Genomic DNA, 125,762 nt, shown 5'->3' on the forward strand with positions numbered 1-125,762 from the left:
TTCTTTTACCTCATCCAACCTTAATAATTTAATTATTTTTCCACCTTTTCTCTTAAAAATAAGATTTTTTTTCACATTTTATGATATATTAATTTTAATATAATTTAAATTTAAAATTTTATAATTTTAAAAAATTCAAATACCATCAAATTAAAGTTAATTGATTTTCATTATTTCTTAAAAAAAAATAAAAATAAAACAAATAATATAGAGTCTAACCATCACATGGTTGCACCACTAGTTATAGATAATTTAAGGGATGATAAATTGATATTATATCTTGATAAATTATTAAGTGCACTCAGTATTTATATTTATATTTATATTTTTATTTATATTTTTATATTCATATGGTTGTGGAGGATATTAATGTCAATTGCCACTTGCCTATGGTTATAAAAATGATATTAAAAATATTGTAACAATAAATAAAAATAATTAATATTATTTGCCAATCCACAAAGACAATTATTACTGGGTCCATTTTCTTGTACCTTTAGGCTGAAATGTTAGTTGAAGGTTTTTACTCTTTATAGTTTATACCTTGGTAGTTGACACAGAAGATTTTTGGAGTTCTTTGTTTGAAAATTAAGATTTTATAAGAATTTAATTTAATTTATTATTTTTTTTTAAATTTTGAGTTTTTAAAAAAAGAATTAATTAAGAAATTTATTTTAAAAGAGATTAAAATTAAATGTAATTTATAAAAATTTATTTAATTTTTTTAATAAATAATTTATTTCCAAATAAGTTGAGAATTGAAAAGCTATTTTTGGAGTTGGTGAGAAGGAATCTTGGTTGCCATCATGGGAGTAGAGTAGTCGAGTTTTGTTAGTCATTGATTTTGATTTTGATTTCCCATTTTATCCTCCAATTCACTTGCAAATTACAATCATGTCTTTTTCTTTTGTTATCTTTGTTCAGCATTTAGCTACACAATTACAAGTCATAAGCAAGTTTCTGCTACTTCTGGTTCCTACTAGCCTACCAGATACGTATGCTTTGTCACGTCCATTAGTGAAGTAGGTCAGTGGTGATCTTTTATATCACATTGATTGTATAACGTGTGTGTGAGTGGGATTTACACACTTCAATAAAATTGTCATAATTTTATTAAGAAGGATGTCCTTTTTTTGCCTTATTAACAAAATTTCCACAATCTGGACTTGTGTCAAAGTGAAAAAACTGACAGAAATATCAAAACTGAAATTTCAGAGGAAATTTATTTGATTTTATCTGCATATAGCTTGTGATCTTGACATCTGACATGCAAGACAGCCGCAGAAAACATTTCCTACAACTGTGATCATCAACATGGTAATGAAATAAATCCCAGATTAATGCAGCTAAGCACAAGCCATACATATAAGGCATGACCACAATCTTCTGTGATGACATTAATTTACTGTTCATGAAGATGCTGAGCAAGTGAGCATGCCTTCAAAATACAATCTTCAATAACAGTTGGAGAAATTCAAACAATATCTGCAAGTATCTGAAGTTCTGAACCCTGAAGGTTTTTAGGGAAAAGTGTATTGTTTGGTCTAAATTTTCCTGCCGGTTTATGCATCACCTCACTATCCCATACAGTCTAATCAGATGCTGAGGAAGCCCTTCTCCTTTAGACTCTCAATAGTGTCCTTGAGAGTTGCTTCCAGAGGAATGAAGTTGATGCCCAAAATTCTTGCTTTCTCTTTGGATGTCTTGTGCTGTGGCAAGAATGGATGATTATCATCACATCTGCAATGTTTGAACAACACATGGATTTCAATGTCAGAAAAATTACAATTAGAGAACAAGAAAGCTCAAAAAGAAAAAGAAGCAACAAGTTATCTAGTATATTGGTGATAAATGGAAGTTTTTATGCACCATTTTTTTTTAAGTCCATAGAATTAATCTTCAAAATGTTTCTCAGCAAACTCTCTCACAATTGATCCTAATTGCTTAACTAAATTGCCCATGTAACTCCAGAAAATGTAATCCAAAAAAAGATGGCTAGCGTAAAATGAGTGTCATTTGAATTGCAGAAAACAATCACTTTCTTTGCAGGAAGGTGCAGGGATGGGAAATGTTCATGGACAATCTTCAGAACTTCAGAAAAGTGCGACTCATTTGCAACTAAACAATATCTGCCACAAGCTGCTGGAATCTCAAAAGCTCGAATATGTGCTTCTGCAACATCTCTAACATCAGTTGACCTGTAATACGTATTGGGATATGTTTGAGCTCCTGCACCCAGAAAACTAAGACATTCTATCAGAAAAAATAAAGAATAATCTTGTTGCCAGGCAGACTGCTTCAATCAGTTAGGATAAATTTGAAATTTCCTGGCCAGTTAAAGCAAATACATTCTCAAAAACAAGCACAATGAAGAAAATTATCTAATAACTGATCCTAACTGGATAGTAAGTGGGCTAAGTTCAGTTGAGTTGGCTTCTAGCAATTCCATGTATCTACATATATATCATCTTCTAGCAATTCCTTTTAGTTTGGAAGACTACTATCTATAATTCTTATATAATACTAAATGGTTGCTGAATACTACCATTTACAAGATTAAGAATCATCTCCACACTGAAATTGAGAGTTGGCTGTAAGAGAGGGCCAATCACATATGCTGGATGTATTGTAACCAAGTCAATGACATTCTCTTCTGCAAAGTTCCAAGCAGCCTCTTCTGCAAAAGTTTTTGCAAGCATATACCAAAGCTGAAAAGAAACTAAATTAAGTGGCATCAACATATAATAAGTAGATAACAACAGACAAAAGAACAAAGATGGTTCTTTGGTCTTACCTTTATATCCCTGGATATAAAGGATACTTTAAAGGTAAAGGAAACCGATTGATTGCAGATAAGATTTTATAAACCAAAATAAATAAGTAAATAAAGTACTAAGATAATAGTATTAGCTCAAGGAGTAATAAGGACGAGTCCGCCTCTCAGGAGAAATAAGGATGCCGTGTTTTTAGGCTTGAGTAAAGGAGTGATAAGGTGAATTCTGTAAATATTGTATATTTGAATGAGTCTTTGTGGTTGAAATTCTTTGGGTAATTCGTTCCCTTCCAAGTGATAGTCTTCATTATTTTTCTCCTCCTTTTCAAAGAACCTCTGTATTATTCTTTTTATTTAAGCTGAATGTATACTGTCAATTGGATTATTGAGGTTTCACATTAATAAAATTACATCTTCTTCACTTTCTTATCTTGGTATCAGAGCCTCAACGATCTGCTCACCATGGCTTCTTCTCTGAATGTAGCCAATTTTGTTACCTTAAAGCTCAAACAATCAAACTATCCTCTGTGGAGAGAACAACTTTTGAGTTTAGCTGAAAGTCAGGAATTGTCGGATCATTTGGTTAATGGCTTTCCTGAAGATCAAATTGTTACCCTCCCAATCCAATTCCAGAAAACTATCAACCACAAAGAATCGACATCTTCAAGGCGTGGCAAAAGTCCGATAGATTACTTCGTGGGTGGATCTATGGCACCCTTAGTGAGGAATCACTCGGACTTGTCATCGGACTAGAAAGCTTCATACCGCTTGTTTGGAGTGCATTAAAAGATGCATATGCACAAGATTCTCAAGAGAGGAATTTACCCTCGATAAAGAATTGACCTATTTTCGCAAAGATGAAAATCGGTCCATCACCAACATCTGCGTTTGTTTAAAGAACTCTGCGGCAGCTTTAGCCGCTATCGGGAAAAAGTACCCGATGAAGAAAAAGTCTTTTGTCTCCTTACCAGTCTGGGACCCCAGTACGAAACGTTTACTACGACGATGCTTAAACCACCGCGACCCAATTTTAATGAACTGGTCTCTCAACTTAAGAATTTAGACCAGCGACGAGTGTGGTTTTCCACACAGAACGAATCTGGTCTTGATCAAATTTCGCATGTGGCTTTTTATGGAAATCAACAGAATTCATCCAGTAATTCCTCGAATCGGCGTCCTAGATTTAATTCCCAAGGGCGTGGTTTTCAAGCCCAAAGAAACGCAAAACCCTTTTCCAAACAAAGAGTCGTATTCTTCCCAACGGCGACCTCCCCCGGCTGGTCGTAGAAGAATGACACCAGCTGAACGAGAGCTGTATAAGAACGAAGTGTGTCAATACTGCAACAGAGATGGTCACATCGCGAAGATTTGCTGGTGGATTCCACAAGAAAAACAAAGCAGCCCTGCTCAAGCTCTTTCGGCACTCACATTGGATACTGATGTTGTAGATACTGACTGGGTTGCAGACTCTGGTGCATCGAATCATATGACAGGTAACAAAAATCTATTCCATAACCTTACTGACTATTATGGACCTGATTCCATAACCATCGGCGATGGAACGTTTCTATCCATCGATGGTGTTGGAATGACGTCTATAGAACAGAAGCAAAAATTATCACTTTCAAATGTCTTTTCTGTTCCTGCTCTAAAAAAGAATTTACTTTCTGTAGGCCAATTAACAGATGATTATCCTGTGAATTGTGAATTTTCTAATGTTTCTATTTACATTAAGGATCGGCAGACGGATGTATCGCTACAAGGGCCACGAAAAAATAACCTTTATATCTTGTCAGGGAATCCGAAAGCATATTTTTCCAATCGATTTAGGTCTGGAACAGCAGACATATGGCATCAACGATTAGGACACCCTCAACCTTCTGCGATTTCTATTTTGTTTAATAAGAACCTTATTGATGTTAAAGGTTCCTTGCATTCTAAATTTTTATGTGATAGCTGCCAATTAGGCAAATTGAGCAAATTTCCATTTAGTTTGTCTTCCAATAAAAGTACCACTGTATTTGAAAAAGTTCATTGTGATTTATGGGGACCAGCCCCTGTTTTATCTTTTGCCAAATTTAAATATTATGCTTGCTTGGTAGATGACTATTCTAAATACTCTTGGCTTATACCACTAAAGAAAAAATCGGATTTCTTTGTTGCTTATAAAGCTTTTGAACAGTTTGTGCTAAGACAATTTGGGAAGACCATCAAGGTTTTCCATTCCGATGGAGGAGGTGAGTTTTTGAATAATGCTTTATCTTCACATTTTCTTTCACAAGGTATTAAACATCAAGTGTCGTGTCCTCATACACCCGAGCAAACAGGTGCTGTCGAACGACGACACCGTTTTATTCGTGAATTAGGATTGACGATGATGTATCATAGTCATGTGCCATTGTCTATGTGGGTCGATGCTTTTCAAACTGCTGTTTTTTTAATAAATAGGTTGCCTACTTCTGTGCTAGGGAATGAAACACCATATTTTAAATTGCATGGAACTCATTTTGATTATAGCTCCCTACGTGTCTTTGGTTCTAAGTGTTTTCCATATATATGGGACACAAGAGGTCATAAGTTTGATCCTAAGTCTTGTTTATGTGTTTTTATAGGGTATAGTGAAAAACACAAAGGTTACAAATGTTTCAATCCCAAAACTAAGAAAATAATAATATCTCGACATGTGAGCTTTGATGAAAATGTTTTTCCGTATAAATCTGCATCTCCTAATAAAATGTTTGTTGACAAGCTTATGGATTCTTGGTTACCATCTGCTGAGATTACTGATTTTCCACTAAGTTCTGAAGAAAGTGCAGGTCCAGATGTATTACCAGTTCCTATACCAGCAACACATGACAATCGGACTATAGGAGATCATGAAACAGAATCTGATCCTACAAGTGAGTCTCCACTAGCAGCTCATCATTCACACTCGACATCGCTCAAGATGACGGATGCATCTAGAACAGTCAGTGAGCAAATTGTCTCCACCTCCATTGTTTTTGTCAAATAGAGTTGAAGACACAGTTCAAAATTCCTTAGCAGCAGAGGACGTTGTTGGTAAACAAGTTGCTGCAATTGAATCAGACTCGGTGTTTTTGTCATCTCCAACTAATACTCATGTACCTGGTACTTCTATGATTGATGGTACTGTAATCAGTCTACCAACAGTTCATACGGATCAAGAAGAGTTGCTTCCTGAAGTCTGTTCATCATCTTTGGCTGAAATATCAGCTGAACAAGTTCAGGATGAAGCATTGCAGCCTCGACATTCGATGGTCACTGTGTCACATCCGAATAGTTAAGCCAAACCCAAAGTATGCTTTACATGTGTCTATATCTCCGATATACCTCCCGAGCCTAAAATCATAAGAGTGCTCTTGCACATCCAGGTTGGAAACAGGCTATGATAGAGGAGTATCAAGCTTTACAGTCAAACCACACTTGGGAACTTGTTCCTAGACCAGCGCATGTAAATATAATAGGGTGTAAGTGGGTTTTTAAAGCTAAAATAAATTCTGATGGGCATTTGGATAGATTGAAAGCTAGACTAGTTGCCAAGGGGTTTCATCAACTAGATGGTGTTGATTACACTGAAACCTACTCCCCTGTTATTAAACCAGAACCATACGCTTAGTTCTTTACGTGGCTTTAGTGAAAAATTGGCCAATTCGCCAATTAGACGTGAAAATGCATTTTTGCATGGATTTATAACAGAAGATTTATATATGGATCAGCCACCTGGAATGAAAGATCCTAATTATCCTAATCATGTTTGCAAATTACAGCGAGCATTGTATGGTTTAAAACAGGCTCCGAGAGCCTGGTTTAATAGGTTGAGTATGTTTTTAATTGATTATGGTTTTTTTTGCAGTTTAGCTGATCCATCCTTGTTTGTCATGCATACATCGATGTGTGTATTGGTTTTATTAATTTACGTGGATGATATGTTGTTAACAGGATCGTCTATTGCTCGAGTTCATAATATTTTGCAGGTCTTAAGCAAGGAGTTTTCCATGAAAGACCTTGGGCCATTGCATCATTTTCTATGCATTCAAATTCAATCGACTGACTCTGGGTTACAATTGAATCAAACCCGTTATGCCTATTCAATTTTGGAAAGAGCTCAGATGGTGGATTGTCAACCGAAGACAACTCCACTTGTTCGACACGATCTTTATGCAGACCGACACGATGGCCGATCCCACCTTCTTCGAGGGCTTGTGGGTTCGTTACAGTATTTGACACTAACCCGACCGGATTTGTCCTATAGTGTCAACTATATTTCTCAATTCATGCACAGTCCAACTTTGTCTCACTTAAAATATGTTCGTCGTATATTACGATATCTCAAAGGAACAATACATTTTGGCTTATTTTTTAAAAAAGATACCTCACTTGTTCTTAGTGCATTTTCTGATGCAGACTGGGCCGGATGTCCAACCACACGACGGTCTACTACAGGCTACTGTACTTTTCTTGGTTGCAATATCATTTCCTGGTGTGCCAAGAAACAACACATCGCTATGCTGCGTTCTAGCACCGAGGCCGAGTATCGTTCCATGGCTCACATCGAGCTTACTTGGCTTGGATATCTCTTACAGGACTTGCAAATCTATCCCAAGCACGCCTATTTTATATGGTGATAATCTCGATGCACTACATTTAACAGTCAATCCAAAGATTACATTCACGCAAAGAAGCATGTTGCTCTTGACTATCACTATGTTAGAGAGCGTGTTGCTCAAGGGGTTTTGATCACAAGATACATTCCTCAAAGATATCAAATCGATATATTTACGAAGTCCATGACAAAGGCTCGCCTAGCACAATTTCGACGCAAACTATGTCTCCACCCTGGACATAGTTTGAGGGGGGATATTAGCTCAAGGAGTAATAAGGACGAGTCCGCCTCTCAGGAGAAATAAGGATGCCGTGTTTTTAGGCTTGAGTAAAGGAGTGATAAGGTGAATTATGTAAATATTGTATATTTGAATGAGTCTTTGTGGTTGAGATTCTTTGGGTAATTCGTTCCCTTCCAAGATAATAGCACAAAAGAACACCTTCATTTCCTTACAAACTGCTGGATCTGATTGCCACGTCTCGTCAACCACCACATCAGGAGTCAGAGGTTTTCTGCCATACAAAACTGTTGCCATAGAAGATGTTATAACCACTCTCTTGATAAACTGAACTTTTTTACATGATTTAAGTACGTTAAGGGTTCCTTTCACTGCAGGATCAATTAGCTCTGTCTGAAATATAGCAAAACAAAATTGAAGTATTTTGTAAATACTTGTTTTATGAATATTATAAGCATAAATGATAAACTCCTGCAGCCCACTAGAATTCCTAATGTTTATAAATCAAATCTAATATATCTATGTGTTGTTACTGATTTGAGTAGAAGTGAACAAAAATTTCTTCTATAGGGATAAGGTTTTGTCACATATTGTAGAAGAACGAAGAGAAATAATATTGTTAGGCAGAATAAGGGTCAAGTAGAGAATGTTTTGGAGGGAAATGCTGTTGAGGAAGTTAGAAGGAAGAACTGAATTTGTTAATTGGTTACAGTTAGTTGTGCAAATGCTGTAGTTGTGTAACTGCTGTATAAAAGGAACGATCCTCATCTGCATTCATTCATTCCATTAATGAGTCAATAACAGAACTTCTCTTTCTCTGGTTCTACTCTTTCTTCTCTTCTCATCTAAGTCTAATTCTCTTCTCATCTACTTTCTATCCTCTAGATCTGCTTCAATTTTTCCATCCAGAGGTTGAATTAGGGTTGATACCTAACAGGTTTGCAACCCATTTTCATTGAGTCGAGATTTTTGGAAAAACAATGGAGAGTTGGACCAATACTAACCATCGAGAATATATAGGAATATAATCAAAAGGTATGAGAAAGAAACCTGTGGATCAGTTGCTGAAAATAATACAGGGGATGCTGCATGGAAAACACCTTCACACCCATAAATTGCAGAATCAAAGGACCCTTCTTCCAGTAAATCAGCTTTGAACAAATGAAGTCTTTCCTTAGCTCCATCAAGAGCAAGCAAGTGATCTGTTTTCCTTGGATCACCTGTTTCATATATGAATAGAACAATTGACATGCACTAGATGTTTGATAAAACTTTATCTAATTTGGTAAAGAATTAGCAAGAATTAGGTTAATCAAATTACTTTAAATTTAATTTCGTGATTCTTGTGTATAAAACAAACGATAAATGTTTGAAAAGATTCCTAATTAAAAAAAAATCCCAACAGTGTTGGAATTCACACTACACATAGAATGTAACAGAAAATGCAATAGAACCAAGAATTAAAAGAAAAAGAAGAATACCCAAAACAACTGTCTGATAACAGCTGAATAATCAAATTAACTTCAAAAAAAAGGAGGAATAACAAAGAAAGAAAAATAGATACTGACTTGGGTCACGAACGGTGACTTTGACTTTATAACCCTTTTGTAGCAAGAAATTAACTAGCCAGGAAGCTATGTAACCTGATCCTCCTGTTACACACACCACCTCCAAGATGGCACCCATGAAAGGCACCGTTGGACAATTCGATGCTGACTCATTCATACTTTTCGGTAGAGATAATATTTAGTCATCAATATTAATGTGGGGAATCAAATTAGAGTGAGACAAGGTCTTTTTCACCAGATTGACTACCAAGCTACCATGCTTAGTGGTAAGTTTGATCTGCATATGTTAGCCTTTTTAAAATAGCATATATAAATGGTGGATAGTAACCTCTTGCTTTTGGAAAGAGATAGTGGATAGTAATTTAGACCATATAGCCAAATCACAAATAAACACGTAATGGATTATTTAATTTAATTCTGTCAAGATTTATTCCCAATTTTTCTTCAACAAAATATAGTTAAATTTATGAATTAAAACTATAATTATTCAATTCCCATGTCAAACCACTTTAAAATATCATTTACATCACATATGTAAGATTATAATTTTCATCAAAATAATGCATTTCAAGAAATTATAAAAATAATAAATTTAAGAAAAAAACTTGGCAGGTGCTCAAAGGACATTTCCAAGCTAGCTTATGAATAAGTAAGACCAACGTTATTCATATAAAGATTAAATTTTTTTTATTGAACCATTTTATTCGTACACTCTCTCACATTGTCCTGATATATTTAAAATAATTAATCTTATAGCTCTCTCTAATAAAATTATGCTTGATGCCTATCTCATTCTTCATTTTATGGGTGTTGCATGAAATAAGACCATTAAACTATTATTTGTATATTGTCTTCAAAAAATTATGCAAAAAATAATATGATTGTATGATAATTGAATTGAATTCTTTTTTAACGAAGCCATATCTATTATTTGTATATATAGCTAATGATTGAGTGCAACTAAATAGGATACTCTGCAATAGATTAATACATATGTGCATTTTTTTTATTTTATTTTAGTGAATTGGAATGAGATATACATGGGTCTGTTTCCTCATATTTGCACCAAGTCCACTTCCTTAGCACATACAAAGGTGGATTGTCCACCCTAGACTAAGGGATTTGAATAGTGGCGAATGCAAGCCACTAAATGAGGGGTCATTGATACTTCTTTTTTCTAAAATATGTTCTTTGTATATATATATATATGTGTGTGTGTGTTTATATATATTGACTCTCATAGATTTAATTACCGAACTCTCTTTCTAGAAAAATTTAAAAGTAATTAAGATAAAAAAACATGCTATGCAATTAAAAGTTTATTTACATTTTAAAATTCTATTGTGACTTTTTCAATAATAAACTTTATCATGGCAAAATAGTATAATTATACGTGTGATAAGTTGATAAATAATTTTTAGTTACTTATTATAAAAAAAAATATGTATTTGATAACATTAATAATATTTTTCTTTTATATAGCTTTCAAAATATTGAATTCATTACATCTAATTATAAGATATTAATATTATATTTTTAATAATATTTTATTAATCCCAGAAAAAAAAAATTTCTAGAAGCACCACTGATTTGAGCATTAAGATTGTAGGTGATTAATACATATTAATTAATTAGTGGCAACACATAAATTAAGTACAACCCAAGGATTTGCTTGAAGATGTTCATAACTTGGTAGAGTAGATATGGAATGTTTTAGCTATTTTTATGAGCATGAAAAGCAAGGAATTTCAGGGCTGAGTGCATGAGAAATAAGGAATTTTGAGCTTAAAAGAACACGGTAGTCCCCCTGATTACTTTCTATACGCATGGCATATTGGCATAGACTTCATCTTCAAGGCAATAACAGTCCATGAGGGTCTTTCAAATATTGAGCATCGCATGCCACCATCTTCACTGCATCATTTCATCCTTTTACAACCTTAAAATCACTAAACAAAAAATACCCAAAATGGCCGATGGAATTCTATTTGATATTGCTGGGGAGATCATTAAGAAGTTGGGTTCTCGAGCCCTTGACGAGATTGGATTGTGGTGGGGTGTCAAAGATGAGCTTAGGAAACTTGAGGCCACAGTTTCTAGTATCCATAATGTGCTTCTGGATGCTGAGGAGCAGCAAAAACATAACCATCAAGTGAAAGGCTGGCTTGAGAAGCTACAAGAAGTTGTTTATGGTGCTGATGACTTGCTAGATGCCTTTGCCACTGAAGCTCTCCGGTGCCAAGTGATGACTGGAAATAGAATGGCAAAGGAGGTAAGCCTTTTCTTTTCGTCTTCGAATCGGCTTGTTTATGGTTTTAAGATGGGTCATAAAATTAAGGCAATTAGGGAGAGATTACTTGAGATAGATGGTGATAAACAATCATTCAAATTAAAGGTTCATAAGGAGGAGAGGGGTCATACAACTAAGGTCAGGGATCAAACTGAGTCCTCTGTGCCTGAAGTTGTTATTGGGAGAGAGGGTGACAAAAAGGCCATTGTAGAACTTCTATTGGCTTCCAACAGTAAAGAGAATGTTTCATATCTCTCAATTGTTGGAATTGGGGGACTAGGGAAGACCACACTTGCTCAACTTATCTTCAATGATGAGCAAGTTAGTAAACATTTTGAAGTAAAGTTGTGGGTTTGTGTATCAAATCCTTTTGATGTGAAAATGATTGTTAAAAAAATCTTAGAGTCTGCAAAGGGTACAAAGTCAGAAGAACTTGAGCTAGAAGCATTGAAATCTCACCTTGGAAAAATTATTAATGGAAAAAAATATATGCTAGTGTTGGATGATGTATGGGATGATCATAGTGAAAAATGGGATAAGTTGAAGAAATAATTAAATGGTGGTTCTAGTGGAAGTAAAATATTAATAACCACTCGCTCTAGAAAAGTAGCAGAGGTAGCTAGCACAGTGGAACCCTACGTTTTGGAAGGCTTATCTCCAAATGAATCTTGGTCTTTGTTCCTTCAAGTAGCACTCAAGGGACAAGAACCAAAAGATTCAAGTACCAAAAAAACTGGAGAAGAGATTGTAAACAAATGTGCTCGAGTTCCTCTTGCCATAAAGACAATTGCAAGTATTTTAGCTTTAAAAATCCAGGAACTGAATGGGAAGTTTTCCTAAAAAAGGAACTCTCTAAGATAGCTCAAAATGAGAATGACATTTTACCAACCCTTCAATTGAGTTATGATAATCTCCCATCACATTTGAATCATTGTTTTGCATATTGTGCATTATTTCCCAAAGATCATGTGATTGATGTGACAACATTGATTCATCTATGGGTTGCCCGGGATTTATTATAAGTTGTGATACTGAAACACTGTAAATTGTGTGTTTCAGTTGAGAAGAATACGGAGAAAGGAAAGGAAACATCGAGTCAAGGCCTAGAGGCTACTCGCACGAGATTTGTGTACAGCATAAAATTTTTCTGTAAATTTTATTTGGCAAATTGTTTTGAATGAATAAATTGTGACTTATTTGTATTGGAAATTTTGATTTAATGGAACAATATGCTTTTCACCTAAATTGTTGGAAAATTTAGTGGTATGTGATGAATTGCAAATAAATGTTTAAAAAATTATTAAGATAGTTTTGAAACCACAGTGTCATGACCATTTATCTGAATGTCTCACTAGCATGACTAGTGGGAGGAAATAGTTTTGACTTTTCTCTTTGGCTGAAGTATTGAGGTGTGTGCCAGTAGAGGAAGAAATTTGAATGGGTACTCATAGTTTGAGCTAGCTAGTTTTCACTACAAGAAAATATCGAAATAGAAACCAAATTTAGAAACGGAACTATATCGGTTTGTGGTTTAAAATGGCTTTTGAAATAGAAATTGAATAGAACGGGTTAATTATGTGAGAAACCGATTAGCAACCGATTTGAAACCAACCGATTAGCAATCGGTTTCTAAATTTTGTGCCAAAATTTAGCGGTAAATTTAACATCGGTTTAGAAACCGATTATAAACCAACATTTAAAACTGAATTATACTTCGTTTCTAATTTAAATATTCAAAACTAGTCAATTATATTTAAGTCATATTAGAAACCGATTATAGTCGGTTTCTAATATCGGTTTCTAATTCCTATTTATAGTTAGAAACCGATTATATCGGTTTCAAAATTAATGTAATTTTTATTTTATTTATTAAATTTTAAAGTCAAAATAGAAACCGACACCTATCGGTTTCTACTTTGTATGTTTACACTTAGAAACCGATGTCGTTCGATTTCAAAATTTATCTATTTTATGTTTTATTTCATAAATTTTAAAGTCAATTTAGAAACTGATTTTAGTCGGTTTCTAATTTCTTTTAGTTCAATTTAGAAACCAAGATTTTGGTTTCAAAATAAAGGTGTTTTCCATTTATATTTAGAAATCGATTTATATTGGTTTCAAAAGTTATGTAATTTTTATTTTATTTATTAAATTTTAAAGTCAAAATAGAAATCGATACCCATCGGTTTCTAATTTTATATTTATACTTAGAAACTAATAGCTTTCGATTTCAAAATAAATTTAAAAGTCAATTTAAAAACCGATTCTAGTTGGTTTCTAATTTCTTTTTGTTTAATTTAGAAACCAATTGCTTTTCGGTTTCAAAATGAAGTTGTTTTCTATTTATATTTAGAAATCAATTATATCACTTTCAAAATTAATATAATTTCTATTTTATTTATTAAATTTTAAAGCAAAAAATAGAAACTGATAGTTGTCAGTTTCTAATTTCTATATTTACATTTAGAAATCGATGCTAGTCGGTTTCTAATTCCTTTTTGCTTAATTTAAAAACTGATTGTTTTCGGTTTCAAAATAAAATTGTTTTTGTTTATATTTAGAAATCGATTTATATTGATTTATAATTTCTATTTTATTTATTAAATTTTAAAGTCAAAAATAGAAACCGATAGCTGTCGGTTTCTAATTTCTATATTTACACTTAGAAATCGATTCTAGTCGATTTTTAATTTCTTTTTTTTTTTAATTTAGAAATCGATTATTTTTTATTTTAAAATGAAATTATTTTCTGTTTACATTTAGAACCCAATTTATATAGGTTTCAAAATTAATCTTGACCAGATTTATATCGGTTATCCAAGCCAGATCTTGAACCTCTAATCTCTATTGACCTTATTCTTTATAGCAAACCCTAACACTTTTTATCCTGTAGTGTTGTGCCGCCTTGTATGTGCCATGTGCTCTTCCCTTTCCTAACTAGAGAAAAAAACCTCAACAAACATATGCTACTTTTTTTTTTTTTTTTTTTTTTTTCTGGAGCACACCATCCGGATCAACCACAAAACCCAGGGGTCTACAAAGGCCAAGAACTCAGGGTTTTGAATACAAAGCAATGTTCACAATCCCCTTTTCTAACAACTCCTGTACAAGTCTCTCCATCACAGCCTTCCCTAATCCAATCCCCTGATACGAAGGATCCACCACCATGTCCCAGATGATGGCATTGAAAACATTGTCCCCTGTGGCTCTAGCAAATGCAACTGGCTTCTGGGTTTTCTTGTGCTCCACCCAGAGGACCGAGTTCGCGTTCTCCAATGCCAGTTTGATCTTCTCCTATTGCCAGTTTGATACCCATATAGCAATTTTTTGTTTTTGGTTGACGGGGGAATTTTTTGAGGGTTCTCATTTGAGGAATTGTCAGGTTGAATGGGGATTGAGACAAGTAAGGCTAACAAGAAGGAAAAGAACTCTTATGAATTGGAGAAAGAAAAGAATCCAATTCTGGACCCGTATCCAAATCCAGAAACCAATACGAATACCAAAGGGAAGAAGAGCCGACGACGGCACCACAAGAAGGCGGTGGTGGTATCGCCGATTGAAAAACTGTATGACACCTGCGAGGAAGTATTTTCCGTTGGTGGCCCTGGAATTTTTCCCCCTCCTGATAAAATCGAAAAGCTGAGGGCGGTTTTGGGTATGTGATTTCTTTTGTCCTTTTCTCCTTAGCGTGTGGTAAGGTTGGTGAGAGGTTTTTAATCAATTTGATTCAAGTATTGAAAATTATAATTTTTTAGAAGGGGCAGCAATTAAAATTTAATGATCTGGTGGCATTAGCTGCATTTTAGTATTGGTTTATGGGGTTAATTTTGGCAATTCTGATTAGGCAATTTATTCATACCATAAAATGAAAATGGTTCTTTGTTAGTTGTTATTTGTGTATCATGTACTTATCTATTAGTATGTCAACATTGGCATAATTGCTCTTGATGGAGACTTAAATTTTACATCCAAAGATTGCCATTAGGACTTACATTACCTCTTCCATGGCAATGGTTTCTTGTTGCCATATTATTGACTTTGTAGCGTTTTCATCTTCTTGTACAATCATGCTTTATGAAACTTATTAATTCTGGTTTGGTGTGGTCAGCTGCCAGTTGTTTTATTTTAATCATGGTTTATTTTGACCATGTTTTTCTATGGGGAGTGGACATTGATATCTTCCTATGTTGTCCCTTTAATTGTACAGTTGTGTATTTTTTTTTTAGGAATGGGACATTGATATCTTCCTATGTTGTCCCTTTAATGGTATATTTGTGTATTTTTTTTTTTAAAATCTTGTTGTTGAACTGAAGTTATTGAATTAAAAAGGGTGTTTATTTGTACCATATGTTTGCTATGCTAGCTCTTTCACTTACCTTCTTTTTGTGTATTCTCCTTGGATCAAAGTGTTGTTATTTCCTTAATGTTTCTGCCTTTCGTTTATTCTGCCACTTTTCAATTTTATTTTAATAGCAATTGCCATTATATATGTTTTTATGGATGTGAGATATATTTGAAATTAATTATTTGGTCTGTTTGAAGTTTCTTTTTTAGCCATTTGTCTATAAAATTTGCAGAATTGAGAATAGAGCACAGATCTTTGGTTCTGATTCTGCAAAATTAACTTTATTGTTTTCTCATTTACTTTGTAGTTGATTTTTTAATGGCTGCTTCCTTGTCTCTAGATGACATCAAACCAGAGGATTTTGGTCTGAGTCCGGAGAGGCCATATTTTCGTGCACTTGCTGCTGGGAGAACCCCTAAAATAAAATACCTTCATATCCATATATCTGACAATTTCTCGGTGCGTAGGGCTTTGAGGTGCATTTATAGTAAATTTGAGACTTGGGGAAGTATGTTTTAATTTGGGTTCTCTAATTTTTCTATTGTTACAGATGGGTATCTTCTGCTTCCCGCCATCAGGTGTGATACCCCTTCATAATCATCCTGGAATGACTGTTTTTTGCAAGCTGCTATTTGGGAAGATGCACATTAAATCGTATGACTGGGTGGTTGATGGCCCTTGCAATGTGTCTGCTGTGGCGAATCCTTCTGATGGTGAATGTCTCTCTCTCTCTCTTAAGTGTGATTATTCATACCTTATGTGTGATATTGGAACCTTATAAATAGAAGGTGCAAGAACTGCTTTAAACCTTGGTGGAACGATGCTAGGTTACTATCCTGTTAGAGTGTTACCTTCAAAAACTGCCATCCTTCTAGTGAATCCTACATTTCTGCCTAGGGTATGAATAACTCTGGCCCTTTTTGGTTGTGTTAGCTTATGTTTTTTTGTACTGTCTTAGCATGTACTTAAGGTTGCATGACACAGATGGCTTTGCCATTTTGCTATAAGGCTTACTGATTGCAGCTTGTTTCTTCAGACTTATTTAATTTTCCAGTTAATAATTCCATTAAATCTGCAGGCTTCTCAGGCTGAAGTAAAAAATTTCTTTGAATCAACCTGTGGTGAGGTGAGGACAAAAATAAAAGATATCCCCTTCCCTCCCCAAAAAGAGTTGGCTGTAAGGAGCATTCCAATGTTTGACTGCCCTTTTTTTTCTTGTATATTTTTTCATTCATAGGCATAGTTATTAAAGGCTCAAGGCGCACTAAGGCGCCAAGGAGTCTTGGAGCCTAGGCGCAAGGCGCAAGGCTCAGGCGCACGCCTGAGAGAGGTGAGGCGCAAAAGTAAAAAATTTAGAAAGTTCATAAAAATCAAATAAATGTGATGCTTTTCTTTTTTTTCCTTTGGCATATATCTTGAATTGGGTTTGTTGGTTTGAGTTTAAGTGGTTGTCCTTTTTGCTAATGAAAGTGCTCGCTAAAGATAGAAATAAAGAAAGATTGCTAATGAAATAAGGCACTAGGGTTCGAGCCTGGTGAGCCTTGAGCCTGAGGCGTGCCTGAGGCGCGCCTTTAATAACTATGTTCATAGGTTATCCGCTTGAGGCTTTAGGGGGATCATGTCCATTCAAGTCGTATAGCTTTTGTTGAATTTGCCATGGTGAGTTTGTGTTCACAGCACTTAAATGAGTGTAAATTCTGAGAGCTGCATTGTTATGGGAATTTTGCTTGTGCTTAGTTTTCCTTGTGCTTAGTTTTCCTTGGATTTTAATATGTCTTTCTTCATTCATCCATTCTTGCGTCTGTTTATCTGTTTGTTATCATAGCTACCTTAACAATATCATTACCATAACTTTTTACTGCATCTTTAATAGATTTTGAAGTGTAACATGAGTTACTCCTCTCTCCATGTGTGTGTGTGTGTGTGCGCGCACGCACGCGCGCGCGTGTATTGAATAATAGCTGCCGTGATGTAACAGTATTTGGCATTCATTAGTGCTAATTTGAATGAGCTTCCCTTAACAATATATTCTAGCATATTATCTTCTTTGTGGAGGGGGTACAGAGGTTTGGAAGGTTGCTTGACTATTTTGAAATCTATTTTTAAAGTTTCAAATTTTACCTTGTTGGAGATCTAAGTAAAATTCAAGTTTCAACATTCTATGCCTAGTTAGATTTTACTTGGTATAGAATGTTGAAAATTGAATTTTCATATTTAAGTCCTTCATATTGAACTAATGGAAAGGGAATTGTCCTGCTTTCTATTTGCTTAAGAGTAATTTTGCATTCACTTTTACTCATCGAGGTGCTTTTCCTTGATGCAAATTATGGCTTTATCCTTGATTTGACTATGGGGCATAATTAATGTTTGAAGAGATATTATTATGGGACCAGAATATTCATGAATAAATATGGAGTGGAATGGTCCAGATCTTCTTGCTAGCATGGGTATTTACCGAGAAAATATGGCCAGACATGACTTGGTTCACTTTTGTGATATTGTAATCTATTTATCGCCCAATACTGAAGTTTGTAGGTTGGAGTCTATATTGGATTTCTTAGGGTTTCAATTGCATTGCAAGTGTATACTTTTCTTTGCATATATTAAATTTATGAACTTCATAATTTAAATAATTTAATAAAGATTTCCTTTTCTCCAATGTTTTATTTATTTTATCTATGATAGAATTTTTAATTTTCTTGTATTATTGAGATTTGATAATATATTATATGCTTCACTATAAAAAATAATGCATTAAATAAATAAAAATAAAAATTTTTACAGTAATTTAAAACGGATTAGAAATTGAATTTCATTTTTAATATGAAACAAAAAAGTATTTGGTTACAAAATAAAATGATTTTATTTTATTTTATTATGCTTAAAAACGGATTTAAAAAAGAAATTCTGTTTCTATTTAAAAACCGAATATATTTTGATTTTAAAAAGTGTTTTATTTTTGTTCCGATTATAAACTGATTTGAAACGGAAACCCGTTTCAGATTATTAGAAACTGATATATTTTGGTTACTAACTTGAAACAGATTTAGAAATCGAAATTGTTCAGTATCTAATTTTGGAACGAAAATATCAATTTCAAATTGGTTTCAGAATTAGAAACGGACGTCATATTCCGTTTTTAATTTATTTAGAAACCTACAAATTGTAAACCGACTATTTCGATTTCAAATCGATTTCTAACTGAAATTAAAAATCGATTTTCAATGTTTTGAAACCGAATTTTTGGTTACTAATTTTCTTTTTTCTTGTAGTGCTTAGTATTCCTTGTAAGCCTATGGCTATTGAGATGAACAATATATTAATTGCATGATATGACTGTATGTTTTTATAAAATATGTTTTGTGACTTCTGAAGTGAAAAATTATTTGATTAAAATTTTAAATTGTGTTTTGTATCTGTGTACCATTTTCAGACCATATTGGAATAATTGTGATTTAAATTATTCATAAATTAGTATTTTTAGTATGTTGTGCACCACTGAGTCATTGTACTCAGCGATGACTTTTTATTGCTGTCGCAGGTAGAGAGACTAGTAAAGTAGCTGAGTGAGCTGCTGAGGATTATAGTACTACCTTTGGATCTTTTGTCGGGTATTACATTATACCCTTATTATTCATATTTATTTTGATGTATATGACTGTATGTACATGTTGTAAATTGATCTTGAGCAATTGTACAGAACTTGTATTAATTTTATTTTGAATTTCCTAATGTAAATTTAGACCGATGAATGTAAATCAATCTTTCTTTAATGGAATGTGAATGAAATTCTTTAGTATTAGTTTTGAACATAATTGAGTTGAGAATTAACTTGAAATGTGGAGTTTTAGAAAAATTGTGTTAATTTGAGTCGTGATGGTGGTTGATTTTGATGAAATGAATTATAGGAAGTGCTTTTCTACAGGTCAAAAATTTTAGTTTTTCTCAATTACAAAATTTTACAAAATTTGCACAAAAATAAAAATGGTCAAAAATTTTACCTAACTCTTAAACTTCGATTAAACGTTTTTAATACCTGCTAGAAATGCTCACTACCTTAAAAAAGTAAGAAAATTGTTTTAAAATCTCTTGTAGTGTGAAGTTTGGTAATTCATTAGGTATACTACGGGATCATATTATACCTTACAGAGGGGTACGGTGTGACATGATATATCAATTCAACCTGAATCTGTCCAATTTAAAGTGATATGTAATTCATTTCAATTCGCATAAAATTCAAAATTGAGAGTTCAATTTGGCATGAAAGGAATCATATTTTTACTGTGAACCAGGGCCATAAACCATATCAAAGTGATTCAACAAATAATAAACAGAAGTTCATCTTTTATTTCTACCAAATTTGGAAAATCTGTGTTTCTGCTGTCATATATGGAGAATTTCATATTTTCTCTTTCATTTTACCCACTTGTTTTTGCATTATTTCAGTAGCAGATACAGTCTAAATCAGATGCTGAGGAAGCCCTTCTCCTTCAAGCTTTCAATAGTGTCTCTAAGAGTCACTTCCAAAGGAATGAAGCTGATTCCCAATGTTTTTGCCTTCTCCATTGATACCATGTACGTTGACATGGACAAGTTGTTGAGGTCATTGGTAACACATCTGCAATGGTTGAAAACCACATATATGAACCATTAGTTATCAGATTCTCAGAGAAATTACAATTAGGAAACAAGCCATGTAGAAGAAATAATGAAAGGATTACAGTATGTTCTGTTAGAGATATAAAACTATTCTTGAGACACTCGCCTATAGTTATAGTACAGTTATCTAGAAATAGGATTCATTATTATTATTTTTTTTTATCTACATGGATATATAGCATATAATTTGTAAATGTCATCCAAGCTGCAGCAAACATTCACTTTTTAGGAAGGTTCAAAGTAGGGTAATGTTGATGAACAATCTTTAAAACTTCAGAAAAGTGGAGAGCATTTGTTACTAGACAATATCTTCCATTAGCTGAAGGAATCTCAAAGGCACGAATATTTGCATCGGCAACATCCCGAACATCAACTGATCTATAATGTGCATCAGGGTATGTTTGTGCTCCTGCAATCAAAAGATTGGCAGATTTTATCAGAAGAAACCATACAGAATCATCTTCATTTTCAATCAAATAGCACAAGAAATTTCCTACTCAAATCGAGCTCGCATAGGCAGTATGAGATGTAAAGATTTGGATTGAGACTGATTTTGAGTTATTGCTACAAGTAAATCATCTTCCACCAGATCATTACCCAGATAATCATGTTTATAAAAGTTTATATGAAGCAAGCATCAAACACTTTAAAATATATGGAAGAATAATCCTAAAATGGTTCAGGAAAAACCAAAAATACCATTTACAAGTTTAAGAATCATCTCCACAGTCTCATTAAGAGTTGGCTGCAACAGAGGACCAATCACAATTCCTGGACTTAATGTAACCAAGTCAATTGAATTTTCTTTTGCAAATTTCCAAGCAGCCTCTTCTGCTAAGGTTTTTGAAAGCACATACCATAACTGGAAAACAACTAATTAAGTTTAGTTGCATCATCAGCATACAAGAAATGAAGGACATTAAATAAGTAGTAAGAAAATTAGCACATAAAAACACCTTCATTTCCTTGCAAAGTGTTGGGTCTGAAAACCAAGTCTCATCAGCCACCACATCAAGACTCAAAGGTTTTCCGTTATAAGGAATTGTCACCATAGAAGATGTTATAATCACTCTCTTGATAGATTGAACTTTTGTGCATGATTTAAGAACATTAAGTGTTCCTTTCACTGCTGGATCAATTAGTTCTGCCTGAAACACAGAAAATAAAATGGGAATATTTCTTGCAGGTCGTGTGAGGCAATGAAGAAAATGTATTAGGCCTCAAAATTATAAGCATAAGGGCGCTGATCAGCTAATTATCTGCTATAGATAACCCTTTACACAAAGTTTAATGAATTTGTTAACCTATCAAGAAGATGGAAGGTATTTGAAAGGTATGAGAGAGGAACCTGTGGATCAGTGACTGCAAATAGTACAGGGGATGCAGTATGGAAAACTCCTTCGCATCCATCAACTGCAGCATCAAAAGACCCTTCTTCCAGTAAATTTGCTTTGAACAAATGAAGCCTTTCCTTAGCTCCATCAAGTGCAAGTAAGTGATCTGTTTTCTTTGGATCACCTGTGTCACATTTAAATAGAATTAGCTAAATTAGTGTGCAAAGTTCAGCATTAGTTATATTTCTCAGTCCCTGGATTCAATTCTCAGTCTGAATGATTTTTCCTGTATATTTAGAGGGTGGCTTTGTTGTGATGATAAAGTTACACCATTTATGACTTGGAGGTTATGGATGTACATCAACCTTACCTAAAGCCGAAAAGTATGGGATGCTTCATGCACTAGTCACCTTTATATAAATGCTCTAACCACAAATTCTTGAAATTTTTCTGACTGAAAGTTTCCAATATAATTGTAATTCACAGTTCAAAACAAATGTAACAAGAAAGGGGAAAAAAACCAGAATGAAAGAAAAACAAAGCACGGTTGGCTTAATTAATGCACATACAAGATAATTATCAGCAAGATTGTAGGTTTAATTTCCTAGAACTTTCCAAAAGAAGAAGATTCCTGTGCAAAACCACTCAGCTAATATATGGCTAAATTTGGTTTAAAAAAAAAGCCAAAAAACAGTATTTTGAAGGAGAAGTTCAGACCTGTGTCACGAACAGTGGCTTTAACGATATAACCCCTTTGGAGTAATCTCTTAATCAGCCATGAAGCTATGTAGCCTGACCCTCCTGTTACACACACCACCTTCCCTTCTCCACACATCCTCCCTGTAGTTCTCTCTAGTAAAGAAAAGCAATAAAAATGAATGGTTGCTGTTTTCACCGTATATTACTTCTCTGTATGTTTCTTTACAATGGAATTGATGAAGAGATGAAGTGCATATATTAGAATAATATTTGATAGTTGTCTTTTTCTTTTTTTTTTTTCCTTATTTTATTCTTTATTTGATGATCGGATCAATTGATACCTACCACAATGGCTATTTTTAGGCTCTGTTTGGATGGGGTGAGGGAAGGGTAATTAATGGGAAGGCAAGGGAGCTTAAGAAGAGAGAAGGGTAAGAATGGGTTATAATAAAAAAAATCTGAATTAATGGAAAGATAAAGAGAGGTAATGTATATTTTTTATGTTTGGAAAGAGGTGAAAGAAGAGTAAATAATTATTAAAATTATAAAAACATCTTTTTCTATTAGATAAAATTTATTCTTTATTTTTTTAATATGTAAATTAAGGCCTTTTATTTTTAGTTTAGTGACCTATAATTTATATTTTTTATTATCTTTTTATGTCAGACCATGGCATGTACTATTTCAATATTTAACTTAGATATCTATAAAATAATACAAACAAGGATTGAATAAAGAATAAATTATTTAGAAAATTAAGGCCTTTTATTTTTAGTTTAGTGACTTATAATTTATATTTTCAATTGTCTTTTTATGTCAGACCATGGCATGTACTATTTCAACATTCAACTTAGATATCTATAAAGTAATACAAAAAAGGATTGAATAAAGAATGAATTATTTAGTAAAAAAAATGTGACAAATAGAGCATAATAATTGCAGTAAACTATTGAAAGAACGAATGATTTAATAACTGAAATTAAATAGGAAGATAAAACTAACATTTTTTCTGCAAGAATTCAAAATTCACGAAAGCGAAGAGATTAGATACAGCTACTTGAGAGAGAAAACATTTGTTTTTATTGGTAAACTAGGTTTATTTTTAATAGATATAATTGGATTTTTAATAAAAAATAAAGACACAATAGGAAAATTAAAAATAAAATAATTTTCATCTTTCACCTCCCCCAGCTTACACCCCAATTTGAGGTGTGAGAAAAATTGGGATTTGAGGGGTAAGGGAGGGTAAGCCTTACCCTTACTTACCCTTACCCTTCATTTGCTCACCCCTTTCCAACTCCTCATTACCTTTATTTACCCTTCCCTCACCCCCATCCAAACAGAGCCTTAATGCCAAAATCTCAACTTGCTAATTAAATTTTCTGTTCCTTTCATTTTCACTGTTAATTTGTCATCAAGCATGAAATAAGAGTAAAAAAAAAAATCTATTATTGGAAAATATTGTTCAAATGTGTCTAGGATGGAGAAATTCCTACTTGTATTATGCAACTCCGTCACCGGATTTGGATGTATACTGTAGTAAAACATACAAAATTTTACAAGCCACTATCCATACAAAATACCTCTAATCCATGTATTTCAACTATTTGGACTTGTGTCAAAGTGAAAATAAAGAGAACGATCGAGGCAGAAATTGCAGAGGGAATTTATTTGATTGATCTGCATAAAGCTTGTCATCTTGACATCTGCTATGCAAGAAAATCATACCAAACATTTCCTACAATTGTGATCATCCACATGGTAATTTAATAAATCCCAGATACATGCAGCTAAGCACAACCCATGCGTACAAGGATTGACCACAATCTTCTGTGATGACATTAATTTACTATTCAGGAAGATGGTGAGCAAGTGATCATGTCTTTCACATACAATCTTCAATAACAATTGGAGATTCAAAACGATATATACAAGTATTTGAACCCTGAAGGTTTTTAGGGAAAAGCACATTGTTCGTTCTAAATTTTCTGGCTCGTTTTTGCATCACCTCACTATCACATACGATCTAATTAGATGCTGAGGAAGCCCTTCTCCTTCAGGCTCTCAATAGTGTCCTTGAGAGTAGCTTCCAGAGGAATGAAGTTGATACCCAAAGTTTTTGCTTTCTCTTTGGATACCTTGGCATGTGGCATGAATTGAGGTTTATCATCACATCTGCAATGTTTAAACAACACATGGATTTCAATGTGGGAGAAATTGCAGTTAGAAAACAAGAAAGCTCAAAAAGACAAAAAAAAAGTAACAAGTTATTTAGGATATTGGTGATAAATGAAAGTTTTTGTGCACAATTTTACTTTTTAAAGCCATAGAATTAATCTTCAGAATGTTTCTCAACAAACTCTCTCACAACTGATCCTAACAGCTTACTTGAATTGCCCATGTAACCCCAGAAATGTTATCCAAAAGAAGATGGCCAACATAAAATGAGTGTCATTCGAATTGCAGAAAACAATCACTTACTTTGCAGGAAGTTGCAAGGAGGGAAAATGTTCATGGACAATCTTCACAAGTTCAGAATAGTGCGACACATTTGCAACTAAACAATATCTGCCATAAGCTGAAGGAATCTCAAAAGCTTGAATATGAGCTTCTGCAACGTCCCTAACATCAGTTGACCCGTAATATTCGTTGGGATATGTCTGAGCTCCTGCACCAAGAAAACTAAGACGTTCTATCAAAGAAAATAAAGAATAATCTTGTTGCAAGGCAGACTGGTTCAATCAGTGGGGATAAATTTGAAATTTCTTGGTTAGTTCCAAAACAACCAGAATGAAGGGGAAAAAAAAATAACTGGATTGAAAGTGGGCTAAGTTTAGTTGAGTTATATAAAATAACCACGTATTTACATATATATCATCTTCTAGCAATCCTTTTTGTTTGGAAGATTATCATTTATAATTCTTATATAATTAAACGGTTGCTGTATACTACCATTTACAAGATTAAAAATCATCGCCACACTGGCATTAAGAGTTGGCTGTAAGAGAGGGCCAATCACATATGCTGGATGTATTGTAACCAAGTCAATTGCATTCTCTTTTGCAAAATTCCAAGCAGCCTTTTCCGCCAAGGTTTTTGCAAGCATATACGAAAGCTGAAAAGAAACTAAATTAAGTGGCATCAGCATATAATAAGATGTAGAGAACAACAGAGAAAAGAACAAAGATGGTTCTTTTATGTTGCTTTTATATCTCTGGAAATAACTAATACTTTAAAAAGATTGAAGCTAAGATTTTATAAACCAAAATAAATAAGTTTACAAAGTACTAAGAAATTAGCACAAAAGAACACCTTCATTTCCTTACAAACTGCTGGATCCGAATGCCAAGTCTCATCTACCACCACATCAGGGGTCTGAGGTTTTCTGTCAAATATAACTGTCGCCATAGAAGATGTTATAATCACTCTCTTGATAGATTGAACTTTTGTGCATGATTTAAGAACATTAAGTGTTCCTTTCACTGCTGGATCAATTAGTTCTGCCTGAAACCCAGAAAATAAAATGGGAATATTTCTTGCAGGTCGTGTGAGGCAATGAAGAAAATGTATTAGGCCTCAAAATTATAAGCATAAGGGCGCTGATCAGCTAATTATCTGCTATATATAACCCTTTACACAAAGTTTAATGAATTTGTTAACCTATCAAGAAGATGGAAGGTATTTGAAAGGTATGAGAGAGGAACCTGTGGATCAGTGACTGCAAATAGTACAGGGGATGCAGTATGGAAAACTCCTTCGCATCCATCAACTGCAGCATCAAAAGACCCTTGTTCCAGTAAATTTGCTTTGAACAAATGAAGCCTTTCCTTAGCTCCATCAAGTGCAAGTAAGTGATCTGTTTTCTTTGGATCACCTGTGTCACATTTAAATAGAATTAGCTAAATTAGTGCGCAAAGTTCAGCATTAGTTATATTTCTCAGTCCGTGGATTCAATTCTCAGTCTGAATGATTTTTTCCTGTATATTTAGAGGGTGGCTTTGCTGTGATGATAAAGTTACACCATTTATGACTTGGAGGTTATGGATGTACATCAACCTTACCTAAAGCCGAAAAGTATGGGATGCTTCATGCACTAGTCACCTTTATATAAATGCTCTAACCACAAATTCTTGAAATTTTTCTGACTAAAAGTTTCCAATATAATTGTAATTCACAGTTCAAAACAAATGTAACGAGAAAGGGGGAAAAACCAGAATGAAAGAAAAACAAAGCACGGTTGGCTTAATTAATGCACATACAAGATAATTATCAGCAAGATTGTAGGTTTAATTTCCTAGAACTTTCCAAAAGAAGAAGATTCCTGTGCAAAACCACTCAGCCAATATATTGCTAAATTTGGTTAAAAAAAAAAAGCCAAAAAACAGTACTTTGAAGGAGAAGTTGAGACCTGTGTCACGAACAGTGGCTTTAACGATATAACCCCTTTGGAGTAATCTCTTAATCAGCCATGAAGCTATGTAGCCTGACCCTCCTGTTACACACACCACCTTCCCTTCTCCACACATCCTCCCTGTAGTTCTCTCTAGTAAAGAAAAGCAATAAAAATGAATGGTTGCTGTTTTCACCGTATATTGCTTCTCTGTATGTTTCTTTATAATGGAATTGATGAAGAGATGAAGTGCATATATTAGAATACTATTTGATAGTTGTATTTTTTTTTTCTTTATTTTATTCTTTTTTTGATGATTGGATCGATTGATACCCACCTCAACTAGCTATTTTTAATGTCAAAATTTCAACTTGCAAATTAAATTTTCTGTTCCTTTCATTTTCACTGTTAATTTGTCATCAAGCATGAAATAAGAGTAAAAAAAAAAAAAATCTATTATTGGAAAATATTTTTCAAATGTGTCTAGGATGGAGAAATTCCTACTTGTATTATGCAACTCTGTCACCGGATTTGGATGTATACTCTAGTAAAACAAACAAAATTTTACAAGCCACTATCCATACAAAATACCTCTAATCCATGTATTTCAACTCTTTGGACTTGTGCAAAGTGAAAATAAAGAGAACGATCGAGGCAGAAATTGCAGAGGGAATTTATTTGATTTTATCTGCATAAGGCTTGTCATCTTGACATCTGCTATGCAAGAAAATCATACAAAACATTTCCTACAATTGTGATCATCCACATGGTAATGTAATAAATCGCAGATACATGCAGCTAAGCACAACCCATGCGTACAAGTATTTGAACCCTGAAGGTTTTTAGGGAAAAGCACATTGTTCGTTCTAAATTTTCTGGCTCGTTTTTGCATCACCTCACTATCACATACGATCTAATTAGATGCTGAGGAAGCCCTTTTCCTTCAGGTTCTCAATAGTGTCCTTGAGAGTAGCTTCCAGAGGAATGAAGTTGATACCCAAAGTTTTTGCTTTCTCTTTGGATACCTTGACATGTGGCATGAATTGAGGTTTATCATCACATCTGCAATGTTTAAACAACACATGGATTTCAATGTGGGAGAAATTGCAGTTAGAGAACAAGAAAGCTCAAAAAGGCAAAAAAAAAAAAGTAACAAGTTATTTAGGACATTGGTGATAAATGAAAGTTTTTGTGCACAATTTTACTTTTTAAAACCATAGAATTAATCTTCAGAATGTTTCTCAACAAACTCTCTCACAACTGATCCTAACAGCTTACTTGAATTGCTCATGTAACTCCAGAAATGTTATCCAAAAGAAGATGGCCAACATAAAATGAGTGTCATTCGAATTGCAGAAAACAATCACTTACTTTGCAGGAAGTTGCAAGGAGGGAAAATGCTCATGGACAATCTTCACAAGTTCAGAATAGTGCGACACATTTGCAACTAAACAATATCTGCCATAAGCTGAAGGAATCTCAAAAGCTTGAATATGAGCTTCTGCAACGTCCCTAACATCAGTTGATCCGTAATATTCGTTGGGGTATGTCTGAGCTCCTGCACCAAGAAAACTAAGACGTTCTATCAAAGAAAATAAAGAATAATCTTGTTGCAAGGCAGACTGGTTCAATCAGTGGGGATAAATTTGAAATTTCTTGGTTAGTTCCAAAACAACCAGAATGAAGGGAAAAAAAAATCTATAACTGGATTGAAAGTGGGCTAAGTTTAGTTGAGTTATATAAAATAACCACGTATTTACATATATATCATCTTCTAGCAATCCTTTTTGTTTGGAAGATTACCATTTATAATTCTTATATAATTAAACGATTGCTGTATACTACCATTTACAAGATTAAAAATCATCGCCACACTGGCATTAAGAGTTGGCTGTAAGAGAGGGCCAATCACATATGCTGGATGTATTGTAACCAAGTCAATTGCATTCTCTTTTGCAAAATTCCAAGCAGCCTTTTCCGCCAAGGTTTTTGCAAGCATATACGAAAGCTGAAAAGAAACTAAATTAAGTGGCATCAGCATATAATAAGATGTAGAGAGAACAACAGAGAAAAGAACAGAGATGGTTCTTTTATGTTGCTTTTATATCTCTGGAAATAACTAATACTTTAAAAAGATTGAAGATAAGATTTTGTAAACCAAAATAAATAAGTTTATAAAGTACTAAGAAATTAGCACAAAAGAACACCTTCATTTCCTTACAAACTGCTGGATCCGAATGCCAAGTCTCATCTACCACCACATCAGGGGTCTGAGGTTTTCTGTCAAACATAACTGTCGCCATAGAAGATGTTATAATCACTCTCTTGATAGATTGAACTTTTGTGCATGATTTAAGAACATTAAGTGTTCCTTTCACTGCTGGATCAATTAGTTCTGCCTGAAACCCAGAAAATAAAATGGGAATATTTCTTGCAGGTCGTGTGAGGCAATGAAGAAAATGTATTAGGCCTCAAAATTATAAGCATAAGGGCGCTGATCAGCTAATTATCTGCTATATATAACCCTTTACACAAAGTTTAATGAATTTGTTAACCTATCAAGAAGATGGAAGGTATTTGAAAGGTATGAGAGAGGAACCAGTGGATCAGTGACTGCAAATAGTACAGGGGATGCAGTATGGAAAACTCCTTCGCATCCATCAACTGCAGCATCAAAAGACCCTTCTTCCAGTAAATTTGCTTTGAACAAATGAAGCCTTTCCTTAGCTCCATCAAGTGCAAGTAAGTGATCTGTTTTCTTTGGATCACCTGTGTCACATTTAAATAGAATTAGCTAAATTAGTGCGCAAAGTTCAGCATTAGTTATATTTCTCAGTCCGTGGATTCAATTCTCAGTCTGAATGATTTTTTCCTGTATATTTAGAGGGTGGCTTTGTTGTGATGATAAAGTTACACCATTTATGACTTGGAAGTTATGGATGTACATCAACCTTACCTAAAGCCGAAAAGTATGGGATGCTTCATGCACTAGTCACCTTTATATAAATGCTCTAACCACAAATTCTTGAAATTTTTCTGACTAAAAGTTTCCAATATAATTGTAATTCACAGTTCAAAACAAATGTAACAAGAAAGGGGGAAAAAACCAGAATGAAAGAAAAACAAAGCACGGTTGGCTTAATTAATGCACATAAAAGATAATTATCAGCAAGATTGTAGGTTTAATTTCCTAGAACTTTCCAAAAGAAGAAGATTCCTGTGCAAAACCACTCAGCCAATATATGGCTAAATTTGGTTAAAAAAAAAAAGCCAAAAAACAGTACTTTGAAGGAGAAGTTGAGACCTGTGTCACGAACAGTGGCTTTAACGATATAACCCCTTTGGAGTAATCTCTTAATCAGCCATGAAGCTATGTAGCCTGACCCTCCTGTTACACACACCACCTTCCCTTCTCCACACATCCTCCCTGTAGTTCTCTCTAGTAAAGAAAAGCAATAAAAATGAATGGTTGCTGTTTTCACCGTATATTGCTTCTCTGTATGTTTCTTTATAATGGAATTGATGAAGAGATGAAGTGCATATATTAGAATACTATTTGATAGTTGTATTTTTTTTTTCTTTATTTTATTCTTTTTTTGATGATTGGATCGATTGATACCCACCTCAACTAGCTATTTTTAATGTCAAAATTTCAACTTGCAAATTAAATTTTCTGTTCCTTTCATTTCCACTGTTAATTTGTCATCAAGCATGAAATAAGAGTAAAAAAAAAAAAATCTATTATTGGAAAATATTTTTCAAATGTGTCTAGGATGGAGAAATTCCTACTTGTATTATGCAACTCCGTCACTGGATTTGGATGAATACTGTAGTAAAACATACAAAATTTTACAAGCCACTATCCATACAAAATACCTCTAATCCATGTATTTCAACTATTTGGACTTGTTTCAAAGTGAAAATAAAGAGAAAGATCGAGGCAGAAATTGCAGAGGGAATTTATTTGATTTTATCTGCATAAAGCTTGTCATCTTGACATCTGCTATGCAAGAAAATCATACAAAACATTTCCTACAATTGTGATCATCCACATGGTAATGTAATAAATCCCAGATACATGCAGCTAAGCACAACCCATGCGTACAAGGATTGACCACAATCTTCTGTGATGACATTAATTTACTATTCAGGAAGATGGTGAGCAAGTGAGCATGTCTTTCACATACAATCTTCAATAACAATTGGAGAAATTCAAAACGATATATACAAGTATTTGAACCCTGAAGGTTTTTAGGGAAAAGCACAATGTTCGTTCTAAATTTTCTGGCTCGTTTTTGCATCACCTCACTATCACATACGATCTAATTAGATGCTGAGGAAGCCCTTTTCCTTCAGGTTCTCAATAGTGTCCTTGAGAGTAGCTTCCAGAGGAATGAAGTTGATACCCAAAGTTTTTGCTTTCTCTTTGGATACCTTGACATGTGGCATGAATTGAGGTTTATCATCACATCTGCAATGTTTAAACAACACATGGATTTCAATGTGGGAGAAATTGCAGTTAGAGAACAAGAAAGCTCAAAAAGACAAAAAAAAAAGTAACAAGTTATTTAGGACATTGGTGATAAATGAAAGTTTTTGTGCACAATTTTACTTTTTAAAACCATAGAATTAATCTTCAGAATGTTTCTCAACAAACTCTCTCACAACTGATCCTAACAGCTTACTTGAATTGCCAATGTAACCCCAGAAATGTTATCCAAAAGAAGATGCCAACATAAAATGAGTGTCATTCGAATTGCAGAAAACAATCACTTACTTTGCAGGAAGTTGCAAGGAGGGAAAATGTTCATGGACAATCTTCACAAGTTCAGAATAGTGCGACACATTTGCAACTAAACAATATCTGCCATAAGCTGAAGGAATCTCAAAAGCTTGAATATGAGCTTCTGCAACGTCCCTAACATCAGTTGACCCGTAATATTCGTTGGGATATGTCTGAGCTCCTGCACCAAGAAAACTAAGACGTTCTATCAAAGAAAATAAAGAATAATCTTGTTGCAAGGCAGACTGGTTCGATCAGTGGGGATAAATTTGAAATTTCTTGGTTAGTTCCAAAACAAACAGAATGAAGGAAAAAAAAATCTATAACTGGATTGAAAGTGGGCTAAGTTTAGTTGAGTTATATAAAATAACCACGTATTTACATATATATCATCTTCTAGCAATCCTTTTTGTTTGGAAGATTACCATTTATAATTCTTATATAATTAAACGGTTGCTGAATGCTACCATTTACAAGATTAAAAATCGTCGCCACACTGGCATTAAGAGTTGGCTGTAAGAGAGGGCCAATCACATATGCTGGATGTATTGTAACCAAGTCAATTGCATTCTCTTTTGCAAAATTCCAAGCAGCCTTTTCCGCCAAGGTTTTTGCAAGCATATACGAAAGCCGAAAAGAAACTAAATTAAGTGGCATCAGCATATAATTAGATGTAGAGAACAACAGAGAAAAGAACAAAGATGGTTCTTTTATGTTGCTTTTATATCTCTGGAAATAAGTAATACTTTAAAAAGATTGAAGATAAGATTTTATAAACCAAAATAAATAAGTTTATAAAGTACTAAGAAATTAGCACAAAAGAACACCTTCATTTCCTTACAAACTGCTGGATCCGAATGCCAAGTCTCATCTACCACCACATCAGGGGTCTGAGGTTTTCTGTCAAACATAACTGTTGCAATAGAAGATGTTATAACCACTCTCTTGATAGACTGAACTTTTGTACATGATTTAAGTACGTTAAGTGTTCCTTTCACTGCAGGATCAATTAGTTCTGCCTGAAATACAGCAAAACAAAATGGAAGTTTTTGTGAATACACGGTTTATGAACAGTGGACAAACCAGATAATACCTCAAAATTATAAGCATAAATGACACCGGGATAGAAATTAAAGCAGAAAAAGAATTAAAATGGCCATACAATAACAAAGCTAGAGCTGATAACCTCCTGCAACCAACTAAAATGGCTAATGTTTATAATTCAAAACTGATGCATCTATATGTTGTTACTGATTTGAGTAGAACTGACAAAATTTCTTTTATAGGGGTAAGGTTTGCAACCCCATTGTCATCGAGTCTAGATTTTTGGAAAAAAAATGGCTAATTGGACCAATCCTAATCCATCATGAAGATATAGGAATATAATCAAAAGGTATGGGAAAGAAACCTGTGGATCAGTAGCTGAAATTAATACAGGGGATGCTGCATGGAAAACACCTTCACACCCATCAATTGCAGAATCAAAAGACCCTTCTTCCAGTAAATCAGCTTTGAATAAATGAAGTCTTTCCTTAGCTCCATCAAGAGCAAGCAAGTGATCTGTTTTCTTTGGATCACCTGTTTCATATATGAATAGAACAATTGACATGAATGAGATTTTTCATTGAACTTTATCTAATTTGGCAAAGAATTAGCAAGAATTAGGTTAATCAAACAACTTTAATTGAATTTCATGATTCTTGTGCATTCAACAAACAATAAATGTTTGAAAAGTTTCCTAATTTAAAAAAAAAAAGTAGTTCCTAACATGGTTGGTATTCAGACTGCACATAATGTAACAGAAAATGCAACAGAATCAAGAATTATAAGAAGAAGAAAAATATCCAAAACAACTTCCTGATAACAACTGAATAATCAAATTAAGGTTAAAAAGAGAGGAAAAACAGACAAAGAAAGAGAGATACTGACTTGGCTCGCGAACGGTGGCTCTGACTGTATAACCCTTTTGCAGCAAGAAATTAACTAGCCATGAAGCTATGTAACCTGACCCCCCTGTTACACATACCACCTTGCCTTCTCCGCTCATCCTGTCTGTGTCTTGTGTGTGCAAATGGAGGGGTGGGTGGTGGGCTACTTATAAAATCTAGAAAATGGGGGACCACTTTAGTTCTGTAACAATTTAAGAGGAATTAGCCACTTTTATTTGCAGATATTAAGGAATCCAAGAGACTGGAAAAGGATTATAATTTGTAAGAAAGAATTAAAGAATGCCATAGATTAATGTTTGAACATGTTGAATTAGAGTGTCTCATATTAAGATTATTATTGGATATTTAAAAACAAATGGAAGGATATTATGCGCAGAGAGGCGGGTGAAGCGGTGTGGAGCAGAACCACATCGTTGTACCATCAATAGAGAGTTGGGATAGTTAAGGTGCGGGCCTGCGGGGGCAACACTCATTATTGTATTCTGCTATATACAGGAAATGCTAAAATGATTAATTGCAGAATTTTTTTTTTCTCATAGTAAGAATACTGCAGCGGCTCCATGGACGTAAATACATTGCCAAATGTAAAATCTATGTTCTTTTATTTTAATTGCTCCATTTTTGCTTCGTTTAATCCCACTCTCGTACTTCTCTCTCTCTCTCTCTCTCTCTCTCTCTCTCTCTCTCTCTCTCTCTCTCCTAATTGGTGAAATTTCTCAAACAGATAGAAAGAGGAAGAGAAATTCATAAACATACAAAACACTTTTGCAATCTCCAACATTTGGCTGGAGTTTGAGTGGGAATGCAACCATTACAGAAATTTAACAAGCAACATGTTCATATTTCTTCATTTTTCATAACTTGTGCGGGAAATCCTCGTAAAAAGTTCAAAATTATTGCTTTCAAATCAAATTTGTCACTTACTGATGCTCTGTGGGGATTATTGTGGATAGAGACCTTGAATTGACAAAGAAAATATCAACATGCCAAGATCCTTCCATGCAGCAAATGTGGGGATGTGGTTTCAGGTTCTAGTTTCACTTCTCACTCAAGACCTCTGTTTGTGATCAACCAACAACACCAAAACTAGATAATTGTGTATGATCATAAGTGTCACATCAGAGTCAATAGTTAAATGATCGAGAGGCTTGTGAACTGGAACAGTGAAGTTCTTCCTTGTACAACACAAACTCTTATTTTATCATGAATTCATGTTTTTTTTTATTTTTTTTATAAAACATGAATTTATGAAGTTGATTGCCATAAGATCCATTTTGCTGATAACTCAATAATACACGTTAAATCAATCAAAAGAAATAAAAGACACAAGATCATTTAAGCTCTTCAATTTCTTGGTGGTCTATTACAAATCTAATTAATTTCTTTAATTAATTAAATTAATTTTTTATTTATATTAAATATACTTCTAGGTAATTTTGAAATTTATTAGGATTCCTATTCCTAATTAAAAAAATTATTATCAATTATAATAGTTCTATATATAATATTATATTAATTTATAATTTTATTTTAAAAAAATAAACAAAATCATTTATGTATTGTACAGACACTTGATTAGTTGGTAATTAATTTATTAAACTGTATCTTCATTTAATTTCTTTTACCTCATCCAACCTTAATAATTTAATTATTTTTCCACCTTTTCTCTTAAAAATAAGATTTTTTTACATTTTATGATATATTAATTTTAATATAATTTAAATTTAAAATTTTATAATTTTAAAAAATTCAAATACCATCAAATTAAAGTTAATTGATTTTCATTATTTCTTAAAAAAAAATAAAAATAAAACAAATAATATAGAGTCTAACCATCACATGGTTGCACCACTAGTTATAGATAATTTAAGGGATGATAAATTGATATTATATCTTGATAAATTATTAAGTGCACTCAGTATTTATATTTATATTTATATTTTTATTTATATTTTTATATTCATATGGTTGTGGAGGATATTAATGTCAATTGCCACTTGCCTATGGTTATAAAAATGATATTAAAAATATTGTAACAATAAATAAAAATAATTAATATTATTTGCCAATCCACAAAGACAATTATTACTGGGTCCATTTTCTTGTACCTTTAGGCTGAAATGTTAGTTGAAGGTTTTACTCTTGATAGTTTATACCTTGGTAGTTGACACAGAAGATTTTTGGAGTTCTTTGTTTGAAAATTAAGATTTTATAAGAATTTAATTTAATTTATTATTTTTTTTTAAATTTTGAGTTTTTAAAAAAAGAATTAATTAAGAAATTTATTTTAAAAGAGATTAAAATTAAATGTAATTTATAAAAATTTATTTAATTTTTTAATAAATAATTTATTTCCAAATAAGTTGAGAATTGAAAAGCTATTTTTGGAGTTGGTGAGAAGGAATCTTGGTTGCCATCATGGGAGTAGAGTAGTCGAGTTTTGTTAGTCATTGATTTTGATTTTGATTTCCCATTTTATCCTCCAATTCACTTGCAAATTACAATCATGTCTTTTTCTTTTGTTATCTTTGTTCAGCATTTAGCTACACAATTACAAGTCATAAGCAAGTTTCTGCTACTTCTGGTTCCTACTAGCCTACCAGATACGTATGCTTTGTCACGTCCATTAGTGAAGTAGGTCAGTGGTGATCTTTTATATCACATTGATTGTATAACGTGTGTGTGAGTGGGATTTACACACTTCAATAAAATTGTCATAATTTTATTAAGAAGGATGTCCTTTTTTTGCCTTATTAACAAAATTTCCACAATCTGGACTTGTGTCAAAGTGAAAAAACTGACAGAAATATCAAAACTGAAATTTCAGAGGAAATTTATTTGATTTTATCTGCATATAGCTTGTGATCTTGACATCTGACATGCAAGACAGCCGCAGAAAACATTTCCTACAACTGTGATCATCAACATGGTAATGAAATAAATCCCAGATTAATGCAGCTAAGCACAAGCCATACATATAAGGCATGACCACAATCTTCTGTGATGACATTAATTTACTGTTCATGAAGATGCTGAGCAAGTGAGCATGCCTTTCACATACAATCTTCAATAACAGTTGGAGAAATTCAAACAATATCTGCAAGTATCTGAAGTTCTGAACCCTGAAGGTTTTTAGGGAAAAGCGTATTGTTTGGTCTAAATTTTCCTTCTGGTTTATGCATCACCTCACTATCCCATACTGTCTAATCAGATGCTGAGGAAGCCCTTCTCCTTTAGACTCTCAATAGTGTCCTTGAGAGTAGCTTCCAGAGGAATGAAGTTGATACCCAAAATTCTTGCTTTCTCTTTGGATGTCTTGTGCTGTGGCAAGAATGGATGATTATCATCACATCTGCAATGTTTGAACAACACATGGATTTCAATGTCAGAAAAATTACAATTAGAGAACAAGAAAGCTCAAAAAGAAAAAGAAGCAACAAGTTATCTAGTATATTGGTGATAAATGGAAGTTTTTATGCACCATTTTTTTTTAAGTCCATAGAATTAATCTTCAGAATGTTTCTCAGCAAACTCTGTCACAATTGATCCTAATTGCTTGCCTAAATTGCCCATGTAACTCCAGAAAATGTAATCCAGAAAAAGATGGCTAGCGGAAAATGAGTGTCATTTGAATTGCAGAAAACAATCACTTACTTTGCAGGAAGGTGCAGGGAGGGGAAATGTTCATGGACAATCTTCAGAACTTCAGAAAAGTGCGACACATTTGCAACTAAACAATATCTGCCACAAGCTGCTGGAATCTCGAAAGCTCGAATATGTGCTTCTGCAACATCTCTAACATCAGTTGAACTGTAATAAGTATTGGGATATGTTTGAGCTCCTGCACCCAGAAAACTAAGACATTCTATCAGAGAAAATAAAGAATAATCTTGTTGCCAGGCAGACTGCTTCAATCAGTTAGGATAAATTTGAAATTTCCTGGCCAGTTAAAGCAAATACATTCTCAAAAACAAGCACAATGAAGAAAATTATCTAATAACTGATCCTAACAGGATAGTAAGTGGGCTAAGTTCAGTTGAGTTGGCTTCTAGCAATTCCATGTATCTACATATATATCATCTTCTAGCAATTCCTTTTAGTTTGGAAGACTACTATCTATAATTCTTATATAATACTAAATGATTGCTGAATACTACCATTTACAAGATTAAGAATCATCTCCACACTGAAATTGAGAGTTGGCTGTAAAAGAGGGCCAATCACATATGCTGGATGTATTGTAACCAAGTCAATGGCATTCTCTTCTGCAAAGTTCCAAGCAGCCTCTTCTGCAAAAGTTTTTGCAAGCATATACCAAAGCTGAAAAGAAACTAAATTAAGTGGCATCAACATATAATAAGTAGATAACAACAGACAAAAGAACAAAGATGGTACTAAGATAATAGCACAAAAGAACACCTTCATTTCCTTACAAACTGCTGGATCTGATTGCCACGTCTTGTCAACCACCACATCAGGAGTCAGAGGTTTTCTGCCATACAAAACTGTTGCCATAGAAGATGTTATAACCACTCTCTTGATAAACTGAACTTTTTTACATGATTTAAGTACGTTAAGGGTTCCTTTCACTGCAGGATCAATTAGCTCTGCCTGAAATATAGCAAAACAAAATTGAAGTATTTTGTAAATACTTGTTTTATGAATATTATAAGCATAAATGATAAACTCCTGCAGCCCACTAGAATTCCTAATGTTTATAAATCAAATCTAATATATCTATGTGTTGTTACTGATTTGAGTAGAAGTGAAAAAATTTTCTTCTATAGGGGTAAGGTTTTGTTACATATTGTAGAAGAACGAAGAGAAATAATATTGTTAGGCAGAATAAGGGTCAGGTAGAGAATGTTTTGGAGGGAAATGCTGTTGAGGAAGTTAGAAGGAAGAACTGAATTTGTTAATTAGTTACAGTTAGTTGTGCAAATGCAGTAGTTGTGTAACTGCTGTATAAAAGGAACGATCCTCATCTGCATTCATTCATTCCATTAATGAATCAATAACAGAACTTTTCTTTCTCTGGTTCTACTCTTTCTTCTCTTCTCATCTAAGTCTAATTCTCTTCTCATCTACTTTCTATCCTCTAGATCTGCTTCAATTTTTGCATCCAGAGGTTGAATTAGGGTTGATACCTAACAGGTTTGCAACCCATTTTCATTGAGTCGAGATTTTTGGAAAAACAATGGAGAGTTGGACCAATACTAATCCATCGAGAATATATAGGAATATAATCAAAAGGCATGAGAAAGAAACCTGTGGATCAGTTGCTGAAAATAATACAGGGGATGCTGCATGGAAAACACCTTCACACCCATAAATTGCAGAATCAAAGGACCCTTCTCCCAGTAAATCAGCTTTGAACAAATGAAGTCTTTCCTTAGCTCCATCAAGAGCAAGCAAGTGATCTGTTTTCCTTGGATCACCTGTTTCATAAATGAATAGAACAATTGACATGCATGAGATGTTTGATAAAACTTTATCTAATTTGGTAAAGAATTAGCAAGAATTAGGTTATTCAAATTACTTTAAATTTAATTTCATGATTCTTGTGTATACAACAAACGATAAATGTTTGAAAAGATTCCTAATTAAAAAAAAAAAAAAATCCCAACAGTGTTGGAATTCACACTACACATAGAATGTAACAGAAAATGCAATAGAGCCAAGAATTAAAAGAAAAAGAACAATACCCAAAACAACTGTCTGATAACAGCTGAATAATCAAATTAACTTCAAAAAAAGAGGAATAACAAAGAAAGAAAGAGAGATACTGACTTGGGTTACGAACGGTGGCTTTGACTGTATAACCCTTTTGTAGCAAGAAATTAACTAGCCAGGAAGCTATGTAACCTGATCCTCCTGTTACACACACCACCTTCCCTTCTCCGCTCATCCTCTGTGTGTGTGTGTGTGTGTGTGTGTGGAGGGATTGAGTGGTGGGCTACTGATAAACTTCTAGAAAATGAGTCGGTATGTACACTCCAGTTTCTTTAAATTTAATATATTGGGGGACCACCGTAATTCTTTAATAATTTAAGAGGTATTAAACACAGAGACTGGACAAGGATTATCATTTGTAAGCTATAATTAAAGAATGCCATGGATTAATGTTTGTATAATCTCACTCCTCTAACAAAGAGAGAGAGAGAGAGAGAGAGAGAGATTTAAGAACACACAAAACCCTTTTGCAATCAGCATTTCGCTGAGATTTAGTGGTAATGCTACCATTACAAAAATTCAACAAGCACCATATTCATGATTCTTAATTTTCATAACTTCTGCATGAAATCCAATGTAACCATTAAAAAAAATTTAACAAGCACCACGTTCATGATTCTTAATTTTCATAACTTCAGCATGAAATTCTCCTAAAAAGTTTAAAATTTTGTTTTCAAATCAAATTTGTCACTTACTGATGTTCTGTTTGGAATGTGGATTCCATATAGCAGATGTGGGGATGTGGCTTCAGGTTCTAGCTTCACTTCTGACTCAAGAACTTGTTTTTATGATCCAACAAAACCATCGTGAAGGATAGTTGATAGATCAAACTCTATAGGGGAGGAAACACAAGAAAATCCCCTTAAATTAAAATTTTATGATAATTCAATTTAATTAATTTTTATTTATCAATTCTCATAATTAATAATTTTTAAAAAATTTTATTTAAAAAAATAAAAATTAAATATAATTATATAAAAATTTAATTAATTTTTTTTATAAATAATTTATTTAAAAAAGCTAAAATTTAGTAGAATAGATAAATTTCTATAAGTATTGAATTGAGTGAAAACCGAACGGAAAAGGAGAGATTTCACTGTGTTTGCTTAGTTTATGTTATTCGGATGTGTTAAATGGAATTGAGTGACACGAGTTGAGTTCGAGTTGGAAAAAAAAAAACTTAACTCAAGTCTTTTTAAAGCTCGATTTGATTCATCTACCTCCTTAACTGTGATTGGAATGATTTTATTTTAATGTTCTTGTTATTCTAAATTGAAAAGTGCTGAACAAAAATGCAAATGATGCTGAATGCATCGTTAGGTCATTCTTTTATCCACATCTTCTTTTTATCATGTAATTCTGCCTTCATTTTTTTTTCATGGATATAAAGAATTAATTTTTATTTCAAGTGCAGAAGCTATTAAGCACACGTTAAGAAACCAAAACAAAGATGTCATAGCAGCAATTACTTTGATTGGCTTGACATAATTCACATTTGAGGAATTGCTATTAACCGGCATGGCCTTCCACAGAAGAATTTCTACAGATTGGAGTCTGCTGCCAAAAGATTCATACAAAAGGAACTTCTTGGAAGAACATTTAAAAGTTCTTAGAGTGAACCTTCTGACTCCATTGATTCTGGGTGCGTTCTTAGAGTGAACCTTCTAACTCATTGATTCTGGGTGCAATGATCAGGCTGTGAAAAACATAATGTAAGCACTCTACTTCAATCTTCAAAAACAAGCAAGACAGTTAAGTTATAAGTACCAATTTTGTTTTTAATTTTTCTAAATAAAGCTTTTGGTATTTATTTGTAGAATTTAACGTTACAATTTTAACTATCAATCATAATTTTTCTTTTTCCTAACTTGTCAATGAAATCCTCTTGCTTTTTGCTTGCAATCCAAATTTGTCACTTAATGATGGTTCTGGCTTGACAGATGTCAAAATATCAGCAATGTCAAATTCCTCCATATTGTAGCTGTCATCTTCATAACTTAATTGGCAGCAAAGATGCCAGAGATGCACTAGCCTTCCTCGACATCCAGGACTAAAGCTCACTAAATTTGTAAGAACACTAAATATTGTAGCTGATTTGAGATGATTTGCTACATGTTTGTGTTAGGAATGTAAATGGATCCATATGTGATCTTTACTGTAGGATTTTGGAGTGTGATGTGTGGTGTTCTTATTGTTGAGTATGTCATGTGGGTCCAGCCCATGTGACAGCAAAATTATGAAGAAAAAAAAAATAAAAAATGGAGACAGCCGGACAATGGAAAAAAAAAAAAGGATATTGATTTTTTTTAGCAGACAAGGCTACAATGGAAAAAAAATGGCTAAGGTCACAGCCAGACAAGGCTGTGACCTTAGCCTTGCCCATTCATTAATTAAAAATTTCAACAAGAGGTAAGGTTACATTTTAGCAGAGGACTTAATGGTCTCCCTGATCATCTTCCCATTTCACAGGAACCAGAAATCAGAACCTCAGAGAAGCGCACATCTCTCTCAATTAAACAATATCTGCCACTAGCTGAAGGAATCTCCAAAGCTTGAATATATGCATGTGCGACATCACTTATTCTCTTACATCAACAGACCTATAATATCCATCAAGATACTCTTAACCTCCTGCGATCAAAACCTTCAACTGATTGCTTCCCAAGAAATCATGTACAATTAAGCGGTAAAATTTAGGGGTGAGTATTCGGTTCAAATTGAACCGAACCGAATTAAATTATAAAAATCAAATTATATATTTTAGAAACCGAATCGAACCGAAATGGATGAAAAACAGAATCGAACCAAATCGCTCTATTTCTGTTTGATTCGGTTCAAACCGATCGGTTTTGATTTTTGATTAATTTTTTAATTTAGACTTGATTTTCAAGTTATTTGGTCTAATTTTGACTTTAATTTGAACCTAATACCACTAATCAATGAAATTAAACAATTTATATATATATATATATATATATATATATATATAATAAATATAATTCATAAATTTCCCATAAAAATAAATCAATTCAAAAATCGATTCGGTTTGATTTGAATATATAAAATTACTATTCAGTTCGGTTACGTTTAATCATTTTTATTCTTCAAAACCGAACTGAACCGAAATAACTGAAATTTTTAAAATATAAAATCAAACCAAACTGATTAAATTTTAAAACCGAATCGATTGAACCGAAATGATTCGTTTCGATTTGATTTTTCAGTTTGAACTGAAATCTGCTCACCCCTAGTTAAATTAAGGCTAAATTAGGCTTGAGGTCCAGGATTACGGGTTGATATTCTCGATTTAACACAACCTGAGATCTATCACCGAGTCCAAGATGACACCCATGAGACGCACCTTTGGACAATCCGATGCTGACTCGTTCATACTTTTTAGCAGAGACAATATTTAATCATCAATACTAATGTGAGGAGTCGAATTAGAGTGAGACAAGACCTTTTCACTAGATTGACTACCAAGCTACCATGCTTAGTGGTAAGTTTGATCTACATATGTTAGCCTTTTTAAAATAACATATATAAATGGTGGATGGCAACCTCTTGCTTTTGGAAAGAGATGGTGGATAGTAATTTTAGACCATATAGCCAAATCACAAATAAACACGTAATGGATTATTTAATTTAATTCTGTCAAGATTTATTCCCAAATTTTCTTCAACAAAATATAGTTAAATTTATGAATTAAAACTATAATTATTCAATTCCCATGTCAAACCACTTTAAAATATCATTTACATCACATATGTAAGATTATAATTTTCATCAAAATAATGCACTTCATGAAATTATAAAAATAATAAATTTAAGAAAAAAACTTGGCAGGTGCTCAAAGGACATTTCCAAGCTAGCTTATGAACAAGTAAGACCAACGTTATTCATATAAAGATTAAATTTTTTTTATTGAACCATTTTATTCGTACATCCTCTCACATTGTCTTGATACATTTAAAATAATTAATCTTATAGTTCTCTCTAATAAAATTATGCTTGATGCCTATCTCATTCTTCATTTTATGGGTGTTGCAAGAAATAAGACCATTAGACTATTATTTGTATATAGTCTTCAAAAAATTATGCAAAAAATAATATGATTGTATGATAATTGAATTGAATTCTTTTCTAACGAAGCCATATCTATTATTTGTATATATAGCTAATGATTGAGTGCAACTAAATAGGATACTCTGCAATAGATTAATGCATATGTGCATTTTTTTTATTTTATTTTAGTAAATTGTAATGAGATATACATGGGTCTGTTTCCTCATATTTGCACCAAGTCCACTTCCTTAGCACATACAAAGGTGGATTGTCCACCCTAGACTAAGGGATTTGAATAGTGGCGAATGCAAGCCATTAAATGAGGGGTCATTGATACTTCTTTTTTCTAAAATATGTTCTTTGTATATATATATATATGTGTGTTTATATATATTGACTCTCATAGATTTAATTACCGAACTCTCTTTTTAGAAAAATTTAAAAGTAATTAAGATAAAAAAAACATGCTGTGCAATTAAAAGTTTATTTACATTTAAAATTCTATTGTGACTTTTTCAATAATAAACTTTATCATGGCAAAATAGTATAATTATACGTGTGATAAGTTGACAAATAATTTTTAGTTACTTATTATAAAAAAAAAAATATGTATTTGATAACATTAATAATATTTTTCTTTTATATAGCTTTCAAAATATTGAATTTCATTACATCTAATTATAAGATATTAATATTATATTTTTAATAATATTTTATTAATCCCAGAAAAAAAATTTTCTAGAAGCACCACTGATTTGAGCACTAAGATTGTAGGTGATTAATACATATTAATTAATTAGTGGCAACACATAAATTAAGTACAACCCAAGTATTTGCTTGAAGATGTTCATAACTTGGTAGAGTAGATTTGGAATGTTATAGCTATTTTTATGAGCATGAAAAGCAAGGAATTTCAGGGCTGAGTGCATGAGAAATAAGGAATTTTGAGCTTAAAAGAACACGGTAGTCCCCCTGATTACTTTCTATACGCATGGCATATTGGCATAGACTTCATCTTCAAGGCAATAACAGTCCATGAGGGTCTTTCAAATATTGAGCATCGCATGCCACCATCTTCACTGCATCATTTCATCCTTTTACAACCTTAAAAACACTAAACAAAAAATACCCAAAATGACCGATGGAATTCTCTTTGATATTGCTGGGGAGATCATTAAGAAGTTGGGTTCTCGAGCCCTTGACAAGATTGGATTGTGGTGGGGTGCCAAAGATGAGCTTAGGAAACTTGAGGCCACAGTTTCTAGTATCCATAATGTGCTTCTGGATGCTGAGGAGCAGCAAAAACATAACCATCAAGTGAAAGGCTGGCTTGAGAAGCTACAAGAAGTTGTTTATGATGCTGATGACTTGCTAGATGCCTTTGCCACTGAAGCTCTCCGGTGCCAAGTGATGACTGGAAATAGAATGGCAAAGGAGGTAAGCCTTTTCTTTTCGTCTTCGAATCGGCTTGTTTATGGTTTTAATATGGGTCATAAAATTAAGGCAATTAGGGAGAGATTACTTGAGATAGATGGTGATAAACAATCATTCAAATTAAAGGTTCATAAGGAGGAGAGTGGTCATACAACTAAGGTCAGGGATCAAACTGAGTCCTCTGTGCCTGAAGTTGTTATTGGGAGAGAGGGTGACAAAAAGGCCATTGTAGAACTTCTATTGGCTTCCAACAGTAAAGAGAATGTTTCATATCTCTCAATTGTTGGAATTGGGGGACTAGGGAAGACCACACTTGCTCAACTTATCTTCAATGATGAGCAAGTTAGTAAACATTTTGAAGTAAAGTTGTGGGTTTGTGTATCAGATACTTTTGATGTGAAAATGATTGTTAAAAAAATCTTAGAGTCTGCAAAGGGTACAAAGTCAGAAGAACTTGAGCTAGAAGCATTGAAATCTCACCTTGGAAAAATTATTAATGGAAAAAAATATATGCTAGTGTTGGATGATGTATGCGATGATCATAGTGAAAAATGGGATAAGTTGAAGAAATTATTGAAGGGCGGTTCTAGTGGAAGTAAAATATTAATAACCACTCGCTCTAGAAAAGTAGCAGAGGTAGCTAGCACAGTGGAACCCTACGTTTTGGAAGGCTTATCTCCAAATGAACCTTGGTCTTTGTTCCTTCAAGTAGCACTCAAGGGACAAGAACCAAAAGATTCAAGTACCAAAAAAACTGGAGAAGAGATTGTAAACAAATGTGCTCGAGTTCCTCTTGCCATAAAGACAATTGCAAGTATTTTATGCTTTAAAAATCCAGGAACTGAATGGGAAGTTTTCCTAAAAAAGGAACTCTCTAAGATAGCTCAAAATGAGAATGACATTTTACCAACCCTTCAATTGAGTTATGATAATCTCCCTTCACATTTGAATCATTGTTTTGCATATTGTGCTTTATTTCCCAAAGATCATGTGATTGATGTGACAACATTGATTCATCTATGGGTTGCTCGGGATTTATTATAAGTTGTGATACTGAAACACTGTAAATTGTGTGTTTTAGTTGAGAAGTATACGGAGAAAGGAAAGGAAACATCGAGTCAAGGCCTAGAGGCTACTCGCACGAGATTTGTGCACAGCATAAAGTTTTTCTGTAAATTTTATTTGGCAAATTGTTTTGAATGAATAAATTGTGACTTATTTGTATTGGAAATTTTGATTTAATGGAACAATATGCTTTTCACCTAAATTATTGAAAAATTTAGTGGTATGTGATGAATTGCAAATAAATGTTTAAAAAATTGTTAAGATAGTTTTGAAACTACAGTGTTATGACCATATATCTGAATGTCCCACTAGCATGACTAGTGGGAGGAAATAGTTTTGAATTTTCTCTTTGGCTGAAGTATTGAGGTGTGTGCCAGTAGAGGGAGGAAGAAATTTGAATGGGTACTCATAGTTTGAGCTAGCTAGCTTTCACTACAAGAAAATATCGAAATAGAAACCAAATTTAGAAATGGAACTATATCGGTTTGTGGTTTAAAATGGCTTTTGAAATAGAAATTGAATAGAACGGGTTAATTATGTCAGAAACCGATTAGCAACTGATTTGAAACCAAAATTTGAAACGGAACATAATCGGTTTCTAAATTTTGTGCCAAAATTTAGCGGCAAATTTAACATCGGTTTAGAAACCGATTAGAAACCAACATTTGAAACTGAATTATACTCCGTTTCAAATTTAAAGATTCAAAACTAGTCAATTATATTTAAGTCATATTAGAAACCGATTATAGTCGATTTCCAATATCGGTTTCTAATTCCTATTTATAGATAGAAACTGATTATATCGGTTTCAAAATTAATGTAATTTTTATTTTATTTATTAAATTTTAAAGTCAAAATAGAAACCGACACCTATTGGTTTCTACTTTGTATGTTTACACTTAGAAACCGATGTCGTTCGATTTCAAAATTTATCTATTTTATGTTTTATTTTATAAATTTTAAAGTCAATTTAGAAACCGATTTTAGTCGGTTTCTAATTTCTTTTAGTTCAATTTAGAAACCAAGATTCGGTTTCAAAATAAAGGTGTTTTCCATTTATATTTAGAAATCGATTTATATTGGTTTCAAAAGTTATGTAATTTTTATTTTATTTATTAAATTTTAAAGTCAAAATAGAAATCGATACCCGTTGGTTTCTAATTTTATATTTATACTTAGAAACTGATAGCTTTTGATTTTAAAATAAATTTAAAAGTCAATTTAGAAACCGATTCTAGTTGGTTTCTAATTTCTTTTTGTTTAATTTAGAAACCGATTGCTTTTCGGTTTCAAAATGAAGTTGTTTTCTATTTATATTTAGAAACCGATTATATCAGTTTCAAAATTAATATAATTTCTATTTTATTTATTAAATTTTAAAGTAAAAAATAGAAACCGATAGTTGTCGGTTTCTAATTTCTATATTTACATTTAGAAATCGATGCTAGTCGGTTTCTAATTCCTTTTTGCTTAATTTAGAAACGGATTATTTTCGGTTTCAAAATGAAATTACTTTTGTTTATGTTTAGAAACCAATTTATATTGATTTCAAAATTAATATAATTTTTATTTTATTTATTAAATTTTAAAGTAAAAAATAGAAACCGATAGCTGTCGGTTTCTAATTTCTATATTTACACTTAGAAATCGATTCTAGTCGATTTTTAATTTATTTTTTTTAATTTAGAAATCGATTATTTTCGATTTTAAAATGAAATTATTTTCTATTTACATTTAGAACCCAATTTATAAAGGTTTCAAAATTAATCTTGACTAGATTTATATCGGTTATCCAAACCAGATCTTGAACCTCTAATCTCTATTGACCTTATTCTTTATAGCAAACCCTAACACTTTCCTTTCCTAACTAGAGAAAAAAACCTCAAGAAACATATGCTACTTTTTTTTTTTTTTTTCTGGAGTACACGATCCCTCGAATCCCATCCGGATCAACCACAAAATCCAGGCCTCTACAAAAGCCAAGAACTCAGGGTTTTGAATACAAAGCAATGTTCACAATCCCCTTTTCTAACAACTCCTGTACAAGTCTCTCCATCACAGCCTTCCCTAATCCAATCCTCTGATACGAAGGATCCACCACCATGTCCCAGATGATGGCATTGAAAACATTGTCCCCTGTGGCTCTAGCAAATGCAACTGGCTTCTAGGTTTTCTTGTGCTCCACCCAGAGGAGCGAGTTCGTGTTCTCCAATGCCAGTTTGATCTTCTCCTATTGCCAGTTTGATACCCATATAGCAATTTTTTGTTTTTGGTTGACGGGGGAATTTTTTGAGGGTTCTCATTTGAGGAATTGTCAGGTTGAATGGGGATTGAGACAAGTCAGGCAAACAAGAAGGAAAAGAACTCTTATGAATTGGAGAAAGAAAAGAATCCAATTCTGGACCTGTATCCAAATCCAGAAACCAATACGAATACCAAAGGGAAGAAGAGCCGGCGACGGCACCACAAGAAGGCGGTGGTGGTATCGCCGATTGAAAAACTGTATGACACCTGCTAGGAAGTATTTTCCGTTGGTGGCCCTGGAATTGTTCCCCCTCCTGATAAAATCGAAAAGCTGAGGGCGGTTTTGGGTATGTGATTTCTTTTGTCCTTTTCTCCTTGGCGTGTGGTAAGGTTGGTGAGAGGTTTTTAATCAATTTGATTCAAGTATTGAAAATTATAATTTTTTAGAAGGGGCAGCCATTAAAATTTAATGATCTGGTGGCATTAGCTGCATTTTAGTATTGGTTTATGGGGTTAATTTTGGCAATTCTGATTAGGCAATTTATTCATACCATAAAATGAAAATGGTTCTTTGTTTGTTGTTATTTGTGTATCATGTACTTATCTATTAGTATGTCAACATTGGCATAATTGCTCTTGATGGAGACTTAAATTTTACGTCCAAAGATTGCCATTAGGACTTACATTACCTCTTCCATGGCAATGGTTTCTTGTTGCCATATTATTGACTTTGTAGCGGTTTCATCTTCTTGTACAATCATGCTTTATGAAACTTATTAATTCTGGTTTGGTGTGGTCAGCTGCCAGTTGTTTTATTTTAATCATGGTTTATTTTGACCATGTTTTTCTATGGGGAGTGGACATTGATATCTTCCTATGTTGTCCCTTTAATTGTACAGTTGTGTATTTTTTTTTTTAGGAATGGGACATTGATATCTTCCTATGTTGTCCCTTTAATGGTATATTTGTGTATTTTTTTTTTTTAAATCTTGTTGTTGAACTGAAGTTATTGAATTAAAATGGGTGTTTATTTGTACCATATGTTTGCTATGCTAGCCCTTTCACTTACCTTCTTTTTGTGTATTCTCCTTGGATCAAAGTGTTGTTATTTCCTTAATGTTTCTGCCTTTCGTTTATTCTGCCACTTTTCAATTTTATTTTAATAGCAATTGCCATTATATATGTTTTTATGGATGTGAAATATATTTGAAATTAATTATTTGGTCTGTTTGAAGTTTCTTTTTTAGCCATTTGTCTATAAAATTTGCAGAATTGAGAATAGAGCACAGATCTTTGGCTCTGATTCTGCAAAATTAACTTTATTGTTTTCTCATTTACTTTGTAGTTGATTTTTTAATGGCTGCTTCCTTGTCTCTAGATGACATCAAACCAGAGGATTTTGGTCTGAGTCCGGAGATGCCATATTTTCGTGCACTTGCTGCTGGGAGAACCCCTAAAATAAAATACCTTTGTATCCATATATCTGACAATTTCTCGGTGCATAGGGCTTTGAGGTGCATTTATAGTAAATTTGAGACTTGGGGAAGTATGTTTTAATTTGGGTTCTCTAATTTTTCTATTGTTACAGATGGGTATCTTCTGCTTCCCGCCATCAGGTGTGATACCCCTTCATAATCATCCTGGAATGGCTGTTTTTTGCAAGCTGCTATTTGGGAAGATGCACATTAAATCGTATGACTGGGTGGTTGATGGCCCTTGCAATGTGTCTGCTGTGGCGAATCCTTCCGATGGTGAATGTCTCTCTCTCTCTCTTAAGTGTGATTATTCATACCTTATGTTTGATATTGGAACCTTATAAATAGAAGTTGCTAGAGCAGCTTTAAACCTTGGTGGAACGATGCTAGGTTACTATCCTGTTAGAGTGTTACCTTCAAAAACTGCCATTCTTCTAGTGAATCCTACATTTCTGCCTAGGGTATGAATAACTCTGGCCCTTTTTGGTTGTGTTAGCTTATGTTTTTTTGTACTGTCTTAGCATGTACCTAAGGTTGCATGACACAGATGGCTTTGCCATTTTGCTATAAGGCTTACTGATTGCAGCTTGTTTCTTCAGACTTATTTAATTTTCCAGTTAATAATTCCATTAAATCTGCAGGCTTCTCAGGCTGTAGTAAAAAATTTCTTTGAATCAACCTGTGGTGAGGTGAGGACAGAAATAAAAGATATCCCCTTCCCTCCCCAAAAAGAGTTGGCTGTAAGGAGCATTCCAATGTTTGACTGCCCTTTTTTTTCTTGTATATTTTTTCATTCATAGGTTATCCGCTTGAGGCTTTTGGGGGATCATGTCCATTCAAGTCGTATAGCTTTTGTTGAATTTGCCATGGTGAGTTTGTGTTCACAGCACTTAAATGAGTGTAAATTCTGAGAGCTGCATTGTTATGGGAATTTTGCTTGTGCTTAGTTTTCCTTGGATTTTAATATGTCTTTCTTCATTCATCCATTCTTGCGTCTGTTTATCTGTTTGTTATCATAGCTACCTTAACAATATCATTACCATAACTTTTTACTGCATCTTTAATAGATTTTGAAGTGTAACATGAGTTACTCCTCTCTCCATGTGTGTGTGTGTGTGTGTGCGCCTGCGCACGCTAGCGCGCGTGTATTGAATAATAGCTGCCTTGATGTAACAGTATTTGGCATTCATTAGTGCTAATTTGAATGAGCTTCCCTTAACAATATATTCTAGCATATTATCTTCTTTGTGGAGGGGGTACAGAGGTTTGGAAGGTTGCTTGACTATTTTGAAATCTATTTTTAAAGTTTCAAATTTTACCTTGTTGGAGATCTAAGTAAAATTCAAGTTTCAACATTCTATGCCTAGTTAGATTTTACTTGGTATAGAATGTTGAAAATTGAATTTTCATATTTAAGTCCTTCATATTGAACTAATGGAAAGGGAATTGTCCTGCTTTCTATTTGCTTAAGAGTAATTTTGCATTCACTTTTACTCATTGAGGTGCTTTTCCTTGATGCAAATTATGGCTTTATCCTTGATTTGACTATGGGGCATAATTAATGTTTGAAGAGATATTATTATGGGACCAGAATATTCATGAATAAATATGGAGTGGAATGGTCCAGATCTTCTTGCTAGCATGGGTATTTACCGAGAAAATATGGCCAGACATGACTTGGTTCACTTTTGTGATATTGTAATCTATTTATCGCCCAATACTGAAGTTTGTAGGTTGGAGCCTATATTGGATTTCTTAGGGTTTCAATTGCATTGCAAGTGTATACTTTTCTTTGCATATATTAAATTTATGAACTTCATAATTTAATAAAGATATCCTTTTCTCCAATGTTTTATTTATTTTATCTATGATAGAATTTTTAATTTTCTTGTATTATTGAGATTTGATAATATATTATATGCTTCACTATAAAAAATAATGCATTAAATAAATAAAAATAAAATTTTTTACAGTAATTTAAAACGGATTAGAAATTGAATTTCATTTTTAATTTGAAACAAAAAAGTATTTGGTTACAAAATAAAATGATTTTATTTTATGTTATTATGCTTAAAAACGGATTTAAAAAAGAAATTCTGTTTCTATTTAAAAACCGAATATATTTTGATTTTAAAAAGTGTTTTATTTTTGTTCCGATTATAAACTAATTTGAAACGGAAACCCGTTTCAGATTATTAGAAACTGATATATTTTGGTTACTAACTTGAAACAGATTTAGAAACCGAAGTTGTTCAGTATCTAATTTTGGAACGAAAATATCAATTTCAAATTGGTTTCAGAATTAGAAACGGACGTCATATTCCGTTTTTAATTTATTTAGAAACCTACGAATTGTAAACCGACTATTTCGATTTCAAATCGATTTCTAACTGAAATTAAAAATCGATTTTCAATGTTTTGAAACCGAATTTTTGGTTACTAATTTTCTTTTTTCTTGTAGTGCTTAGTATTCCTCATAAGCCTATGGCTATTGAGATGAACAATATATTAATTGCATGATATGACTGTATGTTTTTATAAAATATGTTTTGTGACTTCTGAAGTGAAAAATTATTTGATTAAAATTTTAAATTGTATTTTGTATCTTTGTACCATTTTCAGACCATATTGGAATAATTGTGATTTAAATTATGCATAAATTAGTATTTTTAGTATGTTGTGCACTACTGAGTCATTGTACTCAGCGATGACTTTTTATTGCTGTCGCAGGTAGAGAGACTAGTAAAGTAGCCGAGTGAGCTGCTGAGGATCATAATACTACCTTTGGATCTTTTGTCGGGTATTACATTATACCCTTATTATACATATTTATTTTGATGTTTATGACTGTATGTACATGTTGTAAATTGATCTTGAGCAATTTTACAGAACTTGTATTAATTTTATTTTGAATTTCCTAATGTAAATTTAGACCGATGAATGTAAATCAATCTTTCTTTAATAGAATGTGAATGAAATTCTTTAGTATTAGTTTTGAACATAATTGAGTTGAGAATTAACTTGAAATGTGGAGTTTTAGAAAAAATTGTGTTAATTTGAGTCGTGATGGTGGTTGATTTTGATGAAATGAATTATAGGAAGTGCTTTTCTACAGGTCAAAAATTTTAGTTTTTCTCAATTACAAAATTTTACAAAATTTGCACAAAAATAAAATGGTAAAAAATTTTACCTAACTCTTAAACTTCGATTAAACGTTTTTAATACCTGCTAGAAATGCTCGCTACCTTCAAAAAGTAAGAAAATTGTTTTAAAATCTCTTGTAGTTTGGTAATTCATTAGGTATACTACGGGATCTTATTATGCCTTACAGAGGGGTACGGTGTGACATGATATGTCAATTCATCCTGAATCTGTCCAATTTAAAGTGATATGTAATTCATTTCAATTCGCATAAAATTCAAAATTGAGAGTTCAATTTGGCATGAAAGGAATCATATTTTTACTGTGAACCAGGGCCATAAACCATATCAAAGTGATTCAACAAATAATAAACAGAAGTTCATCTTTTATTTCTACCAAAATTGGAAAATCTGTGTTTCTGCTGTCATATATGGAGAATTTCATATTTTCTCTTTCATTTTACCCACTTGTTTTTGCATTATTTCAGTAGCAGATACAGTCTAAATCAGATGCTGAGGAAGCCCTTCTCCTTCAAGCTTTCAATAGTGTCTCTAAGAGTCACTTCCAAAGGAATGAAGCTAATTCCCAATGTTTTTGCCTTCTCCATTGATACCATGTACGTTGACATGGACAAGTTGTTGAGGTCGTTGGTAACACATCTGCAATGGTTGAAAACCACATACATGAACCATTAGTTATCAGATTCTCAGAGAAATTACAATTAGGAAACAAGCCATGTAGAAGAAATTATGAAAGGATTACAGTATGTTCTGTTAGAGATATAAAACTATTCTTGAGACACTCGCCTATAGTTATAGTACAGTTATCTAGAAATAGCATTCATTATTATTATTATTTTTTTTATCTACATGGATATATAGCATATAATTTGTAAATGTCATCCAAGCTGCAGCAAACACTCACTTTTTAGGAAGGTTCAAAGTAGGGTAATGTTGATGAACAATCTTTAAAACTTCAGAAAAGTGGAGAGCATTTGTTACTAGACAATATCTTCCATTAGCTGAAGGAATCTCAAAGGCACGAATATGTGCATCGGCAACATCCCGAACATCAACTGATCTATAATGTGCATCAGGGTATGTTTGTGCTCCTGCAATCAAAAGATTGGCAGATTTTATCAGAAGAAACCATACAGAATCATCTTCATTTTCAATCAAATAGCACAAGAAATTTCCTACTCAAATCGAGCTCGCATAGGCAGTATGAGATGTAAAGATTTGGATTGAGACTGATTTTGAGTTATTGCTACAAGTAAATCATCTTCCACCAGATCATTACCCAGATAATCATGTTTATAAAAGTTTATATGAAGCAAGCATCAAACACTTTAAAATGTATGGAAGAATAATCCTAAAATGGTTCAGGAAAAACCAAAAATACCATTTACAAGTTTAAGAATCATCTCCACAGTCTCATTAAGAGTTGGCTGCAACGGAGGTCCAATCACAATTCCTGGACTTAATGTAACCAAGTCAATTGAATTTTCTTTTGCAAATTTCCAAGCAGCCTCTTCTGCTAAGGTTTTTGAAAGCACATACCATAACTGGAAAACAACTAATTAAGTTTAGTTGCATCATCAGCATACAAGAAATGAAGGACATTAAATAAGTAGTAAGAAAATTAGCAAATAAAAACACCTTCATTTCCTTGCAAAGTGTAGGGTCTGAAAACCAAGTCTCATCAACCACCACATCAAGACTCAAAGGTTTTCCGTTATAAGGAATTGTCACCATAGAAGATGTTATAATCACTCTTTTGATAGATTGAACTTTTGTGCATGATTTAAGAACATTAAGTGTTCCTTTCACTGCTGGATCAATTAGTTCTGCCTGAAACACAGAAAATAAAATGGGAATATTTCTTGCAGGTCGTGTGAGGCAATGAAGAAAATGTATTAGGCCTCAAAATTATAAGCATAAGGGCGCTGATCAGCTAATTATCTGCTGTATATAACCCTTTACACAAAGTTTAATGAATTTGTTAACCTATCAAAAAGATGGAAGGTATTTGAACGGTATGTGAGAGGAACCTGTGGATCAGTGACTGCAAATAGTACAGGGGATGCAGTATGGAAAACTCCTTCGCATCCATCAACTGCAGCATCAAAAGACCCTTCTTCCAGTAAATTTGCTTTGAACAAATGAAGCCTTTCCTTAGCTCCATCAAGTGCAAGTAAGTGATCTGTTTTCTTTGGATCACCTGTGTCACATTTAAATAGAATTAGCTAAATTAGTGTGCAAAGTTCAGCATTAGTTATATTTCTCAGTCCCTGGATTCAATTCTCGGTCTGAATGATTTTTTCCTGTGTATTTAGAGGGTGGCTTTGTTGTGATGATAAAGTTACACCATTTATGACTTGGAGGTTATGGATGTACATCAACCTTACCTAAAGCCGAAAAGTATGGGATGCTTCATGCACTAGTCACCTTTATATAAATGCTCTAACCACAAATTCTTGAAATTTTTCTGACTGAAAGTTTCCAATATAATTGTAATTCACAGTTCAAAACAAATGTAACAAGAAAGGGGAAAAAAACCAGAATGAAAGAAAAACAAAGCACCGTTGGCTTAATTAATGCACATACAAGATAATTATCAGCAAGATTGTAGGTTTAATTTCCTAGAACTTTCCAAAAGAAGAAGATTCCTGTGCAAAACCACTCAGCTAATATATGGCTAAATTTGGTTTAAAAAAAAAGCCAAAAAACAGTATTTTGAAGGAGAAGTTGAGACCTGTGTCACGAACAGTAGCTTTAACGATATAACCCCTTTGGAGTAATCTCTTAATCAGCCATGAAGCTATGTAGCCTGACCCTCCTGTTACACACACCACCTTCCCTTCTCCACACATCCTCCCTGTAGTTCTCTCTAGTAAAGAAAAGCAATAAAAATGAATGGTTGCTGTTTTCACCGTATATTACTTCTCTGTATGTTTCTTTACAATGGAATTGATGAAGAGATGAAGTGCATATATTAGAATAATATTTGATAGTTGTCTTTTTCTTTTTTTTTTCTTTATTTTATTCTTTATTTGATGATCGGATCGATTGGTACCTACCACAATGGCTATTTTTAGGCTCTGTTTGGATGGGGTAAGGGAAGGGTAATTAATAGGAAGGAAAGGGAGGGTAAGAAGAGAGAAGGGTAAGAATGGGTTACAATAAAAAAAATCTGAATTAATGGAAAGGTAAGAAGAGGTAATGTATATTTTTTATGTTTGGAAAGAGGTGAAAGAAGAGTAAATAATTATTAAAATTATAAAAACATCTTTTTCTATTAGATAAAATTTATTCTTTATTTTTTTAATATGTAAATTAAGGCCTTTTATTTTTAGTTTAGTGACCTATAATTTGTATTTTTTATTATCTTTTTATGTCAGACCATGGCATGTACTATTTCAATATTTAACTTAGATATCTATAAAATAATACAATAAAGAATAAATTATTTAGAAAATTAAGGCCTTTTATTTTTAGTTTAGTGACTTATAATTTATATTTTCAATTGTCTTTTTATGTCAGACCATGGCATGTACAATTTCAACATTCATCTTAGACATCTATAAAGTAATACAAAAAAGGATTGAATAAAGAATGAATTATTTAGTAAAAAAAAATGTGACAAATGGAGCATAATAATTGCAGTAAACTATTGAAAGAACGAATGATTTAGTAACTGAAATTAAATAGGAAGATAAAACTAACATTTTTTCTGCAAGAATTCAAAATTCACGAAAGCGAAGAGATTAGATACAGCCACTTGAGAGAGAAAACATTTGTTTTTATTGGTAAACTAGGTTTATTTTTAATAGATATAATTGGATTTTTAATAAAAAATAAAGACACAATAGGAAAATTAAAAATAAAATAATTTTCATCTTTCACCTCCCACAGCTTACACCCCAATTTGAGGTGTGAGAAAAATTGGGATTTGAGGGGTAAGGGAGGGTAAGCCTTACCCTTACTTACCCTTACCCTTCATTTGCTCACCCCTTTCCAACTACTCCTTACCTTTATTTACCCTTCCCTCACCCCCATCCAAACAGAGCCTTAATGCCAAAATCTCAACTTGCTAATTAAATTTTCTGTTCCTTTCATTTTCACTGTTAATTTGTCATCAAGCATGAAATAAGAGTAAAAAAAAAAAATCTATTATTGGAAAATATTGTTCAAATGTGTCTAGGATGGAGAAATTCCTTCTTGTATTATGCAACTCCGTCACCGGATTTGGATGTATACTGTAGTAAAACATACAAAATTTTACAAGCCACTATCCATACAAAATACCTCTAATCCATGTATTTCAACTATTTGGACTTGTGTCAAAGTGAAAATAAAGAGAACGATCGAGGCAGAAATTGCAGAGGGAATTTATTTGATTTATCTGCATAAAGCTTGTCATCTTGACATCTGCTATGCAAGAAAATCATACCAAACATTTCCTACAATTGTGATCATCCACATGGTAATTTAATAAATCCCAGATACATGCAGCTAAGCACAACCCATGCGTACAAGGATTGACCACAATCTTCTGTGATGACATTAATTTACTATTCAGGAAGATGGTGAGCAAGTGATCATGCCTTTCACATACAATCTTCAATAACAATTGGAGAAATTCAAAACGATATATACAAGTATTTGAACCCTGAAGGTTTTTAGGGAAAAGCACATTGTTCGTTCTAAATTTTCTGGCTCGTTTTTGCATCACCTCACTATCACATACGATCTAATTAGATGCTGAGGAAGCCCTTCTCCTTCAGGCTCTCAATAGTGTCCTTGAGAGTAGCTTCCAGAGGAATGAAGTTGATACCCAAAGTTTTTGCTTTCTCTTTGGATACCTTGGCATGTGGCATGAATTGAGGTTTATCATCACATCTGCAATGTTTAAACAACACATGGATTTCAATGTGGGAGAAATTGCAGTTAGAAAACAAGAAAGCTCAAAAAGACAAAAAAAAAGTAACAAGTTATTTAGGATATTGGTGATAAATGAAAGTTTTTGTGCACAATTTTACTTTTTAAAGCCATAGAATTAATCTTCAGAATGTTTCTCAACAAACTCTCTCACAACTGATCCTAACAGCTTACTTGAATTGCCCATGTAACCCCAGAAATGTTATCCAAAAGAAGATGGCCAACATAAAATGAGTGTCATTTGAATTGCAGAAAACAATCACTTACTTTGCAGGAAGTTGCAAGGAGGGAAAATGTTCATGGACAATCTTCACAAGTTCAGAATAGTGCGACACATTTGCAACTAAACAATATCTGCCATAAGCTGAAGGAATCTCAAAAGCTTGAATATGAGCTTCTGCAACGTCCCTAACATCAGTTGACCCGTAATATTCGTTGGGATATGTCTGAGCTCCTGCACCAAGAAAACTAAGACGTTCTATCAAAGAAAATAAAGAATAATCTTGTTGCAAGGCAGACTGGTTCAATCAGTGGAGATAAATTTGAAATTTCTTGGTTAGTTCCAAAACAACCAGAATGAAGGGGAAAAAAAAATAACTGGATTGAAAGTGGGCTAAGTTTAGTTGAGTTATATAAAATAACCACGTATTTACATATATATCATCTTCTAGCAATCCTTTTTGTTTGGAAGATTATCATTTATAATTCTTATATAATTAAACGGTTGCTGTATACTACCATTTACAAGATTAAAAATCATCGCCACACTGGCATTAAGAGTTGGCTGTAAGAGAGGGCCAATCACATATGCTGGATGTATTGTAACCAAGTCAATTGCATTCTCTTTTGCAAAATTCCAAGCAGCCTTTTCCGCCAAGGTTTTTGCAAGCATATACGAAAGCTGAAAAGAAACTAAATTAAGTGGCATCAGCATATAATAAGATGTAGAGAACAACAGAGAAAAGAACAGAGATGGTTCTTTTATGTTGCTTTTATATCTCTGGAAATAACTAATACTTTAAAAAGATTGAAGATAAGATTTTGTAAACCAAAATAAATAAGTTTATAAAGTACTAAGAAATTAGCACAAAAGAACACCTTCATTTCCTTACAAACTGCTGGATCCGAATGCCAAGTCTCATCTACCACCACATCAGGGGTCTGAGGTTTTCTGTCAAACATAACTGTCGCCATAGAAGATGTTATAATCACTCTCTTGATAGATTGAACTTTTGTGCATGATTTAAGAACATTAAGTGTTCCTTTCACTGCTGGATCAATTAGTTCTGCCTGAAACCCAGAAAATAAAATGGGAATATTTCTTGCAGGTCGTGTGAGGCAATGAAGAAAATGTATTAGGCCTCAAAATTATAAGCATAAGGGCGCTGATCAGCTAATTATCTGCTATATATAACCCTTTACACAAAGTTTAATGAATTTGTTAACCTATCAAGAAGATGGAAGGTATTTGAAAGGTATGAGAGAGGAACCAGTGGATCAGTGACTGCAAATAGTACAGGGGATGCAGTATGGAAAACTCCTTCGCATCCATCAACTGCAGCATCAAAAGACCCTTCTTCCAGTAAATTTGCTTTGAACAAATGAAGCCTTTCCTTAGCTCCATCAAGTGCAAGTAAGTGATCTGTTTTCTTTGGATCACCTGTGTCACATTTAAATAGAATTAGCTAAATTAGTGCGCAAAGTTCAGCATTAGTTATATTTCTCAGTCCGTGGATTCAATTCTCAGTCTGAATGATTTTTTCCTGTATATTTAGAGGGTGGCTTTGTTGTGATGATAAAGTTACACCATTTATGACTTGGAGGTTATGGATGTACATCAACCTTACCTAAAGCCGAAAAGTATGGGATGCTTCATGCACTAGTCACCTTTATATAATTGTAAATTTTTCTGACTAAAAGTTTCCAATATAATTGTAATTCACAGTTCAAAACAAATGTAACGAGAAAGGGGGAAAAAACCAGAATGAAAGAAAAACAAAGCACGGTTGGCTTAATTAATGCACATACAAGATAATTATCAGCAAGATTGTAGGTTTAATTTCCTAGAACTTTCCAAAAGAAGAAGATTCCTGTGCAAAACCACTCAGCCAATATATGGCTAAATTTGGTTAAAAAAAAAAAGCCAAAAAACAGTACTTTGAAGGAGAAGTTGAGACCTGTGTCACGAACAGTGGCTTTAACGATATAACCCCTTTGGAGTAATCTCTTAATCAGCCATGAAGCTATGTAGCCTGACCCTCCTGTTACACACACCACCTTCCCTTCTCCACACATCCTCCCTGTAGTTCTCTCTAGTAAAGAAAAGCAATAAAAATGAATGGTTGCTGTTTTCACCGTATATTGCTTCTCTGTATGTTTCTTTATAATGGAATTGATGAAGAGATGAAGTGCATATATTAGAATACTATTTGATAGTTGTATTTTTCTTTTTTTTTTTTTCTTTATTTTATTCTTTTTTTGATGATTGGATCGATTGATACCCACCTCAACTAGCTATTTTTAATGTCAAAATTTCAACTTGCAAATTAAATTTTCTGTTCCTTTCATTTTCACTGTTAATTTGTCATCAAGCATGAAATAAGAGTAAAAAAAAAAAAAATCTATTATTGGAAAATATTTTTCAAATGTGTCTAGGATGGAGAAATTCCTACTTGTATTATGCAACTCTGTCACCGGATTTGGATGTATACTCTAGTAAAACATACAAAATTTTACAAGCCACTATCCATACAAAATACCTCTAATCCATGTATTTCAACTCTTTGGACTTGTGCAAAGTGAAAATAAAGAGAACGATCGAGGCAGAAATTGCAGAGGGAATTTATTTGATTTTATCTGCATAAGGCTTGTCATATTGACATCTGCTATGCAAGAAAATCATACAAAACATTTCCTACAATTGTGATCATCCACATGGTAATGTAATAAATCCCAGATACATGCAGCTAAGCACAACCCATGCGTACAAGTATTTGAACCCTGAAGGTTTTTAGGGAAAAGCACATTGTTCGTTCTAAATTTTCTGGCTCGTTTTTGCATCACCTCACTATCACATACGATCTAATTAGATGCTGAGGAAGCCCTTTTCCTTCAGGTTCTCAATAGTGTCCTTGAGAGTAGCTTCCAGAGGTATGAAGTTGATACCCAAAGTTTTTGCTTTCTCTTTGGATACCTTGACATGTGGCATGAATTGAGGTTTATCATCACATCTGCAATGTTTAAACAACACATGGATTTCAATGTGGGAGAAATTGCAGTTAGAGAACAAGAAAGCTCAAAAAGACAAAAAAAAAAAAAGTAACAAGTTATTTAGGATATTGGTGATAAATGAAAGTTTTTGTGCACAATTTTACTTTTTAAAACCATAGAATTAATCTTCAGAATGTTTCTCAACAAACTCTCTCACAACTGATCCTAACAGCTTACTTGAATTGCTCATGTAACCCCAGAAATGTTATCCAAAAGAAGATGGCCAACATAAAATGAGTGTCATTCGAATTGCAGAAAACAATCACTTACTTTGCAGGAAGTTGCGAGGAGGGAAAATGCTCATGGACAATCTTCACAAGTTCAGAATAGTGCGACACATTTGCAACTAAACAATATCTGCCATAAGCTGAAGGAATCTCAAAAGCTTGAATATGAGCTTCTGCAACGTCCCTAACATCAGTTGATCCGTAATATTCGTTGGGGTATGTCTGAGCTCCTGCACCAAGAAAACTAAGACGTTCTATCAAAGAAAATAAAGAATAATCTTGTTGCAAGGCAGACTGGTTCAATCAGTGGGGATAAATTTGAAATTTCTTGGTTAGTTCCAAAACAACCAGAATGAAGGGAAAAAAAAATCTATAACTGGATTGAAAGTGGGCTAAGTTTAGTTGAGTTATATAAAATAACCACGTATTTACATATATATCATCTTCTAGCAATCCTTTTTGTTTGGAAGATTACCATTTATAATTCTTATATAATTAAACGATTGCTGTATACTACCATTTACAAGATTAAAAATCATCGCCACACTGGCATTAAGAGTTGGCTGTAAGAGAGGGCCAATCACATATGCTGGATGTATTGTAACCAAGTCAATTGCATTCTCTTTTGCAAAATTCCAAGCAGCCTTTTCCGCCAAGGTTTTTGCAAGCATATACGAAAGCTGAAAAGAAACTAAATTAAGTGGCATCAGCATATAATTAGATGTAGAGAACAACAGAGAAAAGAACAAAGATGGTTCTTTTATGTTGCTTTTATATCTCTGGAAATAAGTAATACTTTAAAAAGATTGAAGATAAGATTTTATAAACCAAAATAAATAAGTTTATAAAGTACTAAGAAATTAGCACAAAAGAACACCTTCATTTCCTTACAAACTGCTGGATCCGAATGCCAAGTCTCATCTACCACCACATCAGGGGTCTGAGGTTTTCTGTCAAACATAACTGTTGCAATAGAAGATGTTATAACCACTCTCTTGATAGACTGAACTTTTGTACATGATTTAAGTACGTTAAGTGTTCCTTTCACTGCAGGATCAATTAGTTCTGCCTGAAATACAGCAAAACAAAATGGAAGTTTTTGTGAATACACGGTTTATGAATAGTGGACAAACCAGATAATACCTCAAAATTATAAGCATAAATGACACCGGGATAGAAATTAAAGCAGAAAAAGAATTAAAATGGCCATGCAATAACAAAGCTAGAGCTGATAACCTCCTGCAACCAACTAAAATGGCTAACGTTTATAATTCAAAACTGATGCATCTATATGTTGTTACTGATTTGAGTAGAACTGACAAAATTTCTTTTATAGGGGTAAGGTTTGCAACACCATTTTCATCGAGTCTAGATTTTTGGAAAAACAATGGCAAATTGGACCAATCCTAATCCATCATGAAGATATAGGAATATAATCAAAAGGTATGGGAAAGAAACCTGTGGATCAGTAGCTGAAATTAATACAGGGGATGCTGCATGGAAAACACCTTCACACCCATCAATTGCAGAATCAAAAGACCCTTCTTCCAGTAAATCAGCTTTGAATAAATGAAGTCTTTCCTTAGCTCCATCAAGAGCAAGCAAGTGATCTGTTTTCTTTGGATCACCTGTTTCATATATGAATAGAACAATTGACATGAATGAGATTTTTCATTAAACTTTATCTAATTTGGTAAAGAATTAGCAAGAATTAGGTTAATCAAACAACTTTAATTGAATTTCATGATTCTTGTGCATACAACAAACAATAAATGTTTGAAAAGTTTCCTAATTTAAAAAAAAAAAAAGTAGTTCCTAATTTAAAAAAAAAAAAAGTAGTTCCTAACATGGTTGTTATTCACACTACACATAATGTAACAGAAAATGCAACAGAATCAAGAATTATAAGAAGAAGAAAAATATCCAAAACAACTTCCTGATAACAACTGAATAATCAAATTAAGGTTAAAAAGAGAGGAAAAACAGACAAAGAAAGAGAGATACTGACTTGGGTCGCGAACGGTGGCTCTGACTGTATAACCCTTTTGCAGCAAGAAATTAACTAGCCATGAAGCTATGTAACCTGAACCCCCTGTTACACATACCACCTTGCCTTCTCCGCTCATCCTGTCTGTGTCTTGTGTGTGCATATGGAGGGGTGGGTGGTGGGCTACTTATAAAATCTAGAAAATGGGGGACCACTTTAATTCTGTAACAATTTAAGAGGAGTTAGCCACTTTTATTTGCAGATATTAAGGAATCCAAGAGACTGGAAAAGGATTATAATTTGAAAGAAAGAATTAAAGAATGCCATAGATTAATGTTTGAACATGTTGAATTAGAGTGTCTCATATTAAGATTATTATTGGATATTTAAAAACAAATGGAAGGATATTATGCGCAGAGAGGCGGGTGAAGCGGTGTGGAGCAGAACCACATCGTTGTACCATCAATAGACAGTTGGGATAGTTAAGGTGCGGGGGCAACACTCATTATTGTATTCTGCTATATACAGGAAATGCTAAAATGATGAATTGCAGATTTTTTTTTTCCTCATAGTAAGAATACTGCAGCGGCTCCATGGACGTAAATACATTGCCAAATGTAAAATCTATGTTCTTTTATTTTAATTGCTCCATTTTTGCTTCGTTTAATCCCACTCTCGTACTTCTCTCTCTCTCTCTCTCTCTCTCTCTCTCTTTCCTAGTTGGTGAAATTTCTCAAACAGATAGAAAGAGGAAGAGAAATTCATAAACATACAAAACCCTTTTGCAATCTCCAACATTTGGCTGGAGTTTGAGTGGGAATGCAACCATTACAGAAATTTAACAAGCAACATGTTCATATTTCTTCATTTTTCATAACTTGTGCGGGAAATCCTCGTAAAAAGTTCAAAATTATTGCTTTCAAATCAAATTAGTCACTTACTGATGCTCTGTGGCGATTATTGTGGATAGAGACCTTGAATTGGCAAAGAAAATATCAAAATGCCAAGATCCTTCCATGCAGCAAATGTGGGGATGTGGTTTCAGGTTCTAGTTTCACTTCTCACTCAAGACCTCAGTTTTTGATCATCCAACAACACCAAAACTAGATAATTGTGTATGGTCAGAAGTGTCACATCAGAGTCAATAGTTAAATGATCGAGAGGCTTGTGAACTGGAACAGTGAAGTTCTTCCTTGTACAACACAAACTCTAATTTTATCATGAATTCATGTTTTTTTTTTTTTTTTTTTTTTTATAAAACATGAATTTATGAATTTGATTGCCATAAGATCCATTTTTCTGATAACTCAATAATACACGTTAAATCAATCAAAAGAAATAAAAGACACAAGATCATTTAAGCCCTTCAATTTCTTGGTGGTCTATTACAAATCTAATTAATTTCTTTAATTAATTAAATTAATTTTTTATTTATATTAAATATACTTCTAGGTAATTTTGAAATTTATTAGGATTCCTATTCCTAATAAAAAAAATTATTATCAATTATAATAGTTCTATATATAATATTATATTAATTTATAATTTTATTTTAAAAAAATAAACAAAATCATTTATGTATTGTACAGACACTTGATTAGTTGGTAATTAATTTCTTAAATTGTCTCTTCATTTAATTTCTTTTACCTCATCCAACCTTAATAATTTAATTATTTTTCTACCTTTTCTCTTAAAAATAAGATTTTTTTACATTTTATGATATATTAATTTTAATATAATTTAAATTTAAAATTTTATAATTTTAAAAAATTCAAATACCATCAAAATAAAGTTAATTGATTTTCATTATTTCTTAAAAAAAATAAAAATAAAACAAATAATATAGAGTCTAACCATTACATGGTTGCACCACTAGTTATAGATAATTGAAGGGATGATAAATTGATATTATATCTTGATAAATTATTAAGTGCACTCAGTATTTATATTTATATTTATATTTATATTTATATTTTTATATTTATATGGTTGTGGAGAATATTAATGTAAATTGCCACTTGCCTATGGTTATAAAAATGATATTAAAAATATTATAACAATAAATAAAAATAATTAATATTATTAGTGCCAATCCACAAAGACACTTATTACTGGGTCCATTTTCTTGTACCTTTAGGCTGAAATGTTAGTTGAAGGTTTTTACTCTTTATAGTTTATACCTTGGTAGATGACACAGAAGATTTTTGGAGTTCTTTGTTTGAAAATTATGATTTTATAAGAATTTAATTTATTTTATTTTTTTTAAATTTTGAGTTTTAAATAAAAGAATTAATTAAGAAATTTATTTTAAAAGAGATAAAAAGTAAATGTAATTTATAAAAATTTATTTAATTTTTTAAATAAATAATTTATTTCCAAATACCTTGAGAATTGAAAATCTATTTTTGGAGTTGGTGAGAAGGAATAGTTGGCGAGAAGGAATCTTGGTTCCCATCATGAAGGTAGATGGGAGTAGAGTAGTCGAGTTTTGTCAGTCATTGATTTTGATTTTGATTTTGATTTTGATTTTGATTTTGATTTCCCATTTTATCCTCCAATTCACTTGCAAATTACAATCATGTCTTTTTCTTTTGTCATCTTTGTTCAGCATTTAGCTACACAATTACAAGTCATAAGCAAGTTTCTGCTACTTCTGGTTCCTACTAGCCTACCAGATACGTATGCTTTGTCACGTCCATTAGTGAAGTAGGTCAGTGGTGATCTTTTATATCACATTGATTGTATAACGTGTGTGTGAGTGGGATTTACACACTTCAATAAAACTGTCATGATTGATGTCCTTTTTTTGCCTTATTAACAAAATTTCCACAATCTGGACTTGTGTCAAAGTGAAAAACTGACAGAAATATCAAAACTGAAATTTCAGAGGAAATTTATTTGATTTTATCTGCATATAGCTTGTGATCTTGACATCTGACATGCAAGACAGCCGCAGAAAACATTTCCTACAAGTGTGATCATCAACATGGTAATGAAATAAATCCCAGATTAATGCAGCTAAGCACAAGCCATACATATAAGGCATGACCACAATCTTCTGTGATGACATTAATTTACTGTTCATGAAGATGCAGAGCAAGTGAGCATGCCTTTCACATACAATCTTCAATAACAGTTGGAGAAATTCAAACAATATCTGCAAGTATCTGAAGTTCTGAACCCTGAAGGTTTTTAGGGAAAAGCGTATTGTTTGTTCTAAATTTTCCTGCCGGTTTATGCATCACCTCACTATCCCATACTGTCTAATCAGATGCTGAGGAAGCCCTTCTCCTTTAGACTCTCAATAGTGTCCTTGAGAGTTGCTTCCAGAGGAATGAAGTTGATACCCAAAATTCTTGCTTTCTCTTTGGATGTCTTGTGCTGTGGCAAGAATGGATGATTATCATCACATCTGCAATGTTTGAACAACACATGGATTTCAATGTCAGAAAAATTACAATTAGAGAACAAGAAAGCTCAAAAAGAAAAAGAAGCAACAAGTTATCTAGTATATTGGTGATAAATGGAAGTTTTTATGCACCATTTTTTTTTAAGTCCATAGAATTAATCTTCAGAATGTTTCTCAGCAAACTCTCTCACAATTGATCCTAATTGCTTAACTAAATTGCCCACGTAACTCCAGAAAATGTAATCCAAAAAAAGATGGCTAGCGTAAAATGAGTGTCATTTGAATTGCAGAAAACAATCACTTTCTTTGCAGGAAGGTGCAGGGAGGGGAAATGTTCATGGACAATCTTCAGAACTTCAGAAAAGAGCGACTCATTTGCAACTAAACAATATCTGCCACAAGCTGCTGGAATCTCAAAAGCTCGAATATGTGCTTCTGCAACATCTCTAACATCAGTTGACCTGTAATAAGTATTGGGATATGTTTGAGCTCCTGCACCCAGAAAACTAAGACATTCTATCAGAAAAAATAAAGAATAATCTTGTTGCCAGGCAGACTGCTTCAATCAGTTAGGATAAATTTTAAATTTCCTGGCCAGTTAAAGCAAATACATTCTCAAAAACAAGCACAATGAAGAAAATTATCTAATAACTGATCCTAACTGGATAGTAAGTGGGCTAAGTTCAGTTGAGTTGGCTTCTAGCAATTCCATGTATCTACATATATATCATCTTCTAGCAATTCCTTTTAGTTTGGAAGACTACTATCTATAATTCTTATATAATACTAAATGGTTGCTGAATACTACCATTTACAAGATTAAGAATCATCTCCACACTGAAATTGAGAGTTGGCTGTAAGAGAGGGCCAATCACATATGCTGGATGTATTGTAACCAAGTCAATGACATTCTCTTCTGCAAAGTTCCAAGCAGCCTCTTCTGCAAAAGTTTTTGCAAGAATATACCAAAGCTGAAAAGAAACTAAATTAAGTGGCATCAACATATAATAAGTAGATAACAACAGACAAAAGAACAAAGATGGTTCTTTGGTCTTACCTTTATATCCCTGGATATAAAGGATACTTTAAAGGTAAAGGAAACCGATTGATTGCAGATAAGATTTTATAAACCAAAATAAATAAGTAAATAAAGTACTAAGATAATAGCACAAAAGAACACCTTCATTTCCTTACAAACTGCTGGATCTGATTGCCACGTCTCGTCAACCACCACATCAGGAGTCAGAGGTTTTCTGCCATACAAAACTGTTGCCATAGAAGATGTTATAACCACTCTCTTGATAAACTGAACTTTTTTACATGATTTAAGTACGTTAAGGGTTCCTTTCACTGCAGGATCAATTAGCTCTGCCTGAAATATAGCAAAACAAAATTGAAGTATTTTGTAAATACTTGTTTTATGAATATTATAAGCATAAATGATAAACTCCTGCAGCCCACTAGAATTCCTAATGTTTATAAATCAAATCTAATATATCTATGTGTTGTTACTGATTTGAGTAGAAGTGAACAAAAATTTCTTCTATAGGGGTAAGGTTTTGTCACATATTGTAGAAGAACGAAGAGAAATAATATTGTTAGGCAGAATAAGGGTCAGGTAGAGAATGTTTTGGAGGGAAATGCTGTTGAGGAAGTTAGAAGGAAGAACTGAATTTGTTAATTGGTTACAGTTAGTTGTGCAAATGCTGTAGTTGTGTAACTGCTGTATAAAAGGAACGATCCTCATCTGCATTCATTCATTCCATTAATGAGTCAATAACAGAACTTCTCTTTCTCTGGTTCTACTCTTTCTTCTCTTCTCATCTAAGTCTAATTCTCTTCTCATCTACTTTCTATCCTCTAGATCTGCTTCAATTTTTGCATCCAGAGGTTGAATTAGGGTTGATACCTAACCATCGAGAATATATAGGAATATAATCAAAAGGCATGAGAAAGAAACCTGTGGATCAGTTGCTGAAAATAATACAGGGGATGCTGCATGGAAAACACCTTCACACCCATAAATTGCAGAATCAAAGGACCCTTCTTCCAGTAAATCAGCTTTGAACAAATGAAGTCTTTCCTTAGCTCCATCAAGAGCAAGCAAGTGATCTGTTTTCCTTGGATCACCTGTTTCATATATGAATAGAACAATTGACATGCACGAGATGTTTGATAAAACTTTATCTAATTTGGTAAAGAATTAGCAAGAATTAGGTTAATCAAATTACTTTAAATTTAATTTCGTGATTCTTGTGTATACAACAAACGATAAATGTTTGAAAAGATTCCTAATTAAAAAAAAAATCCCAACAGTGTTGGAATTCACACTACACATAGAATGTAACAGAAAATGCAATAGAACCAAGAATTAAAAGAAAAAGAAGAATACCCAAAACAACTGTCTGATAACAGCTGAATAATCAAATTAACTTCAAAAAAAAAAAGAGGAATGACAAAGAAAGAAAGATAGATACTGACTTGGGTCACGAACGGTGACTTTGACTGTATAACCCTTTTGTAGCAAGAAATTAACTAGCCAGGAAGCTATGTAACCTGATCCTCCTGTTACACACACCACCTCCAAGATGGCACCCATGAAAGGCACCGTTGGACAATTCGATGCTGACTCATTCATACTTTTTAGTAGAGATAATATTTAGTCATCAATATTAATGTGAGAAATCAAATTAGAGTGAGACAAGGCCTTTTTCACCAGATTGACTACCAAGCTACCATGTTTAGTGGTAAGTTTGATCCGCATATGTTAGCCTTTTTAAAATAACATATATAAATGGTGGATAGTAACCTCTTGCTTTTGGAAAGAGATGGTGGATAGTAATTTTAAACCATATAGCCAAATCACAAATAAACACGTAATGGATTTTTTAATTTAATTCTATTAAGATTTATTCCCAATTATTCTTCAGCAAAATATAGTTAAATTTATGAATTAAAACTATAATTATTCAATTCCCATGTCAAACCACTTTAAAATATCATTTACATCACATATGTAAGATTATAATTTTCATCAAAATAATGCATTTCAAGAAATTATAAAAATAATAAATTTAAGAAAAAACTTGGCAGGTGCTCAAAGGACATTTCCAAGCTAGCTTATGAATAAGTAAGACAAACGTTATTCATATAAAGATTAAATTTTTTTTATTGAACCATTTTATTCGTACATCCTCTCACATTGTCTTGATACATTTAAAATAATTAATCTTATAGTTCTCTCTAATAAAATTATGCTTGATGCCTATCTCATTCTTCATTTTATGGGTGTTGCAAGAAATAAGACCATTAGACTATTATTTGTATATAGTCTTCAAAAAATTATGTAAAAAATAATATGATTGTATGATAATTGAATTGAATTCTTTTCTAACGAAGCCATATCTATTATTTGTATATATAGCTAATGATTGAGTGCAACTAAATAGGATACTCTGCAATAGATTAATGCATATGTGCATTTTTTTTTTTTATTTTAGTAAATTGTAATGAGATATACATGGGTCTGTTTCCTCATATTTGCACCAAGTCCACTTCCTTAGCACATACAAAGGTGGATTGTCCACCCTAGACTAAGGGATTTGAATAGTGGCGAATGCAAGCCACTAAATGAGGGGTCATTGATACTTCTTTTTTCTAAAATATGTTCTTTGTATATATATATATATATATATATATATATATATATATATGTTTATATATATTGACTCTCATAGATTTAATTACCGAACTCTCTTTTTAGAAAAATTTAAAAGTAATTAAGATACAAAAAAACATGCTATGCAATTAAAAGTTTATTTACATTTAAAATTTTATTGTGACTTTTTCAATAATAAATGTTATCATGGCAAAATAGTATAATTATACGTGTGATAAGTTGATAAATAATTTTTAGTTACTTATTATAAAAAAAATATATGTATTTGATAACATTAATAATATTTTTCTTTTATATAGCTTTCAAAATATTGAATTTCATTACATCTAATTATAAGATATTAATATTATATTTTTAATAATATTTTATTAATCCCAGAAAAAAAAAATTTCTAGAAGCACCACTGATTTGAGCACTAAGATTGTACGTGATTAATACATATTAATTAATTAGTGGCAACACATAAATTAAGTACAACCCAAGTATTTGCTTGAAGATGTTCATAACTTGGTAGAGTAGATTTGGAATGTTTTAGCTATTTTTATGAGCATGAAAAGCAAGGAATTTCAGGGCTGAGTGCATGAGAAATAAGGAATTTTGAGCTTAAAAGAACACGGTAGTCCCCCTGATTACTTTCTATACGCATGGCATATTGGCATAGACTTCATCTTCAAGGCAATAACAGTCCATGAGGGTCTTTCAAATATTGAGCATCGCATGCCACCATCTTCACTGCATCATTTCGTCCTTTTACAACCTTAAAAACACTAAACAAAAAATACCCAAAATGGCCGATGGAATTCTCTTTGACATTGCTGGGGATATCATTAAGAAGTTGGGTTCTCGAGCCCTTGACGAGATTGGATTGTGGTGGGGTGTCAAAGATGAGCTTAGGAAACTTGAGGCCACAGTTTCTAGTATCCATAATGTGCTTCTGGATGCTGAGGAGCAGCAAAAACATAACCATCAAGTGAAAGGCTGGCTTGAGAAGCTACAAGAAGTTGTTTATGATGCTGATGACTTGCTGGATGCCTTTGCCACTGAAGCTCTCCGGTGCCAAGTGATGACTGGAAATAGAATGGCAAAGGAGGTAAGCCTTTTCTTTTCGTCTTCGAATCGGCTTGTTTATGGTTTTAAGATGGGTCATAAAATTAAGGCAATTAGGGAGAGATTACTTGAGATAGATGGTGATAAACAATCATTCAAATTAAAGGTTCATAAGGAGGAGAGGGGTCATACAACTAAGGTCAGGGATCAAACTGAGTCCTCTGTGCCTGAAGTTGTTATTGGGAGAGAGGGTGACAAAAAGGCCATTGTAGAACTTCTATTGGCTTCCAACAGTAAAGAGAATGTTTCATATCTCTCAATTGTTGGAATTGGGGGACTAGGGAAGACCACAAACATTTTGAAGTAAAGTTGTGGGTTTGTGTATCAGATCCTTTTGATGTGAAAATGATTGTTAAAAAAATCTTAAGAGTCTGCAAAGGGTGCAAAGTCAGAAGAACTTGAGCTAGAAGCATTGAAATCTCACCTTGGAAAAATTATTAATGGAAAAAAATATATGCTAGTTTTGGATGATGTATGGGATGATAATAGTGAAAAATGGGATAAGTTGAAGAAATTATTAAAGGGTGGTTCTAGTGGAAGTAAAATATTAATAACCACTCGCTCTAGAAAAGTAGCAGAGGTAGCTAGCACAGTGGAACCCTACGCTTTGGAAGGCTTATCTCCAAATGAATCTTGGTCTTTGTTCCTTCAGGTAGCACTCAAGGGACAAGAACCAAAAGATTCAAGTACCAAAAAAACTGGAGAGGAGATTGTAAACAAATGTGCTCGAGTTCCTCTAGCCATAAAGACAATTGCAAGTATTTTACGCTTTAAAAATCCAGGAACTGAATGGGAAGTTTTCCTAAAAAAGGAACTCTCTAAGATAGCTCAAAATGAGAATGACATTTTACCAACCCTTCAATTGAGTTATGATAATCTCCCATCACATTTGAAGCATTGTTTTGCATATTGTGCATTATTTTCCAAAGATCATGTGATTGATGTGACAACATTGATTCATCTTTGGGTTGCCCAAGGGTTCATTGAGTCATCAGATCCGAGTCTACGTGTTCAAGACATAGGGTTTGAGTATTTTATGGATTTATGGTGGAGGTCATTTTTTCAGGAAGTGAAAAGGAATGGATTTGGTAATGTAGAAAGTTGCAAAATGCATGATTTGATGCCTGACCTTGCAACTTCAGTTGCAGGGATTAGCATAATAAATTCAAATGAAAAATGTGTTGATGAAAGAGCTCGTCATATTTCTTTTGACTTTGGTTTACATGATTCCCATCAAATTCTTGTTGGATTGTGTTGAATTTTGAGCAGAAAAATGAATTCTCAAGAACAGAGAAATAAAAGCCAAAGCAAAACAGAAGAAAAAACAAAAATCTTCTTCAGCAGAACCCCCTTACACTGAGAGCTAGAGTTTCATTCATAAAATAGGCATGAGAGAGTTGTTTACACTGATTACAAAAAACTAACTTCTCTAGCAACTAAAAAATAAGCAAAACATGGCTGGAAGTATGGTAAAAAGTTACCTAACACAGCTGCAAAAATACATCAGTAAAAAATGCATTTTCAGTACAAATTTCAGCATAAAATTAAGCAACTAAGTATTAAGGAAAAATCACATTTTAGTCAACACTCCTCCTTGAGATTTTTCCTTGATACTCCAAGCTTTTTCCTCAGCTCTTCAAACCTGTTCTTGGTCAAAGCTTTAGTAAGTATATCAGCAAGTTGTTCTTCAGACCTACAATGCAGCAGCTTAATCTCTGAATTCTTTACAGCCTCCCTTAGGAAATGAAACTTCACCTTGATGTGCTTAGTTCTTCCATGCTGAACAGGATTATTTGCAATGGCAATTGCAGATTTGTTATCACACCAAATAACCGTAGGCTCACATTGCTCTATTCCCAAATCTTTCAACAACTTCCTAAGCCAAATTGATTGGTTTGCAGTGACTGAAATATATTAAACCTGAGATTGAGCCACCACCTCTTGTTTCTTAGAATTCCAAGAGAAAGGACCTGAACCTAGAAAAAAAACATAGCCTGATGTGCTCTTTGAATCATCAACACACCCAGCCCAATCACTATCCACATAGCCTTCAAGTTTGACAGATCTTCCTTTTAGAAACCATATACCATAATCAGTAGTACCTTTCAAGTATCTCAACACTCTCTTAGCAGCAGCTAAATGCACTTGACTTGGTGAATGCATAAATCTGGATAATAAGCTAGTTGAATACATTAAATCAGTCCTTGTCGCAGTCAAGTATAGCAGACTACCAACTAAACTTCTATACATTGAAGCATCTGCTTTCTCAGCTCCGTCTTCCTTGCTAAGTTTCTCATTCACAACTAGAGGAATTGCAACAGATTTGCATTTATCCATATTGTACCTTTTTAATATTTCAAGAGCATATTTTCTTTGAGAGACAAAGATTCCTTCAGTACTTTGCTCAATTTCTAGACCAAGAAAGTAACTCATACTCCCCAAATCAGACATTTCAAACTCAGTTTGCATTTTCAGTTTAAAATCATTCAATAACTGAAAATTTCCACCTGTCACTAACATATCATCAACATAAAGTGACACTATCAGCTGAGAGTCATCTCCATCACCACTCACATACAAGGTTGGTTCATTCTCACTCCTCCTGAATCCATTTTGGATCAAATGTGAGTCAATTCTTGCATACCAAGCTCTAGGAGCTTGCTTCAGGCCATAAAGAGCCTTTTTCAGCTTATACACTTTGTCTTCTTGACCCTGCACCTCAAATCCTTCAGGTTGCTGCACATAAATTTCTTCAGTTAACAAACCATTCAAAAATGCAGATTTGACATCTAAGTGAAACACTTGCCATTCTCTTTGAGCTGCTAAAGACAACAATAATTTAATGGTATCATGCCTACCAACTGGAGCAAATGTATCTCCATAATCCACCCCTGGTTGTTGAGCATAACCCTTAACAACAAGTCTAGCTTTATATCTAAAAATAGAACCATCAGGATTAACTTTAGTTTTGTAAACCCATTTTACACCAATTACATTTTTTCCTTTTGGTTTGGAAGTCAATTCCCAGGTTCCATTCTTCTCAATTGCTGCAATTTCTTCCTTCATAGCATGTTGCCATTCTTCAACTTGTGAAGCTTCTTCATACTTGCTAGGTTCTAACACCACAAAATTACAACTTTTATAAATCTCTGAAAGAGACTTGAACTTAGGAACATGTGCTTCACCATCAGAGTTGTACTCTTTTTCAGACTCAACACATTCATTGCTAGAACTTTCTGAATCAACTCTTTGTTGAACTGAATTTGTTACTCTAACAACCTGCTCTTTTTCAAAGTTCCAGTAGGCTCCTTCATCAAATTTGACATCTCTACTAACAACCACCTTCTTTGTTTTCACATTGTAAATTCTGTAACCCTTGGATGTGGCTGCATAACCCAGAAAGATGCCCAATTCTGCTTTATCATCCAGCTCGATTCTCTTGACATCAGGAACAAGCATGTAACATATTGATCCAAAGACTTTTAAGTGACTTGCAGAAGGCTTTGATCCAAACCATGCTTCAACTGGAGTTTTTCTTTCCACTGCCCAAAGAGGGAAGTCTATTCAACAAGTACACAATGTGTAAAAATTTCAAATTTCAAAACATCTTTGGTAGCTCTTTCTCTTTCAACATACACCTAGCCATCTCAACAACTATTCTGTTCTTCCTCTCAGAAACTCCATTCTGTTGAGGTGAGTAAGGCACTGATAATTGATGTTGTATTCTAGCTTCCTCACAAAATTTGTCAAATTCATTTGAGGTGTACTCCTTCCCATTATCAGACCTCAAATTTTTAATAACATAGCCACTTTGCTTCTCAACCAAAGCTTTAAATTTCTTAAAAACACTGAAAACTTGACCCTTGCTACTTAGAAAATACACCCAAGTCATTCTAGTCAAGTCATCTATAAACAACACAAAGTACTTGTTTTGGCTCAAAGAAAGCACACTCATAGGGCCACATACATCAGTGTGTACAATTTCTAATTTCTTAGTAGCTCTTCTAACTTGATTCTTGGGAAATGATTGTTTATGCAATTTTCCAAATTGACAACTAGAACATACCTCATCACAATTAGAAATAACAGGCATGTCTTTAATCATATCATGAGATTGCATAAACTTCAAAGAATTCAAGTTATAATGCCCATATCTTTTGTGCCATAGCCAAGAATCATCAGATGCAGCCGTAAATACATGATCAGTACCATTGCCAGACATTAGAGGAAAGCTATTATCAACCATTTTAACCTCCATTACTTTAGAATTATTGGAATCATAAATATGACACCAACAATCTTTGAAAGACAAGGAATAACCTTTTTTCATCATCTGAGCAACACTCAATAAATTTTGATCTAAGCTAGGAATGTAGAGAACATCAGAAATATGCTTAGTACCTTTCTTTGTTTGCATAGCAACAGTACCCTTGCCCATAGCCTGAACCATCTCTCCATTTCCCATCTTGACACTTGTTTTCATTGATCTGTTTAAGGAGGTAAATAAGCTTTCATCTCTAGCCATGTGACTTGTACAGCCACTATCAATGAACCAAATAAACTTATCAATAGCTCTACATGATTGAGAAACCATGAACAAATGATCTTCTTGCTGCTTTGGTTGATCATCAGTAAAATTTGCTTGCTGGCCCTGTTGTTGTTTTTGAGCTTTACCTTGCTTGATTCTGCAATCTCTTGAAATGTGGCCATATTTTTTGCAATAGTGACATTGTATGGGTTTTACACCATTCTTCTGCCAACAATCCTTCTCCAGATGATTTGTTTTTTTACAAGTTGGACAAGGTGGAAATCTACTCTTCTTGACAGCCTCACTTCTACTTTCAGGTTGTTTCCCTTTGTTGTCTCTCTCTTTTGAACCTTTCTTAACCTCCATCACTTGCTTCCCTTTCTGTTTGGCAACAAATGCCTCCTCAGAAGCATCTTCTTGTCTAATAATTCTTCTTTGCTCAATGGCTTGCAAGGAATTTATAAGTTCAGGTAAGGTGATCTTACTCAAATCCTTTGAATCTTCCAAGGATGAGATCTTAGGCTCAAATCTATCAAGTAGACTTACAAGAACCTTCTCCACAACCCTTTTATCTGGTAAATCTTCACCCAATAATCTGATTTTATTGACCACAGACATTAATCTATCTGTGTACTCCTTAAGAGTTTCAGATTCTTTCATCTTTAAAACCTCAAATTCCCTTCTTAAATTCAGCACTGACATTTGCTTTGAGCTTTCACTTCCATGGAACTCCTCCTTAAGTCTGTCCCAAGCTTGCTTTGCAGTTTCACAAGCCATAATTCTTGTAAAAATAACATCAGAGACAGCAGAATGTATACAAGACAAAGCCTTAAACCCTTTAGCACACTCCTCACTATGTGCTTTCAACTGAGCAAGAGTGGGATCTTCCCTTAAGGGACACAGTTGCCTTCAGTTTGGTGACTTCCCACAGGTCAAAGGCTTTGAGATAAGCCTTCATCTTCACAGACCAAATAGAGTAACCTTCTCCAGAAAATACAGGAGGAGGTGGAGCAGAGTATCCACTTGAAGCTATCTCTCTTAACTTTCTAGTGTTTTGGTTCTTTTGTAAATGGGATTCTCACTTGTTTTCTCTCAATCACAGGCCCTCAAAGATCATGAGATGCTCTGATACCACTGTTGAATTTTGAGCAGAAAAATGAATTCTCAAGAACAGAGAAATAAAAGCCAAAGCAAAACAGAAGAAAAAACAAAAATCTTCTTCAGCAGAACCCCCTTACACTGAGAGCTAGAGTTTCATTCATAAAATAGGCATGAGAGAGTTGTTTACACTGATTACAAAAAACTAACTTCTCTAGCAACTAAAAAATAAGCAAAACATGGCTGAAAGTATGGTAAAAAGTTACCTAACACAGCTGCAAAAATACATCAGTAAAAAATGCATTTTCAGTACAAATTTCAGCATAAAATTAAGCAACTAAGTATTAAGGAAAAATCACATTTTAGTCAACAGATTGTGCATTGCAAAAAAATTGAAGGCGTTTCTTTTGCCACGTCGAGTATGATGTTGAAGAAACAATGGAATCAATTCCTGATGTAATTTCTTCAAACTTTAAGCGTTTCCGTGCCTGTGATATGAAGGGTTTAGGAATTGAAAATTTGCCTAGTTCTATAAAAAGCCTAAAACATCTAAGATATCTTGATGTTTCTGGCAACAAGGAAATCATGGCGCTTCCAAATTCTATTGCAGACCTACAGAATTTGCAAGTGCTAAATATCTCTGGTTGTTATTCTTCGGTGAAACTTCCCAAAGATATTAAAAAATTGATTAACCTTAGGCATCTATACTGTGATGATTGTTACAATTTGACTATGCCACGCGGGCTTGGGCTACTGACTTCCATTCAAACATTGTCATTGTTAATGGTGGCCAATGATAGTTCAATGTCAAAGAATGCTGGAGGATATGAATTGAACAGACTCAACAATTTGAGAGGAAGTCTACAAATTTGCGATTGGGGATTTGTGAAAGATCAAATAATAACCCCTAATTTGAAAGATAAGCCGCTTCTTCAATCATTGTTTTTAGATTCGGGAAGAGGAGATGATTATCAAAATGTTGAAAGCGAAGAAATGACATTGCAAAATCTCCAACCACATCCTAATCTTAAAAAGTTAGAGGTGTGGAATTACAGTGGTAGAAGTTTCCCAAGTAGGCTTTCTTCGCTCACAAATCTCAGCAATATCAGTTTATATAAGTGCAGCAAATGTCAGCATCTCCCACCAATGCATCAAATCCCTTCTCTTCAAAGGGTGGAGATTTCTCATTTGAGTAATTTAGAGTATATGGAAATTGATGGAGAAGGAACTCCATTCTTTCCATCCCTCAAGTCTCTCGAGCCACAGCGTTGTCCTGAGCTAAAAGGATGGCGGAAGACAAGGGATGATTCAACAACTGATCTTCTCCAATTTCCATGTCTTTCCCAGTTCCGCTGTTCTGATTGCACTATTTTGAGTTGGATTCCTCATTTTCCATTCCTCATTTTCCATCTCTGGATGATTCTGTATATTTGAATAATGCAAGCGCGCAACTTGTGCATCAAATATTCACAACATCAATCTCTTCTTCTTCCTCCTCAATCGTTCCTCCTCTCTCTGAATTGAAGAACTTAAAAATTTATGATTGCCCAAGTTTAACATCTCTGCCTCAGGAGATGCGTTTCCTCACCTCTTTACAAGAACTGATTATTTATAAATGTCCCCTGTCGGTGGAAAGATGTCGAAATAAAAAGGGTGTGGATTGGCCTTTCATTTCTCACATCCCAAATATTCGTGTTAATGGCAAACAAATCCAAAGTGAAGGCCGCTATCTGCTAAACGATAGAGAAAATCTTCTGCCGCATCTGTAAGTTGGTCCTTTTCCCTTCAATTGGCAGGTCATTCTTTTATCCATCTTATTCTTACGTCTGCCTTCATTTGAGATGATTTGCGATATGTTTGTGTTAGGAATGGAAAATGGATCCATCTTTGATCTTTATCATAGGCTTTTGGAGCCTGATGTATGGTGTTCTCCAAGCTGGCAACGGGTCTCTAGCAATTCTTTGAGCGGAGACAATTTTGAGAGTGAGAACACAGAGGATCCTCTGCTGATTTGAGAGCAGAAGCAGAGTTTTGGAGGAAGATTTTCAACTCTCTATGATGTTGATGCTGCAATCACAGAGTAATGTGGTGTTCAAGCTGACTCTACATTTCAGCATTTACTAGAAAGGTATTTCTTTTTATTTTTCCCTTTTTTTTTTTTTATCTCAAATGTGGATTGAAACCTGTGAAATATTGTATATACACTCTTGATATAGTGGATTATTTTTCGGACGTTGGCCCGTGGTTTTTCCCTCTATATTAGAGGGTTTTCCACGTAAACTTGGTGTTCTTGTGATTGATTTTATTTTCTTGTGATATTTTTCTAATGATTGCTTGGTTTCTAAAAAATATTGGAACCTGCATTTGTTATTGGAGATTTTTTTTTTTTTAATTTTATTCTTAAGCAGATTATAAATTGTAGACACCATTGTTTTTCCTAATAAGCTAAGACTGCAGTTGATTTCCAACAATTAACAATTTCTTTATTGACATGACTTCCATTGACAAAAGTCAACTATATGTTCTGTTGCTCAGAAAATCTGAGAAAAAGAAAGACAAAAAGGTGAGGCTTTGGGATACAAATTATTTATTGTCTTTATTTCCATTTCTTTATCTTCAATTCAATTGCCTAGCAATTCAGACATTTAGAAAGCCTTTCTCCTTCAAGCTTTCAATGGTGTCCACAACACTCAACTCCAGAGCAATGAAGTCAATACCCAAAGATTTCGCTTTCTCCTTGGATATCTCACGTTTTGCTACAAAAGGCTTGTCATCTTCACATCTGCAGAAAATGGACAAAAACCCACTAATTTTTCTCAGAATTTTTTTAGATAAGTCAGACAAACTGACATTACAGAAAAGCAAAGAAAAAGTTTTGAAACAAAACTAATATTTTTATCCTTTTCATAGAAACAGCAATAACTTACTTTTCAGGAATGTGCATAGTAGGGTAATGTTTGTGAACAATCTTCAGTAACTGAGAGAAGTGCACAGTTGTTCCAACTAAACAATATCTGCCACTAGCTGAAGCCAATTCAAAAGCTTGAATATGTGCATTGGCAACATCTCTAATATCAACAAGCGGGCAATTATCATTGGGAAATGTTTGAGCTCCTGCAGATGGAAAATTCCATACACTCCCCATCAGAAGAAATCATATGCAGAATCTAGTTGTAAGCCTTAAAAAAAAAAAAAAATTACAAGGACTTACACACAGAATCATCGACAGTTGAAGAAAAATACCATTTATGTGGTTTGCAAACTCCTCCAAGCTAGGAGTAAGAATGGGCTGCAAGAGAGGACCAATGACAACGCCTGGATGTATTGTAACCAAGTCAATTCCGTTCTCCCTTGCAAATCTCCAACCAGCCTCCTCAGCAAGGATTTTTGAAACAGCATACCAAAGCTGCAAAGAACCAAAAATCGATTGACCAATAAATAAAACTTATGACAGAAATGCGAAGTACCATATATTTATACCTTCTTTGACTTGCAAAATGCAATATCTGAAAACCAAGTCTCATCAACTACTGCATCAGAGGTCAAAGGTTTTCCATTGTAAGCAACTGATGCCATGGAAGATGTTACAACTATTCTCTTGATAGAAGGGACTTTTGCACAAGACTTCAGCACATTTAGTGTTCCTTTTAGTGCAGGATCAATCAAATTTGCCTGAAATATGAGGAATTTAAAAAATAAATAAAAAAAAAAACCTATGAGATCAGATTACATGAAAGATTTGCAGTCTAAATATATGGCGAAGGAACACATACCATGTTTCACCAATAACTATGGAAAGTTAAACTCATATGGGATTTAGGTCTTATAGCTCAGGCCTTAGAATTTACGGGGCATAAAATAGATTCCTCATTGATGAAAACTATGGAAAGAAAATTGATTCGAATTAGCATTAACTTCACCTGAGGTTCATTTGTTGAAAGAATGACGGGAGAAGCTGTATGAAATACACCTTCACATCCATCAACCACTGCATCAAAAGATCCTTCTTCCAGTAAGTTTGCTTTATACAAGTGAAGTCTTTCTTTGGCTCCATCAAGTGCACGTAAGTTTTCTGTTTTCTTAGGATCATCTATGACATTTATAAACAGAATTTAGTACGGTCAAAGAGAAAATCCAACGAAAACAATATTCGGACAAATGCAGGAGGCTTAAAAAATTTTCATTTCCCAAAGAAGCAAAGGGTGTAAACCAGTCAGACCCATGTCCTAATATTTGAAGATTAATTATGCAGAAAACCATAAAGATCACAATAGATGGAAAACCAGAGAAAAGAAAAACGAAAGAAAAATTAGAGATACTAACTTGGGTCACGAACAGTGGCTTTAACCGTATAGCCTCGCTGAAGCAAGTGCTTAATCAGCCATGATGCTATGTAACCTGAACCTCCTGTTACGCACACCACTTTTCCTTCACCACTCATTCTCTATTTTTTCAAAGAGAAATTTTGTCAAACAGATTCTGCTGTTAGATGAATATATATAACTTGCATTCATAGACTCAGCAATTAGATATAGTTAGGGGTCGTGCATAAGCAATTAACTTAACATTTTGCAGCAATTGTCATTGCTTACGTCCACAAGAAAAAAATTTTGAATTCTGGAACTACCATATTCAATCCAAAAGAAGTTCTGGTATAGATGAATTCAATCTATTACAGATAATGATAATTTTGTTGGTCATGAATACCATGGGCATACCTTCGCACCAAGGGAAAATTCTTGGCGGCTAAACTATTAGCAAAAAGTTTATCTTTTCGTAGGGAAATTTTATCAAACAGATTCTGCTCTTGGCGGCTAAACGTAACTTGTAAAAGATTTTGACTTGTGGAACGACCATATTCAATCCAAGAGAAGATCTGGTAAAGATGAATTCAACCTCTTACAGAGAGTGATGATTTTGTTTTAGCATATAATTTGCAAGTCTTTGTTTTTTTTCAAAAAATAATTTACCAATGAATTTCTTATCACAATGGTATTAGAATTAATTTTTTTTTTTGTTAAATTTTGAGTTCAAATCATAATTAGATTTTTTTCTTTAATTATAGAGATAGAGAGAGAGGAATTGATCCTGAATTAGAGTTAAATAAATTTAAAAATAAATTAGATAACTTCTGTTTCTTAATTATGTAATTTTAGCTATAAAATATATATATAGTTATGAATTAAGCATATATATATATATATATATGACATAATATTATATTATAATTAAGAATTATACAATTCAACTCAACTAAGTCTTTATCCCAAAAATTTGAGGTCAACTAATAAGGTGTTTTATTGTATTGATAACAAAAATTATTAATAAAGGGTAGTTTGTAAATTTAATACATAATTATAATATATATATATATATATATATATATTATAATTTTAATTATATAGAAATACATAATTGTATTAAAAAGTATATAATACATATAAAAAAAATTAAAAAAAAATGTATAAAATTTATTCTTGATTTGATAGGTCGGTTTCGATACAATTCTAATTTGAGTTTAATGAAAAACTAAAATCAAACTAAATCCTCAAAAAAGGTTAATTCAATTCATTTGATACCGTTCTTCAGTTTGGTTGAGGACCCTCATGAATCATACACAACTCTATTGTATAATCCTTCAATTTTTCAAGTTTTTAACTATTTAATTCTTGTAAAAGTAATTTCTTGCTTTTGAATATATTGACTCATAAAAAAATTTAATTTAAATTGAAATAAGAAACTAAAAAATAAATAGAACAAAAACACAAAAACTAATTAATGTAGTATTCAAAATAAGAGAATCAATTAGTTAGTATCCTTATAATAGAAGGATTAAATAATAAATTAAAAAAAAATAGACACAAGTACACTGGTGGTGAGCGATTGGATTTGCCAGACAAAATTTCCCTTCTTAATCATATTTTTTTACTGGGCTCAGGCCCAGTATGGAAATGTTCTTAAATTTTGTTTTTAAAGGGAAAAGTTAGAAAATATATATATAACAAAAAAAAAAAAAAAAAAAACTCTTAGAAAAATGAACAGAACAAGCAACTAAACCTACCAGAATTCCAATCTACAGACATCTTGTAATTTACTATTATTGCATTTGGAAGGCAGAATAAATCACATTATTCTGAATATTTAATCTCGGTATGTGTAAACTGCAGCAAAAAAGTACCAAAAAAGAAAGAAAAAATTCACAATATTCAGACATCAAGATAGCCTTTCTCCTTCAAGCTTTCAATGGTGTCCTTCACAGTAGTCTCTAAAGGAGTGAAGTCTATGCCCAAAGCTTTAGCTTTCTCCTTGGAAACCTCATATTCTGGCACAAAAGGCTTGCTGTATTCACATCTGCTTTTTGAAAAAAAAAAAAAAAAGGAAACCTTGGAAACCTTGTCAAAATTCTACAATCTTATCAGAAAAAATGCTATTAATGACATTAAACAAACCTTTCAGGAAGGCGCAATGTAGGGTAATGTTCATGCACAATCTTCACTATGTCAGAGATGTGTCCAAGTTTTCCAACCAAACAGTATCTGCCACTAGCTGAAGCTTTTTCAAATGCTTGAATATGTGCATTAGAAACATCTCTAACATCAACAAACCTGTCAATATCATCTGGAAATGTTTCCAATCCTTCACATAAAGAAAAGAAACTCATTCACAAGGAGTTTTTATTAGCTGAATATGTTACACCAGTAATTTGCATGCAAGTCAAGATTCTTTTTTTTTGTTGGTGGAAGGTTACTAGCAAGATAAAATTTAAGAAGAAAAGTAAGCATTCTACATTTGTCCAAGTGAAATGGACATCGAATTTATTAAAAACCAAACCAACCTCAAAACCCACCAGTTGATAAGGATCCCTTTGGAAATGAAATTGTACTATTTGTCCCTCTTTCGCAGAAAAGGGAGAGATGAAATGATGTATTTTTTATTAGATTATTGGATCTAGATTCATTGGGACTCACGGGGCTCGAACCTGCAGCTTCCGCCTTGACAGGACTCTGCTCTGACCTATTTAACTATCCACGGAAATGCAATAAAGTGTACAACACATATTCTTATGATTTCATTTGAACCCTTTACTATCTAGTTTTTAGATTGGAATCGCTGCATTGTAACATAAACTAAAGGTCTAACATGTTATGAAGCTTTAATTAAATTGTATTTAAATGTGGGATATTTATCTCTAACAGAATTAATGACAAATTGCAAATAGTTGAAGAGTACCTTTTATATGATTCAGAACCATCTCCACAGTGAGATTGAGAGTTGGCTGCAAGAGAGGACCAATCACCCATCCTGGATGCATTGTTACCAAGTCAATTCCATTTTCTTTGGCAAATTTCCAAGCAGCATCTTCAGCTAAGGTTTTTGAAAGAGCATACCAACGCTAAAAAGAACCAAAAGCAGATTAACCCACAAAGAAGAAAGTCAACAGATAGTGTTCTTCATCAGACTTTGAGTTAATATCATTTTCAGCATGAGTAGTACCTTATTTTCCTGATAAAAAGCTGGATCTGCAAACCAAGTCTCATCAACTACCACATCAGAGGCCAGAACTTGTCCTTTGCGCATTACTGTTAGTATTGAAGATGTTAAAACAACTCTCTTCACGGAAGGAAATTTTGCACATGATTTGAGAATGTTTAGGGTTCCCTTTATTGCAGGTTCAAGAATTTCTGCCTGAAATGTTCAAGAGATTGTCAGAAAGATATAAGACACAAGATGGAAAAAAGAACAATTCCAAGTCACAGAAACAATTCCAATTCACAGAAAGTTTACCTGAGGTTCATTTGTTGAACGAATAACAGGAGAAGCTGTGTGAAATACACCTTCACATCCATCAACTACCGCATCAAAAACTCCTTCTTCCAGTAAATTTGCTTTGAACAAGAGAAGTCTTTCTTTTGCTCCATCAAGAGCACGTAAGTGCTCTGTCTTCTTAGCATCATCTATGGCATGTATCCAAAAAAATAGCGAACAAAAAGAGAAACAAAGATTACAGATGTTCAGTGGTCGATGTCGTAATTTAGGAGGTTAGGAGTTCAAATTCTAACAGGAATTAAAAATTTTTTCTAGAATTTAGAAAAATAAGAGATGGTCACCTGGGTCACGCACAGTGGCCTTAACTGTATAACCACGCTGAAGCAAAAACTTGAGCAGCCATGAAGCTATGTAACCTGAACCTCCTGTTACACACACCACTTTTCCTTCTCCACTCATTCTCTCCTTTTCTTTTTTATAGAAATTTTGAATTGACAGATTCTGCATTCAGTTGGAAGTTTTGAGGATTATTTGATGCCTCTATGTGTGGCTTTTAAGTGGAATAACCAACTTGAATATTGGTTCAGCAATAAGCTCTGGTTTGGATTATGCATAAGCAATGAGCTAAGATACATTGACTTCAGGATTATCAAGAGCCTGTCAATACCCATTCTTTTCAAGTGTTTCTTTCTATAATATGAAACGTGCTAATTGTGTTTTAAAAATGTAGAAGAAGACAAAATAAGAAAGTTGGATGCCCTTGTACCACCCAGTTGGTAAAAGCTTTGTGCTTTTTTTATTGACACAAATTGTCAATGGCCTAATCTAATTTTTTTTTTTAAAAAGAAAAAATATCTAAAACTTTTCACAAAATTACAATTTAATCCTGGGCTAAGATTTTTGAAACAACGTAACAAAGCTTCAAAGAACCTAAAATAGATTAACCAATAAAAAATACTTGCAACAGAGATGTGAAGTACCATATATTAATGTCTTCTTTGACCTGCAAAATGCAAGATCCGAAAACCAAGTCTCATCAACCACAACATCAGGGGTCAGAGGTGTTCCATTGTAAGAAACTGATCCCATGGAAGATGTTACAACTACTCTCTTGATAAACTTTAGCACGTTAGTGTTCCCTTTACTGTATCAATCAAATCTGCCTGAAATATGAAGAATTAAAAAAAAACTGTGAAATTAGATTACAAGAAAGATTTGCAGTCCAAAAATATGTGGTGAAGGCACACATCCCATATTTGAACACTAAATTACGCATTGAACTCATAGGGGATTTATGTCTTACAGCTAATGCCTCAGAATTTCAGTAGATAAGAGATCCCTAATTGAAGAATACTCTGGAGAGAGAAAAAAAAAAATTGATTAGAATTAGCATCAACTTAACCTGAGGTTCATTTGTTGAAAGAATCAAAGGAGAAGCTGTATGAAATACACTTTCAGATCCATCAACTACTGCATCAAAAGATCCTTCTTCCAATAAGTTTGCTTTGTACAAGCTAAGTCTTTCTTTGGCTCCATCTAGTGCATATAAGTTTTCTGCTTTCTTAGGACCATCATAGAGAAAATCCAACAAAAACAATATATGGATAAATGCAGGAGATTAATCATTTATTCCTGATGCTTTCCTTCCCTTTAAAAAAAATTTCATCTACCAAAGAAGGGAAAGGGTGATCGATGATCAATCGTGCCAAGAATTAAAGCAATCAAACCCTTGTCCCAATATTTGAAGATGATGAAGAAAACCATGCATAAAGATCAGAATCAAAGAAAGACCAGCCAGGATGCTATGTAACCTGATCCTCCTGTTAAGCACACCACTTTTCCTTCGCTCATCCTCTAATTTTTTGAAGAGAAATTTTATCAAACAGATTCTGCTCCTAAATGAATATACATAACTTGCATTTATGGACAGCAATTCTTGCATAAGCAATTAGCTTAACATTGTCATTTGCGTCCAAAAGAAAGATTTTGACTTGTAGAACCACCATATCCAATCCAAGCGGAGTTATTGTGAAGATGAACTCTATGTTTCAGTTCAGTCAACATTAATCTTGGACACAAATCACCATCAACAATTATGTGAACTGCAAAACCACTATACATAAACTGTATTGATACTAAAGATTAAACAAGGAAAGAAAACCCACAATTTGCTAAGGAAGATAGTGCCACTGCTGCAGCTTTACTAGATAGGTTGGGTGTTCAGCTAACAAGAAACCCAAAATAATTTCGAACTGATTTTGTGGGTCTTCGGCTTTACCATGAAATTATTAAAGAATCTAGTAAACCCAACAACTTCAGATCAAAATAAAAAAATAAAAACACGAGAAGATGAGACGGATAAGACTTTTCATATGTTACATGGGATTTTGGTCAAGGCTCCATTCTTATTAAAGTAAAAAATTAAATTATTTTTGTTTTTTTAATAGTAAGTATTTCTTTTTAAATTTTAATACTTTTATTAAGATATAAAAAATAGATATACAGATATAAATATATTTTATTAATTTAATAATATAATAAAAATAAAATATTTTCATAATTTTTTTTAAAAAATAATTTTTATAAATAATAACTTTTATATATAAATTTATTTTCTGTAAAATAAATAAAGCAAAACTCTATAATTTTTTTAGCATTCTGAAAAAAAAAAGTAAAAGAATGAAAACCTATTTGATATTACTGTTAAAAAATATTATTTAATATATTGGTTAAAATTTATTTAAAAATAATTTAAAATTAAATTTAGTTATTTTTAATAATAAAAAAATAAAATGAAATTTTAAATTATTTTTTAATAAAATTTAAATTAATATATTTTTTTTATAAAAAAATAATTTTGACTCTTTAATCTCAAGGTGAGATAGAAATGAAATCTCATCCATTCATGAAAATTATCAAAACGTAAAGATGCTCTGGCTAAACCTATGAGCAACCATGTTAGCTTTCCTATTGACCCAAGTGGTCAAGTGATGCATACATTTTGCATAGTCATTTATGTTTAATTTCATAGTCATTTTATTTGATTATTAGTCTCTTTTAGCTAATTTCATTAGTTATTTAGTTAGTTTTTCATAATTACCAATTTTGGATTAATTTATAATTTTTACTTTGTTTTGTAGGAAAAATGGTGTTTTTGAAGGATTAAAAAGAAATTTTACTTTTGAGGAGTGATTTATACAGCCAAAGATGTCAAAAACAAGTTTCAAAATTGAAGTATGCATTGGCCAAATTGCGCATAACTTGCTGCATAAGTTATGCAGTTCTGCATAAGGAGAAGAAACTGTCCCCACTACCTGATGAAATCTGCATAAGTTGCCGCATAACTTATGCAGATTCGTGCCTCCCTTATGCAACCTCACAGAATTGTGCATAACTTATGCGCTTGGTCATGCAGTTTCGCATAAGAGAGCCAGAAACCAGCCGAAAACTGCATAAGGGACTGCATAACTTATGCAGTCCACTTATACAGTCCCATAAAGACTTCATTGATGAGCTGGCAGAAGATTCCTCAGAAAATCACACCTCAAATACACCATTTTAGGGCTCCTTGTCAGAAAAAAAAGTTATAAATAGCCCCTTTTTCCATTTTAAAGAGAAGGAGGAAAGAGAGGAAGAAAAGGAAAAGGAAGGGGGCAGCAGCTGAAGAGTCAAAATCGTCTCCCACACCATTTCCAACCAGATTTGGAGATTTCTTTCTTTTCTTGCACTTTTCCTACCTTTCTAGTATTGGGTTTCTTAGTTCTTAGCTTAGATTAAAGTTTTATTTCCATATTAACTCTAAATATCTTGTAAATATTATGGATAGTGAGTAGTTTTTATTAGATTCTAGAGTTGGGATGTAATATTTGAGATATTTTGTGGATTTTGATTGGGTAATCCATATTTTGTGGTCTTAATAAGTTTTATTCATTTCTTGTGTGCTTAATGACATGCTTAGTGTAGGATCCCATTAAGTGATGTTCTTAATCCATGGTTGAGGCACCGAAAGGAGAAAGCCTTGTGATAGATAATCAAGAAATTGGACTTAATTAACTTAGATCTAGAAATAGACTAAGGATTAAGAGGATTTACAGATTAATTAAGGAACTTAATGGGTCTTAATTAACTCTAACTTCACGAAAGTAGGATTAGATTGATTAAGGTACTCTTTGTCCCACTCGAAATGGTATTCAAAGGATTTAAGAATTAATCTCCTTAAAACTCGTAAGTTCCACAAGATTGGATAACCAATTTAAAATCCCAAAATAGCTTGAATATGAACTCCCGAACTCCGGAATCGCCTTTTTATCATTGTTAATTTCTAATTGAATTTAATTGCTTGCCATTTTAAATTTTGCCATATTTTAACTTGCTTATTTTAATTTGATGCAATTTTAGTTTAATTAATACATTGTTGGATAGATTATTAATCACACACACATAGAATTCACACTTCAATAGCCATCAATTTATTACTTTAATTTCAAAAATAGTCCAAATTAGTTAGAATTTTTATATAAAAAATTCAATCATTAACACAATTCATCGTGGGAACGATATATTTTCTATATTACTTGTACGACCTGTGTACTTGCGGTTGAGCCACATCAAGTTTTTGGCACCATTGCTGGAGAGTTGTTTGTTTAAGATTGAATTCTTGATTATTTTAGTTGTTTATAGATTTATCTTTGTTATCTTTTCATTTTGTGTTTGTTTGTTCTTTTTCAGGTACTCTTAATCTTTTATGAGAAGAGCTAGAAGCACAAGTGACACATCCTTATTGTTTAATCCTGAAATTGAGAAATTTTGTAAAGCCAACAAGAAAGAAACCAGAAAAAGGAAAGAAGCTTTGAGAGAAACTGAATTAGAAGCAGACATGGCTGATGAAAGAATCAGAATTGGTGGAGGTAATGCTGGAAATGGTTGAAACAATGAAAATGCAGCCCAAGGTGAAGAAGTTGTAAATGCTAATGTGCCTAGGGGAAGTATGATGGATCATGCTTTTCCTCGTTTTGATGACTTGAGAGAAAGTATAGCAAGACCAAGAATTGATGCAAATAGTTACAAGATGGATTTTGGAGTACTACAAATGATTCAGAATTCTCAATTTGGAGAACATCCTTCTGAAAATCCACACACACATCTAAAGAAGTTTGCTATGATTTGTGATATGCAAAAGCAACCATGAGTGTCTGATGATGCAGCAAGATTGAAGCTATTCCCATTCTCTTTGAAAGATAGAGCATTGGATTGGCTTGATTCTTTACCTCACAACTCCATCACAAATTGGGAGCAACTCACTGATGTATTTCTTGCACAATATTTTCCACCTGGAAAAACTCAAGAATTGAGGAATCAAATGACAGCTTTTAGACCAAGAGAAGATGAAACTCTCTATGAATCATGGATGAGATGGAAGGAATTAGAGAGACAATGCCCACATAATGCCATTCCAAAATGGATGATAAATCAGAATTTTTACACAAATGTCACTCCTGCAATTAGAGGGATTATTGATGCTCAAACATGAGGAGAATTTATTATGAAGCATAAAGATGAAGCTTATGAGCTATTGGAGAAAATTGCAAAGAATACTCATCTTTGGAGTAGTCCAAGAGGACTAGCTCCGACTCAAAAGAGGCAAGCTGCTGGAATGTATGACCTTGATCCATTCAACATGATTAATGCAAAGTTTGATGCACTTACAAATGTCTTGGCTAAGAAGATGGAAGATTTAAGTATGTTGGTTAGTTCATCATCATCATCTGGAAGTTCACAATAAGTGGCTTATGCAGAGGGAACTACCAGCTGTGGAGTAGACTATGGAGAGCAAGCTGCATATGTTGGTAATTATGGAAACAAACAAATGGGGAATCCTTACTCTCAAACTTATAATCCAACTTGGAGGAATCATCCCAACTTTTCATGAGGAAATCAGCAAAGTCAAGTTTCAAATCAATATTTTCAACCACAACAGCAACAAGGAATTCCATATCAGCAAAATAGGCAACCATTGCCTAATTTTCAGCAGAAAAATATGAATCCTCCACCAAAATAGCAAGAACAAAGTTCCACCACAGAAGCTTTATTGCAACAGATTCTTGCTAACCAAACTAAGCATGATGAGGAGATGAGAGAGATGAAAGCAAGGCTAGATCAGATGCAAACACATAACAGAATGTTGGAAAATCAGATTGCACAACAAGCATCTTCCTCAAGTACCAAGTCTTTTGGAAAACTTCCAAGTCAACCAGAAAACCCAAGAGAGCAGTGTCAAGCTATTACTTTAAGAAGTGGGAAAGTTGTAAATAATGAGAAGAGTGAAAAAAATGAGAAAAGTGAAAATAGTGAGAAGAGAGAAAATGAGAAAGAAACTGATGAGAGTGAAAAACAAGAAAGTGAGAAAGAAAGTGCAGAAAAATGTAAAGAGAAAATTGAAGAAAAGGAAGAGAAGTATATATCTCCAGAGCCTTACAAACCACAACTTCCCTTTCCACAAAGATTTCAAAAAGCCAAGCTTGATAAGCAATTTGGAACGTTCTTAGAGGTTTTGAAGAAGCTATACATAAATGTGCCTTTTATTGATGCTCTTTCACAAATGCCCTCTTATGCAAAATTCTTAAAAGAAATTCTCTCAAACAAGAGGAAACTTGAAGACCATGAAACTGTAGCTTTGACAGAAGAATGCAGTGTTATCCTCCAAAGGAAACTTCCTTCAAAGCTCAAGGATCCAGGGAGCTTTTCAATTCCATGCCATATTGGGGAATCATGTTCTACAAAAGCTTTATGTGATCTAGGGGCTAGTGTTAGCCTTATGCCCCTCTCCATTTATGAGAAGCTCAATATGGGAGATCTTAAGCCAATTCACATTTCTCTTCAGTTAGCCGACAGATCAATTAAGTATCCTGAAGGGATTTTGGAGAATGTGCCTCTGAAGGTTGGGAAGTTCTATATACCTGTTGACTTTGTCATCTTGCACATGGAGGAGGATTCTAATATTCCAATTATCTTGGGAAGACCCTTTCTAGCTACAGCAGGAGCATTGATTGATGTTAAGGGAGAAAAATTGACTCTTAGAGTTGGTGAAGATCAATTGGTTTTCAATATTAATAACACTATGAAGAAGCATCATTCTGAAGCTGATACTTATTTGAGAATTGATATCATTGATGAGTTGGTTGAAGAACACTTCAGAAAGTGATATCTGGAAGATCTACTTGAAAATTGCTTGGTTCATGGAGGAGGCATAGACTATGACAACCCTCATGGGCTGCATATGCTCAACATTTAGAGGGTAGTCCACCATTCATTTCTGCTCCAGTTTTTCAACTCACACAAAAGGAAAAAGTCGAATCTAAACAACCATCATTCAAGGAAGAAGATGCACCTAAGGTAGAACTTAAGCAACTTCCTTCTCAGCTCAAGTATGAATTTCTTGGCACTAATAACACTTATCCAGTAATTTTAAATGCAAACTTGAGTACCTTAGAGGCTGATAAGTTGTTAAGAGTGTTGAGGCAATTTAGGAAAGTTTTAGGATATACCATAGATGACATTAAGGGAATAAGCCCACACTTTTGCATGCACAAAATTATTTTAGAAGAAAATTGTAAGCTATCTATTGAACATCAGAGGAGGTTGAACCCAAATATGAAAGAAGTGGTTAAAAAGGAAATTTTGAAGTTGCTTGATGCAGGGATCATATATCCTATCTCAGACAGTACTTGGGTGAGTCCAGTACATGTTGTCCCAAAAAAGGGTGGAATGACAGTTGTCAAAAATGAAAATAATGAATTAATTCCCACAAGAACAGTGACTAGTTGGCGAATGTGCATAGATTATAGAAAATTAAATATTGCCACTAGAAAATATCATTTTCCACTTCCCTTCATTGATCAAATGTTAGAAAGACTGGCTAGGCATTCTTATTTTTGCTATTTAGATGGGTATTCAGGATTTTTTCAAATCCCTATCCATCCAAATGATCAAGAGAAAACCACTTTTACTTGTCCATGTGGAACTTTTACTTATAGGAGGATGCCATTTGGGTTGTGTAATGCACCAGCCACTTTTCAAAGGTGCATGATGGCAATCTTCTCAGATTTCATTGAAGAGATAATGGAGGTTTTTATGGATGACTTTTCTATTTATGGATCTTCATTTGACATATGCTTGGCTAACCTTTCTAAAGTTTTGCAGCGATGTGCAGATACTGACCTTGTGTTAAACTGGGAAAAGTGTCATTTCATGGTTCAGGAAGGGATAGTGCTTGGACATTTGGTATCTAACAGAGGAATAGAGGTTGATAAAGCAAAGGTTGAAGTGATAGAGAAGATGGCTCCTCTTACCAATATCAAAGGAATTCGAAGTTTTCTAGGACATGTCGGGTTCTACAGACGCTTTATCAAGGATTTTTCTAAAATAGCTAAACCTTTATCTAATTTGTTAAGCCATGACATACCATTTGTATTTGACAAAGAGTGTTTGGATGCCTTTTGCAGGTTGAAGCAAGCTCTTATCACTGCACCAATCATGCAACCGCCCGATTGGAGCCTACCTTTTGAAATTATGTGTGATGCTAGCAACTATGCAATTGGAGCTGTTCTTGGTCAAAGAAAGGACAAAAGGGCTTATGCTATTTATTATGCTAGTATAACACTGGATGAGGCTCAAACAAATTATGCAACAACTGAAAAGGAATTCTTAGCAATTGTCTTTGCGTTGGAAAAGTTCAGACCTTACATTATTGACTCAAAGGTGGTTATATTTTCAGATCATGCTGCTATCAGGTATTTACTTCGTAAAAAGGAGGCTAAACCTAGGCTCATTAGGTGGATTCTGATGCTACAAGAGTTTGATTTGGAGATTAGAGATAAGAAGGGAGCTGAAAATGTAGTTGCGGACAATTTTAGTAGGTTGAAATTGGATGATGAAGAAATGGATGAAGTCCCTATTGATGAGTTTTTCTTGGATGAATAACTTTTCTCTCTTGTTGCTAAACTACCTTGGTATGCAGACTTGGTGAATTATCTATCTTATGGAGTTTTACCTCTAGGAATGACATGACAATAAAAAAAAAAGTTTTTGCATGATGCAAAATTTTATAGATGGGATGATCCTTTACTCTTTAGGAGATGTTGTGATGGTTTAATAAGAAGATGTATTTCTGATGAGGAGACACAGAGTGTTATGCATCATTGCCATGCTTCTGATTATGGAGGACATTTTGGAATCTCTAAAACAGCTAGTAAAATTTTGCAGGCTGGTTTCTTTTGGCCAAATCTTTTTAAGGATGTGAGGAAATTTGTGTTGGAATGTGATAAATGTCAAAGGAGTGGAAATTTATCAAAAAGAGACCAAATGCCCCTAAATGATATTCTTGAAGTGGAATTATTCGATGTCTGGGGAATAGATTTTATGGGGTCATTTCCTCCTTCATATGGTAATAAATACATTCTAGTTGGAGTTGACTATGTGTCAAAGTGGGTGGAAGCTATTGCAACTCCAACTAATGATGCTAGAGTGGTAGTGAAATTCTTGAAGAAATTTGTTTTGAGTAGATTTGGAGCTCCAAGGGCTGTAATTAGTGATGGGGGTTCACATTTTTGTAATAAGCAATTTGAGAGCTTAATGAGGAAGTATGGTGTAGTGCACAAGATAGCTACCCCATACCACCCTCAAACTTCAGGACAAGTTGAAATTTCTAACAGAGAACTCAAACATATCTTGGAGAAAACAGTGAGCAATTCTCGGAAAGATTGGTCTGTCAAACTAGATGATGCTTTATGGGCATATAGGACTGCTTACAAAACCCCTATAGGAACTACTCCCTTTAGGTTGGTGTATGGTAAGTCTTGTCATTTACCTGTGGAGCTAGAACATAGAGCATATTGGGCCATTCAGACCTTGAATTTTGATCTTAAGCAAGCTGGTAAGAAAAGGCTATTGCAACTTAATGAGCTTGAAGAATTGAGGATGGATGCCTATGAAAGTGCCCATATTTATAAAGAAAGAACTAAAGTTTGGCATGATAAGCATCTTAAGAAAAAGGAATTTAAAGAGGGTGATTCAGTTTGGTTGTTCAACTCAAGATTGAAATTGTTCTTTGGAAAACTTAAATCAAGGTGGACTGGTCCATATAGAGTCTCTAAGGTTTTCCCTTATGGAGCAATTGAAATTTGGAGTGAAAAATCTGGGAATTTTAAGGTCAATGGGCATAGATTGAAACATTACATAACTGGAGACCCAATAAAGGGAGCAAGCTGTTACAAGCTCTCCAATCCCTCACCTCTTTTTAGTGAAATGCATGAAGAGTCCAGCTAAGGACTATAAATTAGCCCTCTTGGGAGGCATCCCTGTAACACCCCCGTTTGTATAGCCTGGCAGATTTCACTGTTCCGGTGACCAGTGCCGGTCCGGACAATTATTGGGATTAGGGCCACACTTAAGACAACTTGAGAAGCCATAAACACAAATAATTAGTAATGTTTAATTAGTTAACTATAAATAAGAAAAACAGAACATAAGAGGTTAAACGAGCCGAGAGTCACAGCGATGAGTGACCTCCTGGAACGAAGTCATTTTAAACTCAAATTTCGAACCGTAAAAAGTGACGCTGCTGTCCTTAGGACCCTTATGAACACAGTGGAAAAGAGAAAATCACGAAAAAGAACTGTTAAGCCAGTCAAATAATTAGGTCAAGGAGCCGGAAGAAATATTGGATTATTTGCAAACCGGGATGAATCGGCGAAGGGCAATTTGGTCAATTGACCCCGAGAGCTGACTCCTGACCTAACTGTCAAATAAAATCGGAGAAAAGAAAATTTCGGAATTGGGAATTAAATTAAAGAATTAAATAGAAGAAAGAGAAAAAAAAAAAAGAAAAGTTAGAAAAGTCAAAGGTGATGACATCATGAATGATGTCATAAAAGATTAATTAAATTATTTTATTAATTTGGGAATTTTGGTCTTCAAAAAGGGATAAGATTAAAGGAAACAAAAGAAAAAAAAAATTAGAAAAAGTCTTCTTCTTCCTTTGGTTGCCGCCCCATCCTTCCCCCATAAACTCTCCATGAAAATCCTTCATTAAGCCTACATCTAAGCTTAAATTCCTTCACCCAAACTACATAACTCCCTTAAATACCTCACTAGACCTTACAATCTCAACTTAAGCACAAGAAAGAAAGAAGAAAAGGAGAGGAAAATTGAAGATTTAGAATCCAAAGCAAAGGTTAGTGTGCTAACTTTCAATTTTCTACTTCAAATGCATGTTTAGGTATTTAAGTGAGCTTAGAACTTGATTAAATGAAACAAATATGGGCAAGGACCATTGCTAAAATTTTGGCCTGGTTGAAGGGAGTATGAATTGCATGAATTAAATGAGTTAAAATAAGTTTAAAAGACTTAATTAGTTGAATGATGATAGTTTGGAATTTTGAATTTATTAATGGCAACAAAGTAGTGAAATTAGGGTTTGAATGCTAGGGTTTGTGAACCAAATTTTGGAGAAATGCTTAAATGATGACTTTGGTCTATTATGAGATGAAAAATGGTCAATAATGACCAAAAGAGATGTGTGGGAATTATTGGAATGAAAACCAAATTCGTAGGTCAAATGGTCATGCTGCTAGCAGCATGACCAAACCTACTTTGAAGGACCAAAACTCAAATTTTACAAGTCCAATTGATATACCACCAATTGGGGATGAAAATAGACATAAAATAGCACAATTTTCATTAAGGAACCATGGCCAAAAACTGACTAAAACTTGGTGAACCAATTGACCAAAGTGAAATGAGAGTAGGCTGCCACTGCACCAAACTGACCAAATGAACAGTTGGTCATAACTCGAGCTAAGTAGGTCAAATTGACCTGAAATTTTAACCGTAATTAAAGAAGATATAGATCTAAAACTTTCATGAAGAACACCAACCCAAATTATGCCATTAACCTAATCAAATCATTGAGCAAAGTTAAACTACTGTACTTGCGAATTGCAGAATTTCCATTTGAGTAGTAATGTTTGAATGGCTATAACTCTCTCTAGAAAACTCGGATTTAGGCGATTCTTGAACCGATGGAAACCTAAGACATAGTAGAACATTTCATATGAAGAAAGTTAGACCAAATTATGAACTTAACTTGATCAAATTACTGACCAAAATTGGATCAAAATCTGCCAGAACCCAAAATCTCAGCATGAACAGTGCACGTGAACAGTAATTTTATTTTGGCCATAACTTGAGCTACAAAACTCCGATTGAGGTGATCCACAAATGAGAATACACTTAAGACAATAAGGAACATTTTCTATGAAGGAAGTTTTGTCAAATTCCAACAGTAAATCGACCAATGGAATAGTGCAACTTCGGAGCACCAAAACCGAAAATTGGCAATTTTGCCAAAATGACCTAAGCTTTGAGAAAATGACCAAAACTAACAAGTTTAATGACCAAAATGTGGTATGTGGGTGAAGTTGGAGTTCCCATACCTATTAAGCCTTAGAAAGTCAATAATTTGATTTGAATAGTGCAGTAAATAGTAACCCGAAACACAAAATTTCGAGAACGTCAAATTTAACACGTTAGAGCTAGGTAAATGTGAAGCTAAATTTATTTGGATTTATTTTAAGTTCTAGTACTGAAACATTGTAAAATTACATATTTCAGTGGAAAAGAATACCGGGACAGAACCCGAGGAGTCGAGTCAAGGCCAACAGGCGACTCGTTTGAGGTTTGTGCACAACGTATACTTTTTAATAATCATCTTTTGCATACTGTTTTGAATAATGTGAAATATTGAATTTATGGCTTCTTATGATGTTTTGATTTAAATTGTGAAAGTTATTGTGTATATTTGAAATGACAATGTTTAGCAAATTGTTAAGATAAGTTTTGAAACCACAGTATCATGACCATATATTTGAACACCTCACTAGCATGACTAGTGGGGGTAATTTGTTTCGAATTTTGATTCCTTATCTGGAGAAGTGTTGAGGTGTGCCAGTAGAAGAGGATGTGAATGGATATCCATATATTTGAGCTAGCTAGCCTTGTGATGTGATTTCTCTTTAGCCTCTGGCTATTGAGATTCTATTTGTTTCGAATGGCGTGATCTAACTGTGGGTTTTATGAAATGTGTTTTGATACTTTGAAATGAACTTGATTTGCATTAAAATTTCATAATTCATGTTTTGTGTTTAATGCTCATGTTTAGTCAAATTTTTGAATAAATGTGATTATGTTCTGCATAAAGATTATTTTAGTATGTTGTGCACCACTGAGTCCTAGTACTCAGCGATAGCTTCTATTCTTTGTCGTGAGATCTGAGAGACTAGAGGAGCGTGAAATTTCTTGAGGTGTAAGGAGTCATCAGCTAGAAGTCTTCGGGTATAATTTATACCATAACTGTAAATATTTCTTTTGATGTATATATATTGCACATAAATATATGGACATGTAAAAATGGGTCTTGAGCAGTTTGTATAAAACGTGTATAAAGTTGTAATGTATATTGCAGTTTGGAATTCTCTTAATGTAAATGTTGTAATGATGTATCTAAATTGTTTTGTTTCAAATGAAATATGAATGAAATGGATTGCGAGTATTTTGATAGTGGATTTGAAATTTGAAAGTTGATAAATGTGTTGAGAAATTGATTGAGATTGAGTTTGAAATTGAAGCAGTTGTTGAGAAAAATTTTTAGAAGTGCTTTTTACAGGTATTCGAAGAACGGTTTTCTCAAAATACAGAGGAAACTCTGTCAAAATTTTTATAAAATTTGCGGAAAACTAAAATGGACCAAAAATATTAACTAGTTTTAATTTTAACTAAATGTTTTAAATACTTATTAGAAAATGCTCACCACTTATCAAAAATAAGAAAATTATTTAAAATCCCTTCTAGGTTACTTAATGAGTTATCGGTAGGTGAAGTGCGGTAGTTCATTAGATATTTTACGGGATCATGTTATGCCTTACAGAGGGGTAAGGTGTGACAATCCCAAGTTCTTTTATTTTCCTTTTGTTGATTTACTTTTATTTATATTGCTTTTGTTTTTATCTTAAATCTCCCCAAATTCAATTTTTGACATTGTTGAATTTTGTCCCTTGTAGATGTATTTCAATGGAGGAAGGTTGGTGAACTGCTTGGGAGTGACTCTTAATCTGAAATTTTGTCCTTCAACTCTCCCAAGATTGATTTATTTTCGCTGCATAACCTGTGCAGGTTTGCTTCTTGGTTCATGAAAAGAAATGAAATTTTCAGCAAAGAAGGGTCTGCAGCACATGGCTTATGTGTCTTTGTGAGGTTGGGTGTGTAACTTTTAAGTATTTGTGCTTATCATGTTAATATGATGGTAAGTGAGTCATTTTTGTAGTTTTGAGCTTATTTGGGTTGTGAGATTCAAGGTGGATATATTGCATTTTCTTAGCATAACTTGGGGAGTCCATTCTCATTTGTGGATAGATGCAACTTTATACAGATTTTATTGAGTCTTAATATGCTAAATGTTGATTTGCAGAATTTGAATTGAAATGGCATGATTCATAAATGTCTCTTATACAGAACTCACTTCTACAAGCTTGCATGATGCAATTTTGATGGATTTTGTATATATTGATGTGTTTTTGGTGACAATTTCTCATGATTTATGCTTCATATAATTATATTTCTTCATTCTAGGGTATTTTTCACACTTGCAAATCATTTTCAATTGTAATCTCAATCTTGTTGAATTGTGCATAAGTAACTGCATAACTTATGCAGTTCTGCATAACCACAATTTTTGTCATTTTTCATCTCTGCTGCAATCTGCATAAGAATGTGCATAGCTTATGCAATTCTGCACAACCTCATGTTTGCCAAATTTCACTTCTACCGAGACTTGCATAAGTGAGTGCATAACTTATGCACTCTTGCATGACCTCAAATTCTGCTTTCCACTTTCTGCCGAAATCTGCATAAGGGAGTGCATAAGTTATGCACTTTCGCATAACCAGCAATTCTGGAAATCCAAAATTTGTCGAGACTTGCATAAGGGAGCGCATAGCTTATGCACTTCCGCATAACCACCAATTCTGGAAATCCAAAATTTGCCGAGACTTGCATAAGGGAGCGCATAGCTTATGCACTTCCGCATGACCAACTTTTCTGGAAACCCAAAATTTGCCGAGACTTGCATAAGGGAGTGCATAAGTTATGCACTTCCGCATAACCACCAATTCTGGAAATCCAAAACCTGCCGAGACTTGCATAAGGGAGTGCACGGCTTATGCACATTTGATGACCACATTTTCTGAACTTCTCTTTCAGCCGAAACCTGCATAAGAGAGTGCATAACTTATGCACACTCATTCTCTCTTTATGCAGTTTTACACAAGTCCTGTGCAAATCAAAAAAATCTTTCGGCACCCACTTTCCCACCTCCCACTTCCCGTCGTTCCTGTTCACGCCCCCCCCCCCCCCAGTCCATTTATCCCGGCATTACTCTTCCTCTTCCTCTCCACTCCTCTTTTCGCCGCCCTTTACCCTAGCACCCTTCTACCTCTTTTACTTTCTCCATCACCTCCTCCATTTCCATCGTCGACAACACCATGGAATCGCCTCCTCATTCCCCTCAAACCTCCCCTCTCCAAGTCTCGCCCTTGGCAATGCGGCCTCCCAACCTCGATTCGCCTCCACAACAAACCCCTCCACCACCTCCCACAGCCACCTATAAGAGGAAAATCTGGTCAAAATCTACCTGACCCATGGCTTCTGCACCACCTCTCACAAAACGCAAAGACCCACCCACCACCCCACTTTCAGAGCCTCCACCCAAAAACCCCAAAACTTCAGCCTCCACACGACAGGGGGCTGGCGTTTCTACCTCTACCCCACAAGCCAAATCACCCTCTTCCAGCAAAAAGCAACCTTCAGCAACAACACAGGTATCCAAACTACCTTGGCCCCTTCCTGATGCAGCTCACAAGGCAGCCTTTAAGAGACTTAAGGACAGGAAGGTGCAACCCACAAGGTACATTTCTGCGGATGCCCTCTAATCAGTTGGTTTATTTGATAATGTTGTTGCCTACCTTGATGGTTTGGGTTGGATGGAATTTGTGCATAAACAAGAACTAGTTTATCCAGCTCTAGTTTTGGAATTTATTTCCTCATTTTCTGCTACTCTGAAATTGCATGAGATAGATTACAAGCCAACTATGAAATTTAGATGTTTGGGGCAAAATAGAGAGCTATCATTAGACCAATTTCATAGCATTTTTGGGTTTGCAATTGATGGACTATTTAGGGTACCATATACAGGGGTAGAGGTAGCAAATAAAGGTGTTTGGAATGCTGCTCAGTTTTGGAGGATTATCACAAACCAACCTCAGAGTTTTTCTGCTGGCAGATCCAAGACCTCTCAAATACTAGACCCTGCACTTAGATTTATCCATAGGCTTATTGCTAGCACTATCTTGGGCAGAGGAACTAGTTCTGGTGCTGTTGGAAAATCTGAATTGTTCATGCTATGGCGTGCTATTCACAAAGTCAAAGTTTCTCCTGGTTACTTCTTTTGTGAGCATGTGTTACATATTGCCACCAAATCCATAGGTGACATAGTCATGGGTGGGCTCATAACTGTTATAGCCAAGCATTTTGGTTTTAATCCGGAAGAGCATCCTCTACCAGCACTTTCAGACACTCTATATTTTGATGCTACACACCTATCCAAAACTGGATTCAGTTTGCCACCTTCTGACACTGCACAACCAGCAGCAGACACAGGACCCACTGCACAACCAGAGGCACAATCTGTCCCACCAGTCCAACAGCATTCTACTGAACCTACACCACCCACTCAGTCTGCACAGGACATCCCAGCAGATTCTGCACAGCCTACACCTTCTGCAGCTGGACCCTCTTCATCCACAGCACCTCCTCCCTTCAACACTAAAGCCTTATTCACCTATCTTGAAAGGCTTAGTGATGATATATATTTTGTAGATAGAAAGCTTGAATCTGGTCTCGAAACCCTCAAGGATCGTCATGATCAACTTTTTGATTTTGTCATGGAAACCAGAGATATAAGCAGAAAGAATTAAAGAGATGATGAAGCAGCTCATGGTTTTTCTGGGAATGCCACCTCCACCTCCATCACCCCCTCCAGAACCACCCCTTCGATCACAGCCAGCTCCATCCAGTCCTTTAACAGCATCTTTGGACAAGGGCAAAACCATAGAATTAGATTAGTCTTTATTTTGATTTTGTTCAAACTTCTAGGAGTTTTTCTTTTTGGATTTGTTGAAACAATTTTAGTTTGTCTTGAATTCTGTTTTCTTAAAGTTCTATTGGATGGCTATTCCATTATTTTTTCATTGATTCTCATTGCCTTTACTGCCCTTTTGTGCATACTTGTCCATACACTGTATATATTTGCATGCTTCTACTGGTGTTTGCACATTTTTCCTTGCTATATCATTATACAGCAGCTTTTGAATATACTGCACAGGCTGTGAAACTCTTTATGCAAATGTTCTGCATAGCCTGTGCAGTCCATTATGCAACTCATGGAGAACTGCACAGCTTATGCACCCTCCTTATGCACCTGTTCTTCACAACATTTTATTCTGCATAACCTGTGCAGCTTCTTATGCATCACCATTATCTCTTGAATTCTCATCTACTCTATACCAGGTAATTCTTTCTTTTTGCTCTTAAATTTCACTATTCCTGGTAATTCCTCTTTGCTTTGAGTTTTGATAATGCACTGCTTGACACATTAAGGATAATGTCCAATTTTGAGTTTGGGGGTGTGCATTTTGATTTTTGCTACATTTTTCACATTTTGAGTATAGGAACATCTCATTCCATTCCATTTACATATATTGTCAATATTTTACATATACATCCATACATACATATACATAACACATTTACACACACATTATACATCACGTAGAAATTGTACACACTGCACACAAATAGATTTCCTCCATTTAGTTAATGCATTGCTCATTTTTAGGAATTATACATCATGCATTAAAATCTTTTGCCAAATCCCTTGAGTATTGAAAAGTTGCCTATGAGAGTGATTTGACTTACCTTTAGTTGGGTTTGTGGATTGAAAGTTTCCTAAGAGGTGCAAAGTTTTGAAGTGTTTATCCCTTGCCTATATCTTCTTAGCCAAAAAGCCACGCAACTAGTCCTTTAGAGATTGGAATGTTTAGAGGGAGTTATTGGATATAAGGTAGTTAAATGATGTCTCACCAATCCTAGAACAAATTTTCTAAACCTTTCAAGGCGAAATACCAGCTTGTACTTGAAAAGAGAGATGATTAGGCATTCTTTGATTTAAACCTTCTCATTTTAAACCTTTTGCCCTTTTCTTAATTAAAATTGACCCTTGCAAACCCCTTTGAGCCTTTTTATATCCCTAATTTTTCTTGAAACCCTTATTGCTACCTAGCTAATGAACCAAACACTCCAACCCCTTTCATGAAAATAATTATTTATAATATTAGGTACATAAAAAAAAAAGAAAAAGAAAAAAAAAAGAAAAGAAAAGAAAAGAAAAAAATACAATAAAAGGGAGAAGAAATGCTTGTCATCTTGTAAAAGTGCTAGTATATGTGCTTTTCACTATTGTTATTCAAATTGAAAGAAATCCACCCAAAGTATTAAAAGAAATGAGTTTGGGGGTGGCATTTTTAGGGACAATCATCAAGAGAAAATGCAAGATACAAGCCTAAAGTATCAAAATGTCCCTCCATTTTTATGTGTTTTGTAAATTATGCTAGCACTTGACAATTCTCATTGCGTATTTCTCTCATCCATATATATATAAAAAAAAAAAAGAGAAAAAGAAAAAAAATAATAAAATAAGAAGTGTACCTTATGTTGTCAAGATTGAAAATATTCTCATGCTTTGAATCCTTTTTACCCATTTTTCTTCTTAGCCTCATTTTGAACCCCATGGCCCCATTACATCCCTAAAAAGACCTTTGATCTCTTGATAGCACTTGCTACATTAGTGGAGATAGGAGTAGGGAATTTGCCTATGGGACTGGAAAATTATACATTCATTCATTTAATTCTATCATTCTATATAGAGACACTTTGACTATTGATTGTCTTAGAATTCCTTCTGAGCATGACTCTCTCTTTTGATTGGTTGGTTTGGAAATTTTGAATGATAATTGACTTGATGGCTAAGCGGTGAAAGCTTGGATAAGCATTAGATTCTTTGTATTTTAAAGGATGGGTATATGGATTGTTGGTATGGCTAATGGTGTGTTAAGTTACTTTAATAGGTGATTTTCATAGCTCTTTGGATAAGGCACCCCTAAGAATTGCATTACATTTTAAAGTTTGCTTGAGGACAAGCAAAAGCTTGAGTTTGGGGGTATTTGATGCATACATTTTGCATAGTCATTTAGGTTTAATTTCATAGCCATTTTATTTGATTATTAGTCTCTTTTAGCTAATTTCATTAGTTATTTAGTTAGTTTTTCATAATTGCCAATTTTGGATTAATTTGTAATTTTTACTTTGTTTTGTTGGAAAAATAGTGTTTTTGAAGGCTAAAAAGAAATTTTACTTTTGAGGAGTGATTTCTACAGCCAAAGATGTTAAAAACAAGTTTCAAAGTTGAAGTATGCATTGGCCAAATTGCGCATAACTTGCCACATAAGCTATGCAGTTCTGCATAAGGAGAAGAAACTGTCCCCACTACCTGCCGAAATCTGCATAAGTTGCCGCATAACTTATGCGGATTCGTGCCTCCCTTATACAACCTCACAGAATTGTGCATAACTTATGCCCTTGGTCATGCAGTTTCGCATAAGAGAGCCAGAAACCAGCCAAAAACTGCATAAGGGACTGCATAACTTATGCAGTCCACTTATGCAGTCCCATAAAGACTTCATTGATGAGCTAGCAGAAGATTCTCTCAGAAAATCACACCTCAAACACACCATTTTAGGGCTCCTTGTCAGAAAAAAAGTTATAAATAGCCCATTTTTCCATTTTAAAGAGAAGGAGGAAAGAGAGGAAGAAAAGGAAAAGGAAGGGGGCAGCAGCTGAAGAGTCAAAATCGTCTCCCACACCATTTCCAACCAGATTTGGAGATTTCTTTCTTTTCTTGCACTTTTCCTACCTTTCTAGTATTGGGTTTCTTAGTTCTTAGCTTAGATTAAAGTTTTATTTCCATATTAACTCAGAATATCTTGTAAATATTATGGATAGTGAGTAGTTTTCATTAGATTCTGGAGTTGAGATGTAATATTTGAGATATTTTATGGATTTTGATTGGGTAATCCATATTTTGTGGTCTTAATGAGTTTTATTCATTTCTTGTGTGCTTAATGACATGCTTAATATAGGATCCCATTAAGTGATGTTCTTAATCCATGGTTGAGGCACCGAAAGGAGAAAGCCTTGTGATAGATAATCAAGAAATTGGACTTAATTAACTTAGATCTAAAAATAGACTAAGGATTAAGAGGATTTACAGATTAATTAAGGAACTTAATGGGTCTTAATTAACTCTAACTTCACGAAAGTAGGATTAGATTGATTAAGGTACTCTTTATCCCACTCGAAAGGGTGTTCAAAGGATTTAAAAATTAATCTCCTTAAAACCCGTAAGTTCCACAAGATTGGATAACCAATTTAAAATCCCAAAATAGCTTGAATATGAACTCCCGAACTCCGGAATCGCCTTTTTATCATTGTTAATTTCTAATTGAATTTAATTGCTTGCCATTTTAAATTTTGCCATATTTCAACTTGCTTATTTTAATTTGATGCAATTTTAGTTTAATTAATACATTGTTGGATAGACTATTAATCTCACACACATAGAATTCACACTTCAATAGCCATCAATTTATTACTTTAATTTCAAAAATAGTCCAAATTAGTTAGAATTTTTATATAAAAAATTCAATCATTAACACAACTCCTCGGGGAACGATATCTTTTCTATATTACTTGTACGACCCGTGCACTTGCGGTTGGGCCATATCACCAAGTCAGAGAATACATAGTTATTTATAATAAAATATATTTATGCCTAAATTAACATAGATCATAATAATATAATAATTAATAAATATAACATTAATTCTTGGGATAGGAACAAAATATATTCATCTTAACAAAAATGAATAACCCCTGAGAAAATTGATAATTAAACATGAGTTTAATATAAAATGAAATCCTCAAAGTACAAAAAGAACAATAGAATTTGACCAATGCAGTTTAAAAAAAATTTATCAATAAATTTTAGCTCAACGATAATACAATCGTTTCAAGAACCATGAAATCTTGAATTCTAATTTTAATTGAAGTCAATAATAATAATAATAATAGAATTTCTACCAAAACAGAACAACCAAATAAACATACTAGAATTGCAATATACCAACATCATATAATTTATTATTATTGCATTTGAAAAGTAGAATACATTATTAAGAGGAGTTTTAGTTTAATTCGCATAAATTGCCTCAAAAATATTTGACTGTAAGTATTAAAAATAATAATAAAAAAAAATCCATTATTCAGATCAGACTTCAAGGTAGCCTTTCTCCTTCAAGCTTTCAATGGTGTCTTCAACGGTAGCCTCTAAAGGAGTGAAGTCCATGCCCAAAGCTTTAGCTTTCTCCTTGGAAACCTCATATTCTGGTACAAAAGGCTTGACATTTTCACATCTGCTATGAAAGAAACAAAAAAAAATTATTAAGTAAACCTTGTCCAAATTCTGCAATTTTACCAGAAAAATTGCTACAAATCATATTAACACCTGGATAGCTATCAAGATTAGCATCACCATCTGTAACAACTTACCTTTCAGGAAGGTGCAATGTAGGGTAAAGTTCATGCACAATCTTCACTATCTCAGAGATGTGTCCAACTTTTCCAACCAAACAGTATCTGCCACTAGCTGAAGTTTTTTCAAATGCTTGAACATGTGCATTAGAAACATCTCTAACGTCAACAAACCTGTCAATGATATCTGGAAATGTTTCCAATCCTGCACATAAAGAAAAGAAACTCATTCACAGGTAGTTTTCACCAGCTACTTAAGCTAAACCAGATTATTTTTTCCCCTTGTGGAAGTTTTGTGGAAAGAATAAATTTAAGAAGAAAAGCAAGCATTCTATAGCGGTGCAAGTGAAATATATGCAAGGGAGTTTATTAAAAACCCAAACCAACCTCAAAAATCAGCTTTTGAAGTGAGAAGGTCTAACATGTTATGAAGAGTACCTTTTATATGGTTCAGAATCATCTCCACAGAGATATTAAGAGTTGGCTGCAAGAGAGGACCAATCACCCATCCTGGATGCATTGTAACCAAGTCAATTCCATTTTCTTTTGCAAATTTCCAGGCAGCATCCTCAGCTAATGTTTTTGAAAGAGCATACCATTGCTGGAAAGAACCAAAAACATTAAGATTAACCCATGAAGAAGAAATTTAGTAGAAAAACTTCTCATACAAACAGATAGTGTTCTTCATCAGAATTTGAGCGGACAGTACCTTGTTTTCCTGATAAAAAGCTGGATCTGCTAACCAAGTCTCATCAACTACCACATCAGAGGCCAGAAGTCCATTGAGCATTACTGTTACGATTGAAGATGTTAAAACCACTCTCTTCACAGAAGGTACTTTTGCACATGACTTGAGAATGTTTAGTGTTCCATTTATTGCAGGTTCAAGAATTTCTGCCTGAAATTTTCAGCGTCAGACTGCTAAAATAAGACACAGTGGGCATAAAAGAACAATTTAAATTCACATGCAGCAACTTTACCTGAGGTTCATTTGTTGAAAAAATGACAGGAGAAGCTGTATGAAATACACCATCACACCCATCAACTACCGCATCAAAAGCTCCTTCTTCCAGTAAATTTGCTTTGAACAAGTGAAGTCTTTCTTTGGCTCCATCAAGAGCACGTAAGTGTGCTGTTTTCTTAGGATCATCTATAGCATGCATAGAAAAAAATTAGCAAACAAGAAGAGAAATAAATATTACAGAAGTTCATTGGTCGAGAGTATCTGTCACACAAGGAAGACAAAAGATGATCACCTGGGTCACGAACAGTGGCTTTAACTGTATAACCACGCTGGAGCAAAAACTTGAGCAGCCATGAAGCTATGTAACCTGAACCTCCTGTTACACACACCACTTTTCCTTCTCCACTCATATTCTGTCTCTAAGAAACTTATTATAGCAAAGATTCTGATTTCAGTTGAAAATCTTGAGGATAATTCATGCCTGTAGGTGTTTACGTGTGGCTTCTATATATAGATAACCAATTTGCATTCTTAGGTCGGCAATGAGCTCTGACTGGACTTCCACATAAGCAATGAGCTAAGATACAATGATTTCAAGGGCACACGCCATGACTTTTCAAGGTGGATGCTAGTTGAGTTATTTTGACCTAAACTGGCTGCCATTAATTCTAACTTGTACCAACTCGTTGCCCAAAGCTTTGTGCTTTATTTATCCACCCAAATTGTCAAATCATGACCCACCCAGCCGAATCTTAGACAATTAGAATTCACATATAATTAGCACAGCCAAATCTGGAAAGAACCAAAAATGGAATAACCCCCAAAGGCCTTACAGGCTTCAAAGGAAGAGAAGAGGGACGAGGTGGGGCATGAGTGCTGCTGCTATACAATATGAATTCATGTCAGTCGTTAGGTCGGTAGGCAGTACCTGTGAATCCCATTAAACCAACGCCTGATATAAATTTATGTATTCACATTCCTTTTGTGAATATTTTTTTTTTCTTGATAATGGGATAATAACCAAGCCTTTCAAATTAATTGGATGGCTATATAATTTTTTTTTCATTTAATTTTATTTAAAACTAATTTTACATTAAAATTCACATAATCCCTAATAAAAAGAGGATCAAATAAGTCCTATACTTCAGTTAAAGGTTAAATAAGTTTAAAATCTTTATAATTAAAGCTAAATAAATCTAATTGTTATTATAAAAATTAACTAATAAGTTTAATATTAAATAATTTTTATTCATCTTATTCTTCAATTTCTTTTTTTCATTTATTTTAATTAAAAATAATAAATAATGTTAATTTTTAAAATTAAAAAGATAATATTTTATTATTAAAGAAATAATATTTTATTAAATGAGAATTTATTTAATCATAATTAAAATATTCAGTTCTTATTTAACTAAAAACTTAATTTCAGACTTGTTTAGCCTTAATTGCAAGTATAAAAACTTATTTCATTATTTCCCCTAACCCTAAATTCTTAATTAAGCAAAAATTATTTGATGGATAATTAAATTACTCATAAATAACAAAAACATGGAATTTATTATAAAGGGCCAATGCAGATTTTGGACTTTTTTTTATTTAATTTATTTTTTTTAGAGAAGATACTTTTCTTTGTTTAATGAAAAAATTAGTTGTCGAAATTCATATTTTAGATTTATCCATGTGATGTGCAATTGCCGACGGAGATTCACTGAAAATGACAACATCGCTAAATAGACTTTTACGACGCGATTTTTTGCGACAACATATTTGACATCGTTGCCAATTTCAACCTTTAGCGACGAAAAGTATGCCGCTTAGTCTGATGATTAGTACTACTAAATGCACTTTTTCTTGTAGATGGTCTTTTTCATATGGGATATTTAGATTAATTATTTTGAAACTTAAACTAATTGCTACAGAGCTCAAAATATTACAATCTAGATTATTTATTTAATTACGAACTTCAAATTTTTGTTCAATCATCTTCTTTAATTAAAAATAAAATAACCGACAAAAGAAAAAAAAAAAGAATGTACTCTGCTTCGCTACAATAAAAATTAGAATTCCCATATCTAATGATGATGGATAATATGCGTAACAAGAGGAAAATTAGAGAATATATTGTTGACTTAGAATGGCTCATATTCATATATTTGTTATACAGGATCCGAGAAGGGGATGTTGTGTGCAAAGGGGTGAATAAGCTTCATAATTTATTGCATTCCCCATAATGTCTTTGTAACACCCCAAAAATTTTAAATTTTATTATTTTATGAGCATTTTTGGTATTTTAATTTTATTTAAATTTTAGGAATTTTTTTGAGATTTTTCGGATTTTAAAAATCAGGTTCGATTTTTCGAAAATATAAACTTTGATGATTTTTAAAAATTAATTTAAAGACCACGTGACAAAACTAAAAATATATTTGGAGTCTACGTATTTTTTTTAGTTTTCTGAAATTTTTTCAAAATTTTTGGACCTCGTTTTCAATCCCGAGGCAGAGTAAAAATTTAAAATTTTGTATCTTGAATCGGACCGGGCAAATCGAACCAGACCGGATTGGACCGGTCAAATCGGACCGGATCGGACCGATCGAATCGGACCTGCCTTTTCCTTTTTCTTCTTTCCTTCTCCGCGCGCGTCGACCTCTCTTCCTTCTCTCTCTCTTTTCTCTCTCCTCTTGCCCCTGCCGCCAGCCAGCCACCTCCCCCTGCCACCCCAGCCGACCGGCGCCGCCTCCCAGCCTCCCCAGCCAGCCGGCCGCCGCCCCAAACGGCCGGAAAACGCGCGCGAACTCCCTCCCTCGCGCGCGCGGCGTTTCGACTTCTCCGGCCAAAATCCGGCCGATCCGGCCACCAATTGGACCGAGTCTTGTGTCAAAAATCATCTACTCGGCGAGAGCTTTCCATAGACACCAAGAACGCCGAAATCCATCGAACGGTTTATCCGATTTTTGCTCGGGAAGTTTTTAGCCCATTTCGACTTTTGGGCTAGATTTCTCGAAAACCGTGAATCCCACGAGAAAACCGAGAGTACCAGAGCGCTCCACACGTCGAGAGCTTCGCGGGGATATAAATTTCAAAATTTTCCGACACCGTTTTTCGGTGGGTCCCACGGAACTTCGCAGTGTTTTTCCGAGCATTAAATGAGCTTAGAAAATTCTGAAAAATTTATGTACTAACCCCCGTGTTGTGGGCTTTGTGTAGGTATCCTCAATTCGCGGAAATTCGACAGTTGACCGGGTCTGTGAATTTCCGGCCAGACAGACCCGTTACCGGAAAAGTCTCCGAATTGGATCGAGGTTTTGGCTATCCCCCCATTGTCAGACGTCCCGAGCGCGTCCCCGAAGTCGGAATCGGCAAAGGTAAATCCGAACCTTGTTTTTTCGTAATTTTCTAGTGCTTAAACAGGATTAAAAATCCATAAAATATTCGTGGTAGCTTAGAAAATTATGATTCTTTTTGCAATAGCCTAGTAATATTGCTAAGGACCGCGGGGCAAAGTTTTAGAATTTTTAGAGCTTATTTGGGCAGTTTTTGCAAAAATGGTCAATTATAGGGACTAAATTGAAATTTTACATATTGTGATAGATGATTGATTTGATGGGCCCAGGAGGGGCTGTATGATGTGATTGAGTTGTGGACATATGGATTGTGAATATAGAAGTGTGTTTTGAGCCCTTTTGCAGGTTGGATAGTCCTAGGTATAGGGGAGACTCTGAATTTTCTTACGACTTAGGACGTAATTGGTCTTTTCTTGATTTGTATTGAGTCATTTGTATTAAATAAATGTAATGTAATTGTCAGGTGAGCCGGGACAGCCTTCTTCCTCCGCCCAGCCACCACAGTGACCGTTGTTAAGTCTGTGAGTAAAATATTAATTTTAATTGTAATTTCGATATTATTATATGTTTAGCATGCCCATGCATCACTTATATGCATATATTTATGTAGTTAAACTCTAGGCACAATTTATGTTGCATTGATAACTGTTAAAGTGCCATGATGTTGTTGTGGTAATTTGGAGCAGTGTGCGTGCGTTGGCGTGCGTGTGATGTGGTGTGGACTATGGACAGGACGGGTAGTCACGGCTTGAGCTCTTCGCTGGGACCCGATCCTTCGGGGGGTAGTCACGGCTTGAGTTCTTCGCTGGGACCCCCGATTTGGTTTATTAAGCGAAAGTCCGGCTTGAGTTCTTCGCTGGCACCAGGTTGGATTTAAGAGAGCTGTATAGGGGATCAGCTCCCATATATTATGATTGATGTTACAGGGTGCGTGAGTGCTCCAAATTACCTTTTTGATGTTATGATGTGAAAATGTTGTTGATGTTGCATTTCACTCTACAGGGTGCATTAGTTTTAGATAGTTATAGAGATTATGGTTAAAATTAATATTTTACTCTCTAAGTCGAACGCTCACTCCTGTTCAATATTTTTCCAGGACACAGGAGGATATTTTTGAGGTTAACCTGCTTTCTTCCTCGCAGGTCGATTATTAATGTTTGTATAATCTTGTTAAATCTTAGAATTTTCCGCATGTGTTAGAATGTTTATTTGAGTTGGGCCTGTAACTAAATTATTATTGTGGACCTATAAAATTATTATATGCATGTTTGATGGACTGGATGAGGGAGCTGAGCTCCCATTTATCTTTATGATGATATGAGTATGTGGAGGGTGAGCTGAGCTCCCCAATGGATTGTTTATTGTGTTTACAGGTCGGGTGAGTCAAAAACTCCCCGTTGGTAGGTCCATTTTATGGCCGGACTCTGTCCGGTTGGTTTCATGAAATTGGGCCCAAATGGGCCTTAGAGTTGGGCTAATGAATAGTTAAGGCTTACTACGGGCCTCGGGGGCTTTAGGCTGGCCCAGGTCCTAGTGCCGCTCCGTCCCATTGGCTGGGTCGTGACAAATGTGGTATCAGAGCTTAGGCTCCAGATTCTTAGGGAATGTTTGTCTAAAGTGTTGGGAAGAGTCTACTAGGAGTCACATGCGGAAAAATAGGGTTCACATTCGTCTTGCATTGTCGTCTTTGCTTCTAGTTTCTGCTTCATATATTGTGTGTAAATATGAGTCTATGGAGCTGTGTAATGTGCAGTTTTGAATTTTGTGAGCTAATGCTGCTGAATTTCAGGAAAATGCGTAGAAGCAGGAGAGCTGCCACTGCACCAGAACCAGATGTGCCTGACGAGGTGTCGGCACAGGATGAGGCGCCTGCCCCGAGGAGACGGGGTAGGAGGCCTAGAGCTGCTCAAGTAGAGGAGCAGCCACCCCGATCTGAGATCAGTCCTTTATGGCACAGGGTCCCATGGACCCCATGGCAGCTACTCTAGCTGGGTTACAGAGAACCATCGACATGATGGCACAATATATGGTCCACCCTCCATAGCAGCAGCAGTCCACCGCACCAAGAGGAGAACCTTACAAACAGATAATAAATTTCAAGAAGTTGGTGCCTGGTACTTATGATGTGTCAGACGATGCATATCGATTTTTGGATTCCTGCAGACAGGCAGAAACAGAATTACAGTTGACTGATAGAAGACTAATATAGTGTATACAGCATGTCATGGGGCCTATGCCTAGACAATGGATGAATGACTACGTGTTACCTCGGATGGAGGGTTTGTCATGGGCTCAGTTTGTGGAACTTTTCATCAATCGGTTTGTGCCAGAAAGCTTCAGAGATCAGAAACAGTGGGCCTTTGAGGCCTTAAGACAGAATGGCAGGTCTATAGATGAATATGCTACAGAATTTCTGAAATTGAGTAGATATGCCCCTACAGCAGTAGCTACAGAAACTATGAAGGTGAAGAGATTCTTAAAGGGGCTTGACAGGAGGTATGCGAACCTGGCCATGATGTCTGATCAGTCTTTTGATGTGGTGGTTGATCGAGCCAGACAGATTGAGATTAGCTATGCTGTGGATGACAGCGGAAGAGCAAAGAAAAACAGAGCAGAGGGTTCCACAGGTGTTCCCCAAATGAGTACTCCGGATATTGGTGGCCAGAGCAATTACAGAGGAAAGAGTAGGAACAAGAAGAGTGGTTTTAGACACAAACCTCGAGGATTCGCACGAGTGCGGATCGGCGGTGGTCACGATTCAGTCTGATGAGTTCTGGGTCTGGATCAGGATCCTCCTTGGCACCTTGTGCACAGTGTGGAAGAGGACATTCAGGACCTTGTCTGATGGGTTCAGGAGTATGCTTCAGGTGTGGCCAACCAGGTCACTTTGCTAGGGAATGCCCCGTTTTCAGTGAGCCACATATGGGGTCACAGGGTTCTGGTGCAAATGTTCCTCGCCAGTTGTATCCGGTGCTTCGGCATGGCGGCGATCGATTCGATGGCCAGGGGCGAGGACAAGGGGACATGGATTTGGAGGCGGTCAGAGGTAAAAGTCGATGTCGTGGTTACGCCACTCAGGGTAGGGGTCAAGCTCAGGTTTTCACCCTGACCCACCAGGATGCTCAGGCTTCAAATGCAGTTGTGGCAGGTATTCTTCTGGTATGTTCTTATGAGGCTCGTGTTTTGATAGATCCGGGTGCTACGCACTCATTTGTCTCCCCTGTGTTTGCCATGAGGTTGGGTAGAAACCCTACAACCTTAGGATGTCCTTTGTCGGTAGCTACCCCACTTAGTGACAACATAGAAGTAGACATGGTTTTTCCGGGTAGCCCAGTAGTAGTGGATGGAAAGATCCTCCCAGCAGACTTGGTTCCTTTACCAGTAATGGATTTCGATGTAATATTGGGGATGGATTGGTTGGCAACTCATTATGCCACTTTAGACTGCAGGAACAAAAAGGTGTATTTCCACATACCTGGTGTGGAAGAGTTTAGCTTTGATGGTGACAGGAGCGTGGCTCCATATAACTTGGTGTCAGCAATTAGTGCTAGAAAAATGTTGAGGCGTGGATGTCAAGGGTATTTGGCATTGGTGAGAGATACATCTGTAGAAGGTGTCAGCATGGAAAATGTTCCTGTTGTCAGAGAATTTATGGATGTCTTCCCAGAGGAGCTTCCAGGGTTGCCACCAGGAAGGGAAATAGAGTTTTGCATTGATGTTGTGCCGGGTACAAACCCCATTTCAATGCCACCTTACAGGATGCACCAGCAGAATTGAAAGAGCTGAAGGAGCAACTACAGGAGCTTTTGGACAAGGGTTTCATACGTCCAAGCACTTCACCCTGGGGTGCTCCTGTTCTATTTGTGAGAAAGAAGGATGGGTAACTGAGGTTGTGTATTGACTATAAATTTGAACAAGGTGGTATGAAGAACAAGTATCCACTTCCTGGATCGACGATTTGTTTGATCAGCTCCAAGGGGCTAGATTCTTTTCCAAAATAGACCTGCGATCAGGCTACCATCAATTGAGAATCAGGAATGAGGACGTGTCCAAAACGGCTTTCAGGACAAGATATGGTCATTATGAGTTCTTGGTGATGTCTTTTGGACTCACTAATGCACCAGCAGCCTTCATGGACTTGATGAACAGAGTGTTCAAGCCATTTTTGGACCGTTTTGTCATCGTATTCATAGATGACATTCTGGTATACTCTCGGACCGAGGAAGAGCACGTGTGACACTTGAGAATGGTGTTGCAGACTTTGAGGGAGCACCAGCTATATGCCAAATTTTCAAAATGTGAATTTTGGCTAGAAAGCATCTCATTCTTGGGACACGTGGTTTCTAGAGAAGGTATTCAAGTGGATCCCAAGAAAATTGAAGCTGTAACTGATTGGCTTAGGCCTATAACAGTCACTGAGGTGCGAAGTTTTCTGGGTCTAGCTGGCTACTATAGGCGTTTTGTGCAAGATTTCTCCAGGATAGCGGCTCCCCTAACTAAGTTGACTAGAAAGAATGTTCCATTCATTTGGACAGATGACTGTGAGGAGAGTTTCCAGAAGCTTAAGGAGTGTCTAACCACTGCCCCTGTGTTGACACTACCTGTGAGTGGTGAAGGATACACCGTGTATTGTGACGCCTCCAGAGTTGGCCTAGGGTGTGTTTTGATGCAGAATGGAAAAGTAGTGGCTTATGCTTCAAGACAGCTGAAGAGGCATGAGCAGAACTACCCCACCCATGATTTGGAAATGGCGGCTGTAGTCTTTGCACTAAAAATCTGGAGACACTACCTGTATGGCGAAGTGTGCGAGATATACACCGACCACAAGAGTTTGAAGTACATCTTCCAACAGAGGGATTTAAACTTGAGACAGAGGAGATGGATGGAGCTTCTGAAAGACTATGATTGCACCATCCAGTACCACCCTGGGAAGGCCAATGTTGTAGCAGATGCTTTGAGCAGAAAATCTTCTGGTAGTTTGGAGCACATTTCAGCAGAGAAGAGACCGTTGATTCAGGAAGTACATGAGTTGATGGATCAAGGTTTAATCCTAGATCTGTCAGATGAGGGGGTATTGTTGGCTCACTTTTCAGTGAGGCCAGACTTGCGAGACAGTCGAGTTTCCCGGCCACGAGACCAACAATTGATGAAGATCATAGAAAGAGTACAGCAAGGTGAAGGTGGTGAGTTTGGATTTGCCAATGATGGCGCCCTAGTGCAAGGTTCTAGGATATGTGTGCCCGATGTGGACAATCTCAGAAATGAAATCATACAAGAGGCACACTATACACTGTACAGTGTCCACCCAGGTTCCACCAAGATGTACCATGATGTGAAAGATAGCTATTGGTGGAATGGCATGAAGAAAGACATAGCAGACTTTGTGTCCAAGTGCTTGACTTGTCAGAAGGTGAAGTTTGAACACCAGAGACCGTCAGGGAAGCTGCAAGAGCTCCCTATCCCAGAATGGAAGTGGAAAATGATCACTATGGATTTTGTGACTGGGTTGCCTCGTACCACGTGAGGATGTGATTCGATATGGGTAATTGTAGAATGCTTGACCAAATCAGCTCACTTCTTGCCTGTGAAGACTACATATTCTGTGGCACAGTACGCCCGACTCTACATTCGAGAAATAGTCAGATTGCATGGAGTTCCGGCTTCCATAATATCTGACAGAGGGCCCCAGTTCACTTCTCGATTTTGGAGAAAGTTACAGGAGGCACTTGGCACGCAGTTGAACTTCAGTACGGCTTTCCACCCTCAGACAGACGGACAGTCCGAAAGGACAATCCAAACACTGGAAGACATGCTTCGCATGAGTGTCTTGGATTTTGGAGGTCAATGGGATGAGCAGCTAGCTTTGGTGGAGTTTGCCTACAACAACAGTTACCATTCCAGCATAGGAGTAGCACCCTATGAGGCACTATATGGAAGAAAGTGTAGGTCTCCTCTGTGTTGGACAGAAATGGGGGAAGCGAAGGTGCATAATGTAGACCTAGTGCAGTACACTTCAGAGGTAGTTCCTTTAATCGAGAACGATCAAGACGACTTTCAGATGGCGTAAGAGTTATGCAGACCCCAGACGGAGGGATGTAGAGTTTGCAGTGGGCGACTATGTATTCCTGAAGGTTTCTCCGATGAAGGGAGTCATGAGATTTGGAAGGAAGGGCAAGTTGGCACCTCGGTATATCGGACCTTTTGAGGTTACTGATAGAGTTGGGCGATTGCCTCACGGTTGGAGCTACCACCCAACCTTTCTCACGTTCATCCGTGTTTCACATCTCCATGCTCGAAAATACATTCCGATCATTCTCATGTCTGCGGTAGGATGTAATAGAACTAAAAGAGAACTTGACGTTTGAGGAGCAACCTGTAGCCATAGTGGACTACCAAGTGAGATAGCTGAGATCCAAACAGATCCCTATGGTTAAGGTTTTGTGGAGGAGCCAGTCAGTGGAAGAGTGCACCTGGGAGTCAGAACGGGACATGCGTAGCAAGTACCCTTATCTGTTCAATGTATAATCATGTGCTTTATTCTGCCTTGTGTAAAAATTCGAGGACGAATTTTCTGTAAGGGGGGAAGAATGTAACACCCCAAAAATTTTAAATTTTATTATTTTATGAGCATTTTTGGTATTTTAATTTTATTTAAATTTTAGGAATTTTTTTGAGATTTTTCAGATTTTAAAAATCGGGTTCGATTTTCTGAAAATATAAACTTTGATGATTTTTAAAAATTAATTTAAAGACCACGTGGCAAAACTAAAAATATATTTGGAGTCTACGTATTTTTCTGAGTTTTCTGGAATTTTTTCAGAATTTTTGGACCTCGTTTTCGGTCCCGAGGCAGAGTAAAAATTTAAAATTTTGTATCTTGAATCGGACCGGCCGAATCGAACCGGACCGGTCGAATCGGACCGGCCTTTTCCTTTTTCTTCTTTCCTTCCCCGCGCGCGTCGACCTCTCTTCCTTCTCTCTCTCTTTTCTCTCTCCTCCTGCCCCTGCTTGGCCGACCACTTCCCCTGCCACCCCGTAGGTGCGCCTCCCAGCCTCCCGGCCGGCGCCGCGCTAAACAGGAAAACGCGCGAACTCCCTCCCTCGCGCGCGCGGCGTTTCGACTTCCCCGGCCAAAATCCGGCCGATCCGGCCACCAATTGGACCGGATCTTGTGTCAAAAATCATCTACTCGGCGAGAGCTTTCCATAGACACCAAGAACGCTGAAATCCATCGAACGGTTTGTCCGATTTTTGCTCGGGAAGTTTTTAGCCCATTTCGACTTTTGGACTAGATTTCTCGAAAACCGTGAATCCCACGAGAAAACCGAGAGTACCAGAGCGCTCCACACGTCGAGAGCTTCGCGGGGATATAAATTTCAAAATTTTCCGACACCGTTTTTCGGTAGGTCCCACGGAACTTCGCAGTGTTTTTCCGAGCATTAAATGAGCTTAGAAAATTCTGAAAAATTTATGTACTAACCCCCGTGTTGTGGGCTTCGTGTAGGTATCCTCAATTCGCGGAAATTCGGCGATTGGCCAAGATGCGTGAATTTCCGGCGCATGCACCGTTCTAGGAAAAGTCTCCGAATTGGATCGAGGTTTTGGCTATCCCCCCATTGTCAGACGTCCCGAGCGCGTACCCGAAGTCGGAATAGGCAAAGGTAAATCCGAACCTTGTTTTTTCGTAATTTTCTAGTGCTTAAACAGGATTAAAAATCCATAAAATATTCGTGGTAGCTTAGAAAATTATGATTCTTTTTGCAATAGCCTAGTAATATTGCTAAGGACCGCGGGGCAAAGTTTTAGAATTTTTAGAGCTTATTTGGGCAGTTTTTGCAAAAATGGTCAATTATAGGGACTAAATTGAAATTTTACATATTGTGATGGATGATTGATTTGATGGGCCCAGGAGGGGCTGTATGATGTGATTGAGTTGTGGACATATGGATTGTGAATATAGAAGTGTGTTTTGAGCCCTTTTGCAGGTTGGATAGTCCTAGGTATAGGGGAGACTCTGCCGAATTTTCGGCACGACTTAGGACGTAATTGGTCTTTTCTTGATTTGTATTGAGTCATTTGTATTAAATAAATGTAATGTAATTGTCAGGTGAGCCGGGACAGCCTTCTTCCTCCGCCCAGCCACCACAGTGACCGTTGTTAAGTCTGTGAGTAAAATATTAATTTTAATTGTAATTTCGATATTATTATATGTTTAGCATGCCCATGCATCACTTATATGCATATATTTATGTAGTTAAACTCTAGGCACGATTTATGTTGCATTGATAACTGTTAAAGTGCCATGATGTTGTTGTGGTAATTTGGAGCAGTGTGCATGCGTTGGCGTGCGTGTGATGTGGTGTGGACTATGGACAGGACGGGTAGTCACGGCTTGAGTTCTTCGCTGGGACCCGATCCTTCGGGGGGTAGTCACGGCTTGAGTTCTTCGCTGGGACCCCCGATTTGGTTTATTAAGCGAAAGTCCGGCTTGAGTTCTTCTCTGGCACCAGGTTGGATTTAAGAGAGCTGTATAGGGGATCAGCTCCCATATATTATAATTGATGTTACAGGGTGCGTGAGTGCTCCAAATTACCTTTTTGATGTTATGATGTGAAAATGTTGTTGATATTGCATTTCACTCTACAGGGTGCATTAGTTTTAGATAGTTATAGAGATTATGGTTAAAATTGATATTTTACTCTCTGAGTCGAACGCTCACTCCTGTTCAATATTTTTCCAGGACACAGGAGGATATTTTTGAGGTTAACCTGCTTTCTTCCTCGCAGGTCGATTATTAATGTTTGTATAATCTTGTTAAATCTTAGAATTTTCCGCATGTGTTAGAATGTTTATTTGAGTTGGGCCTGTAACTAAATTATTATTGTGGACCTGTAAAATTATTATATGCATGTTTGATGGACTGGATGCTGAGCTCCCATTTATCTTTATGATGATATGAGTATGTGGAGGGTGAGTTGAGCTCCCAAATGGATTGTTTATTGTGTTTACAGGTCGGGTGAGTCAAAAACTCCCCGTTGGTAGGTCCATTTTATGGCCGGACTCTGTCCGGTTGGTTTCTTGAAATTGGGCCCAAATGGGCCTTAGAGTTGGGCTAATGAATAGTTAAGGCTTACTACGGGCCTCGGGGGCTTTAGGCTGGCCCAGGTCCTAGTGACGGTCCGGCCCATAGGCTGGGTCGTGACAGTCATTGCATATGATCCTCACTTGCAAGGGTAAAAAGAAGCTTGACAAGTATAAACTAGGCATTTGGCAAGTTGAATTAGTCCTTTTTTTCATTTTCTGGATCAAGAAAGTTAGATAAATCTCCCCAGCAGGAAAAAAACTGGACAGATGAGATGGATTTGGAGGCTCAAACATGCATCAATGTCATTAACACCTTGCTATAAAGATTATAATCAACTCCAACAAACTAATTACCTTTCAGGAAGGCGCATTGCAGGGTAATGTTCATGCTCAATCTTCAGTATCTTGAAGAAGTGTGCTACTGTTCCAACTGTACACTATCTGCAACTTGCTGAAGGTTTTTTGAAAGTTTGAATACGTGCATTAGCAATATCTCTAGCATCAACAAACCTACAAGTATCATTTGGAAACATTTCCACTCCTGCACATGGAAAAGAAACTGAATCATTATCAATTTTTAGTTAGCTAATGAGGTTAAACCTGTAATTTGCATTCGTAGTCTTACACTGCATTACTTTTCTTTCTGGAAAGTTGCTGGCTGGCTAGATTAAATTTGAGCAGGAAAAAAAAAAAAACATTCTAGATGTGCAACAAATTTGAAATAGAATGAAAAATTACAAAATTATCAATAATTGAAGAAAATTACCATTTATATCAGTGAGATTATGAGTTGGCTGCAAAAGAGGACTAATCGCCCATCCAGGATTTATTGTAAACAAGTCAATTCCGTGTTCTTGAAAATTTCAAAGCAGCATTCTCTGCTAATGTTTTTGAAAGTGCATACCAAAGCTGGAAAGAACTAAAAATAGATTAACCTATAAAGAAGAAAGATAGCAGATAAACTTCTCACACAGACAGTGTTCTTCATAAGAAGATGGGTTAATGTCATTGTCAGCCTGAACAGTATTTTTTATGCATGGGGACGACCGAGTGTTAAACGTAGGAAGAATGGAGTTCGAATGCCACCAAGTGGGAGCTACGCCCTATTATGTAGCTTATTTGTTGTAGCTAAGCGAAAAAATACAGAGAAACTTGCAAAAGAGCAATGAGAAAGTACCTTCTTCTCCTCACAAAAAGCTGGATCCGAAAACCAAGTTATCATCTATTACCACTTCAGGGATCAGAGGTTTTCCACTGAGCATTATATATAGGTACTATTGAAGATTTGGTATTCATGTGAGCTTTCACTATATAACAAGATTATTTCATGTCTGTGTGGCTTTTAACTGGAATAACCACTTTCCATTTTGAGTCTGCAATGGAAAGTGAGCGAAGCTACATTGACTTCAGGAGCACCATATCCATTCTTTGAATTCAGTATGTGAGATCATATTTTGTGTATACTTGTGTATGTTCTTGCTAGGCTTGGCTCAATATCTCTAACCTTGATCTGACAGATAGTTTTTGATCTCAAGTCTTCTCATAAGGCCTTAGATTTTCCCAGGTTAACCCAAAACACCTCCATTCACCAGCATAGTTCTCCATTCACCAGCATAGTTGCAAAGTTTCAAGCATACTTGAGCACAGAAGGCCATCATGCTGATGGTATTAAAGTTTCAAGCAATCCCCTGAATAATACCATTAGTTGTAATGGTGCAGCAATTTTCTTTCTTATCTATAAACTATTTTGGATAAGAAAGGCTGAATTAATGTTGTGAATAAAGGCATACACAACTTTCTCCCATTTAACATTGCAAGGGTTTAAATCATGGAAACCTCTCTGCAAACACGATGGGAAGTCTGAAAGTACAATGCATATAAGGATAACAAAAAACTCCTTTATTACAATAGCATTTCTCAATGACTTGAACATCCTTTAATCAATAAAAGGCCTACCACATCTCATCTAGACATCAACTACAAACAGCTTATGAGCAGAAGAAAGAGCTAAGCTTAGAAGTTGGTTCTTGCTTTGGTAAGAGATATAAGCTCAAAGATCAAAATCACATCATTCGGATGTTGAGAAAGCCTTTATCCTTCAAACATTCAATGGTGTCCTTAACAGTAACCTCCAGAGGAAGGAAATCGATACCCAAAGTTTTTGCTTTCTCCTTAGATACCTCATATTTTGACACAAAAGGCTTGTCATCTGCACATCTGCTTTATGAAAGGGAAGCAAACAGAAATTTGGTCATATTTGTGCATTTTTCATCAGAGAATTTGTAATTAAAAGAAAAAAAAAAATATTTCAAAGAATGCTGATAATGACACTCATAATAATAGTTTAGCTGTCATCGAATATTCACATGAACACATCTGTGGTAACATGGCATATTGAATAATTAATGTATAAGGCCACTCCAAAAGTGACTGTCATTCACTGTAACGCAAATGAAAAATGATTCACCTTTCAGGAAGTAGCAAAGTGGGGTCGTGTTCATGCACAATCCTTAAAACTTCAGAGAAGTGTGTAACCCTTGCAACTAAACAGTATCTGCCACTAGCTGAAGGTCTTTCAAAAGCTTGAATATGTGCATTTGCAACATCTCGAACGTCAACCAATCTAAGGTTCTCATTTGGAAATATCTGAGCTCCTGCACACAAAAATGTGGGGATGAGGTTTGATATTGGGGGTGGGGAGGAGTTTGGGTCTGCATATGATATAATATTTGTAATTCAACATAAGGATAAATGCAAGGTTTAGCACAGAAAAGGATTCATGTAGTCTAACACTAGATTTTTCCTTCTGGAAGGTTGCTGGCTAGATTGATAAATTTGAGAGACAAAACATGCATCTTATGTATGCTTGAATTTGACATGGAGGCAGATCATAAAATTATCAATAATTGGAAAGGTGTACCATTTATGTTGTTCAAAATCACCTCCAAAGTGAGATTAATAGTTGGCTGCAAGAAAGGACCAAGTCAATTCCATTTTCTTTCTCAAATTTCCAAGCAGCTTCCTCAGCTAAGGTTTTTGAAACAGCATACCAAATCTGGAAAGAAACCAAAACAGATTAACCCCTAAAGAAGGACGTACATGATTCAAAGAAACCATATAATTTGCAAACGAGATATAAAGTACCTTCTTTTCCTCACAAAAAAGCTACATCTGAAAACCAGGTCTCATCAACAACCACATCAGGGCTGAGAGGTTTTCCATTGACCGCTCCTGCTGCCATAGAAGATGTTATAACCACTCTTTTGATAGAAGGAACTTTTGCACATGACCTAAGAACGTTCAGAGTTCCCTTCACTGCTAGTTCAAGTAAATCTTTCTGAAATGACAACACAGAAATATGAAATCATGGACAATTCTATGAACTTTGCTTTCAAAAAACTCTGCAATTTACTCAGGATGGGATGTCATGACGGCTTTATATGTTCTTATTTCTTCCTATACTGTTATCAATTTGTACATTAAGCAAAAAGTGATAGCTACATTGCAACCCACATCAAGTTTACCTCAGGGTCATTTGTTGAAAGAATCACAGGTGAAGCTGTGTGAAATACACCATCACAACCATCAATAATTCTATCAAAAGATCCTTCTTCCACTAAATTTGCTTTGAACAAGTGAAGCCTTTCTTTGGCGCCATCAAGTGCAAGCAAGTGTTCTGTTTTCTTAGGATCCTCTGTCAAATACATAAAATAGGTCAATAAACAAAGAGAAAACCTAAAACCCAATTCCATCTGCAAAGAAATTTCATTAACAAAAACTAAAATTCTAATTATCAAAAAAAAAAAAAAAAACTAAAATTCTGTTGATATGATTAGTTAAACCCACAAGTAACCTATTATGTGTAGACCATATCAAGAAAACCTCAATAGTCATCAACCAAGAGTTGAAGTGGGAATCTAGCTGTGGATGATGCAGTGCTAAGAAAATAGAAGACGACCCAGAATCTAAAAACATTAACATTACTTAAATTGAACATGCTGATCTCAAAACAGATTGAGATTATCAAAGAAATCATAAGAGAAAATGATAGAAACCCAGAATCTAAAAACTCCAAATAATGCAGGAAAAAAATAATAATAATAACAAACATTAAGCTTAAAAGAGAACCAAGAGAACCCAAAGAGTAGACGATACTGACTTGGATCACGAACAGTAGCTTTTACTGTATAACCTCGCAGAAGTAAGAGCTTGACCAACCATGAAGTTATGAAACCTGCGCCTCCTGTTACATTGCACTCATTCTATCTCTCTCTCTCTTTCAGAAGTCTTTCTTCCACTTCGCAATGTGTTTCGGAGAACCTGCAGAAACATATGTAGACAAAAGCTTGATTACAGTAATCGGAGACATGGCGTAAACTATGAAATAAATATATATATATATATATATATATATATATATATATATATATATATATATATATATATATATATATTATTAAAAAAATAAAAAATTATTATTAATGCTAAAAGAGATACACCAGCCTCTCCTACCCTTTTAATCCTATTTGTTGTGATTCAGAAATTGAAATTATTTTTTTAATAAATATATTATTTTAAATATTATTAAAAAAATAATTTAAAAAAATTTATTTCATTATTTTAACATTTTTAAAATTAAAATTAATTAAATTTAATTTTTAATTATTTTTTAATACTCTCAAATTAATATATTTTAAAAAATAATTTTATTAATAATAGATTCAACACAATATCAACTAGCCCTTTATCTTCTTTTTTTTAATTTTTTCTTTTTACTTTATATTTTAAATAAAATTTGTTTATTATTTTTTGAAAATATTATGCAATTTAAAAAAAAATATTTGTTAGACTTTCATATTTTTTAAAGTTACTATATATGATAATATTAAAAAAATACTTTTTATAATTCTTAACAAAAGATATTATTTTTAATTATTCATTTAATTTATGTTAAATATTATTTTTTAAATTATTTATTTTATGATAAAATATTTTAATTCATATATTAATATAATATCAAACTTCCATTTTATTACAATAAAAATAAATTATTATTTTGATTGACATTATTATTTTTTTATATCATTATTATTATCTAAAAATGTTAAAAAAATTATTTATAGACTTTTTTTATAATGTCAATCTAGAGTTTTTTTTTTTAAGCAATATCTACCCAAAGTTGTTAATATGTTAAATGTGTAAATTTAGTTTACAAGTGACAAATAATTAAGTTCCTTTGCTTTTAATTCTTGATGAAATTTATAATATATTTAATTTATTTTTTTTATGAATTTTAACATATTTTAAAATAATGTGTATATACATTATTTTTATATAATAAGAGAATATTAAGCTATTTTAAAGATGAATTAATCATTTATTTTTCTTAATCAATATTACTATTATCTTCTTTTATAATTAAATTCAAAATTAAATATTTTTATTATTAAATTATATTTTATTTAATATATTATTATAAGTAATTAATAAATATTGTATTATTAACATTAATTTGTCTTAAAAAAAAACCATATATGCAGATCTAACATGTAATATGTAATATAGTGAATGGATATGATTTTATCTTAATTGAATTGACTAAATATTTTAATAATTATTGATAAATCATAATTTTATTCATTAAGTACAATATTCATATTATTTTAAATTAATATTAAATATACTTTTTTGTTGACCCCACAAGCTCAAAGGAGCATAGATTTTGATGATACCAAA

At 34.4% G+C, this 125,762-nt stretch overlaps 9 protein-coding genes, 1 non-coding gene and 4 pseudogenes across 27 annotated transcripts; 4 read left to right on the top strand and 10 right to left on the bottom strand.

The window, feature by feature from the left end:
* Nucleotides 1-1,195: 1,195 nt before the first annotated feature.
* On the bottom strand, nucleotides 1,196-9,366 carry LOC131173413 (phenylacetaldehyde reductase-like). Of its 5 annotated transcripts, none has more exons than XR_009143733.1 (6): nucleotides 9,204-9,366; nucleotides 8,686-8,855; nucleotides 7,837-8,028; nucleotides 2,546-2,708; nucleotides 2,039-2,243; nucleotides 1,196-1,740 (listed from the first exon to the last, which is right to left on the bottom strand). XR_009143733.1 is itself a non-coding variant. In XM_058135751.1 (6 exons), the coding sequence occupies exons 1-6, from the start codon at nucleotides 9,358-9,360 to the stop codon at nucleotides 1,735-1,737; spliced, it is 879 nt and encodes a 292-aa protein (XP_057991734.1). In that variant the 5' UTR covers nucleotides 9,361-9,366; the 3' UTR covers nucleotides 1,196-1,734. The 5 variants fall into 5 exon arrangements, 4 of the variants coding, with proteins under 4 accessions (XP_057991734.1, XP_057991733.1, XP_057991736.1 ...); XM_058135751.1 differs by having other exon boundaries at nucleotides 2,039-2,229; XM_058135750.1 differs by having other exon boundaries at nucleotides 1,196-2,229.
* Nucleotides 9,367-10,951: 1,585 nt separating this feature from the next.
* On the top strand, nucleotides 10,952-12,580 carry LOC131173410 (putative disease resistance protein RGA3; annotated as a pseudogene).
* Nucleotides 12,581-14,503: 1,923 nt separating this feature from the next.
* Nucleotides 14,504-18,412, top strand: LOC131173414 (plant cysteine oxidase 1-like). Of its 6 annotated transcripts, XM_058135759.1 has the most exons (6): nucleotides 14,504-15,148; nucleotides 16,179-16,297; nucleotides 16,389-16,551; nucleotides 16,917-16,964; nucleotides 17,429-17,497; nucleotides 18,162-18,412. In XM_058135759.1, the coding sequence occupies exons 1-4, from the start codon at nucleotides 14,881-14,883 to the stop codon at nucleotides 16,928-16,930; spliced, it is 564 nt and encodes a 187-aa protein (XP_057991742.1). In that variant the 5' UTR covers nucleotides 14,504-14,880; the 3' UTR covers nucleotides 16,931-16,964; nucleotides 17,429-17,497; nucleotides 18,162-18,412. The 6 variants fall into 6 exon arrangements, with proteins under 6 accessions (XP_057991742.1, XP_057991740.1, XP_057991741.1 ...); XM_058135757.1 differs by lacking the exon at nucleotides 16,917-16,964; XM_058135758.1 differs by lacking the exon at nucleotides 16,917-16,964 and having other exon boundaries at nucleotides 18,212-18,412.
* A 1,750-nt stretch (nucleotides 18,413-20,162) lies between these two features.
* Nucleotides 20,163-22,823, bottom strand: LOC131173411 (phenylacetaldehyde reductase-like). The gene is made up of 6 exons (XM_058135748.1): nucleotides 22,549-22,823; nucleotides 21,846-22,015; nucleotides 21,454-21,645; nucleotides 21,197-21,359; nucleotides 20,720-20,906; nucleotides 20,163-20,456 (listed from the first exon to the last, which is right to left on the bottom strand). The coding sequence occupies exons 1-6, from the start codon at nucleotides 22,664-22,666 to the stop codon at nucleotides 20,303-20,305; spliced, it is 984 nt and encodes a 327-aa protein (XP_057991731.1). The 5' UTR covers nucleotides 22,667-22,823; the 3' UTR covers nucleotides 20,163-20,302.
* Nucleotides 22,824-24,450: 1,627 nt separating this feature from the next.
* On the bottom strand, nucleotides 24,451-30,456 carry LOC131173417 (phenylacetaldehyde reductase-like). 2 transcript variants are annotated; one of them, XM_058135765.1, is made up of 12 exons: nucleotides 30,225-30,450; nucleotides 29,520-29,689; nucleotides 29,128-29,319; nucleotides 28,766-28,928; nucleotides 28,292-28,475; nucleotides 27,895-27,982; nucleotides 26,939-27,071; nucleotides 26,235-26,404; nucleotides 25,843-26,034; nucleotides 25,483-25,645; nucleotides 25,012-25,198; nucleotides 24,451-24,705 (listed from the first exon to the last, which is right to left on the bottom strand). In XM_058135765.1, the coding sequence occupies exons 1-12, from the start codon at nucleotides 30,340-30,342 to the stop codon at nucleotides 24,561-24,563; spliced, it is 1,905 nt and encodes a 634-aa protein (XP_057991748.1). In that variant the 5' UTR covers nucleotides 30,343-30,450; the 3' UTR covers nucleotides 24,451-24,560. The 2 variants fall into 2 exon arrangements, with proteins under 2 accessions (XP_057991748.1, XP_057991749.1); XM_058135766.1 differs by lacking the exons at nucleotides 24,451-24,705; nucleotides 25,012-25,198; nucleotides 25,483-25,645; ... (1 more) ...; nucleotides 26,235-26,404; nucleotides 26,939-27,071 and having other exon boundaries at nucleotides 27,732-27,982; nucleotides 28,292-28,478; nucleotides 30,225-30,456.
* Nucleotides 30,457-30,857: 401 nt separating this feature from the next.
* Nucleotides 30,858-69,347, bottom strand: LOC110659969 (phenylacetaldehyde reductase). Of its 7 annotated transcripts, XM_058135762.1 has the most exons (14): nucleotides 69,124-69,347; nucleotides 69,026-69,043; nucleotides 39,443-39,562; nucleotides 38,921-39,090; nucleotides 38,072-38,263; nucleotides 37,810-37,972; nucleotides 37,307-37,493; nucleotides 36,892-37,004; nucleotides 33,633-33,755; nucleotides 33,112-33,281; nucleotides 32,521-32,722; nucleotides 32,171-32,344; nucleotides 31,698-31,884; nucleotides 30,858-31,391 (listed from the first exon to the last, which is right to left on the bottom strand). In XM_058135762.1, the coding sequence occupies exons 1-14, from the start codon at nucleotides 69,278-69,280 to the stop codon at nucleotides 31,247-31,249; spliced, it is 2,121 nt and encodes a 706-aa protein (XP_057991745.1). In that variant the 5' UTR covers nucleotides 69,281-69,347; the 3' UTR covers nucleotides 30,858-31,246. The 7 variants fall into 7 exon arrangements, 6 of the variants coding, with proteins under 6 accessions (XP_057991745.1, XP_057991743.1, XP_057991744.1 ...); XM_058135760.1 differs by lacking the exons at nucleotides 30,858-31,391; nucleotides 31,698-31,884; nucleotides 32,171-32,344; ... (1 more) ...; nucleotides 33,112-33,281; nucleotides 33,633-33,755 and having other exon boundaries at nucleotides 36,460-37,004; nucleotides 69,026-69,047; nucleotides 69,124-69,227; XM_058135761.1 differs by lacking the exons at nucleotides 30,858-31,391; nucleotides 31,698-31,884; nucleotides 32,171-32,344; ... (9 more) ...; nucleotides 69,026-69,043; nucleotides 69,124-69,347 and adding exons at nucleotides 61,271-61,476; nucleotides 61,764-61,926; nucleotides 62,124-62,315; ... (1 more) ...; nucleotides 63,255-63,455; nucleotides 64,175-64,375.
* On the top strand, nucleotides 47,909-52,635 carry LOC131173415 (plant cysteine oxidase 1-like; annotated as a pseudogene).
* Nucleotides 53,178-54,391, bottom strand: LOC131173416 (phenylacetaldehyde reductase-like). Its single transcript, XM_058135764.1, has 3 exons — nucleotides 54,211-54,391; nucleotides 53,734-53,920; nucleotides 53,178-53,468 (listed from the first exon to the last, which is right to left on the bottom strand). The coding sequence occupies exons 1-3, from the start codon at nucleotides 54,230-54,232 to the stop codon at nucleotides 53,315-53,317; spliced, it is 363 nt and encodes a 120-aa protein (XP_057991747.1). The 5' UTR covers nucleotides 54,233-54,391; the 3' UTR covers nucleotides 53,178-53,314.
* On the bottom strand, nucleotides 57,188-60,155 carry LOC110659972 (phenylacetaldehyde reductase). Its single transcript, XM_021818101.2, has 6 exons — nucleotides 59,927-60,155; nucleotides 59,240-59,409; nucleotides 58,848-59,039; nucleotides 58,488-58,650; nucleotides 58,017-58,203; nucleotides 57,188-57,710 (listed from the first exon to the last, which is right to left on the bottom strand). The coding sequence occupies exons 1-6, from the start codon at nucleotides 60,042-60,044 to the stop codon at nucleotides 57,566-57,568; spliced, it is 975 nt and encodes a 324-aa protein (XP_021673793.2). The 5' UTR covers nucleotides 60,045-60,155; the 3' UTR covers nucleotides 57,188-57,565.
* Nucleotides 69,348-71,083: 1,736 nt separating the features above from the next.
* On the top strand, nucleotides 71,084-79,069 carry LOC110659978 (putative disease resistance protein RGA3; annotated as a pseudogene).
* Nucleotides 79,070-79,511: 442 nt separating this feature from the next.
* LOC110659973 (uncharacterized) lies at nucleotides 79,512-85,615 on the bottom strand. Its single transcript, XM_021818102.2, has 12 exons — nucleotides 85,163-85,615; nucleotides 84,840-85,009; nucleotides 84,549-84,740; nucleotides 84,285-84,447; nucleotides 83,504-83,690; nucleotides 83,312-83,405; nucleotides 81,378-81,498; nucleotides 80,975-81,144; nucleotides 80,535-80,726; nucleotides 80,298-80,460; nucleotides 79,982-80,168; nucleotides 79,512-79,836 (listed from the first exon to the last, which is right to left on the bottom strand). Exons 1-12 carry the CDS (start codon nucleotides 85,326-85,328, stop codon nucleotides 79,692-79,694), a joined length of 1,950 nt encoding a protein of 649 aa, XP_021673794.2. The 5' UTR covers nucleotides 85,329-85,615; the 3' UTR covers nucleotides 79,512-79,691.
* A 4,550-nt stretch (nucleotides 85,616-90,165) lies between these two features.
* LOC131173558 (small nucleolar RNA R71) lies at nucleotides 90,166-90,272 on the bottom strand. The gene has a single exon (XR_009143874.1). It is a non-coding gene; the product is annotated as a small nucleolar RNA R71 (small nucleolar RNA).
* A 15,944-nt stretch (nucleotides 90,273-106,216) lies between these two features.
* On the bottom strand, nucleotides 106,217-108,120 carry LOC110659975 (phenylacetaldehyde reductase). Of its 2 annotated transcripts, none has more exons than XM_058134890.1 (6): nucleotides 107,891-108,120; nucleotides 107,615-107,784; nucleotides 107,344-107,532; nucleotides 107,073-107,235; nucleotides 106,653-106,839; nucleotides 106,217-106,519 (listed from the first exon to the last, which is right to left on the bottom strand). In XM_058134890.1, exons 1-6 carry the CDS (start codon nucleotides 108,006-108,008, stop codon nucleotides 106,372-106,374), a joined length of 975 nt encoding a protein of 324 aa, XP_057990873.1. In that variant the 5' UTR covers nucleotides 108,009-108,120; the 3' UTR covers nucleotides 106,217-106,371. The 2 variants fall into 2 exon arrangements, with proteins under 2 accessions (XP_057990873.1, XP_057990874.1); XM_058134891.1 differs by having other exon boundaries at nucleotides 106,217-106,516; nucleotides 107,891-108,102.
* A 13,784-nt stretch (nucleotides 108,121-121,904) lies between these two features.
* LOC110660020 (phenylacetaldehyde reductase-like) overlaps nucleotides 121,905-125,762 on the bottom strand; it is a 5,057-nt pseudogene continuing 1,199 nt past the window's right edge.

The sequence above is a fragment of the Hevea brasiliensis genome, chromosome 14 (genome assembly GCF_030052815.1).
Source record: "Hevea brasiliensis isolate MT/VB/25A 57/8 chromosome 14, ASM3005281v1, whole genome shotgun sequence".
NCBI lineage: Eukaryota > Viridiplantae > Streptophyta > Magnoliopsida > Malpighiales > Euphorbiaceae > Hevea > Hevea brasiliensis.

Coding starts and splice junctions, on each gene's coding strand:
- LOC131173413 (XM_058135750.1), bottom strand. CDS start 9,360: ATGAATGAGTCAGCATCGAATTGTCCAACGGTGCCTTTCATGGGTGCC. Junction 8,029..8,685: donor TTTCAGCAACTGATCCACAG/GTTTCTTTCTCA, acceptor GCTATATTTCAG/ACAGAGCTAATTGATCCTGC. Junction 2,230..2,545: donor GATTCTTAATCTTGTAAATG/GTAGTATTCAGC, acceptor TTCTGGGTGCAG/GAGCTCAAACATATCCCAAT.
- LOC131173414 (XM_058135755.1), top strand. CDS start 14,881: ATGGGGATTGAGACAAGTAAGGCTAACAAGAAGGAAAAGAACTCTTAT. Junction 15,149..16,178: donor AAAGCTGAGGGCGGTTTTGG/GTATGTGATTTC, acceptor CCTTGTCTCTAG/ATGACATCAAACCAGAGGAT. Junction 16,298..16,388: donor ATATATCTGACAATTTCTCG/GTGCGTAGGGCT, acceptor CTATTGTTACAG/ATGGGTATCTTCTGCTTCCC.
- LOC131173411 (XM_058135748.1), bottom strand. CDS start 22,666: ATGTGTGGAGAAGGGAAGGTGGTGTGTGTAACAGGAGGGTCAGGCTAC. Junction 22,016..22,548: donor AGCCACTGTTCGTGACACAG/GTCTGAACTTCT, acceptor AATGTGACACAG/GTGATCCAAAGAAAACAGAT. Junction 20,457..20,719: donor ACTTTGAACCTTCCTAAAAA/GTGAATGTTTGC, acceptor CAACCATTGCAG/ATGTGTTACCAATGACCTCA.
- LOC131173417 (XM_058135765.1), bottom strand. CDS start 30,342: ATGTGTGGAGAAGGGAAGGTGGTGTGTGTAACAGGAGGGTCAGGCTAC. Junction 29,320..29,519: donor TTGCAGTCACTGATCCACTG/GTTCCTCTCTCA, acceptor TCTGGGTTTCAG/GCAGAACTAATTGATCCAGC. Junction 27,072..27,894: donor TCAACTTCATTCCTCTGGAA/GCTACTCTCAAG, acceptor TCTTTACTAGAG/AGAACTACAGGGAGGATGTG.
- LOC131173416 (XM_058135764.1), bottom strand. CDS start 54,232: ATGATTCTTAAACTTGTAAATG. Junction 53,921..54,210: donor GATTCTTAAACTTGTAAATG/GTATTTTTGGTT, acceptor TTTTGATTGCAG/GAGCACAAACATACCCTGAT. Junction 53,469..53,733: donor ACTTTGAACCTTCCTAAAAA/GTGAGTGTTTGC, acceptor CAACCATTGCAG/ATGTGTTACCAACGACCTCA.
- LOC110659972 (XM_021818101.2), bottom strand. CDS start 60,044: ATGTGTGGAGAAGGGAAGGTGGTGTGTGTAACAGGAGGGTCAGGCTAC. Junction 59,410..59,926: donor AGCCACTGTTCGTGACACAG/GTCTCAACTTCT, acceptor AATGTGACACAG/GTGATCCAAAGAAAACAGAT. Junction 57,711..58,016: donor TCCTTGCAACTTCCTGCAAA/GTAAGTGATTGT, acceptor TAAACATTGCAG/ATGTGATGATAAACCTCAAT.
- LOC110659969 (XM_058135762.1), bottom strand. CDS start 69,280: ATGAATGAGTCAGCATCGAATTGTCCAACGGTGCCTTTCATGGGTGCC. Junction 38,264..38,920: donor TTTCAGCAACTGATCCACAG/GTTTCTTTCTCA, acceptor GCTATATTTCAG/GCAGAGCTAATTGATCCTGC. Junction 32,723..33,111: donor TTTCAGCTACTGATCCACAG/GTTTCTTTCCCA, acceptor GCTGTATTTCAG/GCAGAACTAATTGATCCTGC.
- LOC110659973 (XM_021818102.2), bottom strand. CDS start 85,328: ATGCAGAATCTGTCAATTCAAAATTTCTATAAAAAAGAAAAGGAGAGA. Junction 84,448..84,548: donor CTTTTTATCAGGAAAATAAG/GTACTACTCATG, acceptor GGTTCTTTTTAG/CGTTGGTATGCTCTTTCAAA. Junction 80,169..80,297: donor GTTTGCAAACCACATAAATG/GTATTTTTCTTC, acceptor TTCCATCTGCAG/GAGCTCAAACATTTCCCAAT.
- LOC110659975 (XM_058134890.1), bottom strand. CDS start 108,008: ATGAGTGGAGAAGGAAAAGTGGTGTGTGTAACAGGAGGTTCAGGTTAC. Junction 107,785..107,890: donor AGCCACTGTTCGTGACCCAG/GTGATCATCTTT, acceptor TGCATGCTATAG/ATGATCCTAAGAAAACAGCA. Junction 106,840..107,072: donor GATTCTGAACCATATAAAAG/GTACTCTTCATA, acceptor CTTTATGTGCAG/GATTGGAAACATTTCCAGAT.